The 112,060-nt window shown below is 39.6% G+C and overlaps 2 protein-coding genes across 2 annotated transcripts in view; one reads left to right on the forward strand and one right to left on the reverse strand.

Annotated features, from left to right (window-relative positions):
• Nucleotides 1–279, reverse strand: part of cldn5.L (claudin 5 (transmembrane protein deleted in velocardiofacial syndrome) L homeolog) — a 2,833-nt gene extending 2,554 nt beyond the window's left edge. Inside the window, exon 1 of the mRNA XM_041567051.1 lies at nt 1–279. This exon is cut by the window's left edge and continues 2,554 nt beyond it. The gene's annotated coding sequence lies outside the window, so the exon portion shown is untranslated.
• Nucleotides 280–21,233: 20,954 nt separating this feature from the next.
• LOC108695665 (septin-2A) lies at nt 21,234–86,960 on the forward strand. The gene is given in 13 exon segments (XM_041567052.1): nt 21,234–21,751; nt 38,443–38,502; nt 41,761–41,860; nt 42,237–42,239; nt 43,135–43,218; nt 45,399–45,522; nt 53,008–53,142; nt 55,910–56,027; nt 64,738–64,849; nt 68,786–68,982; nt 69,089–69,145; nt 74,508–74,595; nt 85,325–86,960. Coding segments are annotated over 11 exon segments (1,029 nt in total). The 5' UTR covers nt 21,234–21,751; nt 38,443–38,475; the 3' UTR covers nt 74,580–74,595; nt 85,325–86,960.
• Nucleotides 86,961–112,060: the final 25,100 nt, after the last annotated feature.

Raw genomic sequence — 112,060 nt, forward strand, 5'->3', positions numbered from 1 at the left:
TGTGCCCCAAATGGCCAACTGGATACCAAGCGCTTTCCTGTGCCGGATCTTGTCTCTCTCCTACTCGCCTCTGCTCCTTCCTCAGCTCTGTGAGCCGCTACTTCCCCGCTCCCTCAATAAGTAGCGCTCTTGCACTTGGTCCTCCTTCCTCCAGGGACACAGGGGCAGCCAATCACACGCGACAGCATCTCGCTCCCACCAATCATTGCACGGGGGACTTGTTGATGAGGGGCGAACGTGAAGTAGTGACTAATTGTGGAAAGAAGTCCAGGAGGGGTGAGGAGTCGGCAGCGTTTCAAGTCAGGGAGCACCTGCTGAATGGGAGGGGCTGGTGTGGCCGAGAAATCAAAAGGGAAAAGAAGAAGAGAAAAGACAGAGCAGTGGTAAAACAGTATGTTCCCTGCACAACGCGCTGTCCCTCCGCTGCTCCAACAGAGGAAGGTCCCACTAAACAATAGGGGAGAGAGGCATGAACTCATAGGAAGGTGCCTGGGCACCACTTACAGTAAATTCTCTTCAATAAACATGTTTTTAGGAGGAACATTGCCTGAATAAAAGGCTGTGTGTAATCCAAGTAACACCCTGCAAAGCTTCCTGTCTGCTCCACTGTAGGCTTGAATTGTTCAGCTGTCATCTTATTCTACTGGATATTTGGTACATTCTGATTCCCTATTGTTATTGGGGCACAAGGGCAGTGCTTGAAGGAAGCAAGAGCCCAATAACTCCCCACAGTCACCTCTAGTGCCAAATGAAGGGAAGAAGGGTGATTTTGGGAGTTGTAGTTTCACCACAGAAGAGTAGTAGCTTGGGTAGTCTTGAGGCTTATCAGTGTTGGACCCTAAAAAGTCTGTTTTGCCATTTGCCCTGTGACCACTAAAGACCACCAAATGTCTTATTAAACTGCCATTATGTGGAACCCCAAGCTTCTGCTAATAGCCATAAATACACATGTAAAGCACAGAGCGGGAGATAAAGTTGCATGTAATGTGTCACAGTTCTATTATTAGCCTTTTAGATACTAGTCCAGATGATTGAAACCACAGGTATGGTCACAGGTAAGGTATGGTATTTCCATCTGGCTGTTGGGGGATGCTGGGAACTGTATTTCTACAGTACATGGAGGGAAGCTGTTTGGATATCTCAGTGATGGACCATATTTTTGCTGTAGTTGAACTACACGTGAAACAGACCACACAAACATTAACTCCTACAAGACCAGTTGCAAAGTCGAAAGTTAAGGGGGCAAATTCACTAAGCGACGAAGCGCCTAACGCTAGCGTCAATTCGCTAGCGTTGGGCATTTTCGTTACTTCGCAAATTCACTATTCGCTGGCGTAAATTCGCTAGTGTTACTTCGCACCCTTATGCCTGGCGAATTTTCGCTACGGACGTAACTACGCAAATTCACTAACGCGCGCAGTGTACTGAACGCTACCTTTTACGCTAGACTTCCTTCGCCACCTCAGACCAGGCGAAGTGCAATAGAGTAGATAGGGATTGCTTCAAAAAAAGTTCAAATTTTTTCTAAGTCCCAAAAAACGCTGGCGTTTTTTCTATATTATGGGTGATAGGCTGAAAAAGATGGAAAATTTTTTTGGGGCTCCCCTCCTTTCCCCCTACATTTCCTAACTCATGGCAACTTAACTATACAGTGGGCACATGTGTAGGGCAAAAAAAAAAATTTATTTGATGTTTTGAAGGTTTCCCAGGCATTTGTAGTGATTCTACGTGATTCTACGTATTCCTCCATTGAAATTTGAATTTGGCGCCGTATGCAAATTAACCATCGCTAGCGTAACTTCGCTTAGTGAATCAACGCTAGCGCAACTTCACAACCTTACACTACCCCTGTGCGCAACTTCGGATTTTAGTGAATTTGCGGAGCGCTGGCGAAACTACGCCTGGCGAAGTGTGGCGAAGTGCGGCGAAGTTACGCCTGGCGCAACTACGAATCTTAGTGAATTTGCCCCAAGGGGTGCTGCTTTGTCTGAGGTTTAAACAGGGAAATTACCAAATTGGAGATGTAAAGGGTTCACTTGCATCTAGTTATATTGTAACTGTGAATTTCTATTATGTCTATGAACATGCTTTTCAACTGCTCTTTGGAAAAACAATTTCCAAATTCCAATTCCCATTCGCAGGCACATTGCCAATTTACTTAACGGACAGGACAATCCGTCTGTGAAAGAGACCATTGCTAGCACAGTTTTGCACCCTATCTCCAGACGAATTTTCACTCAAGCGAACGATCGTTACTCCACCAATTTACTAAAGTGTGAATTCTACAGAACGTTACCTCTTTCGCCACCTTAGACCTGGCAAACTGAGAAGATGAAGCTACATCCTCCTCAATCTTATGTCATTGACATCATATCCTGTATGCCAGAAAGTCATAAAAGTTTCAACCATTCGAGGGGCATGCCACATTTGTTTTAGGGTGGGCTCATGTCTAGGGCATTAGAGGATCTCTTTTGTCTTTATTTTGCTTCCTTGGACATTTGTAATAATAAGTGGCCACTTCAAGCATTTGCACCAACATCTCTAATAAAGACATATATAGAACCTATGTGCACCCGTCCTATTCATATTAACCTAAGTGTAAAAGCACTAACAAAGTTTCACTAGGCAGAAACGAACGCTAGCAAATGTTCACTATGAAATGCTTGCGCTGACGAATTAACGCTAGCGAAACGTTGCCAGCATTCGGCTGTAGAGACTCAACTTTGCATTTTACTGAATTAGTGCAGTGGTAGCGACTTTGCGCCTGGCCAAGTGGCGCAAAGTGTGGCAAAGCTTTCACAGGAGAAAATTCACCCTTTGGTGAATTTGCCCCATATGTAAGGAATCCATTTCCAACATGCTGTCATTTGCTTTCCTGTGACAATTACTTTGGGCTTACTTTTATTTTACATTTCTATAGAGCAGAACATTTTTGGTGTGTTTATTTAACCCCCCACTCCACACATACTCCCTTTCATACACATACTTAGAAGAACACAGAAGAGGGTGTGAGGGGTTATCACAAAGAGGTAAAAAAGACCCAGTAGTGTAGACTCCTAGTGGCATCCTAACTGATGTTCAATTTCATTATAAATATATATTTTTACTTCATTCTTTACTCTGATGATTAACTAACACATATTTATGTTTCAGACTGCACTGGTGTCTAAGCAGCTCTGCAGAATACACCATGGGACACATTTATGGATGTGTAGCACTAAGGTATAAGCACTGACTGTGTATCTCACATACAATTTTCTGGATAACTTCTATGCATAGAACAATGGTCCACATTTCTGCTGTTGGTTTTGAAAGTTATAAATGTGAGCTGCATTTAAAAAGCCAAACATAATGTATCTGTAATCTATTCATCCAATGTTGGTCAAAGTTTATTTTTGCAGCAGGAGAAAGTTTCACAACTCCTGACCTAAGATGTGGAGACCTGATACAGTCATAGTTGTGTTTCACTTGACATGCATTATATATAACTCTCTTTGTAACTTTACCTACCTTCCCCCAGACAGTATTGTGTGAAAGATACACCTTAAAGTAAAAGTAAAGTATTACCAAAATATGGTTGTCAAAAACATTTACACTTGTAAATTGCTGAATTTATATATTATTTATTCTTTGTAAATAAGTGTATATAATGATATTTAAACTATGCATATTTTCTATAAATTGTGAAATATATCAAAGCAATAAAAATAGAGGATAATAATATAATAGAATTACCAACACCATAACATCCCAGAAGTCCACTATCACCCCCGTCTCCTCAGGCCAGGTGCCTTGGGGTTATCCTAGATTCTGCCCTGACCTTCACTCCTCATATCCAGTTAAATCATGTCACCTCAACCTAAGGAACATATCCAAAATATGAGCATTTAGCACCCAAGATGCTGCCAAAATCCTTATTCACTCTCTCATCATATCACGTCTAGACTATATTAACTCTCTATTAATTGGACTTTCCCACCAGACACCAGTCGATAATGAACACTGCTGCCAGGCTTATACACCTCAGCAACCGCTCCTCCTCTGCCATGCCACTCTGCCAATCGCTGCACTGGCTTCCACTACTCTTCAGCATAAAATTTAAACTAATGACCCTGACATTCAAAGCACTTCATAACTCTGCCCCACCCTACATCTCTGAACTTATCTCTAGATACTCACCCAAACGCCTACTACGTTCCTCTACTGACCTGCTCCTCACCTCATCTCTCATTACCTCTTCACTTGAACACTGCTGCCAGGCTTATACACCTCAGCAACCGCTCCTCCTCTGCCATGCCACTCTGCCAATCCCTGCATTGGCTTCCACTGCCTTTCAGAATAAAATTTAAACTAATGACCCTGACATTCAAAGCACTTCATAACTCTGCCCCACCCTACATCTCTGAACTTATCTCTAGATACTCACCCAAACACCTACTACGTTCCCCTACTGACCTGTTCCCCGCCTCATCTCTCATTACCTCTTCACATGCTCGCAATCAAGACTTTGCAAGTGCTGCACCCTTTCTCTGGAATTCTCTCCCACAGTCTGTCCAACTTTCTCCCAAACTTTCTGCTTTCAAAAGGTCTCTTAAAACACACTTATTTAGAGAAGTCTACCTCACTCTATTTAGCTACCAAATTCAATGCCATATACTACATATCTCACCTTTTGATCTTGCCCACTACCACATCTTGTGTCTTAACTCCTCCTTTTAGATTGTAAGCTCTCTTGTGAAGGGTCTTCTTCACCATTTGTATCCCAGCTCAGCCCAAAACTATTTCTGTTATTAGGCCTTTTCAATGTTGGTGTTGACTTTAATCTTTGTGAAAATTATAGGAAGTTGAAGAGCTCACTGTTGCTGTGGGTGACTAGGAGGGGAGCAGTGACTTCTGAAAAATCTGTGCAAGCACCTGGTAGCTACTCCAGTCTTTTCATAATTGTTAGCACTGGAGCAGGGCCGGACTGGGAGTAAAAAGCAGCCCGGCAAAAAACTCAAAGCAGCTCACATGTAAACACATGTAGGTGTGTTTTTTTACAAACAATCACTGTTATACCATTGCGATTTTAATAAATAGTGAAATCTGATGCAATCTAATCTGTGAGAAATCCCTGCATTCTGGGTTCTCAGCAAGTTTCAAGATGTTTTGCAAAATACTGTATCTGCCAAAAATGTTTCTAGAAGCTTATTTGCAAAATGTGCCAGCAATGGATAACTGAAATTTGTGAGATTTCAAAACTTTCTGAATTGATTCCCTTGTTTTTACTCCCAACATATTCTTTAAACAGATACTCTGACCTTATAAAGTGGTTAATTACCTATGCAAGGTGCTTCTTTAATCATTCAGAACCCCCCTTCTACAGGCTGTTGCAAAAGCTGGCTACTCTGTGCTACTCTGGGATGGGAAGAGAGAGAGCACAGAGTCGGACTGGAATACCAAAGCATCAGAGAATAATCCTTGTAAGGTCCAGAGCAGGAAAATCACTGATGTCCACCCTGCACCGAAATAGCTGTATTTCATTGACCCAATATTCTTTGTAAGGTATGTTGGGAAAAGTCAAGTTGGTAATCTGAAATGTACTAGATTCTCTCAGTAGAATGCACCAGGCAATGACTATTAGGCCAATGTTTGATCATAAACATTACCTGGAGTCTCTGCTGATTGAGAGCATTGATGCTTTTACTGAGCGGTGTTTGGAAAGATTCTCCTTCACAACCCAACACAGCTAGTGGGCCACCGGATAATGACTAGAGAAAACCTGCAAAGGATAAATAATCCATGTGCCTCCCCCGGGCTCTGCCTAATAAATAGCAACCTTCCACTTATTCAACTAACTTATTTAGCTAGAGGTTGTCCTGACAAATATAAAAAATGGGCTGAATAGACTGAAGCATGCTTTTGAAACGGATGTATATATGTCTATACCAAATGCAACATTGCTTATTGATTGGTATTTAAGAACTACTGTCAGGATTCATATAACAACTGAAACTGCTTTAACAAGAACCTTTGTTTCTGTATCGCATATTCTTAATTCTGTATCCCCCTACCCCAACTTTTTGCTTTCTGTACCCTACCATAAGCAATAAAATGATAAAGAAAACCTGTTAAATAAAAAAAATCCATTTGCCAGTGGCCCAACTTCAGTCCATAGAGCTGTTATGTAAAATACGTTTTAAACCCTCTTGTTCTATGAAACAAAAGCTTTATGGCTAAACTTCACAGGAGATTTTGTAGGATGGCGCCGGATGCAGTCACATGGGTAAAAATATACAGGGCCGGATTTACATAACGGGTGCCCCTAGGCCCGCTGTTGTTCGTCCCCCCCTGTCCCTTCCCTTTTATTCGCTTCAATTTTCATCGTCGGGACTGGAGCAATGGGGATTGTTGCATGGGTAATTTAAAAAACTATCATATCTCCTGTGCTTCCCCAGTGTTTCTGAACCAATGTGGGTGTGGCTGGGCAGCATGCCTCCCCTTAAAATCTTGCCGACCTAGGCCTGGACCTTGGTGGCCTCTTCCCAAATCTGGGCCTGAAAATATAAAGGGACTGATATAAAAATCTGACAAACTACATAGAAGGATTGCCATCTGACTTAACACACCTGTCAGATGCAAACACTGCATGCTGTGTCTTCATGGGCTTGGTAGTTTGCCAGAAGCAGTTGTACAAGGTAAGCAAAAAGGTGGTGCAATGCCACACAGTACACCCTTCCACACTGGCTCGCCGATGAAATAGAGTAAGCCTGCACTGCCACTCAGCCACTAATCAAACCTCTCAGCGAAGCAGTCAAACGGTTTGCACCAAACCAATGGAGTCATAAGGGAGTATTCACTCCCTTCTTCTGATGAGATAAAATCTGATGGTGTCTGACGACTTTTATTTCTCATTGAAAAACATCCAAACCATCCAACTTTATCTGATCTGACTTTACATTCTAGCTATGGGAATCAGATTTTGTAGGATCCAACAAAATCTTGTGCTGTTGCGTGGCAAGATCAGATAAAATTTCACCCCTGAAATCTGATCTCCCGTGTATTTAAGTCTTTAAAAGGCAACGGCTAGTTAGCCACATTGTGCACTTAAATGATGTTTTATTAGTTTAATGTATTTATTAGTCTTCCTTTGTGTTCTTTAGTGTGGCATTGTATTAGTATGGGGCCTATTTATCATGCTGTATAAAATAATTTATTCCGGGAAAAATGTTGAAACATAAAAGGCAAATTTATAAAGCTATGTATTTTCTCTTACCATGCACAGTCGCCATATTTTATGTAGTTATTTTACACCGTTCAAATTTATGGTGTAACTTCAAGTTGACAGTAAAATTTACGTGGCAAGTACAATTCTGCAGTAAAAAATGCCTTTTAACAAATGGGGATTTTTCTTTTTATCTGGAGGATTGCTATTTTTTACACAGCAGTTTCAAACAACACCTGCTTTTTATGCTAGGATTTTACATGGAAAAGTTTTACACTGAAAATGTATACACAGCTTCATATATACTGTACACTGTTATGTACATGGCAATCAGATGGTGAAGTTGTGGTGTATTTGGTTGCAGTTTTTTTTATTTACACAGCATTATAGCTAGGCCCCTATGTGTGTTCATACTGCTTTGCCAATAATTTCAAAATCCACTGATTCCCAAATAATGACATATGTGGATTAGTTCTTTGTATCCTGACACTTTTGGCCTATAATGCTCTAGGGCTATATAAGAAACATGAAATAAGTGTAAGAGGTCAGATTTGGTAAACACTCTCCCATGTCCCCCAGCAGCCACATAGAGCAAACAAGTAGCCAGTGAGATACAAAGTGAAACAAAATGTCTAATCTCAACAATTTCAGATTTCAAATTCAAAGTTATAAGAAATAGAAAATGAAATGCCAAACATTGATAAGAAAGTGCTGCAAAACAAAAATAGGCGTTTGCAAATCTGGGGATGAAAGCAAGTTTTCCAAAGACTCAGCAGATGTGAGTTAAACTCCAGTAAATCATCCCTACTGACATATCAACAACTGAAGCTGCATAAAAACAGGACATCTTAAAGTTCAAAATTACGTAATTTTTTGGGAATCTGTTTAATAGATAACAGCTGCAATTCTGTTCTGTACTGGAAACTGGATTGAAATCTCAGCATAATAGAACCCAATGATACGAAAAGGGCAAAGAAAAAAAAAAAGACTGTAATTTATTTATGGCTTATGCATTTTTCTAACTGAATGGCCAGACTTTAATCTGTAAAATTTTTAATGCTTAAAATGCTGAATAGTTTTCATTGATAGAACAACAATTGACCATGGACACCTTAGTGGTGAGTAGCAGATAAATGTTGCTTAGGGAATGTGGCTTGCATTCAGTGTCTCAACAATTACTGGGCATTTGCAGATAATTATCTGTATGGATTTAATGATGTAATACTATTATAAAGCATCTAACCTCTACAGAGAAATCTGCTAGTGTCTGAATATGGAGGAAACTAAGGCCCAGGCAACATGGTTTTCACTGTGGCCACCTCCGGGTATGATGAGAGATGGGGTGGGTGGAGTTTATAAAAAAAGGAGAAGGAGCAGGAGGCCTGGTGTGGCATAGCACAGGGCAGTGCGGAAGTGGTACTGAGACTGGAATTATATAATGATCACTAAAAACTTGTTTTCATTTAAAGGGATGGTTCACCTTTAAGATAACTTTTAGTATATTATAGAATGGCCAATTCTAAGCAACTTTTCAATTGGTTTTCATTGTTTCATTTTTTATAGTTTTATAATTATTTGCCTTTTCCTGACTCTTTGCAGCTTTCAAATGGGCTTCACCTTCTAAAAAGCAAATGCTCTGTAAGGCTACAAATGTATTGTTATTGCTACTTTTTATTGCTAATCTTTCTATTCAGGTCCTCTCCTATTCACATTCTAGTCTCTTCTTCAGATCAATGCATTGTTGCTAGGGAAATTTGGACCCTATTTACAAGATCGTGTACAATGCAAATTAAAGAGCTGCTGAATAAAAAGCTAAATAACTCAAAAACCTTCAATAAGAAAAAATGAAAACAAATTGCAAATTGTCTCGGAATATTGCTCTCTACAGCATACTAAAAGTGATCTCAAAGGCGAACAACCCCTTTAATGCCATCCATTGTGGACACAGGAATACCTTCTGACACTTCACAACCCATACATTTTAGTGCGAAACACTATCTACTGCTTTCAGTTCACTTGAATGGAAAGCACTGCAAGTTAGCTGTCACCTACAATTAGTACTCAAAGTTAAGCTAATTAATCAGAAACGATATAGGTTGAATATCTATGTTCTGATTGCCTCAAAATATGTGCCGTGCACCTTGCTGCAGTTGTATGTCTTGTCAGTTATGTTGGGCTGAGAGACAGAAAACTAGTGAAAACAGAGGCCAGAGTCCCCGACAAAGTGATTAGCCAGTAAGGATTTTGAATATCTATATTTCTATAGTCCTGCATTTTTCCCCCTTTATAACCAATATAAATGTAAATGAAAGTACGGTTTTGCTGACATGCCAGACATAGAGGCCTCCAGCTGGTGGGTAAAAAAAGTAAGATTGCTGCAGTGCATTTAATCAGCAAAATGTACAGAAAACCTCATCATGCTGATAAATGGAGCTAAGATTTGTAAAACAAGGAGCTGTTTATCAGAGTTTATCAGTGAGGTTATCTCTTCAGTACAAACAAACCAAAATAAGCAGAGAATATATCAGTGCTGGGCCATAGATGGAACAAACATTCTGAAAGGAGTTTGTTCTCACATACCAGATCTTAGCCTTTAAAAATAAATACAAATCTTGTTGATCGATTTCTCATCTGTATCTGGCTTTGCAGCCTTGGAAATTATCAGTCTATAAAGCTCTAAAAGTTATATTCATCAACCAAGTTTTCTTTGATTTTAATCAGCAAGAGAAATTATACATAGCTGTTGGCATGCAGAGGATTACTAGAGAAATAAGCCAGTGAGCCTGCTGAGTATGGACATACACTTCAGTAGGATTACTATAAATATGTTACCCCATTTAATAATGCTGGGAAGCTGAACAATTGGTCTTTGAATTTGTTCATATCCACTCATGTCTGGTACAGACAACCACTGTAGTATTGTATAGTGGTGTTTACTGGCTAATGAAAGTTAATATCTTGGAGCATAATGTGTCATGTGAATACAAGGAAAATTAAAGATAAAGTACATTTTTCTCATTTATATTCTGAAGAAAGACATTCCTCTCAGTATTCCTGATTTAAAATTTAGGCTATAAAAGAAGCAATTTGAACCTAAAATTTGGCACACGATAAAGACAATTTAAGCAACTCCTGACTGTACAGACATTAAAATAGGCTTGAAATAGTGATGGCGGTATTGGCATGGCTTATAGTTTGCACAAAATATCCTTTCTAAAGATGCACGAATCCATTATTTTGGCCGAATACCAAACTGAATCCAAACTCTAATTTGCATAAGCAAATTAGGGTGGGGCAGCGCACAGCTAAAAAAATGTTTTGCTTCCTTGTTTTGTGACAAAAAGTCACATGATTTTAAGAACTCGGATTTAGTTCGGCCAGGCACGAGGATACAGCCGAATCCAAATCCTGCTGAAAAAGGCAGATACCTGACCAAATACCGAATCCTGGATTCTGTGCATCCCTAATCCTTTCTCTTGTTACTTTTTTTATACCTAATTTAGGGAGCTGTTATACCACCTCCCATGGCTGATACCATGGAACACCATTACTACATTAAAGGGATACTGTCATGGGAAAAATTTTTTCAAAATGAATCAGTTAATAGTGCTGCTCCAGCAGAATTCTGCGCTGAAATCCATTTTTCAAAAGAGCAAACAGATTTTTTTATATTCAATTTTGAAATTTGACATGCGGCTAGATATTTTGTCAATTTCCCAGCTGCCCCTGGTCATGTGACTTGTGCTGGAGCAGCACTATTAACTGATCCATTTTGAAAATTTTTTTTTTCCCATGACAGTATCCCTTTAATGAACAGTGTCAGACTGGGACACCAGGGGCCCACCCAAAAAGTTTAGACCAGGGGCCCACCAAAAAACCTCAGACCAGGGGCCCACTCTCAGTGCTAGTATTTTTCCTATCCTCACTCAACCTCTATTCTCCTAGTCTTTTTTTCTTTACATACTATAATCCATTATTCCAACTTTTTAGCCTCTTTTTCTCATAGAAATAGGGAATGGCCATGAAATAGGCCAAACGTTTATTAGCATGAGGGCCCACTGACGCCTTGGCCCACTGGGACTTTTCCTGGTATCCCGGAGTGCCAGTCCGACAATGTTAATGAATTAATGTTAATAATTTACACCCTAATGCTACTTTTACTACTTTAAAAATAATTAGGCAATATGCATGTTAAAGTGTTAACCCATGCCCCATAATGACATATTTATACCTACAAATCCTGTCCCTCTTTAAATAAATGTGCATGCACTAGCACCAATACAAACTGTCCACATCACTCCTCCCATATTGAAGACACCACTGTGTTTCTCTCAGGGAAAACAATGGTTGTCAGAGTAAAGCAGAAGCAAAGTAAAGGAAATACCAGGAAATGCCAGACACAACTTAATGTCATAATTTTCATTCTTTATATATTCTTTTGGGCATAAGTAAACACTTTGAATTTTGATGAGTATTTAATGAGTATTTTATGAGAACACTACTTTAACCTAAGGAACAGAGAATCTTTCAAACATATCCTTACAGGAGCAGCTGGTATTTTAGTTATAGTCTTCCTTTAAAGGAGAGGGATATTATATGGATACCTTTACTATGTCCCTAGCACGTCCTGGAGCCGGTGACAAGTATTAGATAAGCTTCTGATCCCTGAGAATTTCACACAGTTTATCCGAGCCCCAGAATTTCTTTCATGAGACTAAAACGCTATTAGCACATGGCACAAACTCCTCTGAAAGGCTCTTGCAGCAAATTATTCTTGTGCCTTTCCCCACAGACACTTAAGATGTTTCATATGAACAGGACTGCTATAATGCCTTGGTATGCCAAGGGTAAATATCCAGTTGATTCCCCTGCTCAACTTTGGGAAAATGTTTGGCAATGCTGCCACACTCTATTTAATAAAGACTCAAAAGTAATGCCAATCAATGATCTATTCTACAGTATATGCCTTGTGCAACAAAATCCAGGTGCTATAAATAACAGCAGGCTTACTACACAGAATGGTCTCATAAATTTGTGGCACAAAATAATGTTTTCAATCTTCCTGAACTTCCACACGCCCCCCCCCGTCCTCTTTTCTATGCTGCATTCTATACCTGGTTTAATTGTGGAATAGATTGATCCAGTTTAAACTTTTGCACAGTTCGCTATATATGTTGCTCATTGGAATACTTACATATATAACCTACTGGAACCTGCCAAATGTATGTATGTATGTATAACTTTAGTTGTAAAGTGATGTTAGGAGCCGCATCACTGTACAGTGCATACAAGTACAATATATATATCAAAGTATACACAGGGAAGACAAATCACATAATAAATATATACAGAATCATCTCAGGACAAGGAGCTTAAGTGCTATGTGGTAAGAGACATGCTGGGAAGGAGGTCCCTGCAACATAGAGCTTACAGTCTAAGTCATAGAGCTTACAGTCTAAGGGGCAGATTTATCAAAGGTCAAAGTGAATTTTCTAAGTAAAAAACGTAGAATTTCGATGTAATTTTTGGGTACTTCGAATAGGGAATAGTCCAACTTGGATTCGAATTTGAAAAAACTTCAAAATTCGAAAGTCAAATTTTTTTTGTCTCTTTAAAACTTCCACCATTCACCACCTAAAAGCTGCCGAAGTGCTGTTTTAGCCTACGGGGGACCTTCTAGAACCAGTATGGAGGCAATTGGGGGAGTTTGGGAGATCAAAGGTCGAAGTTAAAAAAACTTTGATCGAAGTACGATCATTCGATTTGTATTTTTGAATTCAAAGTTCGAAGTTTTTTTAACTTCGACCTTTGATAAATATGCCCCTAAGTGTAATATTACCGATAAAAGTTTCAAACCAAAATGTGCTCTCCAGTTCAGCTACGATGAAGGTTCTCTCCAACCCCCAAAAGACAGTTCAAAAATTCCAAAAAGAAGGTCAATGATCGTACCTCGAAGGAGGATATGGAGAAAAAAACAAGAAAAAATATATCAGTGAGTTGCTCAAATTGCCAAGATAAAAGGATTAATGTAAGTGATGCATACTTCAATCACTATCAAATTAAAGTGCCTTTGTGCTAAATGAGAGATAGAGGTTTTGCAGGTTTTAAAATGTTAGGAGATAAGGGGATACCCACACGGCCTGTGTCCCCCATTCAGTGTTTGATAAAGATAAGATAAGACAATAAAGACTTGCACATCAAATTTGGGGTTTTTTCTCTTTTTTTCTCTTTTTTCTCTTTTTTTCTTCCCAGATCCAGATTGTTATTATGCAAGAAAGGTAATAGTAATCAAATACAAGGACTACCCTTGAACTTATATATACATCTGGACTGCAACTAAAGGATCCTCTCTACATTCGTCCTTTTTTTTTTTTTACAATACCTTTGCTTTTGACAATTTGTGTGAATAGAGATAATAGTACAGGTATGTATGTGATCCGTTATCTGGAAACCCTTTATCCAGAAAGCTTCGAATTACAGAAAAGGCTGTCTCCCATAGACACCTTTTATCCAAATAATCCAAACATTTAAAAATTATTTCCTTTTAAAATAGAAATTAAACAGTACCAACCTCCCAGAGGACCTCAACAACTTCTATGCTCACTTTGAAACCATAAATAAGGCTCTATCTGGCAAATCTTACACTACATTCACTAACCTGCTGGCAGATCAGTCAACACAATCTGACCCTATTATACATGTCTCCAAGCAAGATGTTCTCAAATCCTTTAGAAGGGTTAACTCTTGAAAAGCGTCTTGTCCTGATGGTCCTGATGGAGTCTCTCCTAAAGTACTCCAAATATGTGCAAATCTCCTGGCTGAAACCTACACTGACATCTTCAATGCTTCCCTCAAACAGGCTTTAGTACCTCGCTGTTTTAAAACCTCCATGATTATACCGGTACCAAAAAAGTCTACAATTGAAGTCCTAAATGACTACAGACCAATTGCATTAACATCAGTTGCTATGACTTGAAAAAATGGTTCTTAATTATTTCAACTCCATTATTCCTAATTCTCTGGATCCACTTCAATTTGCATATCGCCCAAACAGAGCTACAGAAGACGCAGTTACCCTAGCACTGCACTCTGCTCTATTACACCTAGAAAAACCTAACACTTACACACGCATGCTGTTCCTAGACTACAGTTCCGCTTTCAATACCATAAACCCTCAAAAACTCATCAACAAACTTGAAACTCTTACTCTGTCTCAACACCTCTAACTGGATTTCTGATTTCCTCACAAACAGACCTCAATTCGTTAAAATTGGGAATTGTACGTCTACTACAATTCTTACCAGCACAGGTACACCACAAGAATTCTGTCTCAGCCCCAAGCTTTTCTCCCTCTACACCTTTGACTGCTCATCTTCTATAAACAACTGCACAGTATATAAGTTTGTAGATGACACGACTGTGCTTGGCCTCATCCAAGATAACGATGAAACCGGATACAGACAGCTAGTGTACGAAATCACTGAATACAGCAAAGAGCATGACCTGGTCCTAAACACAGTAAAGAGATGATCATAGATTTCAGAAAACATCGAGTCCAACACAAACCCTTTCAAATTGAAAATATCAAAATAGAGCAGGTTCAGAGCATCAAATTCTACACATTGCGAATTCTTTAAAATGGACTGTTAACACCAAGGCCATAATCTGGAAAGCCCATCAACGTCTTCATTTCCTCAGAAAACTGAAAAGGTATGGAGTCAACAGGTCTGCACAAATCACCTTCTACAGAGCCACAATTGAAAGCATTCTAACTGGCAACATAGCAGTGTGGTATGGTAGCATCACGCAGCAGGAAAAAACCTCTCTCCAAAGGGTGGTAAAAACTGCTGAACTAATTATCTCCACCAAACTTCCATCACTGTCCGATCTAGACACAGCCAGATGCAAGAGCAAAATTAAAGCCATTACCTATGACCAGAGTCACCCAGGTCATGAAATATTCATTTGGCACAAGCCCACCTACTCATTGAGGCACAGGAGGCCTGAAAGTATAAAAACAAGAGATGGGGATGGGTGAATTTGTCCTGTTTCGTTTTCCCAAAAATTTGCTGCCGGTGAAATGACGCAGACGCCCATTTAAGTCTATGGACGTCTAAAATTTTTTGCCGCGTGTCTTTTTATTTTGACGCACAACGCCATAGAAGTTTATGGGTGTCATTTTTTCGGTGAAACAAGGCGCAAAAATGACGCCCATCCCTAGCAAGAGACTATTTAATAGCTTCTTTCCAGAGAAGAGCTGTCAGACTAATTGCAAACGAGTCCTACGGATAAGAAAGAATAAACCTCCAGGTATCATCTATCCCAACCAATCATCTAGTCCCAAACAAACTAAATGGTCAAGCAGATACCAGATAATGCATGAACTACTGCAAGTTGCAATTCCTATTCTAATTACACTGCACTCACTGCACTTTATGTTACTATCTACTAATCTTATACTGTACCTCTATATCCCACATATATTGTAAAAATCTGTATGTTTCTCACTGTACTGTACTATGCTGCAAAAGAAATTCCTATGTACTCCTGGTACAAATGGAATAAATAACTACTTGACTTGACTTGATCCAAACTAAGATATAATTAATCCTTATTGGAAGCAAAATCCGCCTACAGGGCTTATTTAATGTTTAAATGATTTTCTAGTAGAGTTAAGGTATGAACATCCAAATAAACAAATACCTGTAATAGTCTTTTCTCTTGTCTGCATCAGTTGATCAGGGCAATGGCATGCAACTTGATTCTGGGCATTTTGGAGTGACAATTGCCTTATCTGTGTGGGCACCTTTGGCCCATGAAATCAACAGGGAGGGATTCCAGACATTGACCTGCTGCAGAGCTACTTGGGTGGCAAAATACCCAGAATATCCCTGCATACTACATGCTATTTTACATTTCACATTTTTCTAATTGTTCAAAACTGGCAGCTGTATCACTGTACAGAAACTCAAATGTTTCTGTCTTGCACTGAATGCTGTACAGGTATGGGATCTGTTACCAGAAAAATCCATTAACCAGAAACCTTCAAATTATAGAAAGGCCATCTCACATAGACTCCATTTTAATGAAATAATACAAATTTTTAGAAATTATTTCCTTTTTCTCTGTAATAATAAAACAGTACCTTGTACCTCATCCCAACAAAGATATAATTAATTCAAAGCAAAACAATTCTGTTGGGTTTAATGATTTTTTAGTAGACCTGAGGCACGGATATCCAAATTACAGAAATGTCCCTTATTCAGAAAACTCTAGGTCTCAGGCATTCTGGATAATAAGTCCCATACCTGTACTTCTAAATGCAAAGTTTAACTCGCTGGCAGTCCTTGTATGGGAATCTGCTGGATGTATGAGCAGTAGAGCAATTTGGTTTGATCTTAGTGTACAGTAAATTTGCCATGTATACTTCTGTATTTGTTGGAAATATGATACTGAGGTGTCGGAACTCATTAACTACCAATACACCTATGTTTACGAAAAGATCTTTTGTAGTGTTTTCCCAGCTGATAAAATGTGACAATGCCATTAATTTCCACCAGAAATGATTGCAGTGGAAAGTGCTGATGATGCTCACTCCAGTGTTAAGCTAGCAATATATGCTTGTATCCTTTGGGGCCCTCTCCAGACAATAACCAACCCCCAACCATATTTTAGTCAAAGAGGTCCTTGTTGTTGATCAATAAACAGGACAATAAGTAGCTGACTTGGTCAGAAGTTGCAGATTAGAATTTACAGACACTGTCGGCCCGAGTGTGGCCAGTGTTACTGTCACTATTTACTATATCTACTATCCCCTACTCTTCCAATTTAAACGTTTCATCCCTGCTCAGTTTGTATGTAACTGTGCACTAAAGTGCTTGAACTAACACAGAGTGCTTCTATTATAATGTACCTGCCAAAAACAGACTGGAAAAAACAAATACGTAAAATACCTACATACCACCTTTTATATTGTTGGATTTTGGCATTGTTTGCCTTGTGATTTGCCCCAGGATAAAAACATTGTCAAGTGAAATAACACTAATTATAACAGAACTCTCTTTTCTTGCAGAATGTTCTTGACACAGGAGACAGGAACTGCTGGGTATACCCAGGAAGGAAGGTATCAGGCTCTTGAAGATGTTCTTCAGGAAAAACATATGAGCAAATGAGAGGAGCATTGAGATTAAAATTTGCTGGAAGGGCATAGTTATAATAAGCTGTTGATAAGGAAGAACACTAAAGTGCCAGCCCAGGCTGCTGGTGACCTTGGGCTTGATTTGTATGTTTTCCCATCACTAGTTGTAAAATGCCACCTATTATAAAAAAATCTTACAGCTGAATATATAATTCTTTTCACAAGCATGTATAGGTTCAGCATAGGCCCAATATTTCCTAATTTTGTAAAAATGTGTTTTGTGAGCACAGTGTTTTCCAAGTAGTGCTATGAATTTTAGTAAGTACAGAATTATACATCCCACTGGAATGAAAGCACGGTGCATATTGTATCAACTATAAATATAATGTAGGCTACACAAGTGTTAGCCCACAGCCAGATAGGGTTGACGCACGAAAGTCTCAAAAAGTACTCTGTAATTTGTCTGCCATAAATGTGGCTATAAGCCTTGCACCTTCCTAGTTTGTGTTGCCCCAAGTTCTTATTTTCCTTTGTTCAATTGCTGGCTATAGCTAATGTGGCATATACATTGAAAAGGGCTTTGGCAGGACAGTGAATCATTTGTAGTGCTGCTATTCAATCAGAGCAGTGATCCCTATCCATTGGCTCACAAGCAACATGTTGCTCACCAACCCATTGGATGTTGCTCTTAGTGGCCTTAAAGCAGGTGCTTAGAGGCAAGATTTAATTGCAGAAAAACTAGGTTTATTGTCAAGAAGAGCCTCCTGTAGGCTGCCAGTCAATGTAAGGGCTACCAAATAGCCAATCACAGCCCTTATTTGGCACACCCAATGGCTTTATCCATGCTTGTGTTGCTCCCCAACTCTTTTAATATTTGAATATAGCTCACGGACAAAAATGTTGGGGACCCCTCTCCTGTTGATGCGGCAATGATATCCCAGAATTTGCCTTGTCTCCCAGCACTAGAGCTATGTTCTGATAAAACATGCTCCTTACCGAGCTAGCAACATCAGATATAGGCTTACAGGTGTCACAGTCATTGCTATGACAGAACATTTAATTCTCAATTCTGAAAATTGTATTTCTCAACTAAAATTGTAAACCATAGGTCTGTGTTAAAAAAACATTTGGACACATAAAAAACACTATTGCAACATCTATTCTGCTTCTAATCATCCCAGTACAAAACGTGTCTGCACCACTTTCCATAGCTTTCCACCGCCAGGTGCCTCTCAGTAAAAGATGGTTGCAAACCCAATATGCACATATAGAAATAAAGAATCCTATGCACATTGCATTTATAAATTCATGCAATTTGTATTGTGTCATTTTGGTGTCATGCAGTGATACATCAGAGTGGGCGTGGCACCTTTATTATCAAAGGGTAACTGAAAAGTTCACTAGAAGAGAGGTCCTATAAAAGTTCATAGATGTACATATATATATATATATATATATATATGGTGTGATATATATGGTGTGCTGTTTCAGGTAATTGAGTTGAATTTTCTAATTACTATTTACTAAATATGCTCCACTGGCTTTGTAGGCTGATTGCACACTGGGCATTTTATGTGGTCAGTCCTAGACTACCCCTACCTCTTCATATTTGCTTGCATGGGAGATGCTTGACAGTACAGCTTTTTAATATGATAATAAGATAACTGAGTAACAAGCTGTCCTGTTTAAGGATGTAGTAGTTGAAATGATATGCATTATTAAGTACAATTATTATGATCGTTATAAATTAATTCTTTTGTTTTGATTAATTCTGTGACATTAAAAAAAGGACAGGTACATTATATTTGAATACACACTTTTTGTTGTAAGGTAGGATTTTGGGGGGTATTTATCTGCCTGGCACTGCATGGGGGTTGGAATGAAATTAGGAAAAAAAATTAAGAAATCACAAAAGCACAAGAAGTTGCCAGTTTAAAATATCCAATATTATGACACTGAAATTATGTGAGATTAGGGTTAGCTCAAAGTATTTGACCCACTCCTGGTTAAACACTTTGAGCTGTGAGAGCCTATTGGGGGCTGGGGTAATTTAAAGAATGAGCCACGTGTGCTGCACTAAGTCTGTGTTAGCAGTACAATAAATGATGCTGTCAAAGAACAAGTATGAGGCACAGGGCTGGATCTCTTATCGTAAATTCTGCCTTTCAAAAGGAATCCTCCTGCTCTGAACTTGTGTGAACTTATCCATGCCTGCCCCAGTCACATTCACACACAGTAGGGCCAAATTAATCAGGAGCCAATTAACCTGCCTGTATGGTTTTTGGAGCATGGGAGGAAACCAGAGTACCTGGTGGAAACCCACGCAGACATGGGGAGAACATACACACGCCATTTAGGCGGCAGTGCTACTTTAATAAAGAGTTTGTCTTCCCCATGACACCATGCTACAAACAGGCTAAAGGGGGAGCTTGTATACCTCATTAAGTTTTACCTCAGAAATTAGATTTTGATATGTATAGTGAATCGTATTTTGACTTGTATTTGTTGTGCCAGTGGCATAGAGTAATAGTTTATAATAATGCATATAATAATTACATCTGCTAAGACATTGAGATTCTTGTTCAAGCTGGTTATGTTTTTAGGCCAAGGGTGACACTATCTAATGTGGTTTAATTTAGTGAAGTGCAAGAACCACACAGTAGAGCTTGCACAGCTTTGGGGAGCAACCAGTTAGGAGATATCACCATGTACAAATACTGAGCTAATTTGACAAAGCTGTAAAACCTGCTGGTAGAGCCAGATTTCAATCACTTCAGCACAAGACACTTACTTCAGCAGTGTGAGGTTAGAAGAAAGCAATTCTTTTAAAGGGGACCTGTCACCCACAAACAAAAATCGTTATAATTAAAAGCCTTTTCCATCTTAAACATTAAATCCAAAGTGTTTTGTTTTGTTTATACAACAATATTTGTAATAAACTTATTTAAAGTTCTTCACTGTCAATCATACATAGTTTTTCATGTCTCTACTGTATGTCACTGGAATAGCAATCACTTCATAGATAGGATTTTCTTTCCACTTCTTGCAGTGTATTATCTCATATAGCCTGTACTTGGGTGCTTTCATCAGGTCCTTCTTTCTGACGCATATTTGATACTTAAAGATGATGCAGAGCTTGCTTTCACAACAGCTTTCATAAAATGGTGCTTGCTATGAATGACTACTCTAAAAAAATTCAGCTAGCTAAAAAAAATTTTTTGATTATCATGACAGTGTTGGAATCATTTCATAAGGTGTCAGCTCCTGTTTAATGTGAGGTACAGAAAGGGAACTTGTAGAAACCAGAAGGTATGTGCAAACAGTGTGAGGGTAATGGCATACACAGTGATTATGGGTATTTGTTGTTCAGTTGATAAGTGATAGAACTACTGAAACAGATTCCCATTTACTTCAGTGTTTTTAAGCAGTAACAGGGCCAGAACTATGTGTAGACAGAAGAAGCATGTGCCTATGGTGCAATGGCAGGGGTGTGCTAGGACCCTATGCACATACCTTTTCTAACACCTTAGGATCGGCCGTTGGTGACAGGCAAGTTATGTTCATGTTTTGTTCATGGAAGAGAGGTAGGTTGAAGTTGCTGACTATATGGAAGGAAAGGAGCGGAAGGTTGAAGTTGCCCCATGTAGGGGGGCTTTGTGGAGCAGATGGGGGTAAGTTGCTGAGTGGGTGGGACTGGGGAGTGGGAGGGGGTATGACAGACAGGGCTTGCCTTGTGTGCCGTTCAGCTGTGGCCCGTCTCAGAGCAACAGTTGTCTGACCCTGTTCTAATATCTTTATAAATTATAGCAGGGGGTACATTATGCATTATAATCTACAAAGATGTCTGCATTATAATCTACAAAGATGTCTGGCTCTGTTCTGCCCTTGCCTTCTTGCCTGCCACAGGTGATGTCATAAGGGGAAAGGCCAAGGAAGTAGGGACTGGAGACTGAGGTGGGAGGGGGAGTGTGAGTTGAGAGGGAGGTTATGTGAAAATTGGGAGAGTTGGTGAGAAAGAATGGAGAAACACCAGAGAGGGGGTTAGACAGAGTGGACACAGAGATACAGGGAGTCAAAAGTGAGACTGTGTCAGTGCAAGATGCTTCACACCACTCCCCATCTGCAATGAAGCAGCACCAGAGCAGTACTGGTTAAATGGGTAGGAGCTAGAATCAACCTGTCAGCCAGCACGGACTGACACAGAAAACCAGCATACCTGCTCCTGCTGCAATAGCTCCGCTCGTCACCCCTTTGATAATCACTCCTCCCCCACCCCAATGAATTTCCCCGCACTAACAACAAGGGGAGGGGGATCAGAGCAGACAGGGATCAGCAGGGGGAGCACATGAGACGGAAGCTATGAAGGGCCATATCTGAGAGGGAGTGAGAGAAAAGGAGCGCACTGTGCTGTAAGTAAAATCTGAGCCTGCGAGTCAGATGGGAGGGGGGGAGTGCGTAGGGAGAGCTGCAGGAAGAGAGCAGCGGCGGAAGTGATGTTTCATATAAACGGCGCATTCTGATGTCAGAACGCACCATTTATAAGGATATAATTTACAGTCTGGTCCCATAGGGAAATGACCAGACTGTAGATTATATAGTGAATAAAGTACCCCCTCTTGTAAAATATAAGGATATTATAAGTTATCGAGGAGTTTCATGACCATATAAAAACACGAGGCCGAAGGTCGAGTGTTTTTATACAGGTCATGGAACTCCGAGTTAACTTCTAATATCCTCATATTTTACAACTGGGGGTACTTTATTTATTATAATACACAAGTTTTAGTGAGTCATGTGACAGAAATTACATCAGAACTCACCGTTTATAACTGATGACATCAGAACTCACCGTTTATAAGGATATAATTTACAAGATATTCATGGCTTTTGTGTATTATATGATGATATAGGAGTCTTGTACTTCTAAACTTCCTTCCCCTATAACCCAGCACAGAAAAAACAGGGGCCTGCTGCACGTCGGCCAATGTCCACACTGTATAATAACAATAAGCCATTTTGCCTTTTTATACTGTGTGTTTCTTGCTGAGAAGGAAGTGTAAATCTTTGTGTACTGTGGACACCATAGCTTCATTCAGATGATTTCCACATTTACTTGAAACTCATTGGGTCATGTGCATTTTGTTCAGCTTTTGGCTTAACTGATGTTTTTAATCTGTACAACATTGAAAATAAACTGTTCTACATTATCCAATTCAGTTAAATGATTCATACTTGGTTTAACTTGTAGTTCCAGCCTGGCTATGGAGGCGGGAAGATAGAAAACAAAAGAAAGGGACCGCTACTGCTCACCGCATGTTCCTAACCAGGTGCTCTGTCAAACAGTGTCCCCACTGCAAACATCCAATAGACTCAGAAAAGGCAGACGGCACTTCTGGAATAGGTTTATTGGGGTTACTGCTGTAAAACCTAACGCGTTTCGGGAGTAAATCCCTTAATCATAGGTGATTTACTCCCGAAATGCGTTAGGTTTTACAGCAGTAACCCCAATAAACCTATTCCAGAAGTGCCGTCTGCCTGTTCTGAGTCTATTGTATGGAGGCGGGAAGCAAGGTCTCTATGAGCTCACATTCCAAAAATACTTGAAAAACAGCAGTAAGGGGATGGAGAGAGGGGAGTGTGATTATTCTAAGACCAATGAATATTTTAAACATTTTAGTGCAAAATTTCTACAAAGCCTGAAAGAAGAAGTCTTTGTCTTTTTCCTTGCCAGTCTTCAGACTGGTGGGCCCACAACATGGCAAGAATGATGAGGAAGTGGCAACTCAGTACTTTGGAGATAACAAGCCAAGTTGTGGCAACTCAGTACTTTGGAGATAACAAGCCAAGTTGAGAGCACAGTGTAATTGTCATTAGGGATAATGTGACCAGGGTAGTAGTGGGATAGGGTAGGGAGATGTAGCTCAAGGTACCAGTAAAGCCGTGAAGTGAATAGTGTTTGTTTTTTTACAGTTTACATCTATTAGCAGTAAATAAACAATTTCCCGTCACCCAGTTTTCTATTCTGTATGGTAAAATTTTCACTCTGTGGTTTTATAGAGAACCCGGAATTACTTTGGACTACTTTATCTTATGTAGGAACTAAAATACAGTATTATACAGTGGAACCTCAATTTTACATCCCCTGACTTTAAGTTTCCCCTCATTTTACATTGTTGTTTTGTGGCCCCTCCTATATATTATAATATAATACATAATACATTTCCCTGATTTTACATTTTCCTGGATTTTACACCATTTTTATCTGTTCTTCCGGAAAACTTAAAATAGGGGTTCTGTCAGGCTTACCAGTATAATCCAGTCGTAGAAGGAGCTGGAGCCGTAGATAGTGAACCCACAAGCGCCTCACACAACCGCTACCCACCTGGAGTGGAACAGGGAGCAGGGTTGTGGAGAGTAGCCAATGAGACGATAAGCGAAGTACAAGGGATTAGGCAAAGTCGTGGTCAGGAGGTCCGAGGTCAGAAGGCAGGCAGCGAGATTCGTAAACGATGAAACAGGCCGATAAGTCAAGACAGGCAGCAGGAATCGTAGTCCGGGTACAGGCAAGGGTCGATAACAGGAATTCAAGAAGTATAGAGATGCTAGGGTTTCAGTTAAACAACCTAATAACCAGGCAATGCATCTCAGTCTGAACCAGGTTTAAATATTGTTAGTTTGGTGCCTAACTGGCGTCTTTCCGCTGGCGTCGCAGTACTGACGCCAGCACGTCCGTCTTAGGCGTTTTCGCCCGCGTCCTTGCGCCCGCGCATGCGCCGAACAGAACGCGGACCCAATTCCTCACATTGCCCCCCATCAAGGAGCGGCCTCAGGACGCGACAACCAGAAGGCTTACCAGGGTAAGTTCCATGGAATTTTTCCAACAACTCCGGAGCGTGGATGTTAGAAGCTGGTTCCCAAGAATTCTCTTCCGGACCATAACCTTTCCACCTTACCAGGTACTGAAGACGCTTGCCTCTCAACCTGGAATCCAAGATCTCCTCAACCTCAAATTCTTCTTGACCATCAACCACAACAGGAAGCGGAGGAGGAGCCGTACGCCCAGGAAATCGAAACGTTGAGGCCGGTTTCAAAAGTGCAGTATGAAACACTGGATGAATGTGCCAGGATGCTGGAAGTTTAAGATGGAAAGCCACAGGATTAATTTGACGAATTATGGGAAAAGGACCCAAGAAACGTTTACCCAACTTCCTACTGGGACAAGAAAGCTTGAGGTTAACAGTTGACAACCAAACAAAGTCACCCACCTTGAACTCTGGGTCGCCTCTCCGTCTCCGATCAGCATAAGTTTTAAAGTTTTGTTGAGCCTTCTTCATGTTTTCTTGGAGTTTCTGAAAATTATTGGACAGAAAAGTTAATCGGTCCTTGACTGCAGGAACTAAAATATCAGCAAAAATGGCAGAGGGAAAAGTTACTGGATGAAGACCATAGTTTGCGAAGAAAGGGGACTGTCTGATGGAGGAATGATGAGCATTATTATAAGCGAACTCCGCAAGAGGAAGAAGATTCACCCAGTCATCTTGGAGGTACGAAGAATAACATCTCAAATATTGCTCGAGGGTCTGGTTAGTTCGCTCGGTCTGACCATTGGACTGAGGATGAAAAGCAGAGGAAAGGGACACCGAAATCTTAAGTGCTCCACACAAGGACTTCCAAAACTGTGACGTGAACTGCGGTCCCCGATCTGACACCACCTCGTCTGGAAGACCATGGAGTCTTACTACTTCCTTAATGAAGGTATCAGCAGTCTCAGAGGCAGAAGGAAGTTTTGGTAAAGACTTAAAATGAGCCATCTTAGTTAAACGGTCAACAAAAACAGCAATGGTGGAACAATCACATGACAATGGTAAATCAGAAATAAAGTCCAAAGAAACTGATCCCCATGGACGAGAAGGCACTGGCAGTGGTTGAAGAAGACCAATAGGCCTAGAATGAGAGTCCTTGGATCTGGTGCAAACTTCACATGATGAGACAGACTTGAAACAGTCTTTAGCCATCCCAGGCCACCAAAATAATCTCTTGGCCGAAATAATAGTCTTTTGGACACCTGGATGACCCGCCAGTTTGGAATCATGAATATTCTTGAGGACCTCTAAACGCATTTGTTCCGGAACAAAAATCTTGCCTTGATGAAGAAGGAAACCCTCCTTGGGAACCAATGATGGTTCACAAACGTTTATGGATGCATCTTTAATTCCATCTACAAGAGTAGACTGTAACAGGAGGAAATTATTAGAGTTTAAAATCTTCTCAGGAGCCAGAGGAACTTCATCTTCAGGGGAGAACATTCATGATAAAGCATCCGCCTTAACATTCTTTGACCCAGGTCGGTATGTGAGATGAAAATTAAATCGCATAAAAAATAAAGCCCACCTTGCTTGTCTAGGTCTCAACCTCTTGGCCGAACGTAGATACTCCAAATTCCTATGATCCGTAAGGATGAGAATCGGATGTTTAGACCCTTCAAGGAGATACCTCCACTCCTCAAGTGCTAGCTTGATAGCAAGTAATTCGCGGTCAGCTACATCATAATTACATTCGCTTTTGGCCAACTTACGGGAAAAAAAAGCAACAGGATGAAGATCCTCTTGAATCCCAGTTCTCTGTGACAACACAGCACCCACTGCGAGTTCTGAAGCGTCAACTTCTAAGGTGAAAGGAAGGGAAACATCTGGATGGTGAAGAATTGGGCCTGAAGTGAAAAGTGTCTTCAGACTCTCAAAAGCCCCCTGAGCCTGTGGTGACCAACAAAACTTTTGATTATTGCGAGTCAACTCAGTAATTCGAAGAATGACTTGAGAAAAATTCTTTATAAATTTTCTGTAAAAGTTTGCAAAACCAATAAAACGTTGAACAGCTTTTTTAGATGATGGAATTGGCCAGTCAAGAATTGCAGAGATCTTCCTGGAGTCCATCTGGATTCCCTGGGGAGAAATGAAGAAACCCAAAAAATCTACAGACGTTTGTTCAAACACACATTTTTCAATCTTAGCATACAGCTGATGAGTGCGCAGAGGTGTCAGGACCTTCTTCAAATGTAACCTGTGCTCCTCCAACGAGTTAGAAAAAATAAGGATATCATCTAAATATATGATGACGAAAATATCAAGAAAGTCCCTGAAGACATCATTAACGAAGTGCTGAAATGTCGCAGGGGCGTTACAGAGACCAAAAGGCATGACCAAATATTCAAAATGTCCGTAACGAGTGCAAAAGGCCGTCTTCCATTCATCACCTTCCCTTATTCTGACTAGATTATATGCACCCCGAAGATCCAGTTTAGAAAAAATCTTAGCCTCCGCCAAACGTTGGAAAAGTTCTGGAATGAGACGAAGGGGATAGCGATTTTTGACTGTAATTTTGTTCAAATCTCGGTAGTCAATACACTGCCTTAAAGAATGATCCTTTTTCTCAACAAAGAAAATCCCAGCTCCTGCCGGAGAAGAAGACTGCCTAATGAATCCTTTAGCCAGATTCTCATCTAAATAAGAACGGAGCTCCGAAAGTTCAGACTCAGATAACGGATACACTCGTCCAAAAGGAATTTGAGCCCCTGGAAGAAGGTTAATAGGGCAATCGTAAATACGATGAGGAGGCAACCTGTCGGCCCCTCTTTTATTGAAAACGTCCGTAAATTCCCAATATGCTTGAGGAAGAAGGTCTTGGATCTCAGAGGCAGGAGATAAAGAACATACACCATTTGAAGGGAGAATGCATTGGGAAAGACAAAAGTTTGAAAGAAAAGTTACTTCACCAGTTGCCCAGTTGATAGACGGGATTGTGTAACTGCAACCAAGGTAATCCCAGGATGTCAGGGAATAAAGGAGAAGAAACCACGTCAAAGTTCATGAGTTCAGCATGCCCTTTATTAAAGAAAACAAAAAGGGAGATAGTCTCTTGCACCACAGGGCCAGAAGTAATCAGAGAACCATCTGCCACACGAAGAGCTATAGGATTCTTTTTGGACTGGAGCGGTATCTGGAACTGTAATGCCACTTTATTGTCCAAGAAACACCCGCATGCCCCAGAATCAAGAATTGCTTGAAGTTCGACCCTCTTGTCTCCCCACTGCAAAGATAAAGAGACTGTCAGGAGAGGCACAGGAACATGACACCCAGAAAAGTCCTTTTCAAAAATCCTCTTACCCGTTGGGTGGGTCGGACAACCCCGAAGCAGATGACCAGCTTGTCCGCAATAGAGGCAGAGGTTAAGTCTGCGACGTCTAATACGCTCCTCTGGAGTTAACGCAGACCTAATAGCACCGATCTGCATAGGCTCTGGAGCTACGTTGAAGATGGATGGAGGAGCAGCTGGAGAACTTGTGGAAGGCATTCGGACAGGAGGAGGAGCGGATGGTAACAGCCAAGTCTGAGGGGAAAGACCTGCTTTCTCAGCCTTTTCTTCTTCCGGGCGTTCCCTGAGCCTCTGATCCAGTTGGATTGAAATGAGGATGAGATCCTCCAGACTATCAGGGATGCCAGTACGAGCTAACTCATTTTTTAACTCAGATGAAAGTCCGAAACGGTACTGGTTCTTTAATGCTGCTGGGTTCCATTCGGTATCATCCGCCCATTGCCGGAATTCCAGCGTGTAATCTTCCGCTGGACGGTCCCCTTGCTTCAGAGCACGCAGGGCGGCCTCAGCAGTGGTGGCTCTGTGTGGATCATCGAAAATAACTGCCATCGCATCAAAAAAAGAATCTACTGTGGCCAATACAGGACTTTGACAATCCATGAGACGGAAGGCCCAGGTTTGTGGTTCACCCGTAAGGAAGGAAATGATAACCCCAACCCGGATTTGCTCAGTGGGATATGTGGGGGGTTTAAGTGAAAACAGCAGCTTACAGTTGCTCCTGAAGTTCCTGAACACCTTTCGATCACCAGCGAATTTTTCTGGAAAGGCCACTTTAGGTTCGGAGATTCCTGAGGTAATCACCTAAACTTCCGTTGGAGCAGGAGGAGGAGCAGCAGCCGTGGAAGGAAGGACAACTGGCGGATGGGTTCTGATATGCTCCTGCAACTGCGAATAGCCACTTTGCAGCTCCCGAACAGCTTGTGTTAGTGAGGACAGCTGTTGGGTTAGGACGGCAAATGGAGACGCTCCTTCAGCTGGATCCATCCTAGGGCCTGGTTATACTGTCAGGCTTACCAGTATAATCCAGTCGTAGAAGGAGCTGGAGCCGTAGATAGTGAACCCACAAGCGCCTCACACAACCGCTACCCACCTGGAGTGGAACAGGGAGCAGGGTTGTGGAGAGTAGCCAATGAGACGATAAGCGAAGTACAAGGGATTAGGCAAAGTCGTGGTCAGGAGGTCCGAGGTCAGAAGGCAGGCAGCGAGATTCGTAAACGATGAAACAGGCCGATAAGTCAAGACAGGCAGCAGGAATCGTAGTCCGGGTACAGGCAAGGGTCGATAACAGGAATTCGAGAAGTATAGAGATGCTAGGGTTTCAGTTAAACAACCTAATAACCAGGCAATGCATCTCAGTCTGAACCAGGTTTAAATATTGTTAGTTTGGCGCCAAACTGGCGTCTTTCCGCTGGCGTCGCAGTACTGACGCCAGCACGTCCGTCTTAGGTATTTTTGCCCGCGTCCTTGCGCCAGCGACCACCGCCGGCGCCTTCACGCCCGTCGCCGGCGTCCTGTGTCATGCGCCGGCGCGCATTAACGCGCCCGCGCCTGCGCCGAACAGAACGCGGACCCAATTCCTTACAGGTTCTACTGTCACTAAAATGAAAGCCAGCGCCAAAGGCACAGGGAACAGTCAAACAAATATATAGGGTACTATTGTTTTATAATATTGCCATCTCTTGTGTTCGATGGGAACAATTATCTCCACCTTATAAGTGCCACCCTTATTCGGTATTTACCACCACCAGAAAATTAAAAACTTTCCTTTAAAAGCTTGTTTAGGTGGGTACACACACGCATATTGTCAACTTGCATGTAAAAAATCATGAAGTACATCTCCTGCTAAACGCTGTGAAATGACATGCAGCAGCAAATAGTGTAAAATTACCTCTTTATTTTTTAAAAATAAAATATTAAAATGCACTCACATGGCATTGGTTATTAAAAGGCATATCTATGCATCATCCTGCTGGAAGCTCCCCCCGTGTGGAATGTCCGCACAATGTCCCAAGGGCCAGGGCCTTTTGAGAAGATGTAAGGTTAGCTTGTAGCTTCCTTTCCTCGTGTACGGTGTGGGGCGCCTTCCAGTGACGTCACCTGCCTTGCACACTGCAGGTAAATCCAATAAACTGAACTAGTTGGAAGATAATCAGGCATATAGACCAATCCTTCAGTTACGGTCTCTTCTCTTAATGAGATCAGATGAGAAGTGGTCATGTCTGAAGAAGGGGCACGCCGCCGAAACGTTACATCATATGACTAAATAAACGTGCAGGAGATTTCCCCGCTACACCTGCCTTCATGTGTTTGGCAAATCTCTGAGCATTCGGATCTTTGGGAGAGGTGCCAACCCCTCCAGCCAGCACTAGGCATTCGCAGATAGGAGAGAAATTGGGGGAAATAGGATCTTTTGGTTTGCCTATCTTCTCAAAAGGCCCTGGCCCTTGGGACTTTGTGCAGACATTCCACACGGGGCGAGCCTCCAGCAGGACGATGCATAGATATGCCTTTTAATAACCATTGCCATGTGAGTGCATTTTAATAATTTATTTTTAAAAAATAAAGAGGTCATTTTACACTTGCTGCTGCATGTCATTTCACAGCGTTTACCAGGAGATGTACTTCATGATTTTTTACATGCAAGTTGACAATATGCGTTTGAGTACCCACCTAAACAAGCTTTTAAAGGAAAGTTTTTAATTTTCTGGTGGTGGTAAATACCAAATAAGGGTGGCACTTATAAGGTGGAGAGAATTGTTCCCATCGAACACAAGAGGTGGCAACATTATAAAACAATATCACCCTATATATTTGTTTGTCTGTTCCCTGTGCCATTGGCGCTGGCTTTCATTTTAGTGACTGGGATTTGGACTTGAAGGGATACAAGTAGGAGCCGGCTAAGGATTGTGGACACAATTGGACCTTGGGATTATACTCTTCGGACACATTGTACTGTATTCTATAAGGTTTTTCTGTTGTGAAAACCTGTGCACTGTAGCCAACATTTATTGTGAATGGTTCCCTTGCTTAGAAGCAGCTCATTTGTGAACAGTAGTATTGTTTTAGAGGCACAGTTTATATCAGTGCAGACACTGCTGTTTATGCCATAAGGCAGGGTGATGACCATGACTCTTATGGCAACATTTAAGTGTGTAGATTGGAATTTCCTTTTTTATGGCAAACCAGAAATGATTGTTGTGTAACTTTCCTGATATGGGTAGAAAATTAAGATTCTAGTTCCAAAAATAAAATGTTTGCATGAGAGTCTGAGGAGTCCCTAAGAGATACAGAGACAGAATGTGACCCTGTAGTTCCAGTTATATACAACTTGTAATTCATATCAATTGTTTTATTGATGTGCTATCCCCAGGCAGCGCCACATCAACGGTGTGGAGAAGGTGTGTGTTTTGTTTAGGTGTAGCCTCCAATTTGGAGGAAGGCAATTATTACAGCCAGTACTTGCAGTACGAGATCCCTGCTTTATATCAGTATTTAGATGTAAACCATAGGCATAACTCAAATCAGTTTCATAGCTAGCCAGATAACCATTGCACTATATTAATTTTACTTATAGCAGCACAACCTACTTCTCCCACTTACACACAGAAAGACAACAAGAGCTGGGCCTAGGGTAGCAAACTAATTTCAACATGCTTGAATGTTTGACTTAAATTAAGTTATTAAGCACAGGTCTACAAGTATGTGTGTATGTATATATACATGGCAGATAAGACTTGGGGTAATGGGTTAAAACACTGTTAAAGCGTGTTTTCCACAACAGATTGACCTAGATTGTACAGGGTTACTTAATTTAGCACACCTATAGGATTCTCATATCAGAATCTAACCCTGGAAGCAGTGAAGAGACTTCTAAAAAGTCTATATATGTTTATAATGTTTATGTACATACTGACAAATAATCCTTTGAAAAGTTATCACTGCTCTGGTACATAAAGAGTTAAATAATTTGGGTACCTGTATCTATTCTCTGCCTTTGGTACTTGGCAAGATTTTTAGTTTATTGGCTGCCTTTTTCTTACAGGGTGTGGTAGAGGGTGCCCGCTCTAACACACTTCCCTATATTCTTTCAGTTTCTGTGGAATGGATACAGAATTCCATGGAACTTTGTATTTTGACCCAACAAATGTTTTTATATTTTTAAAGCCCTTATTTTCATAGCACCAACATATCCAGCAGCTCTTTACAGAGATTGTACATCATTGACATTGGTCCCTACCCCAGTGAAGCTTACAGTCTAAATTATATATTTATACAAATTGCAGTCAGTCAGTTGGTTAATCTCCACATTGTTGTTTTCAGGGCACCAAACAGCTCAGGAAATTACATTTGTCCTACAGTCATAATGAAAACATATTACCAATCCACAGTGAAGTCTTTGTATCAACAAATCTCTCCCTTTCCTAAAATTTAGCTTCTGTTAAGCTTTGTGATAAGGAGCAGCTCATTATACAGGTATGGGATCCATTATCCAGAAACGCGTTATCCAGAATTCTCAGAATTATGGAAAGGTTGTATCCCATAGACTCCTATTTTATCAAAATAATACCAGTTTTTAATAATGATTTCCTTTTTCTCTGCAATAATAAAACAGTAGCTTGTACTTGGTCCAAACGAAGATATAATTAATCCTTACTGGAAGCAGAACCAGCCTTATGGGTTTATTTAATGTTTACATGATTTTATAGTAGACTTATGAAAGATCTGTTATCCGGAAAGCCTCAGGTCCAGAGCACTCTGGATAACTGGTCCCATACCTGTACAGAATCTGAAACTTTCAGTTTCTGATTTTGCCCTGTTTACTGCAATAAAAAAAGTTTTCCTAATCAAAACAATTGGATGATTTTGTTCCTTTTGTTCCTTAATTGCACTAAAGGACTAAAAGGAATGGCTATACAGCAACTTTTAACCACTAACTCTGATGGGACTGGTAACCTTTACCCTTGATGTAGAGCTGCATACACATTTCTCTGGAATTGTATAAAGTATGTGCTGCAGTAGAAGTTCTCAAAGTTATTTATGTGACTCGTCTTATACCCATCCATGTTGCTATCAGCAGCCTGTTATGGGAAATTCCAGCTCAGCCTTTGACATCATTTACTAATTTTCCCTGGAATGAATACAGGAAATGATTTTTATTTGGGTTATATAGCTCTGGGGGAGGGATTGGGTTTTGTTTGTAGTGTCACACAGAGAAATATTCATTTTTGTTAATAACCTTTATAGCTTGAGATATAGTATGTAACACCTTGGTAATTCCAAAGTTATTGCTTGTGTATGTAAGCAAGAAAAAGTAGAGACCTGCTATCACAAAACATAATTTTTTTAACCCCCAGGGGTTATTTAATCAGGAACAAACTCAAAAAAAGGCATACAAATCCTTAATAGTAAGTATATAGATATATCTAAAGCTGGCCATAGACGCACAGATCGATTCGTACGATTTTCAGATCGTGTGTGGAGAGTGCCGACATCTTTCGTCCAGCGGAGATCGGTCGTTTGGACAGGTTTGATTTTGACCCGACCGATCTCACCGGAGCCCATTGCACATCCTAATTGGATCGTTGGGCCATACGGCCGAACGTTTAGATTACCCCCGATATAGCCATGCTCGTTAATGGCATATCGGGGAAAGATCCGCTCATTTGGCGATGTTGCCAAACGAGCGGATCTTTGCGTCTATGGCCACCTTTACTTATATCAGATTTATGTCAGACATACTCTGGTAAAGAGAGAGGTAGTATTTCAGTGGCTCTAACCACCATCCTACGCCACTTCCTAGCTAGTCTGTAAAGGTATCAATTTTAGAAAGTACTGGATTGTCTTGTGTTTATATAAGCAAATTATGAAGTTACCCGCAATGATGAATGCTTTAGACCAGGGGTCCCCAACCTTCTGTAGCCGTGAGCAACAGTCAGATGTAAAAAGAGTTGGGGAGCATGCAAGCATGAAAAATGTGCCTGGGTGGTACAAAATAAGGGCTGTGATTGGCCATTTGTTAGTCCTGTGTGTACTGGCAGCTTATAGGAGGCTCTGTTTGGCAGTACACATGGTTTGTATTCAACAAAAACCTGCCTCAAAACGAGGAATTCAAAAATAAGCACCTGCTTTGAAGCCACTGGAAGCAACATGTTGCTTGTGAGCCACTGGTTGGGGATTACTATTATAGACAGTCTTGGATTTGGAGTTTTTCAAATGAACTGACTCAATACTGTATATATAGAGACAGATTGATGAGGGGGGTAGTGAATGTTAACTGAGATTAAAATTGAGCTTTTAGGCAATTTTGGCATAAGCCAAACCCTGCACTCCATTCTAAACGCACCACACACAATGATGCGCGGAGGTGGCAGCAAGAAAAGGTTTATGTTAGGCATGGAAACTCTTTTTCAAAATTCAGTTTTTTCCAGTTGTACGGTGCTATGTAGAAGTAGTGCTATCTTAAAATAATGATCATATATACATAATAGTGATGTGCGAGTCGAGCACTTGGCTTCCTTCCTCCTTTTATAGACCCGCTGATGACATCACAAAAGGGGTGGACCAGACAGCCACACGCCTATAAAACCGGGTAGTTGGAAGCCGGCAGTCTAAGATCGCAGGCAGGGAGAGCAGACAGAAGAGCCCGCAAATTGGGCAAGCCGACACATCACTAATACATATAACTGCAATTTATAAGAACTCAAAAGGTATATCTTGCAATCTCTGGATAAATATATTGCCTAGTGCCCAAAGCAGCTGAAAGGAGAGCTCTGGCTCTAAGTAAATTCAGTGGTAATTGCTTATTTATTGATTTAGATGCTGCCGGAGCAGAGTCACTTATCCCAAACATATTTTCTTACCTGCAAGCTTGTTTTTAGCTGTGGGGTGTCACGTTTTGCACAGCAAAAGGGGACATTAAATTAACATGCCTGACAACATCTGGCTTATGTTTTGAATGTATTTATTCCACAAGTGGCTGTTAAATTCATGATGTAAGTTCTGTTTATCTCTGGGTATTATTACATTATGCAAATAGTGAACGTTTCTCTCTGAAGCACTACATAAATGTGTCGGTACTATATAAATAAAGCATAATACTAATCTACTAAGTATGAAAGCAGCGTTTAGGGCCTTTGTGCTGCTCTAAGTCAGGCTGGAAATGTTATGAGAATGTCTTGTTTCCAAAGAGAACGTTCCCTTAAATAAGATTCTTCATCCCTCTTCATAAGAAATTATATTTGCTGGCAGTGCACATTCTTGTGTGGTCTTACAAGAGATGTGGCGAGCCATTTCTGAGTAGGGGGCCTGAGACTAATAGTGCCACATGTAGCGATCCTATGCAGAACTTCCAAACAAGGTTATTAATTTTGTTTTGTGTGTTCCAAGGTACATATTATAGGCGCCACATTACACGTTTCCTTCTAGTACCAGGATCCTTTTCTTTCCCTACGTGTGCTACGTGATAGGACAGGAAATCACACCCCTAGAAAAGCCCACCGCTGTGCAGGGAATGCAGAGTTCCTAAACAAACATCCCTACCTTGACTCGTTTCTCTTCCCGGCACAGTCACTAAATTTTACTGCTGATGAACAGGTTTTAGACATCTGAAATGAGGTTGAAGGAAAATAATTTTGCAAAAAATGTATTTAAAATGTACTGAAAGGCAACATAAAAGTTACAGAAGGCATGCTTTGCATTGCAATGTTGCTTTCCTTTTTACATTAACTATCATGGGATTGGCTCCTTTATGTTATATTGTTCCAAAGGCTATTGGAAAATGATAGGATCTATAGCTCACAGCAGTAGAAAACATGAACTTGCTTGTTATATGCAGCAAGATAAGGCGTTTCAAAGGTCAGTTATTTGCCATCTTGTTCACTGCTGCTTCATGCTAAATATTTCAGTACTCATGCTGATTTCTACAGACACTTTACACTTTTGTACACTGTGGGAATGGAAAAAAACCCAATAAACTGCAGTGTATTCATTTCAATATTAGCGTTTTTTATTTAGTTGTGCACGTCTTTTTCTGTAGTGCAGCAAATAACTGCAAGCAATGCAATAGTCCGTACCAAACCAAAATAATTTTTAAAACCAATGTTATTAACCAAATGTTATTAATATTTATTTTGTCAGAGACTGGCACAAAATATTTTTTACTTTGTGGCTTTGCCTTGCCTCTTTCTATAGAATTTTAAAACAGTAACTAATAGTATTCATCTCCAGGATGTCTTGATTCATATTAGAATTCCATTTGTTAGAACAAACACAAAAAGCATTATAGTAAGGTTTTTCTTTTAATGTCTCTCAGGTCTAATAGTGTCTGAGTTTTTTTTCTGCAACGCTTCTACTTGTTGACTGCTTTTTGTATAGCCTCATGGCTATTTCACAAGTAGTATTTTAAACACAAGGAGATCACTGTGGGTCCTTTATCAGTGCAGTCACAAGTAGCCCTTGACTAGGGATGTAGCGAACTGTTCGCCGGCGAACTAGTTCGCGCGAACTTCGACTGTTCGCGTCCGCCGAATGTTCGCGAACGTCGCGCGACGTTCGCCAATTTGAGTTCGCGTCCGATTCGAATAAAAATCGTTCGACCATTCGATTCCTTCGACCGCTAAAATCGAACGATTTCCATTCGTTCGAACGATTGTAAGCATTCGATCGAATGAAAAGCATTCGATCGAATGGCTTCGATCGTTCGATTCGAACGAAAATCCTTCGATCGAACGATTAAAATCCTTCGATCGTTCGAATCGAACGATTTTGCGGGTGTTCGAAGTTCGCAAACTGTTCGCGAACTGTTCACATTTTTGCCGGTGTTCGCGAACGGCGTTCGCGAACACCAAAACGGCAGTTCGCTACATCCCTACCCTTGACCAGAGATTATTGTAGTGAAGCAGCTAACCTATCATTTTCAGACAGGGCAAAATCATGAATTCTTATTACCCAAAAAATTGTATTGTTTGAATTAAAATTGCTCCTTTAGCTGTCACTGAATGCACGGTTTGTGTTAGTTCTAGTAACCTAAAGTAGTCATTCAGTTGTTTGATTTTATAAATAGCATAAACAATATTTATACAGTTATGTTCAAGAAAGGTGGCAAGCGGGAGACACAAGATTTCTTAGCCCCTCTATATTTTTAATTCTAGAATTCAGGCTGGCATATCTTGAATCATGAAGTCCAACAGAAACTGCTAATTGAATTGAAAAGAATAAAGCCGCCTCTTAGACTTGCAGATTGTAGCCTATTCAGATTAATATAAAGTAAGTAGTAAAGAGAACAACTCACAGAATGCTCGGTAAGCAATGGTATGAAAGTTATGTCTAACAAACAATAGTGACAATCTCCTATTGATATCGTCAGGCAATACATGCAGAGATCTTATCAGTAGCCGATATAAATCTTTTAACCTGTCTGATCGACTAAACAACTGATTGACATGGTACAAAAAAATGTTGGGACACTCCACACACGGTCTGAAAATCGTATGAACCATTGTTTCGTAAAATAGTAAGTTTGTGTCTATGGCCAGATTAAGTCTGTACAGATTTCAAGAAGTAACTTGAGTCAAACATGCCACACATGTTGGTTGGAAATCCAGTTCAATATTATGATGAGCAGTGGTTTTCAAAATATTTTGAATCAAATATTTCCTCATCCTGTACTAATTTGTAAGATTACAAACACACGTGGGGATCTTCGCCGTGGTTTATGCTGCATTTTTTTTTAAAAACAAAAAACTGACCACCGTGTATCCGTAGTGTAAGTTGCCATTGCCTTAAAGGGCACCTGTTGGGTAAAAATGTTATCCCCAACCAAAGGTGCGGGATAATAGAGCCTGCATTCTAGTTGGGGATAACAGTAGTCAAAAAAAAATGCCCCCCACCAGCACTAGACTACCCGCACCAGAAGTGAGCTCCCAGTGGGGGCAGCCATGTCCGGTCATTTGCATGCGCATAAAAAAAAGCTGCCTCGAATAGCTCATTATGCGCATACACATGACGTCGCATGCACGTTATGCTCCCGGTGCGGGTAGCCTAGTGCTGGAGGGGGGCATTTCTGTTATCCCCAACCGGAATGCGAGCTCTATTAGCCCGCACCTTTGGTGCCCTTTAAAGAAACAGTTCAGTGTAAAAATAAAAAGTGGTGAATAGATAGTCTGTGTAAAATAAAAATTGTTTCTAATATTGTTAGTTAGCCAACAATTTAATCTATAAAGGCTGGAGTGACTAGATGTGTAACATAATAGCCAGAACACTTCCTGCTTTCAGCTCTCTAACTCTAAATTAGTCAACGACGTGAAAGGGGACCACATGAGACAGTGAGTTTGCAATTGATCCTCAGCATTCAGCTCAGATTCAAAAGCAACAGTTAAGGCCCTTGTGGCCCCCCTCAAGTCACTGGTTACTGCTTAGTAACCAGGGTAACCAGTCAGTGTAAACCAAGAGAGCTGAGAAGCAGGGAGTAGTGTTCTGGCTATTATGTTAGACATCCAGTCACTCCAGCCTTTATACATTACATTTTTGCCTAACTAACTATATTAAAAACATTTTTTATTTTTCACAGCCTATCTATTTACCCAGTTTTTATTTTTCTACTGAACTGTTTCTTTAACATTGCCTTTGCTTAAACTAATAATGGTATCTATGCGGTGGTCGACTCTTTTTAAAACCGTGGCGCGAACCGCAGCAAAGATCCGCACGTGTGTCCATAGCCTTAGGCTGTTTGCAAATGAGGTGCAAAATTCTGTCCACCTGTGTTTTCTCCACAGATGGAAAGTAGCTGATGCGCTTCCATCTGCTACCCAGTGTCTCTGCACTGACAAGCACAGAGTTGCCTGTGTGCAGACACATGGAATCTTAATGCTTAGGTTATAAGTAAAGGTGCTTTTCAGTGCTCAGAGACTGTTTCTAAAGTGACTTTATATATTATTATTTTATTCCACAGGTCAAGAAATTTTTGGCAGAACACCACCGCATCATGTCTCAAACTGGAGAGAAAGTCAAGGTATGACGTAACCATGGAAGACCAACTTACCTGCATTTTCTTTCTGTGACACTTAAATTATGGAATTTATTTTTAAGGGTAATAGCTTACTTTTTATGCAGTGTCAAGATATTGTTAGTGCTATAGGTGGCCACACGTGGGTTGAAAATCATTAAAGGGGAACTATTGTAAATATAAAAATTTTATATAAGCTTCAGCATACTGAAAGAAGAAACTTTCTACATACAATCAATTAAAAATTCTGTGCTGTTTCTGAAATAATAAAGATCATCTTCACTATCCCTCTCTCAGCATCTGTCTTCATGCAGCAGTTGGGTGTCAGATGAATGATTTAGTATATGTTATAGGGGGGCTTCCTTTCCTAGCAGATGAATTAGAGCTCACTCAAATGAAGAGACACATATGCTGAGAGAGGAATAGTGAAGATAAACTTGATTATATCAGAAATGGTACAGAATTTAAATTGATTGTATTTAGAAAGTTTCTTATTTCAGTATGATGAAGCTTATATTAAATTTTCGTGATAGTTCCCCTTTAAGATATTTATTGGTCATGTTAGATGCAGGTGAGGTCTGCATTGGCACTTTGATGTGGTCCTCTCCCAACTATTCTCCACAGTCACACATTAGACTATTATTTAATTCTATCATGGGTTCAAAATAATGCAAGGTTGGGTTTCAGATAGGATCTTAGGCTATAAAGACAGCTAGAATATCAGCTGTAAATCAGGACTTCTCAGTGCTGCAACAGGGATGTCCAGCTGGAGGCCCGCAATTGGCACCTGTCTGTGGGATTTCATTGGACTGAGCAAGGGGGGGGTCTTAATCACAGCCATAGGCATGCGATACATTAGCCCACTGCATATAAAATACAAAATTGGTAGCTTACTTTAGCCATAAATAGCACTGATATCCAAAAGGCAAATGTAGCCATTCATCTTCATGCCATTAATATTTGCACTGTTTATGCAAACTGAACCTTGGAAAAGTTCTGTGTTCATGTTTCGCCTCCTCAATCTGCATGATTTATTTAAGTGGCAGTTCTGTGATTTTGTTTGTGCTTGAAAACAACACGTTGAGTTTAGTTACAGAGTTTTGGAGAAATGTGATTTACATACAATTCGAAGAAATGTACTTGCACTGAGGAATTTGCTTCTTTGTACTAGTGACTGTTGTCTGTTTCCTCCCTTTTTAACACACAGTAGTCCTGCGCTCATAATTTACGAGTTGAGTTCAAGTCTTCTTCCTAGCAGTTTTAGCACAGCCTTAAAAGAGTGTGTAAACCCACAAATAACATTTGTTGCTTAAAGGGATTGTTCACCTTTGAGTTTGCATTTAGTATGATATAGAGAGTGATATTCTGCGACAATTTGCAATTGTTTTTCAGTTTTTATTATATTTGTGGTTTTTGAGTTATTTAGCTTTTTATGCAGCAGCTCTCCAGTTTGCAATTTCAGCGATCTGGTTGCTCGGGTTCAAATTACCCTAGCAACCACGCACTGATTTGAACAAGAAAGAATGGAATATTAATTGGAGAAGCCTGAATAGAAAGATGAGTAATAAAAATTAGCAATAACAATAAATGTGTAGCCTTTAAATGCATTTTTTTTAGATGGGGTCAGTGGCCCCCATTTGAAAGCTGGAAAGAGTCAGAAGAAGAAGAAGGCAAATAATTCAGGAACTATACAAAATAAATAATGAAGGCCAATTGAAAGGTTGCTTAGAATTGTCCATTCTATTACATAGTAAAAAGTTAACTTAAAGGTGAACCATCCCTTTAAAAGAACAGTAACATCAAAAAATGGAAGTGTTTCAAAGTGGACCTGTCACCCAGATGCAAAAAGCTGTATAATAAAAGTCCTTTTCAAATTAAACATGTAATCCAATTTCTATTTTTTATTAAAGTATTCATAGCTGTTGTAAACTCATTTAAATATTATTGCCCCTCCTCTATGCCTTAGACATAGAGGTGGGGCAGACAATTACTTTTACTTTCCATTCTGCACTTCCTTAATGTCACTGCTCTCTACAGTACATATTCCCTTGTTCTCTGTAGCACAAGACATTGATTAACATACAGTACAAGTATGCAAGGCATTGTGTAAAATTGATTTTTGGCTGGAGGAGAGCTGGCCTCTGCTGCATTGTTTAAATCCAGTCAGAAACTGCAGAGTTGAAAGAGCCAGATAGTGGTACATGGGCTTACCCAAAACCCACAGGACCCATGCGTTGGGTGGGTTTGGACCAAAAAACAACACCACAGAGTGTTTGGACTAGCACTGCCCACCGAAGTTCACAGAATCTGTCATTTCTGCGTTACCCTGGGCTACCCATTGCTTACTTTAAAGTTGGTGGGACAGTGCTCCTAGTTCCCAACCTCCACCACACAGTCATTTCTGATGTTGGCTTAAGAGATGGAAGGGCACTTCATGCCCCTTTTTAACCTTGGGCTGGGTTGAGAAGGGCAGATTAGGTTGGTTGCATCTTGCAGTAACAGTTTTAGCAAATTAACGGGTATTGGAATATTGCTTAGACTGAAAAAATTTTAAGATTTTCAAAATTGAAGTTTTGAGGTTTGCAAAGGAGTGGAAAGAATTTATTGTGTTTACTCTGCTGCAGTTTCCCTTGAAGAACATATAAACATGAATACTCCTAAACTTGAGGCAGGGGTAGCGATGCCATCCCTAGCCTGCTGTTGATATGATTTGGGAGAAATGTATAGATATCTCGTCCTGGGGAATAGCATAGCTGAAAAAACAGAAAACTTCACAGCATTAATAGTGTAAGCAAAATTAAAATGCTGTTTTTAACAAAGTGCAAATTAAAATGTCTTAGTCACGTGACTTTAGTCATTCTTCATGTTCCATGCAGCATATTCCTGATACAGTGGCCATTCTAACAGGATTTCACTATTGGGTTCCACCAATTCACCACTCCTTCTCCAAGGCCTGGTGCATATGAGTGCTTGTATGGTGCTCGTCTAGGTGACACAATGCATATGCACTTTGCCTAGAAGAATAGGTGAGAAGCATACAACCTGTGACTGTACAATAGGGTGCTTTATTAACCAGGCATATGGCTACTGATTGTGGGAAGGAGCACAGCAGCTCTAACACAAAGTTATAGACATTGACCTTCAGCGTTGTTGCCCTTAAAATTGCAATTTACAAGTTAAAATGCTGTGAAAGGTATTTCGCTATGATTCTCTATGATGGTCTATTCCTTTTACACTTTTGTAATACTTCCTTCACTGTCCCAGTTTTCTGATTCCGCTGGCTATGTGGTATTTGCCAATCTGCCAAATCAGGTCCACAGAAAATCTGTGAAGAAAGGCTTTGAATTTACCCTTATGGTTGTGGGTAAGTTGTATGATCAGCTCATGGTGCTGGTTCTAACCTCTTATTTATTCAATGCATACTTTCCTTTTGTTTTTCTGTTATATGCACCTTGTACTCCTGGTGAAAATTCACTCACTTTGACTTAATCGTTTTAATGATCTTAACTTGGTATGCCAGCGCTTATTAAATTGACCATACTGAATTTGAGTGCACCTGGAACTTACATTAAAGGAGACATTTTGTGTAAAAAATCAAACATACTTGTGCGTTTTACTCATTTAGATATAGAAGAATTGTTCTTTAAAAAGTTGTGTTTCAGGCTGATTCATTGAATATTTCTGCAAAAACACTAATAATCCCTCCCTTCTCTTCCACTTCGTGCTCCCTGAATTCCCAGGCTGTGCAGGGAGAGCCGGCTGCACTCAGTTCACTACACTGTAAGGACAAGAACCAATCAGCAGCTAGCAGGACCTGACAGGGAACTGAAGCCTGTCTATGCTTGTATGACTGCAGGGCTGTGATTCGCTGTCCCCCTCCTACTGTGCTTCTGGCAGGGACCATTAGGACACGCCCACCCCTCATTTGAAAGGGGCTATTTTTAAAGCTAAAAAATAATCAATTTTTTGCACCATGTAAAAGCAACACCATATATTACTCATAGTTGCCTACAAAATTAGGGTTTTATCCCATATGCCTTTTTTAAATGCATAGAGAAGGGAAATTGGAGCATAGATCTTGCATTGATTGCATTGTTAAAATTGCTTTGTATATGTCCATTAGAATGGCTGAATTCCTTTTGCGTTTCAGTCCTCCGCACATCCCGTATGTTAATCTCTTACAGTAAAGAAGTGTTTTTTTGTGTACCCTTTCAGTTTTCTTTTCTCCAATGTCATGTGCCCTCTAGTTCTCCTTAAAGACCCAGGAAAGGGTTAATCATTGTGGGTTGCCATTTTGTTAGGCAACCCTAGTAATTATTATTTCTTACCTCAGGCCCCGGATTGGCCCTTCATTAAAAATGCACTGACCACAGGGAGGTATTCTAGCAAATGCTGCTGCTCTATTGTCTACTATCCATGGGATATGTGCTGGATTGGCGCAGTATCCGCATAGCTTTGCACTGATATCTCCTCCATGTGTCTGCGCGCATGGTTTACTCCGGAACACAACAGAGCAGATAGGAGCACATCTGCTTCTCTCCGCCTGCTGTTTCTCTGGAGAAAAGTTGAGGCTGCTTCTTGTTTTCCATTAGTCTAGGAGTGTTGTCTGATTGATTTTTTTATTTTACCTTATTGGAGTATCTGGATTGGGAAAATCGACCTTGATAAATAGTTTGTTCTTAACCGCCCTCTATCCTGAACGATATATACCAGGTGCTGTAGGTATGTGTTGGCTAAGCTGCAAATGAAAAAAATTAGGGCTGCACCAAATCCAGGATTCGGTTCGGGATTTGGCCTTTTTTTCGGACGAATCCTTGTGCCTGGCCCAACCGAATCCTAATTTGCATATGTAAATTAGGGGCAGGTAGGGAAATTGCATGACTTTTCGTCACAAATGAAGTTTTTTTTTTTTACTTTTTCTTAGGATTCGGTTCGGTATACGGCCAAATCTTTCACCAAGGATTTGGGGATTCGCCCGAATCCCGAATAGTGGATTCGGTGCATCCCTAAAAAAAATAAGTAATTTTAATGCAGAACCAAACTTGTTTTTTTTTTAAATATAGTTTTCTGTCAAAGTAACTTTAATCCTTTACATGCTGCAGATCTGTCAGCACCATAGTTTCTATGTTTCTGTTTACTTATAGTGGAGTTGTTTGGAGACTTGCTCTCCTGCTCCCAAGAGATCTGTCAGACTGCAAAAGGTTAAAAGGCACTTTCTTGGTGTTCTTATCTGGACTTGCTTGTCATGAGGTGGGGAGCCAGATGATTTATTAGTACATTTTTACTGGCATTGGAGGCGAATAGGGGAAATTATACAGCTATCTTTTGAGAATTAAAGACAAGTATAAAGCAGTTTTAAAACATCTGATCTGGTTTAAGAGCTGTTAGCGTAAGCCCATGCCAGTAGTGCTGCATCTAAGTTCCTGGAAACAGGTTATCTTAATGCCACACAGGCTGATTCTTGACAAATCAGTCTGATTATAAGCACAGGCCGAGGATCAGCTATTCTGAGCCACTGCATACACGCGTGTCTCTGCACTGAAATTTGTTTTGTGTCTCAGCACACAGGCTAAAACAGAAGGCAGAGGTGCTCTAAACATCCTTCTAAACATTCATTTGTAGCCACATCTCATTTTAATGAATGGGAAACACTTTCCCTGTGGCAGGGTGCTTATTGAGCCCACACTTCAGATTGGGGTAACAGTAATGCTCTGCTCCTGCACTGAGAGGTAGCTTCCAGTCACGTTGGGCCACACATGTGCAGAATGAGTTAACTCATAAGGGTATATTTATCAAAGAGTGAAGTTAGAGGTTGTCACAGTCCTCTAGAGTGAAATTCCGTCACTCTCCATTCAATTCTATGGGATTTTGAAAGGCGTATTTATCAAAGGATGAACTTTCACTTTCACCCATTGATAAATACTTTTTAAAAATCCCATAGAAATAAATGGACAGTGGCGGAATTTCACTCTAGAGGACTGTGGCGACCTCTAACTTCATTCTTTGATAAATATACCCCATAACGCACATGCACCTGCCTCCTAACATCCAGTGCTGTATTTTGTACCTCTCGCCAGCTTTTTAATCACCACCCTCTCCTATCTAAATGAAACTACAGTGCAAAGAGGCCACCTACATATAATGCAGTTGGTGCCTCTGGGGCATGATTTGAGCTGTAAAGTATAGGCCCTGTGCTCTGTCTAACTTTACGATGGGTCCTGCACACCCTTAAAGAAGAACTAAACCATAAAAATGAATATGATTAAAAATGCCATATATTATATATTGAACTTATTGCACCAGCCTAAAGTTTCAGCTTTTCAATAGCAGCAATGATCCAGGACTTCAAACCTGTCACAGGGGGTCACCATCTTGGAAAGTGTCTGATACTCACATGCTCAGTGGGCTCTGAGCAGAAAATTAGGTTGGCCAGTAGTAAAGGCTGATGCTACCAGGCTGATTATTAAATTCTGATGCTAGTTGCACTGGTTTCTGTGCTGCCATGTAGTAATTATCTGTATTAATTACTAATCAACCTTATATTGTGACATTTATGTTATATGTGTACACTACATTTGTGAGTGGGTTCCTACACTCAGTTATAAGTGACAGCAGCACAGAGCATGTGCAGTGAATCAGCAGAAAAGAAGATGGGGAGCTACTGGGGCATTTTTGGAGACACAGATCTTCCCTGCTAAAGGGCTGTGGTTGCCTTGGGCTGGTACAGAAGCCCAAAACATAATGTACAACATTTCTCATCTGCTTTTTTAGTTATGTTTTAGTTCCCCTTTAATCTACCTTTATGCTCTGTGGATATGGTCACAGCACTCCTGCTTATTAGATGCTGACTCCTGCTTATTAAACACTGAAGTATAATCTTTACTCCTATAATTTTAATGCAGAGAAGATTGAACGCACTGTTCAGATTGAAGCCTCCACTGTGGAGATAGAAGAACGAGGAGTGAAACTGCGTCTCACTGTGGTTGACACACCAGGATATGGTGATGCCATTAACAGCCAGGATTGGTATGTTGGGATTGCTTATTGTTTCAATAATACATCATCTAGGTCAGTTTGAATAATACATCCTCTCTAGTTTAGTTTGAATGATGCATCCTCCGTAGGTCGGTTCCTTTACGACAAGCTCTGTATTCATTTTACTCTGAAATACCAGCTACTTGCCTCCCTTTGTTTTTATACTAGATGTCAACCAGTTTTTTCTAGTAGAAACCACTGTTAAGAACAAAACAGTCTCCTTATATAGGAAACGGCCCCCTATTATTTTCGTATAGGCAGGACATTTTTTTCCCTTGGGAATAAAATATTTTCTCATATTCTTTTCCTTTTCAAAATACATGCATATTAGCCTTAAAATAACCCCTAACTGCAGTATAATTCATGAAAGAAATATTTTGTACTGATCTGAGTGGGTAAGGAGCTATGTTGATAGATGATCTCTGGAGGTAGATCACATTGTGGGGTGTTTCCAGCAGTTCAAGGGTTAATTCTGTGGCTTGCAGTGGGTAAGCAAAGCGCGATGTGCAGGAGTCTCCCCTTTCCTTCCGCTCTCGTCTTGCCCCTGCATGAGCTCCCGGCCAGATTATTGTATTTCAAGGAGCCTTTCCTGTTGATTGTGTGCTAATTCAGCTTGTTTATTCCATTGAAATGTTTCTGGCTCTTGGATCCTTGTGTTAGTTGCCAATGCTTTGAGTTACATAAATCATAACTGTAGTACAGACCCGTAGAACATTGACTCTTTAAATCACTTAATGGCGCATCTCTGTGGCGTTAGTCATCATTTGAGTTCAGAATTCCATTGGTTTTCATAAACCGTATATATAAAAATAGCTGTATAACAAATACAACCAACACGTGCCTTCTGCTCATTTGTGCTGCCTATGCAACAATTAAGCCACAGATTGCATTTGTTTCAGTGACGGTTGAAGGACAGTTCTAATCTTATAATGGCTTTTTATATCATACACACGTTTTATGGGAAGAAATATGTACAGTAGCATGAATAGAATTTAGTTGAATCACAGCAAAATCCTTGTACAGCTTCCCAAAATTTGGACACATTTCTTTTTTGAAAAACATATTGAAATTTTGAGATTTAGGGTCTGCTTCCCCTATTATGTCTCTCAATATTTGCTTTACATAAAATAGTTCAGGGAAAGCATTATATTATTTCCCAGAGAAATATGTCATTTAAATCTCCCTTGTCTGATTTCAAAAGACTTTGAAAGTTATTTTCGCACTTACTGAGAATATTTATGTTTCTGCTGACTTTACAAGTTTCTGAATATTTTCTGAATACTTTTTTGCCAAACAGCACCTTGCTTTATTTTTGTTTTTTCAGATAACACAATGGAGATTATAAATTTGTAATTAAAAGGGCATTATGCCGACTACCTAGGATTCTGAAAACAATAAAAGTTGTGCATGGGTTTTCTTCCCGAGTAAAATATTGGCACCCCATGTCTGAGAGATTATTCAAACGTTATTGCTCAGTAAAGCCATTTAAATGCTCAAACTGTTTATAATGATCTGGCCACTGGGTGTTGGTTTCGATGCATAATATCTATTCTCATCCTAGCAGAGCAAGCATATTTGTCAGCAGGAGTCCATTAGCATTAGAAACTATAACTGACAGGCTGAGATGGGACAGTTAGGTTGGCAAATCAGTCAGGTTTAGAAACTTCCACTAACAATAACTTACAAAAAGAAACATCTCGGCAAAAAACGATCAACATGACTTATAGGTAACTTTTAATGTATTTTAATATTTTAAAAAGTAGTTTTTTAGTGTCAGTATCACTTTAAGTCATTTATTCAAACAGATGCATGAATGTATGGTTCATTGAGAGCAGAGCTTTGGGCATATGGTTTGCTGTATTGAAGAGGCTCTGTAATCAGGTCTTTCGAGGATCCCAGCGATGCTCAGATCTGTATCTAAGCTGTATGTATAAGTAATTATTTTTGTTTTAAATATAAGCAGCCTTCCTGCAAACCTTTTTTAATTATTGTTAAAATATCTTTAGCACTAATTACTCCTGCTTGTCATGGCTTTTCATTTCCTGGGGCACAGCACAGGATATGCCCTCACAGACCAGGTGCTTCCCATTAAATGACACTGTCGTTTCCAATGTCACAAAATCCCATCAACAAGAAAACATTCAGCAGGAAGTGATCTCATTCCTGCCCCTCTTACGCTTTGTCTCACTTCTCCATTGATAGCAAAGGCTTTGACCTTATTTCTCATCTCGATTCCCCATTTTCACCTAAGGTACTTACAGTGTTCCAGGTGTGCTGCTGTTAAAGGGGTGGTTCACCTTTAAGTTCACTTTTAGTATTTTATAGAATGGCAAATTCTAATCAACTTTCCAATTGATCTTCATTATTTTACAGTATTTTTTTAAATATTTGCCTTTTTCTTCTGACTCTTTCCAGCCTTATAATGGAGGTCACTGAGCCCATCTAAAAATCAAATGCTCTGCAATGCTACAAATGTATTGTTAATGCCACTTTTTATTCCTCATCTTTCTATTCAGGCCTCTCCTATTCATATTCCAGCCTCTTGTTAAATCAATGCATGGTTGCTTGGGTAACTTAGACCCTAGCAACCAGATTGCATAAATTGCAAACTAGAGAGCTGGTGATAAAGAACTCATAGACCACAAATAATAAAAAATGAAAACCAATAGCAAATTGTCTAAGACAGGCATGTCCAAAGTCAGGCCCGGGAGCCAAATGCGGCCCGTTTTCAAATTTATACCGGCCCTCAGCCTCCATCATGAAATTAATAATAATGTGGCCCCCCAGCACAGTGCAATCAGGAATTGCGTAGCCGTAGCAGTAATATTTGGGCACATTAGTGAAATGATCTGCCACTTGGTCTATACGGCTGCCTGTGTGCTGTAGGTGTTGGCAATAGACACGTACTGGCACGTAGTGACGCCCCACTCTCACATAATTCTTTAGGGCTGAAGGTGTTTTTAGACATACTGACGTGCCAGTACAGTAAACTAAAGAAGTATGGCGTCACTACGTGCCAGTACGTGTCTATTGCTAACACCTTCAGCATACAGGCAGCACTATAGACCAAGTGGCAGATCATTTTACTAATGTGCCCAAATATTATTGCTATGATTACTCAATTCCTGTAATTTAATGTTAATGGTTCAAAGAATGTCGGGCTGAATGGTCGGCCCCCACACATTTTCACCTCACCAAATCTGGCCCTCGTTGCAAAAAGTTTGGAAAAGTTTGGCCCTGGTCTAAGAATATCACTCTCTGCTTCATACTAAAAGTTAACTCAAAGGTGAACAACCCCTTTAAATTACTATTTGTTTAACTCACACTGGGTCTATGTATCCATTTAGACCCTTGTTGCAAACAGTTGCATTTTTCTAAACTCAAAAAAGAAGGTTTTGTTCTGTTGAGAAAGAAGTGCCTTTTTTTATGCCTGTAACATATGGGCCCGTCATAAGTTTCTTTTCCTGCCTTTTCTTGCATTGTGATGGATGACAGATACTGGGTTTGAATGACTAACATAGGCAATGCTGCTGACATTCAAGTCAATGAAAGTATCTACTGCTCTATTGTGCATACCGTTAGGTTTTAAATGAAATAACTGAAACAGATTTAATTCAGTGAGTTGAACAAAAAGATTGCATAAAAATGCGTGGAACTAAACACAATCACTTCATTTCAGGGGCTCAAAAGTAATTGGACAATTGACTCAAAGGCTATTTCATGGGCAGGTGTGGGCAATTCCTTCGTTATGCCATTATCAATTAAGCAGATAAAAGCCCTGGCGTTGATTTGAGGGGGGGGGTGCTTTTATGTGGAAGATTTTGTTGTGAACAGACAACATGCGGTCAAAGGAGCTCTCCATGCAGGTGAAACAAGCCATCCTCAAGCCATCCTTAAGTTTAAACCCATCAGAGAAATTGGTACAATATTAGGAGTGGCAAAATCTACAGTTTGGTACATCCTTAGAAAGAAAGAAAGCACTGGGGAACTCAGCAACGCAAAAAGACCTGGACTTCCACGGAAGACAACAGTGGTGGATGATCGCAGAATCATTTCCATGGTGAAGAGAAACCCCTTCACAACAGCCAAACAAGTGAACAACACTCTCCAGGAGGTAGGCATATCAATATCCAAGTCATAAAGAGAAGACTACATGAAAGTAAATACAGAGGGTGCAATGCAAGGTGCAAGCCACTCACAAGCACCAAGAATAGAAAGGCTAGATTAGACTTTGCTAAAAAAACATCTAAAAAAGACAGCACAGTTCTGGAAAAACATTCTTTGGACAGATGAAACCAAGATCAACCTCTACCAGAATGATGGCAAGAAAAAATGGCTGCCATTTGGCACTGGAACATTAGTGTTAATCGATGATGTGACACAGGACAGAAGCAGCCGAATGAATTCTGAGGTGTTCAGGGACACTGTCTGCTCAAATCCAGCTTAATACAGTCAAATTGATTGGGAGGTGTTTCATAATACAGATGGACAATGAGCCAAAACATACAGACAAAGCAACCCAGGAGTTTATTAAGGCAAAAAAGTGGAATATTCTTGAATGGCCAAGTCAGTCACCTGATCTGAAACCAATTGAGCATGCATTTCACTTGTTGAAGACTAAACTTCGGACAGAAAGACCCACAAACAAACAGCACCTGAAAGCCGCTGCAGTAAAGGCCTGGCAGAGCATTAAAAAGGAGGAAACCCAGAATCTGGTGATGTCCATGAGTTCAAGAATTCAGGCTGTCATTGCCAACAAAGGGGTTTCAACCAAGTATTAGAAATGAACATTTTATTTTCAGTTTTTTAATATGTCCAATTGCTTTTGAGCCCCTGAAAAGAAGTGATTGTGTTAAAAAAGGCTTTAGTTGCTTACATTGTTATGCAATCTTTTTGTTCAACCCACTGAATTTAAGCTGAAAGACTGCAGTTCAACTTGAGTTGTTTCATTTAAAATTCATTGTGGTAATGTACAGAACCAAAATTAGATAAAAGTTGTCTCTGTCCAAATATTTATGGACCTACAGTAACTGTATATCATTTCCTACACATTATTGCATGACATGCAGATAAAAACTTGTGTCTATTGTAACACAGGAACAGTTTAGGAACATCCCTGCCTTACATGGGCAACACTGCAGAAAACTTATATATTTATTTGTTTCTTTGGACAGTGACAATATATTAAAAACATACCAAATGCTTGACTTTTGCGAGCTCATTAGTTTATTTTTTTTTTAGTTCCCATATGTATCTGCAGAACATACATGTATTTGCATGTAATATGGAGTTATAGCCTACTTTAGCTTAAAAAATGATATTAGCTGAGAGAAGGTAGGTGCATCGCACAGTTGTAAGTTTATAAAGTGCACATAAAGTTGTACATGTTCCTCTGCCGCATTAATCTATAACTGCTCTTTTAAGGGTGATGTAAACAGCATAGTATTAACATCATTATTACAGTAATTATTTGCAGTAATTAGGCTCAGGGTTTAGAACACACAGGATTTCTTCAGGAAGCTGCTGCAATTCAGCAGCAAGGTCAGGCAGTGTGGCTCATTCCCAAAGATTTCCTGGAATTCACACTCCAGGTGTCATTGAAGGAGAAGCCTGTGCAGCTGCAAAGCATTCTAACCTGAATTTGTTTTTATACTGGGGAATAAAAATGTGTCACATTAGCGCCTGTACACATAGTACCCGGTGTGGAATCCAGCTTATGTACTGAGAGAAAAATTCACTGCTATATGTTTTAACAAAATTATATGGTCTATTCTTGTTAGGATTTTGTTTTGGGATGCTCCGAATCCACTATTTGGGATTCCACCGGAATCCCCAATAGTGAAAGAGTTTAGCCGATTACCGAACCGAATCTGCATATTCCCCCAAAAATATTCCCCAAAAAGTGGGAAAAAATATTTTACTTCCTTGTTTTGTGACAAAAAGTCAAGTGATTTTCCTTCCTACCCCTAATTCGGATTCGGCCAAGCACAAGGATTTGACTGAACATGAATCCTGCTGAAAAAGTCCAAATCCCGAACCAAATGCTGGATTCAATGCATCCATAATTTTAGCAAATTTTTGTATAACCATCCTATTTTTATACGAACAACTTATTAATTATAGGGAATGTTTATTATTTATTTCAGTCCCTGCTGCAATGGCTCTTACCGTTTGTGTTCTCTATTCCACACACTGGTCCATTCTCATTTGTGTCCAATTAACTGTACATAACAATACCTGATAGAACACTTGCATTTGACCATCCCAGTGTCTAGGCAACAGGAAAAGAGTCATAGTCAGTGTCATGTTCTGATGCTTATTTGTTGATCCAATTTTTGGCACCTTCTTAAAATAAATAAATAAATAAAACCCTACAACATGCTCAGCTCATTTATGGGCACAGGGAGATTTTAAAAGGGAAGTCCCACAGTAAATTATGGATCAGCTAAAACCATTATGTATTTTGGATTTGAGTAATGAACACACCATGAATGTATTGGCTGAATAGTGAAATGGAACTTGATCCTGTGAGCAAGAATGTGTTGTTTATGTTCTAGCCAATTCTGAATTGTGCAAAAATACTGGCATCAATTCAAATTCCTGACCTGATCCCTAACCTAATTGCACATCGAAAGGCTTATGATGACTGCTCATAGCAGCTAAATATAACATTATTAACCAATCAAACACATAAGACCCGATTAAAGGGGCAATATCCATACATATTCTTCCACGTGCAAGGTCTGACAACATGTCACAGAAATTAGGAATAAGCCAGCAGAGATTTTCCTTGAACTTGAAAATATAGTTTCAGAGGCATATTACTCTAGACCAAGTTCTCATACAAAAAGACTAGACACTTGGACAATGGCATATTTTTGGAAATATAAAAAGATTACAATGTTGCACGGCCAAGATTGGGACTTTTTTGAAGCATTTAAAGACCACAAATTCACTATCTATTTGTGCTGCAAGTTCCTCTATTGTTTCTGTTTGATGGGTGAGCATGAGCTGAGTTGCTAACTGGGAAACACTTCAGGCAGAAAGGAGGTTATGCTCTGAATGCCACTTGAAGTGCAGATATCCAATACTGGCCTACAGCTAGCACCAAGAATTGTACAGAAACTAGAAGCCTAGTTACAGAGCCTCTAACTACATAACGTTTATTTTTTTTTAATGTGACTCGCATACAAGTTGCATTTTGGTGGTCATTTCTAGCAGAGTGATGCTTGTAATATTTGATGCTATTCATTTGTGTGTGGAGAATAAACCTCCATTGTTCCCTTGTGTGTGTGTAAATGTTGCACCTCATGAAATAATGTAGGCACTATGGGATATTGAATGTGGATATGACATTAGAATCAAATATATGCCTAAAGCTGCAGTAGATTTATGATTAAATTACATATGGGCTATAAGGGATATATTGTGTAAAATATGACTATAGTTCATGTTATTCTTGTCTGTGTTTTGCAGCTTCAAAACCATTATCCACTACATAAACAATCAATTTGAGCGATACCTTTACGACGAGAGCGGTCTTAACAGGCGGCACATCATTGATAACCGTGTTCATTGCTGCTTTTATTTCATCTCACCTTTTGGACATGGGTAACATTCATCATCACCTCTGCAAGCTTTGATTATATCTGATTCTGTCTGGAATAGGAGAAATCAGTTAAAACCACCATTCTGCTGCTTTTAATGCATTCTATAGCTAAAACACCCTTAAAGGCTATTATACTGTGAAACAAATTAATATAGTGCATGAGAGTGTCCTCTATGCTTTTTCACATCCATTACTCTTAGTATGCAATGTTCACCATAACAGCTATCATTTAAGCAGACTTAGATATTATTTCATAAGTTGGGTTTGTGTTTTTATAGATGGTGTAAGCTGACAACTCGATATTTTTATCTTAGGTATGTCTCATCTTTAAAGGGATACTGCTCCAGCATAATTCTGCAGGGAAATCTGTTTCTCAAAAGAGCAAGCAAATGTTTTAATATTTAACTTTGAAATCTGACATGGGGCTAGACATATTGTCAGTTTGCCAGGAGTCCCCAGTCATGTGACTTGTGCTCTGATAAACTTCAGTCACTTTTTACTGCTGTACTGCAAGTTGGAGTGATATCACCCCCTCCCTTCCCCGTCCACCCAGCAGCCTAACAACAGAACAATGGGAACAGCGCCGATCCGCGCCTTTATGCCGCCTGAGGCGGCCTTCCGTTGCCGCCCCGACCCCTCCTCACGGCGCTCACATTTTCTGCGCAGGAGGGGGTCGGGGCGCTGCACGACGCTAGTGCAGAGAGCGCAATTGCGCTCTCTGCACTAGAAGAGCCGAATTTCCGGGTTGAAAACCGGAAATTCGGCTCTTAGTTACCAGGAGCGGCATTTTTGCCGCCCCTGGTAACCAGGGGGGCGCTGCCGCCTGAGGCGAGTGTCTCAACTCGCCTCATTGGTGGAGCGCCCCTGAATGGGAAGGTAACCAGATAGCAGCTCCCTAACACAAGATAACAGCTGCCTGGTAGACCTAAGAACAGCACTCAATAGTAAAATCCAGGTCCCACTGTGACACATTCAGTTACATTGAGTAGAAGAAACAACAGCCTGCCAAATAGCAGTTCCATCCTAAAGTACTGGCTCTTCCCAAAAGCACATGACCAGGCAAAATTACCTAATTGAAAGACAAGATGCCCTTAATACTGATTTATCGCTTCGGTAGACAGAGAGGTCTGATTCAGTCAGTACAGCTTAGTAATAACAGAGAAGAAAAGAACCCCTCTTCTATCCGATAATCCTATGGTCCATTTCTAATAATCAAATTTATCAATCAACTTGCTTAATAAATATAAATGAACTTGAATACACCTTAACTATATGATTACGTGATCTTAGAAGTATAAATATAATTGTGGATATATCAATTCATTAAAATTTCATTATTTGGTTACAGAGTTTATGGCTTTTAAATTAAAGTGCTAATTCATTGAATTTTTTTTTTAAAAAGGCAGACTAAATCAATATAAATCTATTATAGACCTACCATTCATTAACAATTAATTCAATGCAATTGATCCACTACCTAAAGTGCATAAGTGTTAAGAAATTAAGAAGAATTAATACATGAACCAAATTAATTGAAGATAAATCAATTGCCCAGCAACTCAAACCTAATATAAAAGTAGGAAAATTGATATAAACTAAGCACTGCTTATCTTGACAGCGCTATATAAATAAATGATGATGATGATACAAGAAGGTGGCGTTTTCCCAAAACTTTCTACCTATTGCATTAACTATCCCTGGGACACCACAAAGCAAAGAAAACCAGGACTGTGGTCTCCATTTTTAAACTGGCCCTATCTGTTGAGAGAACTGTCTAGACCTCACAAAACCACAAATCCTGGCCCCCTTGAGAATCCCAGTACGTGATACAATAGGAAGAGAAGAGAAAAGAGTGAGATGTGAGTGCCGAATTCCACCAAACAACCTCCCCCCTTGACCAATTCTAATAGTTAAATAAAGAAAGCTTTAATTTAAGCTAATAGTAAAAAATTGTTTAAAAAGATTTTAAATAGCAGTTCGCCAACGCGCATTTCGCAAGTAAGGCTTTCTCAAGGCGAAAAATTACCTGAGATGGCTGCCTACACACCAATATTACAACTAAAAAATTTTTATATTGTAGATTGAATAATTTGCAGTGTAATTTAGAAATACAAACCACATCATAAAACTAATGACAGAATCCCTTTCAGATACCAGTGCCTTCCTACACTGAAAAAAGTAGCAGGTGCTCGCCCAGTAACATTCTTATCCACACTGTATTGTAAAATGGTACTGTTCAGTGATAGGAGACGATATTAATGCATTCTGGAATTAAATGGGTTACAATTTTTAAAGTCTAACTTAATTAAGTGGCTGGTGGTTTACTTCAACCCTACCCCTATCTGCAGCTGCATGAAAACCTAATACTATTAATACATTCTGCTTTGAAGGATTAGACCTCAGGAAGCCTGCTTGAATAGATGTGTTGTAACCAAGTGGTGGAACATATGTGGTACTCGGGATGTCATTGTTCTGCTTTGCCCTAATAGAGAGAGAGTTGTGCAACATATTTTGTATACTTTGTATCTTTAAACTTATCAAAGAATTCTATGTATGCAATGTTTCACGTAATATTGTCAAATGGTATTCATTCTTTTCTGAGATATTAAAAGATTCTCTTTAGATGTAGCTAATAGGCAGCCATAAAGGATGGCATTGAAGAAAGTGACGCATATGTAGCTCTGTACATCATGTTCAGCAGTGTTAGAGTTCTCCCCCGGGTACACACTGAACTGTCTCCACTCATCTGCAGTATGTCCTCTATTCTAGATTGAAACCGTTGGATGTGGCGTTCATGAAAGCCCTTCATGGAAAGGTGAACATCGTTCCTGTGATCGCAAAGGCAGACACTCTGACCTTAAAAGAGAGGGACAGGCTGAAAAGGGGGGTAAGTGTGAAGTGGGCTTTATGAACATAATGGTTTAAGAACATCATAAAACAGATCATTCCAAACAAAGTAATGAAATGCAACGCAGCAAATCTGACTGGCCACACATATTGCATGTTCTGGAGTTAAAATCTGATCACTTTCATACAGTGCAAGACCAAATTTTAGACTTTTCAAATAAAAAGCGATTGGATATGTTTAATTCATACTCTGTCAAGTGTAATTGTAGATCAGGTTGCTTCTTATAAATGGATTACAGGCATCCTTGCTAGTTAATTCGATGTTTGTTATTTATGACTCATCGATTCATTCTGCCTAGGACCAAGTTACTAGATTCACAGAGAAGTATAACCTTGTATTTATATAATGATGACCTCCCACAAGTGCTGATAGAGGCCCTAATGTTTCTACAGTATTTTCCCACCTGAGTTAAAGGGGACCCGTCACCCAAAGAAATTATTCAAAATCCTATTTTATCACATTAGTCAAGCAAAATGAACTTTAATTACACTATATAAATTATTTGAATCTTGTTTCCTTCAGTCTGGGATTTCAAAATAATAGCAAGCAGACAGCAGCCATTTTGTGCACACTGTTATTAAGGCAAGCCTTGTGTCATCTCAGAATCTTGTTTGTGCACCAGAATGGGGGACCCAATGTCCATTCCCATGCCCTGGTTACACAATTAAATGGTAAAGAGAACGGGGGAACGTGGGAAGAGCAGTGACATCTAGGAAGTGCTGAATAGAAAGTGAAAGCAATGTCTGCCCCGCCTCTATGCCATTGGCATAGAGGAGGGGCAGACAATATTTGATTGACAGCAGAGATTTTTAAATGAGCTTACAGCAGCTATGAATGCTTTAATAAAAAATAGAAATTGGATTTCATGTTTAATTTGAAAAGGACTTTTATTATGTAGATTTTTGTGTCTGGGTGACAGGTCCACTTTAATGTATAAAATAATCAATTCAGGGCCTCTTTTCTTAGTTTGTAGAGGTGTGCATACATGTTGCTATAAACTACCAACTGGGTTCCTCCAGACTGCGTCTCAGCCTATTGGCCCATGTATGGGGGCCTCAAGCATATACAATTTCTGTTGGGATAGCTGCTTAAAAGTAATGGCTGAGTGCAATAAATTTGCACCACTGTGGGCAATAAATCTGAAAATTGCTTCTGCCCCACAAAGAAATTTCAGGCGACTTTGCAACTCGTGGGTTCTACCACTGGCAATTTCAATTATTGTTGGCGGAGCAGCATTTTCAGGAGATATGTAACCCGCATTAGCGCCAATTTATTGCGGTAGACAAATCTCCCTGTCAGCCATGGCCTAATGTTTTATGTCCATATGAAATAACCCATATTGTCCTTTAAGCAATTAAGCAAGTGGTATAAAGTAAATTTCTCAACAAAGAGCAATGAGGTGCTGGACCACTGGGCATAATAGAGAATAAATATATACGTATTATAATTGTTGATGTGAAGGTAGGCAAGAAAATATCCAAGGACTATAAAAGGGTAACTGACTCCTGGGAGTTTGGGTTTTGAGAATTTTCCTTTCAGTAGCTCTCCCTTTACTTTCATTCCAAGCCTAAGAGGAAACCATAAAATCATTTTCGCAATATTGTACTGTGCCAGACACTGGGGCTGCATGTGATTTGTGCTTGGCAAACAGGTTCTGCGCACAAAACAAAGGCGATTCTTTTGAATGCCTCTTGGGAACCCCCGGGAACATAAGCGTGAGAGTTGATGGTGGATTACAAAGTATGTCGATTTTTTTTTATTAATTTATTATTTGTTTTGGGAGATGGTGGGTGTGCAACTGAGTTACGTAATTTAAAAAGACAGAAAACAGAGACAACCAACAAACGTATTGACTACAGTTCAAACGCGAGACTAATACATTAAGGAATAAATCTTACAGGACAACCCCATTATAGGAAGTATATGATTTAAGATGGCTATGTATGTATAAACTGTACAGCGAGAGCCTGCCCCCACCTCCTCCCTCTACCCCTATTTTTCTTGTTCCCTACTTCTCACTCCTTATTCTTCTAAGACCACCTCAGCAAAGTACATATTTACTGCCTAAGAGTCAAAAACTGTGACTCTGACCAAAGATATGTACTAAAACAAGCAAATGGAATTGTTGTGAAAATGTCAAAAAGATAACTAAAAGCTGAAAAAAAAACTGAAAAAAACCCATTATGCTGGATCAGCATTCACACAATTTCCCTAGATATGTCGGATTAATTCCTTTTTTAAGAAAATTAAATTTCAGAGCATATTTCTGTATTTTATGTACTTCTAATAATCTGGGAAATTGTATGTTACTAAATATCCTATATTTCTAAAATTATATTTTGGTGATGTTTCGTAAGCCCTGCTAAGCTTTCTTATCTCAGGCACTCTGCTAATTAATCTTGTTAAGGATTCAAAATCCTAGGAGTGACATAAACAGTGGGTTTCAGGTTTAAGGGCATTTACATTTAAATATGGCTTGAAATTGCCTCACGAGGAAACTTCGCACGACTTCGGAAAACGAAGCATCACGAGTGCCATCCCGCTAGTGATTTTTCATTAAAGCTGGCAGGAGGGATGGGGGAGGTAGTTCGGGGAGATTGTTGACCCGAAGAAGAGGCGATTTGTCGCCGGGGCGAATAATCTCCCCGAATCTGCCCGTGTGTCCTTACCCTAAATGTTTTGTTAAGATAATCAAAATCTCAGTTATATGGGCATGAAACTGAAACAAGTCATGGCAGAATCTGCAGCTAGTTATTCCTTTAGAGCAGGGGTCCCCAACATGTTTTAAATGTAAAAGAAGTTGGAGAGCCACATAATCATGCTCTGGGGGGGCAAAATATGGGATATGATTGGCAATTGGTACTGGCAGCCTACAGGAGGTTCTGTTTGGCAGTACAAATGCAACTGAAACCTGCTTCAAATCAGAAAAAATAACACCTGCTTTGAGGCCATTGGGAGAAAATTCAAGGGGTTGGAGAGCAACATGTCACTCACAAGCTTCTGGTTAGGGATCACTGCTTTAGTGTTAGGTACTTTCTTATACTACTTGTGCCTCATTATAGACTTCAGTGGCACCTGTCACCACTTCTTGATGTGGATTGCTGCTTGAAAATGCTAATTTTTAGACTAATTTGTATTTACAAAGACATGCATTTGGCAGTCAAGTCAACTGCAGGAACAGGGGCAGTATTCGGGCATTTCTTTGCCTGGCATGCCATTGGCCTTAGTGTGATGTCATATTTTGTATTTATAGGAATCTGGCATCTTATGTACGGATGCACCGAATCCACTATTTGGGATTTGGCCGAACCCCCAAATCCTTTGTGAAAGATTGGGCCAAATACCAAACTGAATCTGAATGCTGATTTGCATATGCAATTTAGAGGAGGTTAAGGAAAAAGTGGGGCAAAAGATTTTACCTCCTTGTTTTGTGACAAAAAGTCCCCTGATTTCCCTTCCGGCCCTAATTATATATGCAAATTAGGATTTGGATTTGGCCAGGCACAAGGATTTGGCGAATCCTGCTGAAAAAGGCTGAATTCCGAACCGAATCCTGGATTCACTGCATCCCTACTCTAATGACATTTGTATGCCATTTGTCAATATACTTGATTCTGTGTGCCATAAACCAGAAGTAAGTGATTTTTATAAAGTGCTATCATTAGTGGGATTCATTCTGATCACCTCATTTACCCCCAGACTAGTTTGTTGATCAAAATACCTGGTGCAATGGCTGTAACCCTTTCCTGGCCATGTATCTTTGATCGTGCTAGATGTGTTTGTCCAGTATACACGGCACACCTCAAAGGCAAACCTGGAGCCAAAGGCAAACCTGGAGCCAAAGTCAAACCTGGAGCCATAGAATCTTCAGCACATCGGTATAATGGCACATCACCTTATATTCTAGAGCGTGGTACAGGCCAGGGTCAGGCCACACAGGGTGTTTTGGGGAGATTTGGTCGCCTGTCGACTAATCGCCTCGTTTTTGCGGCGACCAATCTCCCCAAACGCCTTCCCTGACTCTGCGGCGGCTAAAATGAAAAAACGCCGTCGCAAATGCGGCGATTCATTTTCCGAATTCCTCGTGAGGCGACTTCGGAAAATGAACTGATTGGTCGCTAGGCGACCAAATCTCCCCAAAATGCCCTATGTGGATTCACCCTAAGGCTTAAAAAGGAAACGTTTCAATAGAAATATAAGCGTGTATAATTCCATTCACTAAAAAAAAAATGAATACAGGATTCAGCATTTTCACCATGTGATAAATATGCCTCTTAATGTCATTCAATTATAAAGTCAGCTGGAGTGTACATTTACATCTAGCATTGACCTCAGAGCAGCCAAGGAAAATAGACCTCTTGGGAAAACAGTGGTTACTCTTCTCCCTGTACTCATAATTCATTAGGAATGAGCGAATGAGACTGGGATTTTTTTTTTCATCCTCTGCCGGTATCCCTGGTTTGTTTTCCCTGGCAGTAGAGCTGAGGATTAAACCATGCACAATATTATTGCAGTGCTCCTGACACTACCTCTCTAACTGCCTGTTGTGATTTTTATTTTCCCCCCACCATTGTTTAACCACCAGGATGTTATCTAGAGAATCTTAGTTTGCTGACGTCTCTTGTTCTCTATTGTTTGGGCTATTGCGTTGACTTTTGAAAATCATCTTTGCAGGAGAGTTAAAAGCATCTAAAGACCATGCTCTCAGATCGACACTGGCCTAGGTTCTGGCAGGGACAGGGCTGAATAACACGGTGACCATAATCGGGAGCACTGCGTGGGTAGCTCAGCAGTTAACCATTTTTACAGAGCATTTTTAATCTTATTTAAACTCTTAAACCCTGATTTTAATCCAGGATTGCTGTGCTTAATTAACCCATCCCTCCCTACGTCCTGGGTAACAGACCATTATTGTTTATGAGAATGTTTGGTAAAATAGCAAAAGGGTTAATCCACCAAGCAGACATCATACTGAGCTTTTTATGATAATGGATAGTACTGAAGTTTGCATTGGGACACAGCAAGCCCTCGTCTATCACTAAATGTGCTTTATTTATTACAAAGGGAACACAGAAGTGCAGCACTGTTGCAAGATGAGTTGTACTGATCCAATCAAAATATAATGTGACTCCATACTGCATATCGTATATGGAGAATCAGCCTATGATCACTCAGGGGGTTATTTATCAAAGTCCGAATTCATCTCAATATTTTCTGAAAAAAACTCAGACCAAATCTGCATGAGTTTTTTCACCTCATTTATTAATACACTTTCCCAAAAAACTTTTTGCGCTAAATAAATTGTGAAAAATACGAATCGTACAAATTTTTTTTGATTTTCCACCCAAAAAACCATCGGATTATTGCGCAAAACCCAGTGCAGATCAAAAATCTTTGGGACTTCTCCGATTGACTTATATGGGATGCTGAATTTTCAGATTCAAACTTTTTAAATACTCTGGGTATTATAAATTCCGAAAAATTCATGGGTTTTTTTGGGGTTTTTTCACTAGAAATTTGGATTTTATACTAAAAAACCCCCACACATTTTTAGGATTTTTGGCATTCAGATTTTAGAAAATAATCCCCTCAATGTTTTTACAGGTTCAAACAACCCTTTAACCAATGTACAACTCTCTAAATGTTAAATCTACACCATCATCTTGTGTTTTGGGGAGGAGGGACCATGAAAGGCTTGGATACGGTAATTTAGTAATCCCATTTTCAGTTGCTTTGTTTAATAGATTCAAGTATTTCTGTGCAGCTATATAGCATACAGGAGGTATCTCTGTGGTCCCTAGTGGGAGATGTTTTACTTGTGCCCAGCTGCAGGCGGTAATGTACCTTGTTTCAATCAATAATAACCCTTTATCTAACATTAGGAGTATAGCAAAAACATTTTTAAAATCTTATAAGGAACTGTTTAATTATATACAGTATCATGTCTTTTATAATGGTTTCCTCGATTGGAGAGAGATTGTACTTTCTAATTTATATTCTACATATCCTAAGGCATTATTTTGGCAAATGAATTGCATTGTTTTGGGGTTACACTCCTCCTTGTGTATTTTTTCTAACCTGAAAAATTGATTTTTAACCAAAACAATAAACTTGATTTTTTTTTTTTTGTGGAAAACACAACTCAACCCTTATTACATCTGCAAGCTGTATAATAAAAGTCGTTTGCAAATTAAACCTGGAACACATTCTTTTTTCATTAAAATGTTCATACCTGTTATAAAAGTGTTTAATTATCTGAGCTGTCAATGCCTATGTCTCAGGCATAGAGGCTGGGCAGTCAATTACTTTCACTTTCCATTCAGCACTTCCTAGATGTCACAGCACTCCCCACATTCCCCCCTCCTTCCTAACACTCTATAATTGTGTAGGACACTGTGTATGGGCATTAGGGCCCCCATTCTGGCACACAAGTTTTTGGGGTGATGCACAACCTGTCTTAATAACAGTGTCTACAAAATGGCTCCTGCCTGCATACTGTGATTGTGTAATTCCAAGATCGAAGGAAACAAAATCTAAATAATAAATGTAGTAAGTAATTACATTTTATTTTGCTCAACTAACATGATAGAATTGGAATTAATTCTAAGGTTTGCAGGTCCCCTTTAAAGAGATACTGACATCAGAAAATAACTTTTTTAATTATCTATCATAACATTGTCTTTGAATGCTATTCATAATTTTGCCATACAAGTATTTGCCTGATGCTTTTACATTACCTTTCTTACTACCCTGTTCCTGTATGAGGGGGCTGCCATATTTGTGCAGCAGAAGCCTGTTAGCATTAGAAACTCTGACAGACTGAGATGGGACAGTCAGGTTGGCAAAACAGTCAGGTTTAGGAACTTCAAGTGACACATTACTTACAAAAGCAGAACTATCAGCGAAAAACGATCAGCATGACCTATAGGTAACTTTTAACGTAGATTAAAATTTTTATTGTCAGTATCACTTTAAGTGACACACTGCAGTACAGTTCCACCAATCACCCTGTGACACAATCAACTTGTGTGAACTGGTCACCCAGCCAGTTTAATGTCATTGATAAACTTTTGTCACTGACTATATAAAAATATTTTCGTGTTACATTCGGGACAAAAACTATAAAAATGTTGCTTTTATCAGACTATAACTTAAATCGAGGGATACATATATCATCTTACAGAGGGTAATTCAGTCAAAACGTGAAGTGAGCGGGAATTATCTTTCCCTATTACCATCTATTTCTACTCAGTCAAACGCCATTATGCCTTCAGTCTTAGGTTTTCTAATGGGCCCATTCTCTAAGGTTTTCTGGTGGGCCCCTGGCATCCCAGTCCGACACTGGTTAACAGTCCACCTGTACTTTATATAGGTCCTCTGATCTCTTGCAGAAGCACACACTTCTGTTAAGCTTCTGTTAAGATTATTCTATTACAGTGAATGAGCTCAGGGTGAGAGCAGTGACATGTGCCCTCAAAAACTTGCCAACCGATGCGCCTAGCAAAAAACTGGGAAGAACACTGCTTAGTAACAATAAATGGAGGGCACTCATTGCAGGACACTAGCTGCCAAATTTAAAGAGATTGGAAGATTCAGTTGCAAGGGATGGAATCATATAACATTGTAAATCATAAACTTTGCATCAAATAATACCAAATTGAGGCGGTCTATTGAAAAAAAACATTTTTACCCGCACCCCCAATAAATATAGATTACAATCGGTAAAAATGACATCACAGATTACAAAGTACAATACAATAATAAATACATACCACCTAGCTATAATGGATGCTTAGTACCCCCTCTCACCTGGGATCAGAGGAGTAAGTTTAATATAATATATAACAACCCTCTTCCTCCACTCTGTTGTGTTTGTCTTAGACATAGAGGAAAATATGAGTTCAGGGGGTTTATCAGTGCAATGATAATGTGATGATCATTGTGTAGCACAACACAGTTGCTTGTAAGAACCAGGAAGCTGGAAGCTGAGAGATGTTTTAGTTTCTCTGTTTGGCACAAGAAATAACAAAAAAATATAGATTTTTCCCGCTTAAAATTGGCCTTAAATAGTATGTTGAAAAGGGGGTTGTAGTTCCCTGTTCATGTAATCACATGTTGTCACTTTCACTACACTGTCTTTACATTACATTTGCATAGCTAACCCCATAATTCACAGAATAAAAGCTATGTTCTGAATTGGTTTGGAAACTTCCTTAACTGGAAGTAAGAGCAAAAAAGTCCTCTACATCCAAATATGGGTCACGCCAAAGAGTTTATTATTTTAGTCGGTTTCTTTCCTTTGAAATGTTTACTTCAAATGGGTTTTGACGTTTGTCCAAAGTGCTACTAGCCAAAAGTACATCTTGGTTTACATGCTACTTCTTTATCTTTCCTCATCACCTGTGGGCACATTGTGGTGAAACTTCCCTCCCATTCTGAGAGCTTGGTAGGGTAGCTGTTCCCAAACAAAGCAAAGAACACTCACTTTCAAGTTTTCCATTAGAGCATATTCAGGGGCCTCCTGCCAAGCAGCCATTTTATTGTAGGAAAAGGAAAGTGCCACTGAACATGTAATGGTTCTTACCCCTTGGGAGAAACACTGGGCTCATATGCTGAAACAGTATGCGCTCTATCCTCTGCTCTGCTGCTTTATCACATACAATATCTGCTGGTTTTCATTTCTCCCCAGGTCCTGGATGAAATTGCAGAGCATGGGATCCGCATTTATCAGCTCCCAGATGCAGACTCTGATGAAGATGAAGAATTCAAAGAGCAGACTCGGGTGTTAAAGGTGAGCAATCATTGGGCAGGCATAGAATAAATTATACGATTAAAGGAACAGTAACTCCAAAAAAGTAATTTAAAATAATGAAAATATTGTGTACTGTAGTGCTGCATTTGTAAAACTGGTGTGTTTGCTTCAGAAATTCTACAATAGTTTATATAAACAAGCTGCTGTTTAGCCATGGGGGCTGAAAATGAGAAAATGCACAGGATACACAGCAGATAACAGATAACCTCTGTAGTATACAATGGGATTCTTCAGAACATATCTGTTATCTACTGTGTGTCCTGTGCTTGAATGGCTGCCCCATGGCTACACAGCAGCTTGTTTATATAAACTATAGTAGTGTTTCCGAAGCAAACACACCAGTTTTAGCAGTGCACAGCAACAGTACATTATATTGTCATTCCTTTAAAATGTTTTAATTTTTTGGTGTTACTGTTCCTTTAAGGCCTGGCTATGTTCAGTGAGTTTTTGGGGGTGTTTATATTTAGTTAGCATTAACAGTTTTAAAGCAGAAAATGCAATTGCCTTATAACTGCCAAGCATTAGCACCTTCACATTTTTGCTTTTAACAGTTCATAAAACCTGGTGTATATTAAAGAAAAGAAAATCCCTACCATGTTTCCTGCTTGTGGGCTGAATCCCAGGCTGGAAGCTGTTTTTTTTTTTTTGCAAACAAAAGCGCTTTACTAAATTTAAAAGAAAAGAATTGGAAATATTAGAGTAGAGCAGGAGCCCCACCTATTGGGTAAAGAAGGGCATGCTGCTTGAAGAAACCAATGGGATACTCAAGCAGAATCAAATCACTTATGTTAGCACGCATATATATGTTTTCGTTTTTATTCTGTTAGACTCTAGATGCCTATTGCGGCAAAGTTTGCTATTCTTTTAAACAATAACATATAGAAGTAGATATCGATTAAAGGGGTGTTTCACCTTTAAGGTAACTTTTAGTATGTTATATAATGGCCAATTCTAAGCAACTTTTCAATTGGTTTTGATTATTTTTTATAGTTTTATAATTATTTGCCTTTTTCTTCTGATTCTTTGCAGCTTTCAAATGGGCGTCGCTGACCTCTTATAAAAAGCAAATGTTGTGTATTGTTATTGCTAATTTTTATTTCTCTTCTTTCTATTCAGGCCTCTCCTATTCATATTCCAGTCTCTTGTTCAATTCAGTTCATGGTTGCTAAGGTTATTTAGACCCTAGCAACCAGATGGCTGAAATTGCAAACTGGAAAGCTGCTGAAAAATCTAAATAACTCAAAAACCGCAAATAATAAAAAATTAAATCCAATTGCAAATTGTCCCAGAATATCACTCTCTACATCATACTAAAAGTTATTTCAAAGGTGAACCACCCCTTTAAGGTTTAGCACCCACCAGCATCCCAGAACATTAACGTCAAAAAATAAGTGTTTTAAAGTAATGAAAATATAATGCAGTGTTGCCCTGCACTGGTAAAACTGCTGTGTTTGCTTAAGAAACACTACTATTGTTTATATAAATAAGCTGCTGTGTAGCAATGGGGGCAGCCATTCAAAGGAGAAAAGGCTCAGGTTACACAGCAGATAGCAAATAAGCTCTGTCTGTCTAATGGTGTTATCTGTTATCCATTAGTTAACCTGTGCCATATAGCCGTTATTCAATTTCCGCCATTACTTCACAGCAGCTTGTTTATATGAACTATAGTAGTGTTTCTGAAGCAAATCCGAGATCCGCTCGCTATAAGTGTGGCATTCAGGGATGGTAAGACACAAAAACCTGTAGCGAAACATTTTTTAGAAATGGGCCACAGACTTCCAACATTTAGGGTAGGGACACACTGGGCGATTTGGGGAGATTTAGTCGCCTGGCGACTAATCGCCGCGACTTTCCACGACCAATCTTCCCCGAATGCCTCCCCTCACTCTGCGCCTGGATAAAATGAAAAATCGCCTGCGCTAATCACACGCGGCGATTTGTTTTCCGAAGTCGCCCGAAGTTTCCTCGTGAGGCAACTTCGGGCGATTTCGGAAAACGAATCGCCGTGTGTGATTAGCGCCGGCGACTTTTCATTTTATCCAGGCGCAGAGTGAGGGGAGGCATTCGGGGAGAAAAGTCGCTGCGATTAGTCTCCAGGCGACTAAATCTCCCCAAATCGCCCAGTGTGTCCCTACCCTAAAGTATATAGCGATTGACCACATACCCCCTCTTCGCAGAGGTGGTGATAGATCTAAGGCATTACTTCAATGAGAAGTTTTCTGGATAAGAAAACTAAATACCCTCTCACCAGGAGGATTAAATGAACACTGTTCCTTTTCTTGTTTTCTTAATCAGAGATAAGGATCTATATTGCAACAAATTGAAGCTTGTAACAGTTACAACATAATGTGTTGTAACTGTTTGTTATTTTGTTGCATACTCAGCTAGTCAAGCTATTCGATAAGTCATGTAAGAGTTAATTTTGATTTGATGTTATGCTCCAGAATGAGGCTGTATAGTGATTGGTTAATCAACATGTTTTTAACTATTTAAAGGGATTTTAAACTTGAATCTGGGTCTTGATAAAGGTCCAAGCAGGGGACCGAAACGTTGACCTGTTTTCTTTTAATATTATGATTTAATAAAAATTTAAGATTTTACTAAAATCCCAGTGTGCATTCCTACATATGAGGACTTACATACTAACGGCAAGGATTAGCACCTGGGTTGATACTACTGCGTGGGAGTGCTTAAATCGCTGGAGTTTGTGTGTATATATATATATATATATATATATATATATATATATATATATATATATATATATATATTTATATTTAGTTCGGTAGCTTTCTGGCTTTGCGTTTCAATTGCTGTTTGGTTGCTACAGTGTTCTGTAATATGCCCCAGGGTGCCTTGGACATAATGTTAATTTTTTCTAAAATTTGTACAAAATCACTTCATAATCTTACTGCAAGTAGTCAAGTTTTGGTTCACGCTCTCTTAGAGAAGATAGGAATGAAGTTTGAAGACATTCTGGAATTCACACAACTAAAAGTGTTTTTTGGAGGAACAGAAGGGACTTGATCAAATAAAGTACTGGTAAAAGAGATACAGACATAATCTTCCACAGGTTGAGGATGTAAATTGAAATTGAATTGCAACGATTCCGGGAAGGATATTTTTCTACTCAAGTAATTTGTTAAGCAGTTCTTTTTAGCTCTGACAGATCCCACTGGTGGCAGTTTGAAAGTGTATTTTAAGCAGGAATGTATTATCTGCAATTTTATCAATGGTTTAAGTTTTTGAAGACCAAAGTAGCCTTAGTAGTGTGCTTGAACATATCAAGCATAATTTCTGCAGTCTGACAGCTTAATGTGTTTGATCTGCTTAATGTCAACTTCCTTGCGTTTAAATGGTTTCCCTTCTGAAATATCTCCTTTTTCCTATCTGCTCCTGCTAAATGTACAGCATAAGCCTCCTGTCCTACAAGTTGACCCATCCTCTTGTTCTGCCATGCATCTCAGCTGTCATCCTTTAATAGCTTTTTTACTCTGTGCCTTGCATCATTTCCTATTCAGTATCCAAAGCTTTCCTAATGTTTCAGCCTGTGTGTGATGTGTGTGCATATATATATGTGTTTCATAAACACGCATTTGCACTTTCTACATGCCTGAAGATGTAACGAGTATCCTTCCTATGTATTACATAATGTAAAGAAAAAAATTTCTTTATTTGTGGAAAGACGTGTAATGCCTTAGACGTAAAGGCTTTAGGGGTAAGGAACTTTAGGAGGGATGGAAGGCTGAGCCTACTTCAAAAGAATTCATAAAGTTCCCATTTGTTATAACATTGTTTTTTATTTTGATTTAAACTCCTTATTACAGGACATGGTTAACATAATAAACCTAATGTTTCTTCTGGGACCAAGTACAAATGTAATATTGGGGGCCACTATGCAGATGCCCCCCTGAAGCTGTTCCACCTGTATCTGTATTTTTCTCAAATATGGGTATGCAGACCAGGTTGAGTTTGGTATTCAGCCAATGCTTAGCACCTTGGGATTAAGCGCAAGTTCCTTCTATTGTACACAGGACACACATGCAAGATCTCCAAGAAGTAACTCAGGATCTTCGCTATGAAAACTTCCGGTCAGAAAGACTGAAACGCACGGTCAAGTATGTATTTTACCAAATTTTCACCTGCCACAGCTCAGCATGCTTAAAATAGTATAATGTGTATGGGATGGGCAAGGCATCATGATGTGTTTCCCTCTGCTCTGTACAAGCCAGTGGAAGAAGAAGTCCTTGACAAAGACATGATCCTACAGCAGAAAGAAGCTGAAGTAAGTGTTATACTCCTAAGGCATAGTTTTTGGCCTGTTCCCTTAATGTGTTATTTGAAGAGCACGTAGTAGTGCACTATATGGAAAGCCATCTATTCTCATGTTATATGCCTTGCACTATGTTGTAGAGATGTTGTGACACCAAATAAATGAATTAATTGGCAACCCATATATTTTTATTGTTGGTGTATACTGTGCAAAATCACCAATAATCTGCTTCTTTAGTCTGGCTTCTGTGGGTCAGCCATGTAGAATGAAAAAACTTGAGGCAGTCACTGCAGTAGGAATTCAAAAGCTGGATGTTCATGTATTTATTTTTTAGGTAGCTAACATGTATAGTACTCTGGAAGTCTGATGCCCATTGTTTAGGACCTTTTATTGGTTTTAGATTCATTGCAAATTTACACAGCAACATATGGCAAAAAAGCAGAATATAGTAGTGAAGATAAAGCAACTGGTTGTTGTCATAGTTAGACGTGAAAAAAATGTAATTAATTTGGACAACAGCCATATATGCACAAGACAATCCAGTTTTGTAGGCAGGGTAGGCACCAATGGCACATTTCATCTTAGGTGCGACACTGCTCCCATATTAGTCTTCTTGATTGACTCACATTACTCCACCCTCCGGCTTTATAATCACCAAACCATCCCTCTATGGATATCGGCAGAGCCGATTGATATCCAAGTCTTCTGCTGATATCCGTCTGCTCATCTCCCACCATACACGCACCGAATATCGTTTGAAAAAATTGTTTCATATGATATTATTGGTGCTTCTATGGTCCATATACACCAAGATTTGGTTGGGCATCTGGACATGTGTTCCAGGTTGGAAGACATATTTCACAGGTCATGATATTGTCCTGTTGGAGTACAAAATGCTGGACGTAAAAATGTAATCTAATGATGCACAATATACTCGCCAAAATGGTGAACCAGTGTCAGGTCTTCATACATAGCCATATAAACTGTTATAACAGTGTTGTATTTAAAATAGCAACATCCATTAGGTCTGGTCAGCACTACTTACTGGTCAAGAACTTGAAATGTACTTGTCAATTATAATCTACTTTTTGGCTACCCATGGTATAAGGGCATGAAGCATTAGCACTGACTGCCGGTTGCCAAATAATCAAGTCTTTATGAATAGATTTGTTGTCAGTTTCTGCGTTCAATAACATGACCACCAGATGGCAGTGTGCTATTACACCTACTATCTTTATTCTCATACATAGGTATCTGTCTTTTTCTCTTTGCCCCCCTCCATAGCAACCAATGAAGCTGTTTCTTAATTGTTATGCCTCTGTCTGGGTGACATATTTAAAAATATTAAGAGAATCAAACGTTTGCACCCTGAGCCAGTCTTCTGTTAATGATTGTGCTGGGTCAAAGCATTATGTATGCATTATGTATAGTTCAAAAGGACCCGCACTTCAAGGTTAGTGAACCATCAGTGTTCATTTCTAAAACTTGTGTATCCAACGTTTCAGCCCACATTAGGGCCTTTATCAAGGATTTTTGCAGCCCACATTAGGGTCCTTGATAAATGGGAGACTGCTAGGGATGGGCGAATGTTTTCGCCTTGTTTCACCGTGACGCCCATAGACATGTATGCGGCGTTCGTCAAAAAAGAAAAAAAAAATTAAGCCGAGCCACAAAATGTTTTTGATGCCCATAGACTTTAATGGCCGTCGGCGACATTTTGCAGGCGGCGAATTTTTGGCAAAACGAAACGGGTCAAATTCACCTATCCCTAAAGACTGCCACTCCGTAATTCAGAACCTTCTGGATAATGGGTTTTCAGATAACAGATCCCATACCTGTATGTATGTATGTATGTATGTATATATACAGTTAGGTCCATAAATCTTTGGACAGAGACACTTATTTCTAATTTTGGTTCTGTACATTACCACAATGAATTTTAAATGAAACAACTCAGATGCAGATCACTTCATTTCAGGGGCTCAAAAGCAATTGGACAATTGTCTCAAAGGCTATTTCTTGGGCAGATGTGGGCAATTCCTTTGTTATTTCATTATCAATGAAGCATATAAAAGTCCTGGAGTTGATTTGAGGGGGGGGTGCTTGTATGTGGAAGATTTTGCTGTGTACAGACAACATGCGGGCAAAGGAGCTCTTCATGCAGGTAAAACAAGCCATCCTTAACCTGCAAAAAAAGAAAACCCATCCAAGAAATTGGTACAATATTAGGAGTGGCAAAATCTACAGTTTGGTACATCCGGAGAAAGAAAGAAAGCATAGGGGAACTCAGCAACGCAAAAATACTTGGAAGTCCACGGAAGACAACAGTGGTGGATGATCACAGAATCATTTCCATGGTGAAGAGAAACCCCTTCACAACAGCCAAACAAGTGAACAACACTCTCCAGGAGGTAGGCATATCAATATCCAAGTCATAAAGAGAAGACTGCATGAAAGTAAATACAGAGGGTGCACTGCAAGGTGCAAGCCACTCATAAGCATCAAGAATAGAAAGACTAGATTGGACTTTGCTAAAAAAACATCTAAAAAAGCCAGCACAGTTCTGGAAAAACATTCTTTGGACAGATGAAACCACGATCAACCTATACCAGAATGATGGCAAGAAAAAAGTATGGAGAAGGCGTGAAACAGCTCATGATCCAAAGCATACCACATCATCTATAAAACATGACGGAGACAGTGTGATGGCTTGGGCGTGCATGGCTGCCAGTGGCACTGGGACACTAGTGTTTATCCATGATGTGACACAGGACAGAAGCAGCCGAATGATCAGGTGTTCAGAGACACTGGGGGTTATTTATCAACACTGGGCAAATTTGCCCATGGGCAGTAACCCGTGGCAACCTATCAAATTGCTGCATTCATTGTTCTACTTGCAGTTGGCTTCAAAAAGCTAATCACTGATTGGTTTCTATACAGCTAAAGCAACCCAGAAGTTTATTAAAGCAAAGAAGTGGAATATTCTTGAATAGCCAAGTGAGTCACCTGATCTGAAACCAATTGAGCTGCATTTCACTTGTTGAAGACTAAAGTCCGGACAGAAAGGCCCACAAACAAACAAACAGCAACTGAAAGCCACTGCAGTAAAGGTCTGGTAGAGCATTAAAAAGGAGGAAACCCAGAATCTGGTGATGTCCATGAGTTCAAGACTTCAGGCTGTCATTGCCAGCAAAGGGGTTTCAGCCAAGTATTAGAAATGAACTTTTTGTTTTAATTTTTTTTAATTTGTCCAATTACTTTTGAGCTCCAGAAATAAAGTGATTGTGTTAAAAAAGGCTTAAGTTCCTCACATTTTTATGCAATCTTTTTGTTCAACCCACAGTATTAAACCTGAAAGACTGCAGTTCAACTGCATCTGAGTTATTTCATTTAAAATTCATTGTGGTAATGTACAGAACCAACATTAGAAAAACATTGTCTCTGTCCAAAGATTGATGGACCATATATATATATATATATATATATATATATATACTTTTTCTTATCATTGTCCTATGTAAAGGTATTTTTATACTAGCTCCGCAGCAGCCACCGTGGGAACATCCTGTCAGGCTTGGGCCCCTTCCCTCATACACAAAATATCTCTTCCGTTTCCTGTATCCCTATACAGGCTGTCAAAGCTGGGCAATAGTGGTCAGTTGGACTACTGTCGGCATGTATAAAGAATACTTTACATCACCACTGCCAACTAGTGTCGGGATGTTCTTCCCTACTTCGGGCGACTTATCTCCCCAAATGCCTTCCCAATCGTCTGTAGTTGCCTCACAAGGAAACTTCGGGCGACTACGGAAATCGGAATCGATTCATATGCCACCCTGCTGGTGATTCACATTCTTGCTGGTGGGAAGGCATTACGGGGAGATTAATCGCCTGAAGAAGAGAAGATTGCCACTGGGCAACTAATCTCCCCCAAATCTTCATGTGTGGCACCAGCCTAAGGCTAATTTTAAATGAAGCAAAACAGATTTTGGATGGGGCCTAGCTGCCTGATCACTGTTTGACACCATTTGTGCATCAGACCCATTAGGGTCACATCTAACTAAAACCATTCTGATGAATTTAGAACAGTTATCCAATAAATAATGTAAAATCAAAGAGCTACGTATTGAGTGTAAACGTGACAATAACCTTTCCTCAATCTGAAATAGTAATTCTGCTTGACAATAGTATTAGAACTATTTCTAGAATTTTGCTGTCCAAGCATTTTCTCGCTCTATGGAAAAGGGGGACAAATCTCTCTAGAAATCATTCCCATGTACAATCAGGGGGAGTAACAACCAAGCATTGGGTCATGTCTAGTGATAGGCGTGTACCACTCCAATTGCTACACAATGAGGGATGATTTGTAGCATTTTGTCTCCCTCCCTGTTTGCTTGGTCCCTGGGCCAATATATCATGCAGGGATCCTGCATCAACCTGTTGATGTGATAAACACCTAGCTGAATTTTCAAACTTACCTGATAGACATCTAGATCATATTGTCAGGCTCCACACACAGGCCAATAAGCTGCTGAAAAAGGGGGTGTCGGGGAAGTTAAAAGTATGTTTATTGTAGATTCAATAAAAATTGAACAATATCTCCACTGGCCCTATGCATTTTGTGCCCCCCAATGCACTTTATCATGGGCTATCCCTCGCCAGGAAGTATGTATTTATAGGAGACATGACCAATAGAAAATAAGATACAAAACACATTTAAATTCAAAGACAATGGCGAATGTCATGCTTTGCTTTTTTATTTCAAATTCTGTAGAGAGGTTTAATGCAGCCTGTTTGCTACATATAACAAGCATTTTATGTGCAGTGTTTAATTAACATTCAGTGCACCTTGCAAGAGTGGGTCAAGTGGGTCAATATATATTTGGTCTCATCCCAATAATTACCCAGCATTTGAAAGCTGTTCATTCATGGAGTATGCAAATATTATTTCTAACTCGCCAAAAGTGCTTTCCGTTCCAGTTATTAGTGCATAATCCAGAGTTTATCTCCAGGTTCCTTGGCTGGTGGGTACATTTCCTGTCTGTCCTGCACTCATGGAAATTGACCCAATATCTGGCGCATGTATTCTGAGAGTAACTAACTGCCAGACAGGGATAAAAATAGGCACTTGGGGAGAAATCCAAGAAAAATATCACATTCCCAGCAAATCCGAAAAAGGCATATTCTGGCTGGACAGCATCATTGAAATGCCTGGGATAAATAAATGTGTCTGTATGTGTGTATGTATATATTTGTATTTGTCTGCAGGATGAATGTGTGTGTTAGAAATATGTGTTTATGTATGTATGCATGTATGTATATAACTTAAAGGCTTCTAATGCACATGCTGATATCTCTTCTGATTCTCTTCCAGTTGCGGAGAATGCAGGAGATGATTGCCCAGATGCAGGTGCAAATGAGGATGAAGCCTTCTGGAGAAGAGTGAGGAGCAATCTCACAAGGTGAAGTTCATTTGGGTGATTACATGGTTGCTGTCAGAACTTTTTAGGTGCAGGGAGATCATTGACTGTGATGGATTAATTTTACTCTTTTACTTGTTCCTATACCTACACAGACATCTTCCTTGTTTTAATGTTGTATTTCCATCCAATGTGTCTTGTCGAAAGACTGGCACATCTTTTGAGTGATACATAAGTCACTCGACAGGACAAGGCGAATTGTGGTGATTTTCATTCCATTTGAATAGAGGGAGATTTTCCAACCTGAAAGGGGTTGTTCTTATTCCAACACTATTTTTAGTTCAGTTGGTTTCAGATAGTTTACCAGAAGACTTTTTCCAGTTACTTTCCATTTTTTATTTTTTTACCGTTGTTAACCATAAAGTTTAATGTCCCTGGTGTTTCAGTCCGACAGTTCAGTAATTCAGGTGCAAATTCTGAACTGTTACAATTTTGCTACATTTAGTTGATACATTTCTTAGCAGCATCTCTGGAGTATTAGCAACTATTGTATCAATTCTAACAGCTGCTGTAATGAAACTCAGGGATTTTGAAACTATCTGAAACCAACTGAACTGAAAAAAGTGTTGGAAGGTGAACAGCCCCTTTAATTGTTCCATACCATGGAGCAACAAATTGATGGAGATCTCATGTGCCATTACCCCAAATCAGCGACTGGTGTTATTGATTATCCAAGAAAATTTCATTCAGCAGCGAAATTGCCAGCTCAGTTGATATCCAGTGATAAGTGGCAGCTGTGTGATTTTGCACAATTGCACTAAAATCACAGCTGTATGAAACACAACTAGTTATCATTCCAGCTAGTCTAACTGTACCCTTGTCAGATGTAGGGAGTGTCACAAAGCAGATCCGTGGGAGTTTGGGAAAAGGGAGTGGTTTTATATGTCAGAATAAGGGTTAACTGTCAATGGATTAGGCTAAAGTGCTTGGAGTTTTTTCTTTCTCTCTTTAATCACATGCCCCTCCCTGACTTTGTCTCTGTGACCAACATTCCATTTCAAAAATAGCCACTTCATTTATTCTCTACTCCCATATTTTTGTGACTACTTGGAACATCTGTACCACTCACTGTACTTCATCTCGTCATCTGTTGCAGTTCTCTCTTTAACCCTTTAGCCCAGAAACATTTAAAGCTTTGATAGGAAAAGGTTGTTTAGCACTTGGCTGTGATGTTTGTTGGAAAAGGCCATACAGTTAGAAGTTCAGCTGCTTTCTATAGACTCAGCTGTGTTCTTAATTTAAAGACTGTGCAAACTCCTGCCAGATGCTGGGAGAAATAATGTATAAACATAATTAGGAATATCAAACTCCTTTCAAAACTCTCCATTGATTTTTACAGTGCTTAAAGCTGGCCATACACATACACATACAGATATAATCGTCCACAAATTTACGGTACATGTTGGCAACCCATTCATCCAAACCTGTATCCATGTACTATAGATATAATTAGGATTGGGCATTTTTTTTTAAATTTTGTGTACCAGTGTATGGTGTATGAGCAGGTGATGAGGAAGCAGCTTCTCTTCACTTTGTGCTGCTAAAATTGCTCTGCAGTCTGCCTGAAGTTGTCTGTGATATACATAGAATAGATGGGTGCTTACAAAGGAAAACTCTTAGAGGCCCATTTTATCCAAATTTATCTCATTATTTTCTCCCCCTTATTTATCGATACATTTTCCTGAAAATTTGCTGTGCAGGAAAAAACTCAAAAAATCGTAACAACGAATCATACAAATGTTTCGGATTTTCCACCTGAAAACTTTATTTTTTTCAGATTTTTGTCCGAAAACCATGAAATATTAGGATTATTGCATGAAACCCAGCACAGATCGAGATATCTTCAGGACTTCTCCCATTGACTTATATACAACCTCAGCAGATCTGAAATGCCGGATTTTGGAATTCAGACTTTTTCAATCCTCAGGGTATAATAAATCCTGAAAAAATGTAGTTTTTTTCCCCACTAAAAATTCTGATTTTATAGAAAAAAAACAACACGAATATTTCGGGTTTTGGTCATTCTGACTTTAATAAATAACCCCCTTAATTTCTCCCAGGTTATTACAGTGGGATTGCAAGTTTTTCACTGTAAGTGAAAGCCACATTGATTCCTCACTGCCTGTTTACCAGAGGAGCTAGTGTATGGGCACTGAGATATCTGCTTAGTATTCCCAGCAAGCTAGTGCGGCTTCTCTCCTCGGCATGTGGCCACCACCTGTTGAAGGCACAAACAGAGATTCTCATAGTTCATCCACCTCTTTTGAAAAAAATTGCTGTTAAAATACATTCTAGTATATTTACTGCTTTTCAGAGTTCTGAATTAAATGTGTAAACGCTCTCAATGAAGCGGTGCTTTGATTTTGAGGAAGTCACAATAAATTGCCAGGTCCCATATGTTTAGTTTAATAAATATTGCGTAAAACAGCTCATGTGTAAAACCCTGCTTCATGTAAATGAACCATTATCATAATAATATACTTTTCTAGTAGTATGAGCCATTGGGTAATCATAAATAGAAAATTGCCATTTTAAAAAATAAGGGCCGCCCCCTGAGATCGTAAGATTCACTGTGCACACATACAAACCACATATAAGGTCACATGAGCCAATTAACAGACAGAGTTCTGCCTTTTGCTTCCTCACTTCTCGCTGTTACAGTTAGTGTTGTAGTATTTCTGGTCAGGTGATCTCTGAGGCAGCACAGATAGAGTCACGAAATGGTGGTTCAAGGCAAGAGATGTAAAAGGGCAATATTTATGTAAATATATATTCCAGTTTGGTAAGATTCTTTAATGTCATTCAATTTGATATAAACTATCTGTTGCTTAAGTATTCATTTTGGGGGTATAGTCTTCCTTTAAAGGAGAATTCAACCTGTGGGGAAAAAAACCTGTACCCCCCACCCCAGGTAGACCTCCCCCTCCTCCCCCCCAGGCTAACTGCCCCCACCCCGGGGAAATTCCCCATACTCCATACTTACCCCTTGGCACAGATTCTTCCAGCGGAGTTCCACGCATCCATCTTCCGGCTCCTCTGTAAGCTGACTGGGAGATCCTCAATTTCCGTGTAATTTCGCGCATGCGCAGTTGTCGCATACCGGCAAACTCCTCCAACTGCGCAGGTGCAGAAATACCGACCTCCGCTTACCGAGGAGCCAGAAGATGGACGCGTGGAACTCCGCCGGAAGAATCTGCACTGAGGGGTATGTATAGGGTTGCCACCTGGCCGGTATTTTACTGGCCTGCCCGGTAAAAATTATGCTTCATGCCAATGTTATTAAAAGGAAAAAATGGCAAGAATATAGGAAGGCCAGTATTTTTTTCCAGAAAAGGTGGCAATGCTAGGTAAGAATGAAGTTTGGGGCATTTTCCCGGGGGGGGAGGGCAGTTAGCCTGGGGGAGGAGTGAGGGAGGTCTACCTGGGGTGGGGGATCAGGTTTTTTTCCCCACAGGTTGAATTCTCCTGTAAAGTGGTGTTTAACCATTACATTAACTTTTAGTATGTTATAAAATGGCCAATTCTAAGCTATTTTTCAGTTGGTCTCCATTATTTTTTTTTTATAGTTTTCAAATTTTTTGCCTCTTTCCAGCTTTTAAAAGACCCCATCTAAAGAACAAATGTTTTCAATGTTACATATTTATTGTTATTGTCACTTTTAATTACTCATCTTTCTATCAAGGCCCTCTTCTGTTCATATTCCAATATCTTATTGAAATCAATGCATGGTTGCTAGGGTAATTTGGACCCTAGCAACCATATTGCTGAAATTGCAAACTGGTAAGTTACAGAATAAAAAGCTAAATAACTCAAAAACCATAAATGATAAAAAATGAAAACCAATTGCAAATTGTCTCAGAATATCACATAACATCCTAAAAGTTAACTCAAAGGTGAACAGCCCCTTTAAGTGTGCACTGACAGGCACAGAATTCTGTCGGTACACACACTGAGCACAAAGCTGCACACTTTTGGAGTGAAATCTGTAGCTGAAATTCACCCTGTGTGTGCACTGGCAAGGGTACCCTGTTCTATAGCAGAGAGGAATTTCACTTTCTCGAAATACAGCAATGTTATTATTATCATATTATGCAACACCAACATGTTCTCCACTTTGCAGAGATGACCCATCAGTCCCTGCTCCATCGAAGCTTACAATCTAAGTCTGTATAATGCTCAGTAAGGACCCAGTTCAGTTTATCTTCCTTCAATTTGAAAGTGTTACTTTTTGCTGGGAAACTTCTGTCATGTTGTTGATGTGCATAACTTGCAAAGCTTTATATTTTCCTAATGAAAGAGTAGTTATAAATAGGATTTATTTGAAAGGGGAACATTGGCTCCAGTGTAAGAATTCACAAATCCCTGATTATTTTCCCACAACTAATACATGTTTTACTTTTATGTGTTCCATTGTGCCTGAAAATCCCAGTCTCCAGCATCTGGGTAGCTCCAGCAAGAAGTTACTCTTGCATCTTAAGATGCTGCAACTCCAGAGATGCCTTTCCTATGACTCTACGGCTAAACTACAGCCCCCAGTATCCTTAGCAGGGAGGAGTGCAGTTTTAGTTTACAATAGATAAACTTATCACAAAGGACAAAATGTTAAACTTGTCAGCAACAGAAAGAAAGTACTAAATTCTCAGCAGTATTTGTGCTGACATTTTCACTACAGCCACTTCTTAGTGTGATGGGTGAACCATGTCTATCACACAGTACCACATATGGACCTCGTCATTGCTGGCATCTTGTACTGTCTACAACCAGTGCTTACTTTTCTGCTCATATGTTAAAGGTAATAGATACCTTAAAGGGATTCTGTCATGAGTTTTACGATGGTTTTTATTTCTAAATCACACTGTTTACACTGCAGATAATTCACTCTACAATATAAAATTGAATTTCTGAACCAGCAAGTGTATTTTTTTTAGTTGTCAGATTCGTGTGTAGGCAGCCATCTCAGGTCATTTTGCCTGATCATGTGCTTTCAGAAAGAGTCAGCAATTTAGGATGGAACTGCTTTCTGGAAGGCTGTTGTTTCTCCTACTCAATGTAACTGAATATATCTCAGTGGAACCTGGATTTTACTTTTGAGCATTGCTCTTAGATCTACCAGGGAGCTGTTATCTTGTGTTAGGGAGCTGCTATCTGGTTACCTTCCCATTGTTCTGTTGTTAGGCTGCTGGGGGGGGGGTGATATCACTCCAACTTGCAGTACAGCAGTAAAGAGTGATTGAAGTTTATCAGAGCACAAGTCCTACGACTGGGAGCAGCTGGGAAACTGACAATATGTCTAGCCCCATGTCAGATTTCAAAATTGAATATAAAAAAATCTGTTTGCTCTTTTGAAAAATGGTTTTCAGTGCAAAATTCTGCTGGAGCAGCACTATTAACTGATGCATTTTGAAAAAAAACCTTTTCTCCCATGACAGAATCCCTTTAAAGGACTGCTAATGTTCCACAAAAGATTTAAAAAATTATTTTTCTTCTGTATAGGTGGTACTTTACTACTGTAAAAGGCCCAGCAGCCCTATGACAGTTAAGAGTTCTGACTGCAAACTTGTGAAATTCTGCTTCTATGCAGTCATAGTCAAGTGGCTTACATTGGACCTGCATTGTCCTGATTGGGCCATTTTGTACTTAAAAGTGCCAGGGTCTCAGTCCAGACAGTGATGACCAGAACTTGATGTTCAGCTAATACCCAGAGCATCACAAATCACACTGTCCATTAGCACTGCCCCCTCACACCAAGAAGATGCATGGCTAAAATGTGATCTGGGTATTTATTGGGCAGTTTAAAAGGCATGTTATGCTTTAGGGTGAACACACACATAGCTACTAGAAGCAGCTACACAGCTACAAAATAGACAATACTGATAATTGGCTTTGCTGAGACACTACGTGTGTTTCAGCGGGGCAATTCTCTGTATTGTCTATGGCAGGTAGGGTTGCCACCTTTACCAGAAAAAAATACCGGCCTTACTATATATTTATCTTTTTTCACTATTAATAACATTGGGATCAACCATAATTTTTTTGCCATTTTTTTGCAGGGTATTTTTTTTGCCATTTTGTAGCCACAACAAGTAGCTGCTACTGTTAGCTCTGTGTGTGTTCACTCTTAAGGGCTACTAATGTAGGAACTACTGTACATAATTTGTAGCCTAATCACTTAAGGAGGCTTCTTAATGCTAGTTTTATCCTCTGACTAAAGGTGGCCATACACGGGAAGATTAAAGCTGCCGACATCAGTCCTTTAGACCGATTCGGCAGCTTATCTGCCCATGTGTGGGGGGTTCCCGACGGGTTCTCCGATCGATACCAGGCCAAAAATCAGTCAGATATCGATCGGTCAAGTTTGATTTTTTTTCTACCATCCAGGACCGCATCAGCTAGTTGATGCTATCCTGCAACCCGTCGACGCCCATTCGTAGCATTGTAATCCGATCGTTCAGATTCACCTGATATTGCCCAGCTGTTAGTGGGCATATCGGGTTAAGTTCTGTTCGTTTGGCGACCTTGCCAAACGAGCGGATCTTATAATGTATCGTCAACTTAAAGCTGGCCATAGATGTCCTGATTAAATGTTTTATGTTATACTGATATCTTTGTCCCATCAGTATTAATAAGTTCTTCCATCAAACTTGCTGGAAAGTTTCATCTGCTAGAGTACTGTGTAGCCAGTTTTTGGTGCATTGGCACATGAGTAACTAAAGCAGGCTCACGGCAAATGGAATAGAAATAGAAAGATGGTTATCCCATGTCTGGCCACCCATGCAGTGTCTGTCCATTCAGACTGTGTATGATCAGTTGGATAGCCCCTAGTTCTGGAGTGTCCATACTTTACTAATGTGAGGTCTACTTTTAGTGATATTGTCCCATTATAATCTACATCCGTAAAAGCATTGTTAGTATTCTGTTACATTGAAAACATTACTTAAATATTGATTTATGAGAACATGAGTATTGCTGGATTTAACAAACAACTACTTCTTATGTAACATTAAAATAATAAATACCTGAATGAAAAGCATGAAATAGGAGGGTGATTTAGACAAGCTGTTTTTCAACAGTGTCTTGAGATCTACTGATCACCAGCTAAAGGTCTACTGGTAGATCCCAATCTACGTTTTGGGCACCCTTGCCCTAGATTATCAGCCTTTGTATGGCCACCTAAGAAAGCCTCTCACCAATCACTGTAGAATATAATGCTAGGCTTTGCTGGATTCCGCTCCTGTTACTGGTCATGCTATTGTCCCTATTTCCTCCTATATTCATTCTTGTCATTACTTAACTGGCTTCTGAACTGTTTTCTGGGGTAAATTCTGCATCTCTCTGGCGAAATACACATTTGTGACCGATGTGGCTTTAAATCATCATTTTTATAACCTTATACTGTTACGTGGCTGGTATTTAGAGCATGGACAAAAGCCTTGCGTTTTGCTTGCATGTCTCTTTAAGAAAAACAAACGTAGATCCACAAGGTATTTGACCTTCACAATTATTTTTTACAAGAGCTGTATTGTGATACTCGGGAAGGATTTATAGAGCGGGAGTAGATCAGATTAGCAAACACTACCAGATGGAGGCTTTAATTCCAAGAATTCAGTAGTAAAAAACAGAACTTTCTGCCACCTGTAGTCCATATGATACAGAGAAACTACAAGGTAAATAAGATTTGGGGGCGTTGAATTGTTGCTGTCCTCTCATCCTCAAGCTACAGAACATTCTACAGTTCCATACACATCTGCCTTTCCAACATATATTGTGTTTTTTCAGTGAAGGCAGCAGAACCGCTCATTTAATATTTGGCTCTTTAATATTAAGCATTCACCAGACCTTTCTGGATTGTAATATTCTTATTTTATAATCCTTACCTCCCGCTGGGCCGATGTAGTACAGAATTGTATCCTGCTTTAGGTGGTACCAAGACCTGCAGTACTGTCAAATGGAAATGAAGTAACAGAGTCTATGCTTCACACACTCATTATTTTGTATTGCTACATTTTCCTTCAGTGGGACATCCAGTGCTGCAAGTGTTAATTAAATCAACCCTTTCAGCAACAGAGAGTGAAAGGGCCTTTTCTCTCCCATTTTTTACACTTTACAGAGTCATTTTGGTTTTGTCTGTTACTGGTCAGTGCCCCCTTATATGCATTAGTCATATTCCCGTGCTGACTTGGAGTGCGTATTTCACCTTTCATTTCAATATGTAGCTGTGCAAAATGAAATGTATTTTCCAGCCAGCCAAAAAACATCATCATTATACGTGTATTCTTAATTTCTTTTACTAATGCTACTTGTATTGTCCTTTTTTGATTTGACACAGCAGAGGTTGTTTACTAAGTCAGGGAATTATAGTATAATATTTCTTACTGAAGGATATGCCATTTCTAAGCAGCTTCTCAATATGCATTATTTAAAGGGAATATATACTCTTCATCTTTTGACATGAGCGCATTCAGTTGGATTATGCATAACAGCTGCATAAACACTATCTGAACTTCCAGAAATACATTCAAATGTATTTTTTTTTCATTTAAACTAAATTCTGCAGATTGAAAAGATCCGTGAAATATACAAGTATAGGATCTGTTATCCAGAATGCTTAGGACCAGATAATGTTCTTTCCATAATTTGAATCTTCATACCGTAAATCTTCTAGAAAATCATATAAACATTAAATAACCCCAATAGGCTGATTTTGCTTCCAATAAGGATTAATTATATGTTGGTTTGGATCAAGTTCAAGCTACTGTTTTATTATTACAGAGAAAAAAGGAAATTGTTTATAAAAATCTGGATTATTTGGATAAAATGGAGACGGCCTTCCCGTAATTCTGAACTTTCTGTATAATGTGTTTCCGGTTAAAAGATCCCATACCTGTATATTAGAAGTTCAGATTTTCAGTGTTTAAGTACCTTTTCAATATAAGCCAAACTGAATGAGCTCATGTCAAAATTGGGGAGATTCTAATCGTGTAGCAGAAATTGGCTTTTCCCCTCCAGCAGTAAGACTCTGGATCCTGCAATGCCTTTTTCATAGACCAGAGCTAGATACATCATATGCAATCTGAATGACATCATGAGAGGAATAAAGAGGTCCATAGAGTCCGTTGCTGTAGCCTGTCAATTTGTGCATCACTTGATGTATTTGCTGCTTGTTCAGTAGGAAGTGGCTGATGTAACTCCCAAGCTCCGCTGGTCTGGGCACAATGCAGCCTCTGTATTCCCTCTGTTTAGCTTCTATGTTTCCACACAGTCTGATTTATATAACATATCTAACCTAAATATTGACTTTACTGTGATGGAGGCATAGATGGGAGGCCCCACGTTTGGTCACAAAGCTTTGTAGGGATTAGTCAGAGCATCTCAGCTATGCACATTCCATGCCCTGTGTTAAAGTGTCAGCAGTGCGTATAGACTCCAGTGCAGCCATACAGGCAGGGGTTGTGCTAGAAACACATTGGCTGCATGCAGGTGCATCACATGACTGCCTCTATCACCTCTTTGCCTTCACAACTTTTTAACCCCAAAATGCTTTGTGGATCCCAAAGAAGGTAGCGATGTCTGCCAAGAGCCAACAGCTGTTCTGTATGAGCCAAGAATCTCATGTCTCTTCTCATCCAAACAAACTGGGCACTGTGCGGATATGGGGGAGATTTATTAGGAATGAAGCCTGCACTGACACAGTTTAGTAGTTACAGTCACAACATCATGATACAGTTGCACTAACCTTGCAAAGAGTTGATTTCAGCTGTCAGTGGGATGCTGGCAGTTTAACTAAACAGCAGGGAGTCACAGGTTGGTCATTCTTTGCTTTATTTCATTCAAGCTGGCTGTCCCACGTTTCTTCATTGATTTGGGCTTTACTTTTCTCCCATGTTACTTAAAAAGTTACTGACACCTGAAATTAAACAGTTTTTCAAAATATATCTATATCAGAACTTTATCTTTGCATGAGCTTTATCATTTGCCATAAAAAGTACTTTCTGATGTTTTTACATTACCTATGAGTTCCCCTAAGTTCCTCTTTGAGCGGCTGCCATATTTGTGCTGCAGTAGTAGCTGTTAGTGTTAGAAAATGGACAGTCAGGTTTAGGGACCAATTACTTACAAAAGCAAACTTGTTGAAAAATTATCAACACTACTTATAGGTCACATTTATGTACCTTTATATTTTTAAAAGTACAGGTATGGGACCTGTTATCCAGAATACTCGGGACTTGGGTTTTTCCGGATAATGGATCTTTCTGTAATTTGGATCTTCATACCTTAAGTCTACTAGAAAACCATGTAAACATTAAATAAACCCAATGGGTTCCAATAAGGATTAATTATATTTTAGTTTGGATGAAGCACAAACTAGTGTTTTTTTTTATTACAGATAAAAAGAAAATCATTTTAATAAATTTTGATTATTTGTATAAAATGGATCTGTGGGAGATGGTCTTTCCACAATTCGAAGCTTTCTGGATAATGGGTTTCCAGATAATGAAGCCCATACCTGTAGTTTTTTTCATGTCCCTATGTTCATGGGGCAGGGATCTGCAGAATGTAACTGCCCATCTTTTACTAGACTACAACTCCCATCATCCCTGGCTGGCAATGCTAGCATTTACAATACAATTACAACCTGCTAAAATTGTAGATCTCCTCCGACCATCTGTATTGTTTTGTTTATTGATCTCTCTCTCTTTTGGTTCTTCGTCAGAGTCTGTGGATTATGGCTGAACTTGGCACCCTCAAACAGTTGTTGGAAGATGCAGCCCTCCAGCGGTTCATCATCTCCGTCCTCCACCCGCAACTTCTGTCTGTCCTTTATTGAGTGTTTGCTTTTGTCTGTGATAACCATGTACAGGTATCTTGTCTGAATTAGTGTCTTTTTTTAGACTCACTTCTATAATATGAAAAACCTGCACACAGCACTCCAACTCGAGTCTTCTATCCAGGAAAAAGAATCTGGTTGAGTAATTTCAGAAGTGAAAAATACGGGTGCAGGTATCTTTGAGAAGCACATTCCCATCTTCCTGTAGGCCTTGAGGATCCAGCTGCTGGCTCAGTACAGATGGGCCTGTTCCATTCACTGGCGATGGCTATTAGCACCTGAATAAATCCACAGCTTTAACAGGGTTTTAGACTTTTATACATCAGGCTGACATTTGGTATGTAAAAGTATCTAAATGATATAATTTGCCTCTTTAATACCATTTGTTTCAGTCACTTAACATGTAATAGTGAGCTAATGCATTCTGCAGTAATGAGTCCAGTTTGCAACTGGCTGCTGCATTTAACAGCCCTCTCACATAGGACCACAATATTTATATCTATGATGTGTAGAAACATGTAGAATGTGGATATCTTTTTAATCTTTTTTTTTTATGATGGTAACAAAAAACCGCCAGTGCCTTAACAATATTCAATAAACCCGTAGTCTAGGTCCAAACAATCACAGAAATGATCTGAAAAGGGAAAGGCTGCTGCTGTGAGTCTGGAATAACTGCAGTTGCCATTTGACTTGCCGGTATGATTTCTCCTCCCCTCCCAAAACAAAAACAAAAAAAAAACACATACGTGAAATAACAAGCAGTGGAAGGGTAAAAAGATAAGGATCAGACGTGCCTGAATTAAAATGCACCCTGTCAGCATTCCCCTCCTCTCTGCTGATATCTCTCTGGCTTATAAACTAAACACAGCACAGAACTGTACCCTGGAAGCAGTCATATTACGCCCACCATTCCAAACTTAGTGCTCTGTTTTTTTTATTTCACTTCTAGCCGAGACCACACTGCTGAAATATTTCAACTTTACCCTTCTGATAAGGATTATTTGGCATGCAGCACTTTACTAATGACTGGTCTTCATATAGAAGCTTTTATTATTTACTGTAAGTGTTGGGCAGCAAAGGGAGAGTTAACAAGGAATACTAATTACATGATGCAGTTATTAGCAAAAAGCAGTGTATCAGAGACCTGTCTGTGTAGAATCTGTCAGACGTGAGGGGGCTCAGATGTAGGCTGGTTCTTTAAACCCTCTTTATATCAATGTGCACTATTACTTATATTCCTTCTACTTCCCACTACAGAGTAGTTGTCACTTGTTTCACATCATTTCTCTGGTCATAGTAACTCCCCTCCTCTGACTTTGACACCATAACCAGGGAAGGGTTAACCGCCAGCAAGCACTGGCTTGTTCTATATTAAACTTACGTAACACATTCTTTCTGGATTGACTTTTTTTAAGCAAGTGCAAAACCATAACACATGACCTCTCTGCTTCCTCTTCTCTTTCTTTTATAAATCTTTTATATACCCCAGAAATAATCGCTAATAAACTGTACAGAATATACAGCCTCTGTGTCATGCCTTGTTTTTGGTGTCGTCTCTTCGAAAATCTAAAGGTATTTACGGTTTGAATGCTCTGTCACCCTACGATTAGAAATCAATTGATCCTCAGAGTCCCTTGCTGCTGAAAGACATGAATGTATCAAATATGCATTATAGGTAAAATTCACCCTTTACTGTCCACAGAAATTAGTTGAAGGTAATTTGGATTTCCAGGGCACTTACATTTGAATGGCAAGGGATCACAGTGACCAAAGGGAAAATGTTTGCAGGGTTTTCACTTTGCTGAAAAATGTAGGTTATTCTGAGTAGCTGAAGCCACATCACTCCCCCCTCATAGCAACCAGTTCGTTTACAATAGTCCTGAAAAATCTGCAGTATAAATCGTGGACAATTTCCGCACGCGTGAATTATGCTTTTGTTTTTGGCTAAACAATGCACACACACTTTTGTCGGGTTTGGAGTGCTATATGGATCCCGCCCTACCAACCAAGCAGCAATTTGAATTGAAATTCTATTACATACTAAGGGGTTTTAGTAAACATACCCTTAAGGGCCTTATTTATCAAAATCTGAAAATTTCTGATAATTTTCTGTAAAAAAGTTTGACCAAATCCGCAGAGATTTTTCCCCCTTATTTAACAATGCATTTCCTGTGTGGGAAAACAACTCAAAAAAATTTTATCGTACAAATTTTTAGGAGTTTCTACCCGAAAATCACAAAATCTTCACAGATCAGGATATCTTCAGGACTTCACCCATTAAGTTATATACAACCTCGGCATGTCTGAAATGCTTTATTTTCAAATTCTGACCTTTTTCCCTTCTCGGAGTATAATAAATCCCGATAAAAATTCTTGAATATTTTGAGTTTTTGGCATTTGGACTAATAAATAACGCCCTAAATGTTTATTCAAAGATACATTTTCCATAAAATAGCAAAAGAAAATGCTGTCTCTGCTACTCTATGGGAAAATAACTTGGTTTTTAAATAGTTCTCCACTGGGATTGCTAAAAAGATAAATGATGCTAAATAGTAAGTTTTATTCATTCAACAAAGGGTAATACACTATGCCACAAAGTAAAGTAGGGACTGCCAAAAACATACAGTTTTGGGAAGCAGAATGTCAAATACTGACAAGTGGTGGAAATTTTCTGTTTTGGTTCTACATATTTCATTTCAGTAAGCCTGGGAAATACCAAGTAAAACAAGAGTAATTAGTAGCCTGAGCTGACAAAGCAATATTACAAGAGAAAGGTCTTGTCTACAAAAGATATTGGAGATGCTGTGATTCCACCTGAGACTTTATGCAGATATTGTAGTAATGCCCTGATATTAAACTTTTATGGCTAAAGATATTTCACTTAATATCAAAACTGGTGGGACAATTGGACTTACTAAGACCAAAACTAGGCCTGTTGGGCTTGAGACATTGTATTACACTGACATAACTCACCTCCTCACAGCTTGAACAGCTATAGAACAACCCTGGAAGAATATCAACCTTCCACCCTACCAAAAATAATCCCTCCTGTTTCTTAAAACTACCATTATGATGGAATGTTGGCAGCTTTTCATCTCAGTTTGGAAAATATTATCAACAGGATGGCATTCTTGGAATCTAGTATTCTAACACTATATGCTAATAGTCTTGGCTTTATCAACCCCCAAGAGAATACATGATGCTCCCCTGCTTGAACCTGAACTTGATGCTGATACCCATCCAAGAATACTCATTGCCCTCTTCCCTTAAAGGGGTTCTTCGCCTTCAAACAACTAGTTGTTTTCAGATAGATCACCAGAAATAAAAACTTCTTCCAATTACTTTCTATTTTCTACTTGTCACTGTTTTTTTTTCTAATATTGAAGTGTAAATTTTCACCTTCTAAAGCAGCTTTGGGAGGGGGGTCGCCGACCCTGTAAACTGTTCTAAATTGATACATTTAGTTGATACATTCCATATTTTTGTCCCTGCTGAACAGAATCCCTGAGTTTCATTACAGGCAGCTGTTAGACTTGATACAATAGTTGCTAATACTCCAGAGATGCTGCTGAGAAATGTATCAAATAAATGTCGCAAAATTGTAACACTTTAGAATCTGCACCTGAATTACTGAGCTACCAGACTGAAACAACCGAGACAGGAACATTAAACTTTACACTTAGATTTTGAAAAAACAGTAAAAAAATAAATAATGGAAAGTAATTGAAAAAAGTCTTTATTTCCAGGGAACATTTTGAAAACAACCGATCTATTCCTGTATCACAGGGACTGGACTATCCTCAATATACTGGGGTCCATCTACCAAATATGGGGGAATGTTCAATTTTTTATAGTCGTTTTCTCTTAGTGTTTTCAAAAGCTTTCAGAGCTAACACTAGGGTTGGGCGACCCCTAGCTAACACCTCTTCATGCCACCTACATGTAATTCTTTAGAGGCCCAGTATATCCACTTGTTGAGCATAAATTCAATGAATAGGGCATATGCTGAATATGCTTTTTGCCTATTGTTGTGACTCTTTTGTTAGCAGAAGTCCTTTATGTAGGGGGATTATCTGTGCACTGGGAATCTAATTATTTACCTCTCTAACTTCAGTTTCCCTGATTATCTTAAGAAATCAAAAAACAGATTTATCTTGATTTAAATAATAGGGATAAAGTATGTTCAGTACAAGCCTTATTCATTGCACTCATGGTGATCAAACTGCCCCTTTAAACCTTTTTCTCTGACTGCTTTTTATTTCTCAAATTCCCTAAATTCCTCTGTAAGTATCTCCCTCTCTGCTTCTTCCTAACTAAACTCAAACCCTACCTCCCTGACCCTGATACAATGTGTGGATTTATAGGACAATGCCTCAAACACTGAATTGCTGTGCTTTATATCTTCCTATTTGTGTATGTAAGTGACCCAACCAACTAGATTGGAGCTTTACAGGGCAAAGACCTTCTATGTCCTAGATTTCTGCACTATATATTGCTCAGCTATAAATGCATTATAAAAAATGTACAGCACCTGAAATAAATATTCTTATGAAAAATCCATACATTAAGAGGGACGCAAAATATTCCTGAACTCTGGCCTTCCACTGTCCTGCTCTATTACAGCGTTATCTAACTTTGCCTGATATGGATACATAATATCCATATATTTATAATATTGTATAAACTTCTGCTGAGTATTTCTTTGTTTTTGCAAATGATGTTGCACTTATTGAGCCTGATGTGCTATTTTCAGTGCCCAGTTGTAATCCTTACCCATGCCAGTTGCCCTCCATGTTCCTGTTAAGCCTTGGCCTGTGCAGATACTGTATATAGCTCCTACCTGGAGACCTTCACAGGGAGTTTATAGTGTTACTGCCAATGCCTCGGGCTGTGTTAGGGCACAGAGCTATTTGCTGACGTTTTGCTCAGTATTTAGTGCATTACCTAACTTGCAAACCATGCAGTGAAGGAGTGACAAGAAAGCAGAAGATAAACCAAAGTGTTCTTCTCATGAAAATCATTTAGATTTTGCCTTTGAATCTCTTAATTGATCTCTGTGAAAAGCAGTAGTTACACAGTTACGTTACATGACGTGACACCATGATTCCTGAAGGGAGTAGGAAGCTGAGTTGTTAGTGGTGCAGCTCAGAGACATGGCAGATCTGGTATGGGACCTGTTATCCAGAATGTTTAGGACCTGCATATTTCCGGGTAAGGGATCACCATACTTTAAGGCTACTAAAATATAAATAAACATTACATAAACCCAACAGGATTATTTTGCCACCAATAAGGATTAATTATATCTTATTTAGGATCGAATACAAGGTGCAATTTTCAAACGTATTATTTGATTTAAGTGCAGTCTATAGGAGATGGCCTTCCTGTATTTCGGAGCATTGTGGAGAACGGGTTTCTGGATAACAGACCCCACATCTAATGGCTGCTTCAGTTCAATCACATGTAGGGTTGCCACTTGGCCGGTATTTTACCGGCCTGGCCGGTAAAAATGATGGCTGATCTCTGATTGATGTTATTAATTGGGAAAAATATAAATATATAGGAAGGCCGGTATTTTTTTCCAGAGAAGGTGGCAACCCTAATCACATGCAAATTGTATTATTGATGTCTTCCACTTTTGCATGCTCACATCAACATTTGCTACCACATTTCTGAAACAAGCGCAAGTTTTGCATATGCTTTGATGAACCCAGTGCAAGATGCCTCATGGAATGATTAGCTTCAGTGGAATTACACTGCATTGCTGGGTTAAAAACAAAGCTGTATTGTAGATATTCTGCACTTTAGATGCACTGTGACTTTATTAAATGAGCTCTAAGGACAACTAGTCATTTTTTACAAAAAAAACCTTGATACTTGGGTGCCAACCTTCCTGGCTGAAAAATGAAGTTAAGAATATTTCCATAATTTCTTTAGAGTTTCTGCTTCAATGACTGTAGCAGGACTGGAGTTGGAGTTATAGGAGATATAGGGGTAGAGATGTCGCGAACTGTTCGCCGGCGAACTTGTTCGCGCGAACATCGGGTGTTCGCGCTCGCCGGAAGTTCGCGAACGTCGCGCGACGTTCGCCATTTTGGGTTCGCCATTGTTGGCGCTTTTTTTTGCCCTCTCACCCCAGACCAGCAGGTACATGGCAGCCAATCAGGAAGCTCTCCCCTGGACCACTCCCCTTCCCTATAAAAACCGAAGCCCTGCAGCGTTTTTTCACTCTGCCTGTGTGTGCTGAAGAGATAGTGTAGGGAGAGAGCTGCTGCCTCTTAGTGATTTCAGGGACAGTTGAAAGTTTGCTGGCTAGTAATCGTTTTGATACTGCTCTGTTATTGGAGGGACAGAAGTCTGCAGGGGTTTGAGGGACATTTAAGCTTAGGTAGCTTTGCTGGCTAGTAATCTACCTTCTACTGCAGTGCTCTGTATGTAGCTGCAGTGGGCAGCTGTCCTGCTTCTGATCTCATCTGCTGACTGCTGCAATAACAGTAGTCCTTGTAAGGACTGCTTTTATTTATTTTTTTGTTGTTTTACTACTACTACTACTACTACTATAAGAGCCCAGTGCTATTAGTCTAGCAGTGTTGGGGAGTGGGACTGGTGTGCTAATCTGCTGCTCCTAGTAGTTCAGCAGCACCAACTTTAATTTTTTTTTTTTAATATTCATTTTTTTTATTTTACTTTTTTTTATTTTACTACCGCTGTAGTAGTGTATAAGTTGACCTTTTAGGCATTATTTGCCCTGTAGGCATTATTTGCACACTGTTTTCTTCAACCCGCCATCTAGCTGTGTGACCTTGTTCACATTCTGTCTAAATATCCATAATATTACCGTCTCCAGAAAAAACACCGGAGTGACTTTTTTCAAGCAGCATTCATATATTTTACGTAATCCGTATCCACCGCTGTAGTAGTGTATACGTTGACCTTGTAGGCATTATTTGCACACTGTTTTCTTCAACCCGCCATCTAGCTGTGTGACCTTGTTCACATTCTGTCTAAATATCCATAATATTACCGTCTCCAGAAAAAACACCGGAGTGACTTTTTTCAAGCAGCCATAATATATTTTACGTAATCCGTATCCACCGCTGTAGTAGTGTATACGTTGACCTTGTAGGCATTATTTGCACACTGTTTTCTTCAACCCGCCATCTAGCTGTGTGACCTTGTTCACATTCTGTCTAAATATCCATAATATTACCGTCTCCAGAAAAAACACCGGAGTGACTTTTTTCAAGCAGCATTCATATATTTTACGTAATCCGTATCCACCGCTGTAGTAGTGTATACGTTGACCTTGTAGGCATTATTTGCACACTGTTTTCTTCAACCCGCCATCTAGCTGTGTGACCTTGTTCACATTCTGTCTAAATATCCATAATATTACCGTCTCCAGAAAAAACACCGGAGTGACTTTTTTCAAGCAGCATTCATATATTTTACGTAATCCGTATCCACCGCTGTAGTAGTGTATACGTTGACCTTGTAGGCATTATTTGCACAGTGTTTTCTTCAACCCGCCATCTAGCTGTGTGAGCTTGTTCACATTTTGTCTAAATATTGATAATATTATCGTCTCTAGAAAAACCACTTGAGTTACTTTTTTTCAAGCAGCATTCATATATTTTACGTAATCCGTATCCACCGCTGTAGTAGTGTATACGTTGACCTTGTAGGCATTATTTGCCCAGTTTTTTTGGCCGCAGCCACTGAAGCACAGAGGCCAGAAAAAATATGCCATATAAATGCTGAAATAGTCATTTTTTGCCATACGTTGACTCAACGTATATGGCAAAAAATGACTATTTTCAGCATTTATATGGCATATTTTTTCTGGCAACTGTGCTTCAGTGGCTGCGACCAAAAAAACTGGGCAAACAATGCCTACAAGGTCAACGTATGGCAAAAAATGACTATTTTCAGCATTTATATGGCATATTTTTTCTGGCAACTGTGCTTCAGTGGCTGCAACCAAAAAAACTGGGCAAACAATGTCTACAAGGTCAACGTATGGCGAAAAATGACTATTTTCAGCATTTATATGGCATATTTTTTATGGCAACTGTGCTTCAGTGGCTGCGTCCAAAAAAACTGGGCAAACAATGCCTACAAGGTCAACGTATGGCAGTTGTTTAAAGAGAACAGTAGATTACTAGCCAGCAAAGCTACCTAAGCTAAAATGTCCCTCAAATCCCTGCAGACTTCTGTCCCTCCAATACAGAGCAGTATCAAGCAGATTACTAGCCAGCAAACTTACTATCATCTGTCCCTGAAATCACTAACAGCTCTCCCCCTACACTATCTCTTCCAAGCACACACAGGCAGATTTTTCAGATACATTTTTGCCCTTGATCCCCCTCTGGCATGCCACTGTCCAGGTCGTTGCACCCTTTAAACAACTTTAAAATCATTTTTCTGGCCAGAAATGTCTTTTCTAGATGTTAAAGTTCGCCTTCCCATTGAAGTCTATGGGGTTCGCGAACCGTTCACGAACCGCTCGCGTTTTTGCGCAAGTTCGCGAATATGTTCGCGAACTTTTTTTCCGACGTTCGCTACATCCCTATATAGGGGTGCCAACTTAGGGTCAAACGTATTAATTCAGGAAGGTCGAACATACAAACCTACCTCAAGGGGAATGCTGGGAATTGCAATCTAACAACAACTGGAAGGCTGCAGGCTGGACATCTGTATTAGAAAATTTTTCAAATGTAATGCATCACTTGCCCTTTGTGTTTTTCTAGTTTGCGACATTTTTACCTAACGGGGACCAGCTTATGTTGGTGGCTTTTATGCCCTTCCCTAAAGCTCTGCCCTGGACTCAAGCCTGTGTCCCTTCTCAATTCTGCCCTTTGAGTAAGTAATCGAAACAAGGAAGTTGATGGTTATACCCAACAAATGTCCAGGCCTAGAGCAGCAGAATTTTAGGGGTAGCATGCCACCCAGACGTATCTGAATGGGATTCATTTGCTAGAGATTTGCACCAATCCCCAGTGCTCTAGACCCAACGGTTGCACAGATAATGGGGGAGGGGGCAACGAGTTGTCCCAGCCTAGGGGGGCCCGATATGTAAACCCACGGTATGTAAGCGAACACATAGATATGAAATGGAACAATGTTTTGAAAACTTGTCTCTGTTTTGAAAATGTGTTTAATACTGTACCAAGGACAAGGTTAAGTTATTTTTACCAAACAGATGCATATGAGGTGAATAAATACAACTGAAATTTTGACCTTAAACAGAGAAACTTGTGACTACTGAGTGGAACTCTTCCTCCCCACCAGTGTTAGGCCTGTAATTGTTACAGAGGAGGGATGGGACTGGGGCTCACATTGTGTCTGCTCATGTAGAACACAGAAGTATTTGTTGTGTGTGAGTGTCAGATCACATGTAGCTAATTGGTAAACTGCTTTGCTTGTGCTACAATGGCATGATGGCACCAAGGCCAAGTGTGACCATGCTTGGGCGAGTCTTATTCAGAAGATTCTTCCGACACACAAATTCAATTTACAGAAGCTGGGAAGTCTAAATACATATTTTCTTTATACTTATATATTATAAATATATATTAATTTACTATAAATCTGGTGAAATATTGTATTACTTTTGCTATTTTATCTTTTATATATGTTAAAGACTCCATGTAGTGCAAGCCGCCCATCTAGAGAATGTTAAATGATATTTTTACATAGTACATTTTATCTATAACATTGTTATTAAGTATTGTTTTACTGACAGATGACAGTCTTAAAGGAGAAGCAAACCCTAAAGTTAAAAAACCCCCTACCCCACATAGACCCCCCTCCCTCCTTCCCTCCAGCCTAGGTGCTACCCCAGTAAATGCCGTTAAGTCTTTACTTACCCCTCGGTACAGATTCTGTCCAGCGGAGTTGACGGACGCCATCTTCTTCTCTTCGGGAATTAAGTGCTGTATCGGCGTATGCGCAGTTGGAACAATGTATGCACATGTACCGAAACTCACGGAAATTGCAGAATCGCCGGTTGAAGTCCCAAAAGGTAATCAAAGCGGCTGAAGATGGTGCCCGTGAACTCTGCTGGACAGAATCTGCATGGAGGGGTAAGTAAAGAGTTAGGGGCATTTGCCCAGGGGTGCGCGGAGGGAGGGGGGGGTCTATGGAGGGTAGGTGTTTTTTAACTTTAGGGTTTGTGGCCATACACTCATTGATATTCGGTGTGTTTTGGGAGACAATGCAACAGATATTGCCAAAAGCCTTGGATGTTGGTCGTTTCGCCCATAGACAATTTTTATCAGGCACGTTTGATAAAAATGCTGAATCGTCAGAATCAGAAATAGAATTCTATTGTTTCTACCTGCATATCTGATAATTCAGCTCTTAACGATATTTTCCCCACCCAATCGTCGCAGGAAAGATCATAATTGTTACGTGTATGACCACCTTTAACTGCCAGGCCAACAAAGGATCTGATCTAAAAGGCACAGGATGAGGCACATAAGGGATAATAATGAATGAGCTCAAAAGAATACCTCTTTGGGCAGGTTGATTTCTTATGTTGTGTCTGGGTTCTTATCTAAATTACAGGAATTATGCTATGCATAGGCCTAGAATATGACCAGGGGCTGCTTTAGTAATGGTACACCCCTAAGCCTTACCCCTCACATTCACCTTTATTCCAGTATCGACCCCTCCTGGACTGCTTGCAACCCAAACCTGGACCTGGCAGGTAGGATATTGAATCAATTGTTAAAATGTCTTACTAGCCCCCTGTGCAGATGTGGCCCATATGTGACATGCCCCAATTAGGCTGCCCAACATGAGGCCACGCAGGCCAAATGTGGCAGGCCAATAGATTTTTATTCCCCCCACCATGCTCAAGATCTCCCTACACATTTTTTTATAACTATCTGCCCCCCCCCCAAAGAACAAGAGATAGAGGATTACTGGCCCATGCTAAATCTTGGAGACTACTGATGTTGTACATACAAGTCATTTTAGACTATGAGTGCAATTACTTTAATTTACTTTACAATAAAATATAATAACAACTCAGACTTGTTATTGCACATGAAGTGGCTGGTAAATCCAAACACGATTAGATTTTCAAGGCAGTGGTGCAACACCAATATAAGGCCCCTCTTATTGCAGTGCTGCTTCACTTCATGTACAGTCTCAACTTTTATGGCTTTAGTTCCACTTTTTCATCTTCTAACACTAGCTAAATATAGCTAAATGTGTTTATTCTAAGATTTTCCTTGGCTTGTAAAGCTTTGATAGATAATTCATTAGCAAACAGTACAGTTTCCATGTGTCATTGGCACAGTACAGGGGGCATTAGCTGTGTGCTTACAACAACTTCTTGTCCAAATTAACGAGTCGCTCAGATCACATTTATTTCTATTAATTAATACAGTTGAACTGGACACTGTCCTGCCAGTACCTTTTTCATAATACCTCCTGTTAAAAATGGTCATGTATATAAATGCAGAATGTTTCTCAAGATGGAAATACTTATGATGCTAAAGTTATTAGCCCTGAAATCTATTCTACCAGTAATTACTAAATCATATTTATAGAGGGGTCTGGAGCAGGGGTTGTAGTTTTCTTCCTTTTTACCGAGGCCTCACTTATCAGAGGCAGCACCCAGGCCTCATTGCATTGTATAACATTAGTGCTACATCTATATTTAAGGTTGCAAGTGCTGGAAAACTTGACTGAATAACCGGAATAATGTGATACTTTATACTGAGTTGAAGCTGCTGCCATTCATGTGGCGCATGGAGTCAAAATCTGCCCCAAATGCTCCTGCTGCCTCGCAGAATATTAAATGGAAAGATTTTCAACCTGAAAATGGTCTATTTCATATCTGATCATCTGTCTGACGAGTTCCAATCTTGGCACTTTCATGACATTTACATCTAATGTTATGGGAGGTGGCCTTATGAAATTATGCAGCAGAAGAAAGCTAAAAATCTGCCAATGAGCCATAGGCCTTAAGTTATCTGAACCAGTGAAAAATGCTGGAGTATATCTATTCTTGCCTTTAATCTTGTATATAATGATAGGACCAGTGCTTAATTATAAATGCAGGGATAAAGAGATAGGGGTGGGTAGAAGGCATGTAATTAAGAATTTGGTGGAGATATGAGGAGTGGAAGTTGGGCAACAATGCATTGGAAAAAATCCTCACACTCAGCACATTGCTTACCACCACCACTGTCTCTTGAAAGGGGATCTAAACCCTAAAAATGAATATGGCTAGAAATAATTTATATATTAAACTTATTGCACCGGCTTAAAAGTACAGCAACTCTATAGTAGTAATGATCCAAGCCTTCAATGTTGTCACAGGGGCTCTCCATGTTGGATTTTGTTTGGAGTGTCAGCAACACACACATGCTTAGTGTGCCCTGAGCAGCTTTTGAGAAAAAAGGGTTAGGGGTTGTTGGAAATTATCAAGCAGACAATTACAAATCTGGGCCTGCTTAGGGACCAACTCACAATATACTAATAATAAATAATTTAGATTCTCATTACATGGCAGTTTCAGAGCTAGTAAATTGTGAGTTGGTTCCTAAGCAGGCCCGGATTTGTGGCAAGGCCTAGGGAAGCAAGATTTTGGGGTTGCATGCTGCCCAGCTGCAATGCAATATTATCAGAAGCATTGGGGGATGCGCTACTGCGCGCCTAATAACTAGTGCTACGGTCTTGATGTAAGTGATAGCAGCACAGAGCATGTACAGTGAATAAGCAGAAAAGAAGATGGGGAACTGCCGGGCTGGTACAGAAACCCAAAACATAATGGACAACACTTCAGCCCTACTTCTTAAGATCATTTTTTAGTTCTTCTTTAAAATCCCTAACAGTTTATTCACACTTATTATTTCCATTTGCTGTCAGAGCACTGTATGTCCCAGTTTTACTTTAGTAATGCCAAAATATTTCAGTTCCAACTTCATTGATTATTTGGGTGGGGCTCATTAAAAAAAAGAACATGTTTTTATAGCTGTGGCTTGATGAAGAATGGTTCTGTTTATATATCTTTCCTGCTTGGTGCAAATACCGGGCCTCTTTTCTGCATCTACAATACGAGATCCCTAAACAGAAAATTACAAAGGCAAATCAATACAAGTAGCAAGTCTAGTCCATCATTTCGTTACCCCACTACACCCATAAACTGTCGTTCATCATCAGGTTGCACACAGTTTAAAGTGAATATTCATTTACTATATCTCAGGAGCTAATTGCCCCACAGAGATCACCAGTCACTTTACTGAAGATAAATGTTCTGACTCATTGCTATAGTGTTTCACAGCCAATGTACATCAACATTCCATGTATTGTTTATTTCCATTTGCCACATTTCTTATGGCTGCTGTATGTAATGTTCTAGGGTTTGCTGCTCCCGCTATCGTGCAGTTCAACATGAAGAGAATTCAGGAAATTTGACTTTAAATACATTTGTGAAGGCCTAGGGTATGGTGGTGTAAGGGAAGTAATGCGGGGGTGAAATATAAATTCTGCATTGGACAGAACGTTTCCTTCTCTTTACTAGTGGCTCTCTGTAAATGTTAACATTGTTTAGGGTTGGTTTGCATATGTCTAGATGGCAGTCAGTCTTATTATAAATAGAGAAGAGATACTCTTCCTGCATGGTATAGAACAGTGTTTTCTCCACCACTGTAGAAATAGCATAGTGAGGCATTAGCCTAATACAGGTATGGCATCCGTTATCCGCAAAGCCGTTAACCAGAATTACAGAAAGGCTATCTCCCATAGACTCCATTTTAATTAAATAATTACATTTTTTACAAATTATTTCCTTTTTCTCTGTAATAATAAAATAGTACCTTATACTTGATCCCAACTAAGATATAATTAATCCTTATTGGAGGTAAAACAATCCTACTGGGTTTATTTAATGTTTCAATTATGTTTAGTATACTTAACGTAAAGAGATCAAAATGAAGGACCCCTTATCTGGAAAGCCCCAGGTCCCGAGTATTCTGGATAACAGTTCCCATACCTGTAACCACACAGCAGACCCTGCATTCGTGGTGGGGAGGGGGTGGGGTGGACAGACTTTGACTATATATTCTGCTTAAGCCACACTACTGGCCTACAACTGATTGGTGCTCAGGAATGGAAAGACAGTGATGCATTAGGCTCCACTAACAGAAAATCCTCGGCTGATGTCTGTCAGTGCTGCTCATGTCCTATTGTGGAATTGGAGGAGGTCCTGTTAGTGTATGGAATATATTACGCTTTGGAGCTGATGTTATTAGGAATAGTGCGGTTTCTCGACTCATAAGCAGAAGTTAACAAGTAGCTGGCTCAGAGAGAGAACCTTTGCTATTAATGTTTGTAGCAGACTGAAGTCTGCAGTGCCAGTGAGCGATGTATATGATAGCAATGTACAGCAGCTTTAGCATTAGCAGATGTCCCAGGCTTTGCAAGAAAATAGCAGCAGGGCTTTGGGGCAAAACTGGCTCTGAACCAGGTGGAAACAATGAATATCCTCAAGGGAGAAAGCTGTACAAAAGTGCTCCATTCAAAGTGATCTGCTGTGAAAGGCATATACTGTGTATATCTTATTTACAGCAGCATTAATACATACAGTCTGACTGTGCTGCAGGCAAGAAAGCAGATCGGGTTGAACACTTACTGTATTCACTGATTGATTTACAGCATGTGTTTAAAGCGATACTGTCATCACATAATTACCCCCCTTTCTTCTCTTCTAATTTTTTAAACTCGACTACTAGTACTGTATGATTTTTGTGTCATGTTACACTTGTAGCTTTTATATATTCATGTATTTTAAAACGTTAGGGCTTTGTTTGCTCTGTGTGAGTTTCTAGAGCAACTTCTCTACTAGTTAAGACTTATGTTACAAATGCATTTACAGTAGGTGCCTAGATATAGGAAAGATTTATAGTGAATAAAGTACCACCTCTTATAAAAGTCCCTTCGGCCTCATGTTTTTATACAGGTCATGGAACTCCTCGGTAACTTCTAAGATCCTCATATTTTGCAACAGGGGGTACTTTATTTATTATAATAAAAAAGCAGGGGCGATCCTGGTCCCTCCACTGCCTGAGGCAACTTGCTGTTATATAATAAATAAAGTACCCCCTGTTGCTCACTTTTTTATGCCAGAGGGGGTCCGTGGGGTCCATGAGGACGGTGGAGAGAGCCAGGAAGCTAGCGCAGAAAGCATAATTGTGCTCTCTCAGTGGCTGCACGTCCCGCGCTAGGGCCCCCCTCTATTATGTTACTGTGCTCTCTGCGCTAGAAAATCTGTATTTCCAATTTTTTTTTTGCCACCCCTGGTACCTAGTGGGGTGCTGCCGTCTGTGGCGAGTTTCTCAACTTGCCTCATTGGCTCAGTGCCCCTGTACACAAGTTTCAGCCTTTGGCTAACTTATAATTAGCCTTGCTAACTTATAATATCCTTATATTGAGTATTATATGTTTATTTTGGACTGTGGGGGCATAATCGGCTACTCGGAAGACAACAACAACAAAAACTGGGCAAGGGGCAAAGCTCAAATGGAGTCCAAAAACTGTGCTTTACTTTGCATCTAAAACTACAGGGCTCTATAAATGATGAGTGGACGGTGGGCAGCACAGGGGCCTCACCTAGAACTCTCTGTAGCTTATTGTCATTAAGAATACTCAAGCTAAGAAGTGCAGTGGCATGTAAGGTACTATGGAGCCCCATACCTAATGCATGCTGATAACCGCTGTCAGGTGCATGGCTCTCTTGTAACTGTATTTTCCTATTGTACTGGCACAGATGATCACTCCTGTACCAGTACCAATTTCTGCATGAGCCCCATTGTTAGTTATTACATTGATCTTCTGAGACTATTGCTTTGAGGTAAATTGTATATCTAGAACAGTGACTGGGTCCCCTTATATTTAAGCAGAATACTGCAATGTGAGCCCACGATTATATATTCAGGGGTTAAGGTATTTGAGTAGATAGAAGGCAGGGGGGTTATAAATCTAGTGGCAATATGAGGTGTAGTGATTGGGGGCAACCAGTGGCATAAATACAGGGAATGTGATTGTGTCAGGGCTTAGGGGGAGGGGGGCAAGTAAGCTAATATCACATAGGGTAGCATACCACTGAAGATGAACCAATTCATGTCAATGCAGAAGAGAAACTAATTAAGTATTGCCTTGGGGTGGGAAGATTAAAAGACACTTTGTGTTGTTGGAAATTAAAGTTACAAACAATCTCTTGGAACTGACTGGAGAAGTCAGGGTGAGGCAACGGCCTCCTCTTGCAGACACCCTTTGGTGGAGGGTATAGGCCCCTAGCAATAATACTGTGGCCACAAATTGAACATACCTATACTACATACAAAAACACTTATAAAAAGTCAATGTATAAATATGCACCAATGCATCACTGATGGGTAATGCTACTGAAAGCCTCTGTAATCCTGTCAGCCAAGTACAGGGTCGTTATGTTATGAGCTGCCACCATCGCTTTTGTGTCTAATGTCTTCTGTAAAATAGAACTGAGCCCTGGAAGCTTACACCCTAAACTAAAGGAGACAGACCAACTCTGAGTGCTCGGATGCATGAGTCTCACAGCTTTCTATGCCACAGCAATGTGACTTATTTATTTACATTTATATATTATTCTTTTTGTTTCATTTTTCCAGTTGTCATCTGGCTGCAAAGAAAATCAGAGATTGCTTGAAACCCCCGAAGGGTTAACACTTGCAATGTAAGCACTATAATAAATAGTCGTTAACCAAACATGTCACCACATCCCCTTTTTGTAAATACAGTTACAGGTTTAGTACATACTGCCAAAGGGCTGATTTGAGCTGCCTGTGTGAGAAAAGGCCAGCAAACTCTGCAGGTATTTTTATCTTCACTTCATAAAATTGCACAGCTAACTAAACTGAATAGCTCAGGCATAGGATTTCCTTTTCTTGATTTATCAGTATTTGATGGCAGTCAGATTTTGAGCATTTAACTATATATATTATGATAATTATTCTTCATTTATTTAGTGCAGACATATTGCCCAGCAACTGGAGAGAATAAACAATTACTGAAATCACTCCCAGCCCCATATATAGGACTGCAACCTGGAGCCGGTTCATTCATGCATTCATTCGGCATTGTGCCGCTAAAGGGACTGCAGGTAGCAGGTGGCAGGTTGAGCTTTCCAATGGAATACAGACAATTAGGGGGTTTATTTATCAAAGGTCGAATTTGATTTTTTGAATGTGATTTTTTATTTACTGTAATAAACTTGAATTTTCTCACAACTCGAATGGAAGCTTATTTATGAAAAAACTCATGTTGTAATGTGTTCATTATACAATTTCCCCTTAACCCAGCATCTGGTTCCTGGGTGCATCCATAAGATGTTCCTGATGGTAAGAACCCTTATGGACTCACATATTGATTCTCATTTCTGTGGCCCTATTGCAAGAGTAGCTCTTTGATTTGCTCTCATCATTTTTTTTTTACTTTTTTTTTTTAGCTCTTGTACACAGTCGAGGCTCTTTTTAAACCAAATCCATTTTCTCTCCCAGGCTGACTCATTGTGGTGGCAAAAAAAATGTTCTTCCCTTTCACACCCATATGCAAAAGGTAAATGTATGAGTTTTCATGTTACTGAAAAATAACTGCTACTTGTTAGGATCTATATAAGCAAGCTTCTGAGTTGTGCTGTAAATATAGATTCTAACAACTGTTTTATAAGTGAGAGGATGATTTGTAGCTCTATGGACCTTTCCTGAAAATGAGGCAGAGGCAGAGAAATGGAATGCTCTAGGCTGAATGATACCTTCTATTTGACTGACATATCATTGTAATTACAGTACATGCTTTTACATCTTACTGGATATTTGGGCAGAATTTTACACGAAGAGCAATAAGAGTGTACAAAACCTGTAATTTCTGCCATTTTGTGGTTTCATTAAAAGGGATTCATTTACCTGCAACATTCCGTCTTATTTGTGTCTCCTGTAAATGTTATAGGGCTCATGTCATCTTCCTACGCATTGATCTAATTTACTACATAATATAATTCTAGAGGGGCTGTTCATTAATAGATTAGGGCTGGAGAGAGACTGGAGAGAATAAATAATTACTGAAATCACTCCCAGCCCCTGGTCTACAAAACGTAGGGGCCTGTTTATTAAAGTGTTTGGTTACGTTTCTGATAGATAATAAATAGCTATGTATAAAGCTGCGAATGCCATAAGCTTTGTATTTAAAAGGTCTGGGCGCTGTTACACACATCAGAGTTACACTGTCATTTATACCAAAATGATACACTAGGGCATAGTTTTGTCTCCCAATTAGCTTTTATCATTTTTGTTATATATTTTCAGGTTATTTAAAGTGATACTGGCACAAGTGGGAACTGTTTTGGGGTTCCCTGTACCTATGGTGGCAAGTTTATTAAATTCTGCTGAATTCTGCCAGTGGGGCACTTCATTGATGGAAGTCACTTACTACTTATAGGGATTGTTCACCTTTGAGTTAACTTTTAGTATGATGTAGAGAGTGATATTTTTTAGATGGGGTCAGTGACCCCTATTTGAAAGCTGGCAAGAGTGAAAAGAAGAAGGCAAATAATTTAAAAATTATAAAACATAAATAATGACAACCATTTAAAAAGTTGCTTAGAATTTGCCATTGGCCATACTAAAAGACTAAAAGATAATGATCCAAATCCAAATATTCCATTGCCCAAACATATAGGGGACCTTTTCACAGTTTCACTATACTGAAAGTTAACTAAAAGGTGTACCACCCCTTTAATGATAGAACAATACAGCTGTGGTCTTTCTAATATTAGTAAGCAGAGTGGGTTGTGAGTGGCACGACAGGGAGGGGGGTGAGGGGCAATTGAGCCCTATCTGGATTAATATATTTAGTGCTTCCAAACTAACAGCCCTCAAGTTGTTAATTAACGCAATTCCAGAAAGTCAAGAAGCATTCAGCATGGAAAAAATAGAGGTCCACAACAAATTACATGATTTTACTTTCCACTGAAGAAGGCAGAAATGAAGAAGTCATGTGTTATATGCTTATATGCTTATGTGTTATTAACAGGGGTCTGTATGAGAGATCTGTTATCACTGCTAGTTGTAAAATATTTACAGCTGTCTTCTGGATCTGCCTGTATTGAACTAGTCTGTAAGATTATCATGTTGCCTGTCTAAACTTGTGCTGGGTGTCAGTTTTGCTATGGAATATAAGCTTTGTCAATAAGCTTGCCCATTGATTTTATGTTGTGCGTGTCAGTCTGTATGAATAGGAAAGTTTCTTTTTAGGTGTAACGACTAGCCCTGCACTTCAGTGTCCTTGTCAAGTGCAAGTCATGTATATTCTGTAAAATCTTCCCTCTAATCACTTGCAGGCCATGTGTGCAAGAATAATCTTTGGTGTGTGTAGAGCAATGGGCGAGTCTCAGACAATAAAGAATGATGTGTGTGTGTACTGGTGCCATTACTTGTACGTGAATACTCATTGGTCTGTACCAGTAGCAATTTGGCTGTTAGTTAAGAGCAGCTCCCAGTTCTTGCTAACATGCATAATCCCATTTAATTACTACTATAATGTATATACACCCTAAAACCTCTTACACATAATTCTATTTCACTGCACCATGGGTGACTGTGTTGAACAGGCCTTCAGTGAAACTCTTGCATAACTCCTGGTCCTTACACATCTGTATATAGAGAAAGCGATATGGCTTTGCATTCATAAAGGAACGTATGTGTAGACTTACAGACTGTCATAAGTCATAAAGCTGCCTGTTTACTGACATGTGTCATGATATGTAACAGCTTTCTGAGAAATGTATTTCATATTCACAAAGCACAGGATAAACAGGCTGAACAAAATGCATTTTGTGATGCAGAAAAAGCCCATAATCCAAGAAATACAGATGAAGCTCTTAATGCAACTTTTATATATGAGCCCATGAATAATAAAATGATTTAGTCTTCATTTGGGCAATACTTTTTTTTTTAATTTTTCATCACTCTATACTAAGACCAAGTGAACCTTGAGTTTATTTGTGAAATCTTCTTTCTCTATAAAGGCCTAAAAGTTTCCATGAGTTTCTACCATATGATATTCCCTTCATGCCACTTTTCCTCATTAGATGTCACACTTAAGTATCTGTGGCAGTGAAGGCTTTCCTAAATTCTTCAACATCCTCCTCAAATACCTAACAGATTATGCGGTTCCTGGATTAGTTTAGGGATAATATTGCATCAGGTCGCTCTTCTTCTGGTGACCTCTCGTATAAATAATCCTTATCTTTGGTCCCTGGTGCTCCTAGTTTGAGGATTGAAATTACAGATGGGGTGGGGGTGCAAATTTGAGGGGGATATAATTCAGTGATGTCCTGCCTACAACCCTTCAGCTGTTTCTGAACTACTTACTGAACTATGCATAGCACCCATCATCAGCCTTCAGCTGTCAGTGTGATGTTTGCAACAATAATAATCGTAGGGCTGCAGATTGGACAACGCTCATTTATATGTAACAGTGGTCACATGGCATGGAATAATATGTCATTTGTCAATTTAAGGTATATTTGACCCCCCAAGTGGTTCTTTGATTCTGGTTGCCCCTCTTAGGGTTGGGGCAGACAGGCAGATTTGGGGAGATTTAGTCGCCTGGCGACTAATCGCCTCTTCTGCATGGCGACAATCTCCCTGAACTGCCTTCCGTCTGCCTTCAGCATGCTTGAATGAAGAATCGCCTGTGCTAATGCCCTCGCTGCGCTTCTATTTCCGAAGTCGGCCGAAGTTTCCACGTGAGGCAAACTTCTGCCCGTCTGCCCCAACCCTTAAACCTGCCCCTCAGGTTACCAGTGATTTACTGCCTTGCACTAGCATTTTTATGCTCCCATAATAATGTATTCATTTTCCCCATAGCTACCAAAATCACTAAAGTTCTATAACTAACTGTATGTTCTATAACTTACTGTATGTTCTGCGAGTGTTAAACTTTATCTCTGCTTGTGTGTAACATATTTTCATAAATACCTAAGGATTTGGATTTGCACAGGCAATTAATTAATTCTTTTAAAATAATGTCATAGAACTCAACTGTAAGTAAAATCTTACCGTAAATATTGGATTTTATTTTATTGGATTAATGTCTGATACACTAATGGAAATGATATGCAATCTAAAGCATTGTGGGATATGTTGGTGCTTTATAAATAAAATATAGTTGTAATAATAATAATAATATCCTATTGAGCCCTAGTAGTAACAAGAGCAATGCATAAGAAGGACAGTGTCTGGCATCATGTAACAGCAGAAAAACAAGGCTATGAGTGCAGAATAATGTTAAGAATTAAGAGGAATCACTTATGTGAACAGGATTGTTTAAACTGTATATGAGACAGAGAGAACTTGTTAAACTAAGAAAGTACAGTTTCATGAACAGGATGTTCAGACTTTTGCAAAGTGCCCACGTTTAATGAGAAAGGACTCAAAAACTGCTAACCATTTAACTGTTTTAACAAAAGGAAAATTGTTAACAAAAATGACGGCTCATTTGGAAATTCTGAGGCAGAACTTTCCTGTGGATTTAGAATCGAAAAAACAGCAAAGCACTTTATGTGAGATTTTACTATAAAGTCACTCATGTTCTGTTTGTAGCCAATACCAATGCAACATGTGCAAACAAAAAGGCCTGGGCATTTACTGGAAAAAGAAAGCACCTGAAATCACAACATTACTACCGGAGAGCTCAGATAGTATGCCCATAAAAATATTGTGAATATAGACTGTGCAATGTACTAAATGGAATAGGGCAATAAGCTAGATAAATACATAATAGACAGAGGGATAGAAAGACAGACAGTATTTCTTTCCTTTTTAACTAATAATCAAAGGAAAGGACTGGTGCACTGAGAGATGTAAGGCAGGCCAGTCAGTTACAGGACAATATATGGATTACAAGAAGGGATCCTTTCACTCACCTCCAATATACTGCTGCATGGTAGTGCTGTTTCTGATATGAGGCAAATTCCTTGAGTGCTTCCAGCTCTGTTGATTTCCAAGCAATCCTCTATGATGGCCTCAAAAGTGCACATTTGAGTATTCTAAAGCCTACATTTTTCCTCCTACTGTGCATGTGGGCTGCTCAGAACAGAGAAGAGGATCACAGTGATATCAGCAGAGATGGCAGCATTGCTCTCAAGGGATAGAATGTGGGGTCCAGTGCACTTTTCAGGTAGGCAATATTATTCACTGGTGGGTATCTAACATATTAGCAGTTTAGCAAGGTATTAATCCATAATCCATATATGTGTCCAAAATAAATTTAAAAGCATAAATTAAAGGTTTGGTGCATGTCTGATATATGAACCTATTGCTGGCATTAGCAGGATAGACATACTGTGTATCCTGCCCGTTAGTTACATGCCTGGTAAAAACTACATAGCAAGAAGAGGGAGGCAGGGTTAAAAATTGGGCGATAGGGCGAGAATTTGAGTTGTTGACAAAAGGGAAAATATAGCAACAAATAATTAAGAATATGGAATGCTAATAATGAGGCAGGATCAAAAATGAGCAGAAAGATGAAAGCTAATCTAGCTGGGCTAGTAAGGAGCTAGTTTAATCACCTAGAATCAGCTTATAGCTTAGAGCACTGGCATACTTGGCCAGAAGGAACCATATGTCCTTATGTGAGAATTGTTATAAACCTCAGATATAGTCTTATTTACTGAAGAAATGACAATCTTTCCATGGCCCGCAGTCTCCTAAAGCAAAGCTGTATCAGAAATCATTGTTGGCTCTACAAAGTTGCTATGGGCATCCAGAGGTCCAAGTCAGAATAAATACAAGCAACTGCCACTTCTAATTGACATGAGAAAGACAGACAAGAAACATGAAATAGAAAGGTGTGGCACAGGAAAGGTGTCAATTGTTAGTCAAGGGACAGAAAGCCTCATTCACGATCCAAAACGTCAGTGCATAGCACTTTAATGGTGAAATACTGAGTGCCCCCTTGACGCCATATTCAGAGGTAGCTGTTCCAATACTTACTCCTAATGACATGCAGTTTGTATCAATATCGGTGCATTGTGCGCACATTTCCATAGTCATAACGAAGTATGTGCCCTACACTGAAATTCTGGGAAAAACATTGCATTGTGAGTAAAAGTCATTGCCCTCTGCATTTTCTATGTTTGTAAATGAGGATTAGGCTCTTTCTACACAAATACGTTGTACAATATTGAGAAATGAGCGTTTATTCAAGAGGAGAGGAATTTCTGCACCTTAGGGTTCACTGAGGCCTGCCTGTTAGGAAGGATTCCAACATGGGACATACTGCTGTAATAACATCATAAAATGTGAAAACCAGAGATATTTTCTACCCGCTCTTTTCCTTTGGTGATGTCACTCACCCTGCTTGACTCCAAATGGAGTGTTTTATTGATACCAGAAGTAGTATAGATGTTGTACTGGGCTTCTGCATTCTCTGTATTTTCCTAGCCCTCGCTAAAGTGCATGGATAATAGTCTCTCCTAGATAAATAAATTACAAAATTTAATTTAAAATTGCTTCTATGCAGATGCAAATTTATGTGCCCTGGGCCTCAGAACAAATAATTTGCTTGGGCTCTACTTGCTTTCATACCCACATTCCAGCATATCTACTGCAAGCAATGGGATTGCATATGGGATGCAAGTTAAATGACATAAGGGTCGTGCAACATTTTTTCTTTCATCTAAAAGAGTTATAGATGAATTTGTGTCTTTGTTGTGAATGGAACATAAGAGGCATGTGCCTTGGTGGTGTTTCCCTTTATAAAGGCCAAGGCTACTTGTAACACAAATATGATCCCAAGACAAAAAAGCACCGCAGTCTATCCTTGCATTGTTTTTTTCCATGGAGCTCCCAAATAATCTCTCTAGGTGTCAGATACTGACCTCTGATGACCACCAGGTCTCTCACTGGTAGCCAAGCCCATTCTTGAAGTCACAGTTCAGGAGGAATGCTGAAGGATTTACTCTGGAGTGAAGACATAAGCCCATGTGACAGAATGAGAGCATGTTGGAAAGTAGCCAAAGGATATTGCTAGCCCTGATGTAACACACACAAATTGCTGAGAGGCAGAATTGTGTCTCTTTAAAGTTGCTATCATATTGCCCCAATATGTTTGCCAATGGCATGTCAAAATTCTCCTACAAATCACAAAATGGTGAACTCATTGATATAAAACAACACCAAACACCAGGAATGCAGAGATAATCTTTGGCAATCTAGTCTATTTTTTAAATAAATTATATTTAAAAAAAAGAAAATAGGACATTTCTGAAGGCATTTTAAATGTAAATTGGGCAGAGAAGGTATTTGGTCTGGTGAAGAAAAAGGAAATGTTGGGGGGAGGGAAGCATAAGAGACATAGAGAAATATATACAATTCTCCTGCACTGCCATACAGGGTGTTCCCTGGGCATATCACCTTGCAAATCTGCAGGGCTGTCATCAGGGGGAAACAGATGGGACTCCAGCAAAAGGCCTGGTGCATTTTAGACACCAGGGACCCAGACAGCAAAGCATTTTTCTTTTTGAATGCAGTACTAACTACCCCTCTGCTCCTGGGCAGGGAAGGCACTGAGTTTTGGGTGGTTATAAGCTACCTGCTATACTAGTCACAGAGCGAGAGGTGCCCAAGACTGGAATGGGAGTCAAAATAGATTCTGAAAAACAAATAGTTCAAAGTGAAGAGAGTTTATTGTGTCCACAGCCTTATGCGTTTCGTGTCATAAAACACTTAGGCCTATGATTAAGTGTTTATGACGTGAAACGCGTAAGGCTGTGGAAACAAAAAACTCTCTTCACGTTGAACTAATTTCCTGGTGGAAATTTGCTTTTATTGAGTGCCTGCTCCAAAAAATTTTTCAGTTTGTCCACTCCCCGTGCTGAGGGCTTAGGGCTTCCCTTTTGTGGTGAGTAGTCACTTTACATTTGGAGACCCTAATATCTCAAACTTATCATCAAAATAGATTCTGACATATCAACTACACACAGGCCCAAACAGCTCTCACCAGCCCACTAAATAGTGACTGTCTATGGCATCTTACAGCAGTTCCTCTGGCAGTTACCAGTCCAGGCCTGGAGGCTCTGTTTCATTTTACGGGCCCCCCATGACTACAGATAGTGACCCTACAGATCTGCATGAGGACACCATCATTTTATTCCATCTGCAATAGGTTTTCTCTAAGGTAGGGTTACCAGATTGATTTGAAAATTCAGTTAAATGGGCTGAAATACAATCAGTTTTTATATAATAATCATGAAAATATTTCATAAAGTAGGGACAGATATGCTCCATATTGGAACATCTAATGGGGTCCTCAGCACAAAAATTGTTCTTAATTAAATACATTTTAATTTTGAATAACTCTCCAATTTGCACTGAAACATTGTCAGTGGTTTTCAAATTTAAATCTTCCTGTTCTCAGAAACCAGGTAATCAACAGACCAAGGGCTGGCTTCTGAACAACTAATTTCTCAATCACATAATAGAAAAGGATAAACAAATACTATTTTCCATTGCAATTTGCATTACAAATAACAACTGTTCCCAAAATGTGAGACTGGCCCCCCTTGCAGGAATGAGTGAAAAGGAGGACAAGTCTGAAGGTTCGTTTGCGGAAAATTTGGGGATATTGCTTATTTGCTTTATTTTTTTGCATATTTGCTAGATATTATTGGTACTATAGCTAAATGATTCCAATACCACCAATACACCAACTTTTCTCTATATCAGTAACCCTGTTACGAACTACCACTACTTTAAAACTACTAATGTTGCTTGCAATTAAATATTTCTTTATTATGCAAAAACAGTTTTGGGTGGAGATCACCTTATTAGAGTGGCGCGCGAGCTGCTGCGGGGCATTGAGGGGGGTGCGGGCCCTGACCCAATCGCACCCCCTGCTCCCCCGGTAGTTACGCCACTGGATATTAGAGGTCACTGAGAATGGTATAATGGCATAATGGTATACATGGAGGAGGCCAATGGCTGAGTGCTTTTACATGGGAAGGGTTGGTATTGCTTGTCAGGACATCAGGGAATCTCATAGAATGCCCAAACTCTAGAGTTCAGCCCTGCATCACAAATCTAAATAAGTTTTATTATGTTCCAGCATACAGTTCAGTATGTTTAAATTAAATGGTTGTGAGAACTGGCCCTGTAAGTCAGCCCTAGGCCCAATCTATCCCCAAAAAAACCCCAGAATGACAGCTCCTCTAGAACAACAAGTGTCATATTTGCATTGTGACAACATACCAAATGATATATTAGTTAGATTGTAAGCTCTGTGGGGGAAGAGATAATTTATTCCTGTGTATTTTAATCATTGACAATAGTAGGTTCCCTCTGTTATGCATGAATTGCATGTACAAGTAGATCTAGATGGATAAATGGATAGTTGCATGTATGCACGATAGATGATAGATAGATTGCATTTAGCAACATTTAGTGCACACTAAAGGTGGCCATAGACGTTACAATTACGATCTTTCTTGGAAAAGATCTTTCCAGGAAAGATCGTTCGTTTCAATGTGTAGAGCTGAATCGTCAGATATACAGGTAGATATATACGGGA

Source organism: Xenopus laevis, chromosome 1L, assembly GCF_017654675.1.
Source record: "Xenopus laevis strain J_2021 chromosome 1L, Xenopus_laevis_v10.1, whole genome shotgun sequence".
NCBI classification, from domain to species: domain Eukaryota; kingdom Metazoa; phylum Chordata; class Amphibia; order Anura; family Pipidae; genus Xenopus; species Xenopus laevis.